The sequence below is a fragment of the Patella vulgata genome, chromosome 9, assembly GCF_932274485.2.
Source record: "Patella vulgata chromosome 9, xgPatVulg1.2, whole genome shotgun sequence".
Classification (NCBI taxonomy): domain Eukaryota; kingdom Metazoa; phylum Mollusca; class Gastropoda; family Patellidae; genus Patella; species Patella vulgata.
This window is the reverse complement of record NC_065887.2, coordinates 28682844-28827022: the sequence shown is the minus strand read 5'-3', so window position 1 is coordinate 28827022 and position 144179 is coordinate 28682844. Positions and strand designations below refer to the sequence as shown.

The following is a 144179-nucleotide window of genomic DNA, read 5'->3' as shown; positions in this document are numbered from 1 at the left end:
CCCACAAATTAAAAAAAACCCAGGTATTAACGTATTTTTAATATTTTATTCATACATTATTAACAATAACAATATGTCAAGGCACTTGGGAGAATACTCTTCGAAACATCGCCTAAATAAATCAGTAACTTTTCTTCTATTAAAGTATGCGTTCTAGTCTATCTTTCATCTACAGCCGGATAAATTTCCTGCTAACTTAAGAAAACACTTGTTGTTATCGACCGCTCCGTATATTTCCCCCAAGCATCAAATATCTTTTCATTTATTTTGCAGTATGTTTTTCGGAAATTGAACCCCTCTTCCACCATCTGCCATTGAATGTCTATTAAATATCCTTCTTCTTTTAATATTGGGATCAATATATGAAACCTGATGCCTGCTCCCGTAGACCCTGGAATTCAGACGTCTGTGCCATCCTGAAATACATTCATGCCATATTAAAGAATGTCATCATATTAAATGTCATCATGTAATTAATAATGTCATATCAAGTAAATAATATTGATTGTCATCATGTAATAGGAATATTTAAGTAAACTATTAATGAATGTAAGTAGTTAAATTAACTCACCTTCACAATCATTATTCGTTCTGAACGCCATCATAAAAATACTTATATTATTTAACGAATACACAGAAGAATCGAACCAGGTCTGTCTGATATAGGAAACAAGTTCCCGTAAAGGGGTCTGTGTTTGCTATCATACAATTTTGCAAGTTTAACAAGGGAAAACTGCCTAGAAATGTATAAATAACAAATATAAAATCTAAACGATCTTCAATGTAGTTTGGAAGGGAAGTCCTGTCCGGACACGTGCTTCTTGGTGTACGTGGCCCTGGATGCCATGCCTTTGTTATATAAATCTTTCATTATAGATGTTATCTTTAAAGAACATTAATGTCACAACCAGAGCAAATACTCTAGACGTCATAATTAGTTTATATCACCTAAAATGCTATTTGTATGTACCTTAAAAGCATCGAATCAGATGTGAAATACGTCTGTGAATCAAATTCTTGGTTTTGTTTACTAGAGTCGTTTTTAAAGAAACTCCCGAATTATTGAAGTTAGCGGGAAGTCGTTTGAAAGAAAACTATATATTTAATATTAATTTTAAACTATGAAATGAGAACGCACAAGTAATGCAATGTCCTTGCATTAATAGAGACTTTTGGCGAGCGTAAATTCCTGGTCCATATTGCGTATCCGTAACGATTTTGCTTGTGACGTCATCAATGCGTGTGTATTTCTCATACGGGATACGGGAGCACCTATCGAACAGCTTTCATACGGAAAAGGTCACTAAAACATCGTCGTCTTTTTATCGTATTTTTGCTACTTTTAGACACTGAAATGGTGTGCCGTAGCGTTTTTAAGAATCTATGTGTATCCTAGAACACGAAGGTGTATATTTGATGTGATTTTAACCATGGCATAGACTGGAATTTAATCATTACTTTTGATGAGCTTTTCGCGGAATTTTCATATTTTTCCTGTTTGTCTGCACGCTTGTTGATCTACGTGCTAAATTTAGGGAGGCGGGACCTTGCAAATCTGTAAAAGGGGTATATTTTTAATAAGATTCGACACTAATTTTTATACGCCCACATTTTCATGTGGACGTATATTGTCGTCGCCCCTGTCCGGTCCACAATTGTTTGTGGACACTCTACAGGTCACAATTCTTATCCGATTTTGACGAAACTTGAAATATAGGTTTATCTCCAAAAGATCTCGAATGCTTTCGATATTGGCATGTATCGGATCGAAACTTCATGGATTATGGCCCCTGTTTGTACGAAAAATCAAGTTTTTAGCTTGTGGACCCTATAGAGGTCACAATTTTTATCCAATTTTGTTGAAACTTGAAATGTAAGTTTATAACCCAAGGATCTCGGTTCCTTTTGATATTCGCGCATATCGGACCGTAACTTCCTGAATTATGGCCCCTGAATCGCGTTTTTAGCTTGTGGACCCTATAGAGGTCATAATTTTTATCCGATTTAAAAAAACGTATTATTATATCACCGTTACACCCTAAGGACGGCTGAGTTCTAATTTCGTGAAAATCGGCCCGAAATTGACAGACAAAATGGCCGCTGTTCGTTCTCAAATAGCGTAAAAATATGGTATATCAAGGTTGTGTATCCTATGGAGGTCTCAATTTTTATCCGATTTTGTTGAAACTTGAAATGTAAGTTTAAAACGCAAAGATCTCGGTTCCTTTCGATATTTGCGCATATCGAATTGTAATTTCCTGATTTATCGTCCTTGATTGTAGGAAAAATCACTTTCTTTTTAGCTTGTTCTCTATCCATCTCTCGAAAATGTGGGCGTATCCTGCCTGGCAGCCGCTTTTTTTTAAAAAAACTCAGCGACTGTCGAACGACTTCACTCCCTTCAGGAATTTGTAGGCTAGGTACCTGACTAGTACTGATGTTGATCTTGGTAGATATCTGCCATCATGCTGTAATAGAACTACGCTCAGCTCAGCTACCCGTACGTAGACGGCGCGAAAACCTGCCAAAACTCTAGAACTAAATTAACGCAACGTGTCACGTGACGATACGGATACGTTTTACGGATGGAAAAAATTCCACTTGCCAAAAGTCTCTATTAATTTGAAATTATCGTATCGAATTCGATAATATCAGTATTAACCGATCCAGAATACATTTAGAAATTTATGACTATAGCACAGTCGGTAGACAGGCTTAAAGATACGATAACGAATTGGCAGTTCTGACTATAATAGTTAAAAACTAGATAATGTAAAGGCAATTTGCTGAAAATTTCATTCAGATTGATCCACTCTGAATCGAAAACTCAGCGGTTGAAATTTCCGGCTAGCCTTGGTCATCATTACTAAAGTCAGTACGATAAACAACATAGTCTCGATTATCCATTTAATCGTTAAATCGTGAAGGAAAGTTATGCAGTAAATCGGCTCATAATCCACTAACGGTCACAGGGAGCGATGCCATCTAGCGTCGATTATGGTCTGGATAGGTTAATTAATGTCTAATTAATAATTTAGATAAAATTTCAGGCCTAAAGAAAGACCTGCAATAGACAGATTTAGCTCTTGCATAATGTATGTTTAATCAGTGACTATAGTGAATTTTAAGTTTATTAATAGCATGAAAATGATGTCTATAACTAGAAGCAATGGGAGTATTTCGAATTGATTGGATTCCGTTGTGACGAGACTACGTCAGCCTACCGGTACCTGCCTAGTTTGTTTCCCGTGTGATTCATGACCTAGCCAAGTCTATTCAATTCTAACCTAGAATATACATGTAGATTATTATTTATAATCTTACCTGTGCAGCCATAGGGATATAAACTCTTTCATGGACATCGCCCAATATGTCGGATCGTGTCTGAAGCGACCAGTCTACGTCATTAAAATCTAAGTATAGAATCGGCTTATGTGTTTATACATAATGCTATGGTACCATTGATCTACATGATTAGATCAAACAACCCCAAAACGCATTATTCATAGAGTTATATACTAAACAGAAAAAAAGTCAGTTATACGATTTCAAAATCAGAGAGGCACTTTAATTAAATCATTCTAAAAAACGACTTACTAAATGGATCAAAGCAATTTTTTGTAAACAGTATGTTGACACATTAGTGATTAATTCACCACAATTACATGACATTACGAGAAGATTTAGAGTCTGTACATAGTCTATACATCAGTATCTGGTGTGTCAATAGCAGCGTCTGTACATGGAGTGGACCAGGCGATTGATGAACGCCATCGGCACATGGAACCCCACTCTTAGAAAAGTTTGGCGGTGTGGTAAAGGGGGTCTATTCAGAGTAACATACCAACCTGACGTTTCTTTTGCTAATTAGTATATATAGAAACTAGAGTCCGCACTGAGCATCTGTAAATACCCGGAAATTCACTATGTTTAACAACAATCGAAATAACTAAACTCTGTCCATCTATTTTGAAATGTGCACTATTATCAGATTTACTCACCCAAAAATATATACTATTCAAAAAAAGTAGGGGATATTTGATTTTTAAGTGTTATTAAAGTCACCTAATGAAACTGACGAAGAAACAAATGACAAAATGAAATGAAGTTCACATTCATCGATTTATTCCAAATGATCGTTAGACTAAGTAAGGCACAGACTGACCATTATAAGGGTAAAATGATACCCGGGGTCAAACAGCAAAGTTACCACAGCATCACAACCAAGTCAGTAACGGGTAAATCCTCCTCTGTTTGCCAAACAAGCATTGATCCGACGTGGCATACTCCTAATGAAACGTCTAAGGTCATTTTGGTCCAGATTGTCCCATTCCTGTTGCAACGCAGCAGCAAGTTCTTGGACATTGGCAGGACGTTGTTGACGTTGACGTAACCTCTGTCCAAGCATGTCCCAGACATGCTCGATGGGGGAGAGGTCGGGACTCAGTGCTGGCCAAGGTAATGTGGTGATGTTCTGTTGTTGGAGGTAACCTGTAACGATCCTGGCCCTGTGACATCTTGCGTTGTCATCCTGGAAGATGAAACGGCGGCCATGACGTCGTGCGACCGGCACAACATGGACTGCCAAGATGTTGTCCCGGTAGTACTGGCCTGTAACACGCCCTGCAACAACATGTAAAGCCGTTCTTCCAGCAACAGTGATGCCTCCCCACACCATAACAGAACCACCCCCAAATCGATCATGTCTGATGACGTTAACGTCTTGGAAGCGCTCGTTTCGACGACGCCACACCCTCCTACGTCTGTCCAAAAAATCAACAGTGAACCTTGACTCATCTGAAAACATCACATTGCTCCAGCGTCGATTATCCCAGTGTTGACGATCCCTACACCAACGACGTCTTGCCTGAATGTGATGATCTCTCAAACAAGGGATCACGCGAGGACGTCGGGCGCGAAGGTGACCCCTATGCAGTCGATTCCGAATCGTCTGGCCACTCACTCTCACACCAGTGTCTGTTTGAAGACGATCGCTGATCTGATTTGCTGTGATGACACGATTTCTCAAGGCCAAGGTACGGATAAATCGATCCTGGGCTTGAGTTGTCGCCCTTGGTCGACCTGAGCGTGGTCTGTCCTGTACAGATTGTGTATCACGGTATCTGGACCATAGCCTGCTTATGACAGACTGAGAAACATTGTGCCGATCTGTAGCATGCAAAGGGCTCGTAACCTTTCATTTTGGGTAAGCCGACGCATATCAAAATTTGTTTTCTGGTCACTAAAACAATTAAACTGATGTTTCCACCCTGGAATTCAATGCCACAATGACTGTAACATTCAAAGTAGAGTCGTGCAAATCTTGGGTTGGACCCTAATGATGATCCCAAGCATCACCTGCATTCCATGCGGTAGCTATTGGTGCGTTTGGGCGTCACATGTAACTGGAAATGTTTCTTCTGTTAGGTTCTATAGTGACTTTTTTCGTAGTCATTTGCATATTTTAGTATTATGCCCCCAAAATCAAATATCCCCTACTTTTTTTGAATAGTATATATACACCAACTGCCAAACGACACGTAATATAAGGGGAATAACTACACATCGTTATTTTCCCATTAGAATGCAGCCCACCAAAGATTGTTTTTCAATAAAATTAATTGTTCATTATTGTCTCTATTATAACCGCTGTAACGTTTCCACAGATTTTCATTTGGCTAAACACTCATATTTGATTTGACGATTAATCCGGTAATGTCTTCTTCCAAAGCTTATATGAGGTTGCTGTTGAACACTGAAATTCAGGTTTTCATAAATGGGAAGTATCAGAATAGTAGACATTTAACTGTCCTGAACGCTTGAAATAAGGAAATTTGAAACTCTATACTAGTAAAAACGTAACTATCAATCATACATCATCGTAACAACCCTCTTAACATTTTCTTTCCACCGCAAATTCATAAATATTCACCAAACCGTAACAAAAACTGTAAATTCAAACCACTGACCAAAACTCCAACAAAGGGGCGCAATTTAAAATGAGGAAAAGTAGCAAAGGTGAGATTTGCTATACATACTGGGAACAAAATTGTCCAATAAGTGAGATTAAAGTTGTTCTGTAGCTAATTCATGTAGGCGTTAGATTGGGTAGGGTGGGTGGCTCCCGACGCTACAGGGGTTTAATGGGCGCTAATCGGTTAGGAGCTGAAATTTCGCTAATCCCATTTTAGTCTTGCGATTTTTATTTACTAAACAAGTTCGTTGTAAAGGGCTTAAAGTTTATACGAAGTTACTCTTTTGGGCATTTTCATACTTTTCGGCAATCCTATGGACCCTGCCGTCCTATTATTCTATTATTGCCGTTGATGGTTAATATTGACGCGTGCACAGAAAACCATTCACACCACGAATTTTAGCCATGCCGTTCTCAGAACCTTTCCGAGACCACCGCAATAGAGTAATCCAGATCTGAACCGTTCTTAGAACGGGACGTTTGATCTGTTCACACCACTCAAAATTTAAACGTTCTGTTTTCGGAATTTTTCCTGAATTTCTTAAAGGTTCATACATTAACCCTAAAGATTGCTTCTTCTCTGTACCCTGGTATTGCATATCTTTGCTGAATAGCGAAGGTGTTGTTTCATTTATTTGCGTTAAAAAAATACACTTCATCAATAAGTTTAAATCATGACGGTCTACTAATTAAAGAGAGATAACTCCACTTCCCAAACTTTCTTAAGTTTCCTCAGAGATATAATGGAAATTGATCGATTGTCCCCTGAGACAAAGTCGACAAGAAGTTTAACCACATTCCATTCTATATCTTACTGGGATTCTGTTTTAGAGATATCACTTTCCGGCTGGCGTATTATGTCTAATTATTTTGTTTAATATTCCCTTTACTCAATCCGTGAGTGTTAAAAGGAGCTAATATAATAATGTATAATGAATGTATATAACCTGATTTACATTCAATCGTTTCTATTTTACTGTAATTTCTAATCAGTTATATTTGGCGAAATACGCCAGAAGTCTCAATCGAATATCAATCTCTAGCGTCTGATTATTCCAGTCTACACCGATAGTACTTATTGCGCATGGTCTCCAGATAAGAATATGACGTCACCGATTGACATGACTTGTGGAATATGTCTATCCTCGTTCTTCGAGTCCCTTTTCAAAGTCGAAGAATTTGGATAATATTGAGTTCGAGACTTAGTTACTTTAAGCCAATTTAGGTTGACCATATATTATGCCTCTCGGAGATCAGACCCCACGTTGTGATATGGGAGTTTACTGACTCTCCATTCTTTTGAATTCGTCCACTGATCTTTGTATTTATAGTATATACTTTCATCGAGAGAAAGCATGATTCATTATATTCCGTTGATTTCTCTAAGCCGATGGTGGATGCGTTCGCATATCGATTTAGAACAAATGGTGTCCGAAATATAATAAAGTCGTTATGGCTTGGTCTGCCACCATAGATATTTTATAAATATACATATGCTATTTTGTTTGCATATACATGTTTATATTTTATAACTTTTCACAAATCAATGTATCGACAACGGGGTATTTTCTGACAAAGCATGCGCACTATTCTAGAAAAAATAACGATTTTCCGCCACAGGTGTCCATGTTCATGACGAACATTGTTATACTCAAGCATTGTTGTGATAAGTTTCTTAAAAGCAGTATTTGTATATGATAGCCAATATGAAATTCAAGATTTTTCAGTTAAGTCTAATTCTTTTATTAAGTTGTGTGACTTTAGTTTCAACCGCTGAAGATAACTCTGACAACGAAGCGGGTGTGGACGATTTTTTCAGTAGTCTCTTCAGCAGTATCTTTGGAAGTTCTAAGGAAGACTCTAATTTAACCCAAACAAATGAGTCATCATCGAACAGCAGTTTATCAGTAAATGGAAGTTCGGAACCCTTAAACATAGGGACACAAAATATCCGAGAATCGGGAAGTTATCAAGGCACTACGGAATCCGTCCCAATACGAAATTCCGATACTACGGAAAATGTTAATTCCCAAAGTTCCGGGGTTGAATCTGAATTTGGTACTACCGAGACGGTGTTTGCAGAAACAACGCCAATACACAAACAGGCTTCAGAATCGTATGGGATTTTTTCAGAAACAGCGCCACCCCAACAGGTTTCTCAATCGTATAATATGTTAACAGAAACATCGCAAGCACAAGAACAGGCTTCAGAGTCGTATGGGTTGTTTACAGACGTAACGCCAACAGAAGAACAGGCTTCAAAATCGTCCATCGGAGATTTTTTCTCCAAATTATTTTCGGGTGCTGAAGAGACCAGCGACATTACGGAAACTATCAATAACGCTACAGCCAATTACGCTGTACCAACAATGAAATCGCCTGGTGTCTGTAAAGCGAATCCTGATCTTAGAGACTACTGCTCTTTACCAGAAAGTCTTGGTATATATCTAAAACAAAATTACACGATCGATTATTTGGAATCTACTATCTTTGACTGCGATGTTATTCGGCAACTGAAAGCCAATTGTTTGCCGGGAGAATGGTGCCTATCTAAACATATAGTGTTCAGTTTTATGCAAAGTTCGGACCAATTTTTAAGCAGTCCCATTTGTTCTTCTGGATTACAGACTTGTTTACAAACAGCAAATAAAGATCAGGAAGGGTGTGCTATTAGTAAGGTAATTTACATGTTTATATAAACACTTTCAATAACGGCGGGGGTAAATCGGTTTTTAAATCCACACTAGTATGGCAAAATTATTGACGTAATCGCAAATGTTTCTCTCCAACAATAGTATAAGAGTAAAGGGGTGAGTAAGGAATTGGCAATAAGGCATAACTTTATGTTATAGGTTATTTTACCAGATACTGTTACATTTATCAGTTCATTATGGGTAAATGTGTAAACATGGTTGTATGTTAATTTCACAATATCACGGGAGGACAATGCTGTGCTTGCTTAGTATTTGCTAAATTTCTGATACTTTCCCAACTTTTTTGGTGTCCACTTTGATGGTTAGTGTTCAGTGGAGAAAGATAAAGCCCCGTCATCTATTCCTCTCTTAAGATCTTCGCACAAATTCCAAACACATTGACCAATTATTTTAATTTACCGTTCTATTCCTGACATTTCTATGACTTGTATATCAACGCCTACCGGTATTTATATCGTATGCCCTCTAAAAAAATCAAGGTAAAGAATTAAAATCGACAAAAAAGCCCTGTCATCTATTTTTCTCTTAGGATTTTCGCACAGATTCCAAACACATTGACCAATTATTTTAATTTTCCGTTCTATTCCTGACATTTCTATGACTTGTATATCAACGCCTACCGGTATTTATATCGTATGACCTCTAGAAAATCGAGGTAAAGTACTAAACTCGACAAAAAAAGAAGAAAAAAAGAACTACAGCTTGCACAGTGACGCTTATTTCTATGACATGCCATTTAAAATATCAAGTTAAGGGTGGAGGTAATTTTAAGCATGTCTAGCATTAAAAACGACCAAACAAAGAACTACGGCTTGTCTTTACCCGGGCAATATCCCAATCATTACCAATCTATAAGGCCTTGACTAAACGACAGAATGTATGTATTTCAGCACAATTACGACTATTAATTAAACAGCTTTTCTACATTTTGCGTCGAGTTAAATTGTAAGAGGTTGGCTTTAATCGGTTTGTTGACATAGCTGTGTAAATTCGTAACGGACTTTAATCAATATCGGATATATTACAGGCACCATCTTGAATGGCAAATTAATGATATAAGTATATGTATACGTATATAAGGTATATATTAAACACACCATATGTTACCTCCAGCAAATTTAAACTGCGATATAGCTATTTGTCATTTAAAGTAGCCATATTTCTTTTTGACCCTGTATAAAGACCAACAAATCTTTTGAAGATAAAAGGGAGTAAATCCCACTATTGATTTGTTTTGTTTAAATTTAAAAAAAAACCCACAAAATGAAATGGATTGGGGTTTCACGTCCTACTCGCACAATAACAACAAAAAACAAAACAACACACAAAATATCCAACACCAATCAATTAAAAAAAACAAAACTTTATAAAGAGTATTTTAATTTCATTTTTGGCATAGCACAGGTGTTCAAAAATGATTTTGGAAATAATTTTATTTTAGAAAGAAGAACATACAGCAAAAATAAATAACAATTGATATTAGGTGTTTGGTAAACAAATCAGTGTTTAGGATAAGATTTTACAAGCAGCCACTCCTACTTAGAATTATTTGGTTTCATCTCTAATAAATGACCAAGCATTTTCTTCACAAAAGTGTTCAGTATTATTAAAGGTAGTTTTAATGTTGATGCAAAATGAAACATTTATAGAATTTATAACGGAGATTGGAGTCAAACAGTTTTCGTTCCAATAGCGAGTTTCAGCGACAGCCAAATTTACCGATTCATCGATGTTTGCTGCGGAAGCACCGATGCATAAAATTTAACTTGATATCAGCACTAACAAACACTAAAATTGTATTAAGGGGTCACTCTTATAAAGCTGCCAGTTATGAAAATGCCCTTGAGCGGCTGCTGCATACAGTACTATAATTATAATCTGGATTTTTCTAGCAACCGTAAACCATTCATAACAAAACACAACACAAGGTATATATGGATATAACTACTTCTCTATTATTTAATAACGACGTTTCGTAACACATACAGGTCACGTTTTCAAGTTAATGATAAATATCCATCTAGTCAGCCTATGTATACATATTAAAGCTTACATCAGCTTAACCGTAAACCAATTAGTAACATTTCCTCTGGCTACTACCCCACTATAAAATATGTGGGATAGCTGTAACAAAAATTAATATGTAAGAAATAAGTGTATTTTTCTTTCTTTTCAGAATATTTACAACACAGATGCAGCTGTACAATTATTATGTGAAATAGGCTCTCAGGCCGGATTGACATATGAATGTTTTGGTCGCGTGAGAGCAATGCTCCATGTAAACTTGGCTGATGTTCTTCGGGGCGACAAGGTAAGACGAATCTTTAAATTATATATAAAAAAACTTCAAAGGTATTTTATTGTATTTATAGCCATGTACATTGTATTGATTAATAATTATAATAGGCTTACACTTCGCTGAAATGAATAATTTCTTATTATATTACTTGTAGTCGGCCTGACTTCTCAGATTCGATCGTGTCTTCTCAATATTTGCGGCATACCTAAAGCTGCAGAATGCCAATTGAAGTTTTTGTCAAGTATCTAATCCTAATCCACGATAAATTGTATTCAAGTTGATTATTTAACATTTAAAAAAAAATAAAGATATTAACGGATGATATTCGCCTGGTCTGGATTCAGTCGGATTACAAAAGGTTCACAATAAAAATAAAATGAAATGGGGTTTAACTTCCTACTGTTCTACTACTGCTGGACTAATGTAGACGGGCACATGCCATGTAGTGTGGTTTGAGTGAACTTTTGCCCGGAGAATTTTTTCTCCATTTCAAGATAATCTTCAATATGCCATATTCTGAGCCGTCTATTGTACGTTGATAATGAAATATATCTTGGATTATTTTGTCTATATTATGATATATAGTATTCTTGATTCAAGTAATATTGTCTGCATAAACCATTTTATCGATTTATTTTAAAGATTCTAGATGATAGCAGTAACCCAACAGAATGTGAAACACAGATGGGACAGGTAGGGCACCGAACTGTTACTAAACACTATAGCTAGGAGCATTTGTTTTGTTTTACGTTTGCATTTGGAGATACATCCCTTCGATGTTCTACGTCCTCTTTACTACATGTATTCTTACTAACCACCGACAAGGGGTCAGTATCCCCAAAGTATTTGCAAACAGTGGCCGACAAGGAAACAAATTTTACAGATATGCATAATATAAGTTGAATTTAAATCGGATAGAAATTGTGAACTCTAGAGGGTCCACAGACTAAAAACGCGAATTTTCGTACAATCAGGGGCCAGAATCCATGAAGTTACTATTCGAATATCGAAAGGAACTAAGATCTTCGGGGTATAAACATAGGTGTTAAGTTTCATCAATTCGGATAAAAAATGTGACCTCTGGAGGGTCCACAACCTTGGTATTAGTATTACATACTTTTACATTATATGTACAATTTTCACGAAATTCGGACTCAGCTGTCATTAGGGTGTAATGGTGATAACTGTGTACGGTTTTTAAAATAAACAGCCGTGTTTGGCCACAAAGGAGAACATGGGCATCTGATGGGTTGCCACTTTAAACCTCGTAAACCTTGAACAATAACAAACACAAAAATTTCATTAACAAGATTAACAAAGGGTCCAATGTTTTCTTTTATACTTACATACTTATTGGCTGCATACTTTTTTAAAAGTCTTTTTCAACAAAAAGGGTAATATCTAACAAATGATAGTATGGCTTAATCACGACCGAAACATTTTCTAAAAAAGCCACCCCCCACGCCCCCGTGAACGCTTTAAAGATTGCTCTATGGCCTATATGGAAGGCCCCATCAGGCGGCGAATAGGCCTAGTCAAGCGACATATATCACCGTAATCGCGATTATCATTCTATTTTACAAGAAGAGACTGGGGTTTACATGTCTGGAAATTGCGGGGAACTTTGTCGACCAACACGATCCTCCTTTTAAAGGATACATTATGTCAGAGCTAAGTCATCCAAATGCAGATCCTTTGTTTGGCTTCAAGTACTTGATAACGATAAGAGAATACTTGTCGAAACGTCGTGCTATATGTGTATAAACCAGTGATTGTTTTCCATATAAATTGTGTTGTGTTTTTTTAACTCACTAGATGATTGGATGGTTTTGATTTTCAACGGATCTGAACACGATTGCTAGTTTATAATTTAATTATAAAGCAATGAATATTGAAACTACGCTGTTCTTCGCACAGAATGAAGTAATTTGACTGAAATTTTCAACATTTTCCCTTTTCATTTTTTTAAAACTATTGTAGCGAGAATTGTCAGCTCATTTTCGAAATAGTACATAATGCATCTTTAATGGACCAGCTTTCTTGCTTATTGAGACCCTGTCAGTAGCGAAATGCAGACAGATTTGATAGCATATAGGTGTACGCCACAAATTAACTGCGACAATTCTGAAGCCGGGTTTCTACAGTGGTTTGTATAATGCAGATTTTCATACTAATTTATGTGTTACGAATTCGTACAGGTTTCACCATTTACAGTGAACTTGTTTTCAGCAGACAAAAGAAAATCAAAAATAATTTATGGGAAGAGCTAATAAAATATATAGACAGGATTTATTTCTTGTTATATTAAATTTATTGTGAGCTTACTTTTTATAGTTTCATTTTTCTAGCCCATAAGATATGTACAGTTCGTTAAAATAAGTTTTCAGGTTAGACTAGATGACCTAATTATCATTGAGGAAACGTATCTTTAAAGATGCGAACAGATAAAAAGTCGCTCGATTCACGCCGCAACTAGGTAATTTTCGTAACACCGCCACCCAACCCCACCACTAAGTTGTAGATGCGTTGTACCATTCTCCGAAGAGAGGCTTAATATGATACAGTTTGCTTGTGCATGCAAGATCCCAGACCGTGATGATCACTCCCTTTGATATCCATGTGAACATGAAATCGTGAGTGTCAGTGAAAACGAACATAAAAATATGTGGGAACTGTGAAAGAATCTGTAATAAAACAGCATTAAGTTAGAAAGAAATCATTTTTGTTACCCAATTTAGACAATAGTTGGACAGACTCTCTCTGTATAGGACTCAGGGTCTGGTGGCCTATGTTAGATTAACCGAATCCTATTTACATCTATCCGAGGTCTATGCTATTTACAACGTTGTTTTATTTAATAAATATATCTCTTTTGTAGCAAATTAAACAGTACCTATGTTTATTGGACCTGTGTAGTTACCAATCTAGTTCGTTGATGAGGTAAGTACATATGAGGTCTGATTGAAAAATGATTACCCCAGTTGTCTGTAAGAGTGTTATCGATAGGCCTGCAGCTCATCGACACTAGCTGAACATTGTAAACTCCTGCATATCAGTAACTTATTTTGACAATAAGGAACATCCTGTCAAATGATGCCTTATATATATGACGCACGGAGAACTAATTTTATTTCAAATGCCGAAAACTAAAACCTTCTGATTTACAATTCATAAATCGATAATTCTGTAAATCACATAGGTGTTTGGAAAAAGCATTTATATTCTTTTTCCTTTGTTGGTGTGAGCAAGCTATTATTTCTCAAATAAATAAAATATAGTTAAGGGTACATGGATATTAATTTAATTGAAAAAAAAGGGACTTTTGATCAAATTAGGAATATTAAGTGAGACATATTTCAGTGTACACATTAGGAAATGGTTATTCTAGTTTAGTAATTTAGTTTTAATTTTCAGTTTTAAACCATGGCAGTGGTTTTTGAATGATGTCGATGGATTTAAGTCTATGTGTAAATATAAAAATGTATGCGGTATTAAAGAAAGGGAGATAACCACCACAACCTTACTTACTACAGCCCAACCAGAGATAAACAAAAACGTGGCTGACAATAGCAATATTGCTGATGAACAGATGAGTTCAAGCCAAGATAATGCAAATACAGAGGTAACATATTTTGAAACTGAATGCGAAAATGAGACAATATCCCATCAAGGCCAATGAAGACAGGCATACGCCATGGCCTACTCTTACTCTAATGTGTACACAGGACCTCGGAATTTCGTCCCATCCGAACGACTAGACAGCCGTTCTTGTCGGGCATTACGTCCTGCACCACTGGCTAGGGGAAACCAGGCCGGAAAATTCCGATGAACTCCTCGGTCAACACCGGGAGCGAACCGGCGACCTCCAGGCTAGGGAGCCAGCATCTTACTTAATTAGCCACCGTGGCACCTTCTGCAGTAAGCACATAAAGGGGTTACTAAAATGAGTTGTTATCATGTATTTACTCTAAGGGATATGTTTAAGACACAATTGGTAAGATATATATTCCTGACAATAACAAAGGGCTTCATAAATAAATATTCCGCTTACTAATTTGTGACTTCCAAACCAATATATTAGAAGTGATATTTGATACTTTAATTTTTTATATAGTAAGAGTTCCCATAGCTTTTGTTGTCCTTTTTTATTTGATATCATTATGTTTATAATATTTCAGCATGGTGTTACGCATTCGTTTGGTGCCGGTACCAGAACAAGAATGTTAGTTGGACTCACGGCTGCGGTTCTTGTTGCAACGTTTGGATTGACCATGTTGGTTTGTGCCTTATGGAAGCGAATCAACAGGCACAGTAAGCGGTATCACCCAGGTTATTCTAAACTAATGAGTGAAGAAGCACAACCATTATATCAATGACAGTCACTGTAACACCGATGCTAATCGCATGCGTGAAACAAATAAGTTAACTATAGGTCTATTACGAGTAGTGTTTTGTTACGCATGCTTATTTACCAAATGTCAAAAGATTGTATAAAAAGTTAATCGCATGATACATTACCGTGGTTTAAAGACATCTATCATACAGGGGATTGTGCAAATTATTCAGATCCGCGGTTTACTAACGTGGTCATTTTCGAACAACCATGATCATACTTGCTATTGTGCCAATGAGTATTATGCCTTTGTTATTGTGTGACAAGGCATTTAGTATGCCACTCGTAAACCAGTAGAGGTTCTTGCGTATTAAGTTAACTTTACATGTCCCATGGTTGTTTTCTACCTACATTGTATAGTTTGTACATAGATAAATAGTCATATTATTGATATTATCTTTACATTGTTAGTTTCAATGCGATTTCTCGCAATATGTTAGTTTTTGTGGGATTAGTCGCAATTTTTGTTATTTTTTAATGGGATTTGTCGCAATTTGTTAATGTTTAATTGAACCTTTTTTCATTCTGTTAAAATATTAATGCATTGAAGTTGGTGAAATGAAATGAAATAGGGTTTAGCGTCCTATTTTTCTGCTATGACTGGGCACAAAAGACGGGCATACGCCATACAGTGTACTATCAGGATAATTTAGTCCAGATAGCGGCGCTACGGTCCACTTTCTTTTCGAATTCCAATTGTTTAGGGTTCTTTCATGTGCACCCCAACATGTATACGCGACCCCTTTTTTCGTCCTATTCGAGCGACTAGACGTTGTCCCTTACCAGGCTGAAGTAGAGTGGAATGATGTGTTCATTAGCGACGTGGGCTGGTTCCAAATAGTAAGACCTGTTACTCATTTTAGATTTATTTTGAAAAACAAAATCTGTTAAAGCTTAACACTGATTTATTTATAGACTTACAATGGTTAACCACGATGATCCGTCTTCATTAGCTCAGTCAATGCAGAACAGTGGGTCGTTCAATCCCATTTCATGTCATTTCGTTAACCACGACAGATTGTCATCACACAAAACAAATCTTTGGTGAAATTAGAAGTTGGATTTTAAAAATGTGCCCGTTTTTATTGTTTTTATTACCTATTATTTTCTTACTGTAGAAAATGGAATTATAATTATTGTGTCATGAAATTAACTGACTTTGACCAATTGTTCAGACCAATTTTGCTGCCTACCTGCAATGACTCTTTAAGTTATAAAATGCGAACTCGATTTGAAATCTTGACATTAATACCATTCACTCGGTACGTTCCTGTTTGACATTACTATACTTTTCATTCTGTGCATGCATAGATTAAATTCACTATGAAACTGATATAAAAGTTTACGAATATCTGCAAACGAATTTTCTAGCTTAGCTTTATGATGTAAACTAAATGCCTTTCTTGTAGTTTGTTTTTGTAATAAATGATACAGAATCACATTGGTATGCTCACCACATTTAATATTCCTGGGCTGTTGGATATGGCAAGTGAAATTTTGTAGGGTCAGATTCAAGCTGATCTTCCCTAGTGATTTTCCAGATGGCAATATCGGCATCCGCGTCATGTTTGTATAAGGGACAGACTCGAAAAGGGTTGGTGTAAAAATACCCCCCCCCCCCATCGCCCGTCGATCTTCCAGCGAAATATATCTATGATTTCATCTTTACCCCCGTCCCACTCCTCATTTAGAATACACCGTCATTCACAGAATGTATCTCGGATTCCTCTTTTGATGTGTATGGCATATATCTTTGGTTCGTATATAATCTGGTATTTATAAAAGTAAATGTCTACTACAGTAATTAAATATGTCATTTGACTATCAGATATGTGTGCCTAAGATAAGGAGATTAAAAAGCACCATTCTATTTGTAAGTCAACCAAGAAAGAAGTCATGTTAACAAAATGTGGATGTTATACCTTCGCAATCATACTGGCGTGAATCTAAAGCAGTCATAATTTAATCTCTAGGATTGTGCATAGAAATATGAAATTCTCAAGAGTTTGAGCGTCTATACAATACATGTTAATTATGTTTTATATATGCATTGACAATCGAGGAAAAATGACAAACATGGTTAACCGGGCCACCCCAAATATATTACATTGAATTACACGCGCTATTTCTCTGTGGAAGACCTTTGGAAACCTCTGTCCTTGTATTATACATGTGCATCTCTCTTAAGCTCCGTGGGAGACTTTTGGGAACTTTCGCCCCTTGAGCACTTATCGAAGAAATGCAAACATTTATTTGCCTTGTGTTTGGCGATAAGTCCCCGAATTCCCAAGTGCCAAGAGAAACATCCCTACATAAGTTATATTGGTAATTGATCGCCGTGATTATCATGACCTGCATACAGCGGAATTTATTAATTGGTTTACGAAACCCAGATCAAACTTGAACGGCTCATTATTTTGAGCCTAAACTTTCGGACAAACTATTTGATGATTTTTTCACATTTCGACCTTTAATTTGCATACATAAAGATGGTACTGCTCCTTCAATAATCATCCCGTCGTTTGTCTATCTTATCAGCCACCACCATCTCAACGATTTTATTTTGATTTATTATACAATGTATAAATGCACAATATTCAAGAATATGTAAGTAAAAGCTTTCAGACTGTACACAATAAAAAAAAACCTCTCTAAAATGAACATTGGTCATGTAAATATTCAGATTAATCACTCCTACCGGAAATACGAGATAATTTCCCGGCCTTGATTTAATCGGTTTAAAAACAATTCCATCAATTAGAATTTGCGAACACCTTACGATGACACCTGGTCATGACGTCACCCGACAATCAACACACTTCTGCAGTATATTGCAACATGGCGGAAAGGTCAACTTGGAAGAAATGTAGACCTGCTTTGTCGACAGACTCTTGTCAAGGGCAAGAAGCGAGAAAATAGAAAAAGTAAAGATTACCATTTACATAAGGGACAGCATAGATACTTTACCAATTGTTTGTTATTGTTTTCAAGAAGATGAAGACGGTTTTACGATTTTCGTGACCCCTACCCCACCCACTGTGTTACTAAGAATATTATTAAATTTCTATCTATAGGAATGAATGAATTAAATGGGATTTAACGTCCTACTTTTCTACACCATCCGGGCTGATGAAGACTGACATTTTAACCTTTCTATTTAATTAATAAATTGACCCCTCTGTGTTTCATAAGCTCGTTCATAATCGGTTGATATAATTGAAGGAAGTGCAGGGTTCACAGAATATCGTAAATAAAAGTGTGCTTCACTAGGTAAACCTATCGCCATTTTGTTTGAGAATTTTGAAACAAAGTTTCATGAAACTGAAAATAATTTTTGTCTCTGTGTAAGCGGATTACAACCACATATACAATTTTCGAATAGGGCGACTATTCAGGGCAGAGAGATAGTTAACGTGTTATGTAGTGGTGTGCTGTATGAGGTTACGTAGATAGTTGTCTGTGTGCAGAATGTGGTTAGCCTTCGTAATGCATTTAAGGAATTACATTCTTCATTTGTATGAGTTATTTGATCATTTACCACGATATATTGATATATGAGTACATATTATCTGTCTCATTTTAATGTCAAGTAATAGTAAAACGAATAAATGACAGAAGATCAGTAATGTTGAAATATGGAAAAGCAAATACACTTTCAAGATCACTCGATACAACTTTTCCTTCTGAGGATTTCATATTGTTAACGATTATTTTTTTGCGCACTTTTCTATTTCTATTTCTGACCATACAGGGGCAACGGTGGATCGGTAAGCATGGCGCTGGCTCTCTAATAAGCAGGGCCCGGGTTCGATCCTGGTATTGGCCTAGAACCTACTAGAGATTTCCTAGACTGGTATCGCCTTGTCGTTGGTGCAGGATGCCTAATTTGCTGGAGACGAACCTTGCATAATGAAGAAAATTTTGCCTTGAGAGCGGCGCTATGGCCTACTCTCAATTCGAATTCCATTTGTCAATGTGTATACGGAACATCCGAACGATTAGATACTGCCCTTACCATGCCCTCCGTCCTGCATGGTGAATTACGACACCCTGCTTTAAAGATACATTATGGGAGATTCGATAACGAGTTGGCAGTTCTCACTATAATAGTTAAAACTAGATAATGTTAAGGCAATTTGCTGAAAATTTCTTTCAAATTGATCCACTATGAACGGAGAACTAAGCGGTTGAAATTTCCGTCCAGCCTCGATAATCATTACTAAAGTCAGTACGATAAACAGCATAGTCTCGATTATCCATTTAATCGTTAAATCGTGAAGGAAAGTTGTGCAGTAAATCGGCTCATAATCCACTAAAGATCGCAGGCTAGCGATGCAATCTAGAGTTGATTATGGTCTGGATAAGTTAATTAATGTCTAATTATAATTTAGATAACATTTCAGGCCTAAGAAAGACCTGCAATAGACAGATATAGCTCTTGCATAATGTATGTTTAAGCTATTCCACAAGTAATGGAATTAAATGAAAAGAAATGGGATTTAACGTCCCACTGTTCTGCTTAGACTGGGCTAATGAAGACGGGCATACGCCATACAGTATGCTATGAGGGAAATTTTGCCCGGGCAGCGGCACTATGGCCTACTCTTATATCGAATTCCAACTGCCAAGGGATCGTTTACGCGCACGCCAATGTGTACACGGGACCTCGGTTTTTCGTCCCATCCGAACAACTAGACAGAGTTCCTGCACCACAACTAAGGACGCTGGAAGGCTAAAGAGGTAACCAGAGGATGATCGCAAAGTAGGATTAGGAGTATATAATTCTAAAACGTTGCTCAAATAAGAAGGTGCCATGTGATTAAGACATTTAAAAGGTAATAAAAGTATTTTAAAACGGATTCTAAAACGAATGAGGAGCTAGTGTAAATGGTATAATACCGGAGTAATGTGGTCATTAAAACTAGTTCTACTTATAAGTCTGGCAGCACTATTCTACACCTTTTAAAATTTATCCATCAATCTTCTGGGAAGGCCAATTAAAAGAGAGAGAGTTATCCAAACTAGAAGTGACTATTGAATTAATTAAAATCTCCGTAGCTTCCTCGGAAATATTTTTACTTATACGACTTACGTTTCTGATATGGAAATAACATGATTTACAAATATTACTGACTTGTTGTTCCATGGACATCTTAAAATCAAATACTACAACTATATTGCGAGCAGAAAGAGAAGGATATACGAGCGTACATTATATTCAGCTTTTCTAATTTCCTTATAAAACGAATCATTAAAGATACATTATGGGAGATTAGATAAAGAGCTGGCAGTTTTCAAAACAACTGTTTAAAACTAGAGAATGTAAAGGCAATTTGCTGAAAATTTCAGTCAAATTGATCAACTCTGAACCGAGATTTTAGCGATTGAATTTTCGGCCTAGTCTCGATCATCATTACTAAAGTCGGTACGATAAAAAACCTAGTCTCGATTATCCATTTCATGATTAAATTATGAATGGAAGTCGAACAGCAAATCAGAACCTAATCCAATAAACATCGCAGGCTAGCGATGACATCGAGAGTTGATTATGGTCTGGATAAGTTAGTTAATGTCTAATTAATAATTTAGATAACATTTCAGGCCTAAAGAAAGACCTGCATTAGGCAGATTTAGCTCTTGCACATAATGTATGTTTAAGATTTGATAGTAGATTATCGGATCCAAAAGACAAATACTCGGTTTTGTCAGCGTTCGGTTTCAAAAAGTGAGTGGATATGCATGTATGGATTTCACCTATACATAATTCGACTTGGGTAGTGGTAACAGCTGCACCAGTTGACGGTTTAAATGATAAGTATAACTGTGTGTCGTCAGCGTTTGGATGTGTACAAACTAATCAGTATGCGTCCTGAAACTGTCCCTTGCGGAAATCCATACTCAAGAATAGTTACATCGGACGAGCGACCGTTGACTGAGACACACTGTTGGGGCCCTATTAAGTAAGACCTAAGCAGTTCAAGAGCACTATCTGCGATACCAAAACGTGAAGACGTGTAATTATGACAGGTAATGGAATTAGGTTTAACATCATTATACCTTTCTGTACACACGGGGCTGATAAAGAAGGATATACACCATTCAGTATGCTATGAGGAACATTTTGCCCGGACAGGAGGCGTTGCTTCCACCTGCACTTCAGGTTGCTCGTTTTCTTCAAGGTGAAGTCGCAGATATATAGTAGGTAATAAAATCGGCTTATTCGATGTAAATGACTTCATTCTGAATCTGTGCAACTATTTAGCAATATATGAGTCAATGTAAACAGTTTCTACACGCTAGCCCAAGTATCTCCAATATCCTACAATGGGACTTTTGAATCGCCTTTTTCAACCCATTTGTATTTACAGTGTCCTGTGAATTTTATGCATGTACGCCGGATATCAATCATTTTATATTTATTTTTTTATGATATATATCTGCATCAAAATAAAAGTTTGGTCCATGTAATTATCAGACATGACACTACACCGGATATCTATACAAGTAGTTACGCGTTTCAAATGATAATTTTTCGGACCAAAACAAAGGCTTCGTATTGAACTTTGAACACATTAAACAGGATACTTGTAATGCATTTTGAATTGTCAATGAACTATACAGTACATAATACTAAGGTAAAAAAAAAGAAGAAAAATAATAAGAAGAACTATAACTGCGATGCAGTAATGACAGGATTCACCGGTGCCACGCCGCCCTTGAATTTATGTCACTTCCGGTGCCACGTTTTGAACGTATGTCACTTTCGGTAACAATGAAACCGTTTAACAGATTTCCACATAAGTACTGCACAGTGTTATAAAATGAACGCAGAATCAACCAAATCCAGCGATATCAATTCCATTTACACAGTTGTAACCATTAGTGACATATGTCAAAAAGTGATCCTGATAAAATTTGTTACTAACTTACCGCTAAGTTAGTTGACTTTCTGACAAAATTGGTTATTTCTCGACAAGGGAAGATACCAGAAGCAACTTTTGGACATCTGTATGATCGTATTGATCCAATCTATATGTCCATTGGATTCAAGTATCATAATTTTAAACGAATAATTAATATAAATCACTTATAGAAAAATACTTTGCCAAATGACATTACTTCCGGTGATAATGAAAATACTAAATTAGTTCTATGAAATCATAAATGGCATAAAACATCACATGGTGAAAAGTTTATGAAAATCGAATAATAATTGACACTTTCATAGACCAAAAACCTTGAAAAGTTTCTTGTAGAAAATTGTCTATTTCCCAGCAACCGTACAAGTTAGAAACCATTTTGTGGTATCTGTATGATTGTATGGGTTTATTCTATTTGTTGGATGGAATCAAATATCATAATTTTAATCTTTGTTGAATTTGGAGGGGAAATTTATCAGCAAGTTGTAGGTATCCCCATGGGCACCAACTGTGCACCTTTGCTTGCTGATTTGTTTCTCTATTCCTATGAAGCCGATTACATACAGGCACTTGTAAAATCAAATAAACGATTAGTCAGGCATTTTAATTTCACTTATCGATATATCGATGATGTTCTATCACTGAATAATCCAAAATTTAGTGATTATGTAGAATTCATATTAAAAACACTACTGACGGTGACAATTACGTTTCCTACTTGGATTTGCGTCTCGATTTTGACAATTGCCATAAACTTAGTGTTAAATTGTACGATAAACGTGATGACTTTGACTTTCCGATTGTTAACTTTCCATTTATTAGTAGTAACATTCCAATATCACCAGCTTATGGAGTGTTTGTGTCTCAACTAATTCGTTACGCGAGAGCTTGTTCATTTTATTCTGATTTTTTAAGTAGATCGAGGCATTTGTCATCTAAGCTTCAACTACAGGGATACTTGCGAACTAAACTTATTAAAACCTTTAAAAAGTTTTATGGCCGTCATATTGATTTGATTGGTAAATATAACATGTCTCTCTCGGCTATTATTCTAGATATATTTAATGACGCGTATACTATCTCCCTGATAATGTCTGTCTCCTACATCGTTAACACTGTTCATCACGTGCATTTTGCATACCGATAGTTCATTGGCAAATCACGCTATTTTACCGAGATTTCGCCTAATAGTTTGGATGCAGCTATGGCGGGTGTGGCGCCAGGCAGGGTAAGCTTACTCTTCCGGACACCTGTTACCACTGTTTGTTGTGTATTTTGTACACGGTGAACAGTCCATATGCTGATTACACTATTTTGCCTTATTACACTATTTTGCCTATACCGTTTGTTTAGGACTTCGAATTTTGTCTAATGGTTTGGATTGTTCGTACTTGGTTTTATTTTATTTAAAAACATCAATGAGACGCATTTGAATAAATTATCTGTTTTGAAGGCTAAAAATACAGTTTTTGTCCAAATGGCGTCATTTCCGGTGACAGTGAAAATGTTAAATTGATTTGAACTAGTCAGAATTGGCATTAGATATGGAATTGTAAAACAGAAATGAAAATCGAATGATAAATGACTCTTTTACAGGCAAAAAAGGGCCAAAAGTGACGCATGCGAAATTGCCTATTTCACGGCAACTGCACATATTACAAATTAAATTTCACATGCATTCTTTTCGTATGGATTATAAAAGTTACGAAAGTTACGATGAAATATTTTAATATATGAAAACGCTGAATGGGTTGTAATTAATTTTACACCTTTGTTCACCTTTTAATCGAAATAGCCCGAAAACGAACTAACAATGAAAATGTTAAACAGATTTCTACATTTGCATTGCAAATGTGTTTCAAAATGCAACGGATGCAGAATAAGCCACTAAATCCAAGAACATCAGTTCAATTTATACAACGAAGACTCGACACGATGACATCACATCCATTTTCAACAAACTATTTATATTGGATTACAGAAACACTCCGATTGTCCTTTGCATGACAGACAATTGATTAAAATTTCAACACTTAATCCTTTATTAAAATGCGAATAATCTTAAAAGGTGATACTGACAAAATTGGTTATTTCTTGGCACGAGAAGACGTTAGAATCACTTTTTTTATTTGTATGATCGTATTGATTCATGTTATTTGTCCATTGAAATCAAATATCACAATTTCATACGAATAATGAATATCACTCACTTAAAACAAATATTTGTTTTTGAGGCTAAAAATACAGTTTTTGCCAAAATGACATTACTTACGGTGATAATGAAAAAGTTATATCAGTTTTAGGCATCACATGCTGAAAATTTTATGAAACTTGATTAATAATTGACACTTTTATTGACCAAAAACCTTGAAAAGCGACTTGTAGAAAATCGTCTATTTCTCCACAACTGAAGAAGTTAGAAACCGTTTTGTGATATCTATATGATTGCATGGGTTCATTATATTTGTTGACTGGAAACAAATATCTTAATTATAAACAAATTACAAATACGACGCAGTTAAATAAAATAATTATTTGTTTTGAAGGCTAAAAATACAGTTTTTGCCCATATTTATAAAGCCAATCCCGGCGACAGTGAAAATTCAAAATTGGATCCGCCCAGTCAAAATGATATTAGGCATCACATGGTGAAAAAGAAATAGAAAATCGAATAATAATTAACTCGTTTACAGGCAAAATAACGTGAAAAGTGACTCACGGAAAATAGCCTATTTCTCGGCAACAGCCAATATTACAAACTAATTTGTTATCGTATGGATTAATGCTACTGGTTCATGAAAGTTGTCAAGAAATATTTTAAAATATACTCTTCAAAAAAGTAGGGGATATTGAAATTGAGGTCCGAAGAGAATTTATGTGCTGCTCGTATTATATTTTGTCCGTTATATGAGCATTTTGAAACAGACCCCACCCCCGGTTTTTATCGGATATTATATCCCTTTACATGTAGTATAAATGCATTGATAGAATATCTCAATATCAGTTTTGAGAATTTCCGGTCAGACAACTACTTCCTACTGCATATATTTAACTTTATTTTTATTTGTAAAACTCTTTGTTGTTAAATATTTCTAGGGTTGTTTTGTAGTAAATAATTGAACAAAATCGTTATCGGATGGATTTAAACGATATAAACAGTGAGCAAATGTTAACCTGTCCTAATTAGAGTTAATTAAAGTCATTAAAAACATCGTCCTTTCTTGTTATTCCATTGGAAAGGTGTTTAACGTTTCTTCAACACAATACTTGGAGACATAGGCGATGCCCGATTGTCAGTCTGGAACGATCCAAATTGACGGAATTGCAATCGCGTGACGCAAAATTCAATCCTGGCACAGTTCTGTCAGTCCCGACAACTGAGGTGGAGTGAGTAGAATCGTGACGTAATTAAACACAATGAATATGTTTCAGCTGTCATGGTTGGTTGAGATATTGACTCATGCAGTCGGCACATGTTTTCTTGTTTTAAATCCCCATTTTTATTCAATTATCACTATTTTGAGTTTGATAGAATTCAATAGAGCATCGCCTATAACATATTTATTAAAGGTGGATAACTGGAAAGGCGGGACATTGATCGCAAACCATGTACAAGTTTTACACGAATTAATGCATTTTGTTTTCTTTTATGTAATTGAAGCATTCTGTCAGCTTTTCACAACAATGACGCACATTTAGTATGTGGTAGCATTTGGTAGTAGTGAGTTAGTATTGGGTGGTACAGGGTAGTTTTGGGCAAATCCTCATGGTCTATGCATAAAGGGGATGCCCGATTGTCAGGCCAGAACGTCCCGAATTGACAGAATTGTAATCGAGGGAAGTGGGATTCAGTCCCATCACAGTTCTGTCAGTCCCGACAACGGAGTTGGTGTGAGTAGAATCATGACGTAATTAAGCACAACCGATATGTTTCAGCTATCATGGTTGGTTGGGATATTATCTAATGCGTTCGGCGACTAAAAAAAAACCCCTTTTTACTTTTTACTTGATTGTCACTTTTTAGGGGGATTAAGAGAAGTCAATTCCAGCTCTTTCAATTGAGTATCCCAATGCCTCTGATCATCCTTTAAATGATATTGAATCTTCTACAATTTTCTGAATATTAAATCTCTAAAAGGAAAAGTCCAAAATGGTTCAGTTCCATTTAATATTTACAAAGATACAATGAAATGAAAATTTAGCAGGATTTAAGGTGCTCTGCAAACAAATCCACGTGATCAGTAACTTTGTGTTGGACAAAATCGTTGGGTGGTGGGGGGGGGGGGCTCTTTTAATCCGAGAGATTACCTACCGTTAATATTTTGTTTGCTTAGTTGAATGTTAAATAATCCGTTTGAGTACAGTTAAACGTGGATTTCATCCCAAAATTTAGATACTGTCCAGCGGCAAAAAATGATAATAATAATATGTACAGCGAAAATGCTAGTGTGCATGCTCAAAGCACAACCCAGTCTAGGTGCTATCATAGGCCGTAAGTAGATGAGTTTTTACTTTAGTTTTGACGTTTCTAGGTTGGATGATAGTTTAATGTTCGGGGGTAAAAAAATTCCAAGAACAGGCACAATGTGAACAAATGATCTGTATTCAAACGAAAACAGCATGTAAAATACATGTTGATAAAAGTCAAGATGCGATCATTTATCTAATGAATAAAACAAACTTTAACATTTTTAATCAGTCACCGGAATTACAATGTTTTTTGGATTTTGAGCATAAGCGGGGAATTAACATCATGATTTAAAATCGAGAAAACAAGCCAATAATGAAACGGGATTAATTGCTATAATTAAATAGACTGAATGTTGAAAATTAAAATCAAATTATTCAGATTATACAACGTATACAGTACGCGCCGAAATGATTAACATGTTATTAGGTGAACAACCATACACATTCTTTGATCTGTTCTGGCATGGTTTACCTTTATAAGTGGTCTAGTCTTTCGAATAGGACGAAAACCCGAGGTAAAAGAACCCTTTACAGATGGCGCTGTCTGGGCAACATTTTCATCATAGCACACTGTATGGCGTATATACACACGTCCGTGCAGAAAAGTAGGATGTTAAAACTGATTTCATTTCTTTGATCTGTACTTCTGCTTGATCTCCAAGACAACTATTACAGACGTTTCATAACTGTGTAGTCAACCCGGTTTATCAGATATATATAGTAAGTAGCAAAAGAAACGTCAGATTGGTATGTTACTCTGAATAGACATGCTAATGCCAGATTAATAGTCTATACCATAAAACGTCCTGGTATTTATCAGCATGTTTATAGGGAAATGGTTTCTATGACTTGCGACCTTTACCTCCATAACATTTAAAATTAAAGACTAAGCAGGCGTAAACGACTGTTCATGTATTTCACCAAACATAATTCCCGTCTTCATTAGCCCAGGTTAAACTCCATTTCATTTCCAAACATAATTGATTACAAATTATGATAAAATGAATTTTAAAATTAAATATAAATCACTTTATATACATTTATACTACATTAAAGGTACATTATGGTAGATTAGATAAAGAGCTGGAAGTTCTCACTATAATATATATATATGGTAATTGCACATCATAGCACAGCCATGCAACACAAAATAGGCCTAAATACACACAGCTTTGTCGTCCCAGAATAGGCACAAACATGCATGAGGACACCCCCCCCCCAAAAAAAAAAAACCGTCACAGTAATATATTATCATGCCGGGTTTTATAAGATATATTTCAATAAAAAAGAGACTTGTTATCAGTAACAGTCATTCTTTTTTTGCTTTAGTTATTTACAGCTATATAAAAAATGTAATTCGCGTTCGACAATTAATGAAGTAGGGTTTAACGTTCTACGATTCTGCACCTACCGGGGTAATGAATATGAACGTACTGTGTGTGTGCTATGAGGAAAATTTTGTTCTGTGGAGGATACGAGGGGCGCTTCCGGAAATATGATTTTTGGGCAAAATATGGCATAAAACAGAAATGAACTGAAATTGTGTTTAACGTTCCACTTTTTTTTATAGCAACCCGGAAAAATAGCATTATCTGGAAGTAAGGTTTTTCGGGTTAAAATAGTATTTTTGGATCACACTTCATCAATAATTCCGTGCAAAATATTTATTCCTAAACATCCAAGCCCCGTACACATGCTTATACACTGTGAGGTAGTTTGCTATCTAGTGTAATCTAGTTCAAAATTCCAGGAAAGAAGAAAAGCTATAAGCTTAACAACCCTTGAGTGGTATTTAGCGATTGGTACAATAATACACAACCAACAATCGTTTTTGTGCTTAAAATCGACAGTAGAATAATCATCGAAATTCACTCTGTATCATTGTATTCCACATAAAATCATCGGAAATGAAATGAAATGTAAACATTGTCTCGGGCATCTATCCTATTTAATTTCCTTGTGGGGTTGGTCAAATAATTAATTATAACAATTATAAAGCATCAAAACCATCATGTAATTTAGTAGAAGTAAAATAGTTATCAGATCTTTCAAGTGATCGATGCCTTCATCTGGATAAGCACTACCATAAGGCATATCCACCAAATTTGATTTAAGATTAAAATAAGTGAAATGTTCTACCTTGTATAGTCTTTGAGAATCACAACGGCATTCACTGTGAAGTTTGATTAATTAATCGTATATTTCGATTTATCTAGCGCTTCATTACACATGAATGTTTCTAAGCAACAAAGCAGTTCAAACATTCTTTTAAATAAATATGTTTTTTTTTAAGTTAGTCTTAAAGCTCGGGATGGAAGAGGACTCTCGGAGAGTTTTTGGAGGACCATATTCACCAGAACGTTTATTATATTTAGGAATCTTCAATATGCTACGAATCGCCAGGGAGTATAGAAATCAAAGAGTTCTTTTAAATAACTGGGTGCAGTGTCAGAATAAATTGATTTAAACACATTCACAAGAGCTTTAAATTGAACCCTCGCCCGAAGTGGAAGCCAATGGAGTTTCTGTTATTGTTATTTATTTCCTACACAACCAATTAAGCATACATTTCTACCTGACATCTGCGCAAGTCAATTCCTTAAAATGGAAGCGGTTTACAGGCAGAAAAAGTCATTTGTATCCTAGCTTTTGTACATGCCAAGGAGTGGTGCCACTCGCCTAACTTGTGGCTTTATCACCGGTTCCGAAGACTGTTGAAAAATTTTATTACTCGACTATCACTAGAATAAAACCATGATTCTTTTTTAAAAGTAAAAAAAAGGAAGGGGTTGGATTAAAACGAATTTGTTAAATATAGAATGACAATTTATCAAATTAGGACATTAAGAGCAGTGTGTAGCCATGTTACTCCTATAACATTTTTTCTAGTACCGCTTCAGACTATCAACTGTTTGTTGTTCTTTTGTATCTGATAAAATAAGGTTTGACCTCTTTAATGCATGTTATCTTCTTTCATGGTGGTTTGATTATTTTTCTTGTTAAGTCTACCATGTCATGCCAAACGGACACAGTATACAAAATATCAGACCGAATTCCGATTGACCCGAAAATACGGTGGAGAGCAGACCGATTTAACCTTTTCCCTAAACTATATCGCAGGTGATCTCAATATGGAGAGAGAGAGAGAGAGAGAGAGAGTGAGACAGAAGAGAGAGATAGAGTTCAACATCCACTCGACATAAACAAGGCCATTTCGGGACTAACATGGTTCATTTTTATTTCAAGAATTCGCTTGTGGGAGGAAAGCGGATTACCTGGAGAACACCCACGAGGTTGGACAAGTGAATCGAAACCACGCCAGTTGATTCAATGACAGATCTTATGGTACAACGCGCTAACCATTCGGCCATCCAACCCCCCCATCTCAATATGGATTCACAATAATATATTTCAATGAATGTCCCATTAAACGCATGGTAATTTCCTAAAGATCTCACAATATTCAAAGAAACTGGTCAGAACTTTTCAACTAATACTTTATTGTTGGGGTATAGGGTGTCATCATAAATATTCCAAATAGAGTATGCACCTCAACTTATTGAACAGTTCAGTCGGTTTTCTTTAAAATTGATAATATTCAAAGAAAGATACTATGTCTTATCAAACCCATGCGTTTTATCCCACATAAATGGATGGATCTGTGTATAACGTGTCCGCTCACTAACCAATTTCAACGTCACTGCCGCTTTTCAGTTGTACAGGACAGAGGGACTGGCGACCAGTTATTCGGATAGTACATGAAAAAAAGAGAGAAAAAATGGGGTTTAACGTCCACTCGACACAAACTAGATCATTTCGGGACTAACACATGGTTCAATTCTATTTCAATAATTCGCTTGTGCGTAGGGGTCTTTATCAGTGGGAGGAAACCGGAGGAGCCTGAGAAAGTAAACGAGGTTGGACAGGCGACCCCTATTCCTTGTCACGTACAACCGGGGAATCAAAACCATGCCAGTTGACTCAGTGACATAAATTATGATACAGCGCGCACGTGCATGCTAACCATTCGGCCATCCAACACCCCATAGAATGAGATACCATGTACACGTTGGTGTGCACGTTAACGAAGGTTGTGATTCGAGGAAATCTCACTTTTAGCACACTGTACGGCGTAGAGTCGCCTTCATTAGCTCGATTATAGCAGAAAGATTGTACGTTAAACCCCTTTTCCACATAAAAGTCAACAGGAGATAAACTCCTTTAACTTTTAAAACAATTGACTGAGTACTCCTTTAACGTGTTTATATTAAAATATAAGCGAGTTATCACCACTCTTTTGGTTTATTTATTTACTTAACTGATTTGCAAGGCTACATTATCTTTTAATAGAAATAAATTTCAACTACCTAGCAATTATATTGTCCACCCACAGTGAGAATTGCGATCTTTATCTGTACTTATAATCTTATCTTCTTACATAACATCAATAGATGCCCGGTTAGTTCGAGTCTTAAGACTCTTTCGCAACACAACACTTCCGTTCATAAATATTCTTCTACACTTTGCTCCGCCAATTTATTTGCTGTTTATGGGTTCAAGTGAGCGTTTGATGCTACCAAGTACAATAAAGAACGACCTTTGATATGCAGGCTTGTTGAATGGCAAAGATATAGCTGAGAGATCGTATAACTTTTGTGTTAACAGCCCTGTGTTTGATACTTGATTCCATCATGCAGCGCTGGATATATTCAGAGAAGTCATCTTTTTAAAAGAGTAAAGCCCGGAATTGAGTTAATTAATTGTGCCACTTAATAAGGATAAATATTTCCGGAATTTCAATTTTTAATTTGCCTGACTAAATAGTTTAGGTTATATAACGCCTTATCAACTTTGATCGTTACTGGGTTTTGGACTTTTTCTTTAGATGAATGTGTTTCAAACGTGTCTGATCTCGTTCTTTAATAAGCCATTAATACAGCTCTTAGTGTACTGGGAAGAATGTGAGAAACGAAAGAGAACGTGACATTAGTATATTTATTTTTAAAGAGAATAACTAATATAATGTGTAAAGGAATATAAAACGATATTATATAAAGTTATTATATTATATTAAAAGAAAGTGCAGAAACGAAGGATGAAAGTTTGATGTGAGTGATTTATTTGGACCGAGGATTCGTTTGTTGGTTTAATTATATACGGAATTAAGACAGGATCTTATAGAAAATCATACAATATATGCATATGTGGAGATTTTGTTTCATTTACTGCAAAGTGTGTGGGTTTTTTTATTGAAATTTATACAATGAAAAAAGGTTTATTATTTAAAAGTAAAAGATGCTACAGAATAATATTTTTTCTGTCGAATCATTAATGTGGAAAGTTTGATTAGAACAATGTGTGCCTTATTTAATTAAAAATATTTTACAGAATAAAATAAGATTTTTATAGAATAATTATCGGTTTATCTTAATAATACAGAATGCCTTTGTAATATCATTCAGGAAACTGGTTATAAACTAAATGTACTTAAGCAAACGTCATATAATCAGCCACTTATGAATATATGAATGACATAGCCATTGACATTATTGTGTTAATATATCGGCTGATAAGCTCTACATGAGGTGATGTTTATTCGCCACATGGTTCTGAAGGCGGTCTACTGAGGAAATATGTTTGGATGTGATCTTTTGTGAAAGCTGGGTGTAATTAATTTGCGCAGCTGAAGAGAAAAAATAAAATAAAATGGAAAGTTTGTGGAAATTGTTCAATGTTTGCTTTCTTTGTTGCTTTGTGTTATCAACGGCTGTGTTCGGTCAGGTTAAAAAGACCGCCCCAGATATGTTGCCAATTAAGATTGACGAAGCCAGCGTCATGTCGTCCATGCTGCTAGTTGTGGATAAAAAATTTGACACTCTAAGCACTCGGATTACTTCCTTAGAACAGGCGGTGAACAATCTACAATTTTATAGTTTAAGACAATTTAAAATAATAAACACGAATTTACAGAGTGTGAACAGTTTTATACACGGAGTTCATGGACAGATGACCCAGCTCGACAGTGACAGTCGTGCCGTTAAGATCGCTTTAGATATCTTGGATCAAGACATGACAGACTACACCGAAAGTAACAAGGAGTATTTAGAAGATTTAAGCAAAACTATGACTCAGATTGACAGTTCGTTACATGATAAAACAAACGATATAAAACAAAGCTTAAGTATTATGGAAGAAAATATTGTGAACAAAATCATATCAAAATTAATTCCAAATGTTACAACGACGCAACAACCGATCACTACTCCAACTCCGACCGATATACCATGTCAAGTTAACATAACTCATTTAGAAAATCACATTGATAGACGTTTTGTGGAGCTTAAACTATACACCCAACTACAGATTGCTTCTAATATAAACAACATCAGCAGCATCTTTTCAATCGCGGAAGCCAAACAAGAACTTTATAAACATACGCTTGACAATAGAAAAAATCCCACTGTTAATAAATTGGATTCTCTTCCGGAAGAAAATTTTATTCGAGATGGCGAGAGGAAATTAGAATGCAGTTTAATAGAAAATGAAAAACTTTTTAACGCCCTCTCAAACATGACTGCTAACATCGTGCAAGCTGTTAGTTATTTTCGGCATACAGGCAGTCTCTTTGAAGCTATAATTACTAACACGGACTCCATAGCCGTAGATCAAACACAGATTCGACAGGAATTAACAGAATTAAAAGCAGGGCTACAAGGTCAAAATTTCACCGACTCCGGACTCTTCAACGATAACGAGCATAAACCAAGCATTAAAGTTAATCATACAAACAACGAAATGTGTTCTTTATCGTTTAAAGAAATGCAGGATGCCATAGTCAAGTCCAGAAACGAAACCAAATTTCTCGATGTGGTGGCTCGCTTAGTGCTAAATACTTCAGTTTCATTAAGTAACACTTTAGTGGGTCTTCAAGATGAGGTTTTCCGGTTAAACGAAATTGGGATTAAATTGTCGGAAGCTAATGTTAACAAAGTAACTTACGACCCGACAAGAATTTTACAAGATATTTTAAATCACACTAAGTTGACCCATAATATTGCTCGAATTATTGCATCAAACACTGGGTGGATGCCACATACATTTCATCGGGTTGGAGCAGTTGGTGAGCAATTAAATAAAAGTTTAGAAATTACACAAAATCTTTATGGTGATTTCTCAAATGTATTTGACATTCAGATGGGTTCAAAAAGGGGGAAGGAACATAATAAAGCCCAAACGGTAATGGAGAGTGCACTTAATCACCGAGCCCAGACAGCCTCTCGTGAATATGATATACTTCGTGAGGATAATGTGACAAGTTTACCATCAAGCCCTTTGCTAAATTTAATTTTCGATACGAATAAAGAGTTAAAACGGATAATGCCAGCGTTAACAAGACTTATAGCTGAACCAGGTAAACGCACGATATTCTGCATTATAAATATTTACATTTAATTATTTACATTTAACGAATGTATTGCTTCAATTTCTCATGTATTTGTTAGATGGAATAGACTGGGATTTAAAGTCTCGCCAGTATAATACTTCGGTCATTTTGAGACTAGCATAAAATGGATTATTTCTTTTCTATTGTTATGTGCAATGATAGGTGGATAATTTGGCCCGGGCTGTGGCTTTTCATCCTTCTCTTTTTGAAATTCCATCTTTTAAGAGGTTTTTTTCTCTCTGCACGCCAATGTATACGCTGGCACACCTTTGTTTTTCGTTCCATTCGAAGACTGGGCACACTGTTCTTATTAGCCCCGGAGGCTAATTGTTTATTACTCGTGAAGTCGGATAACTAATACCGTTTGTTTTATTTTATTTAATGGTATCCATTTAGTGCAAGTAACTCCCTCTTCTAAAATTGGTAGCCACGGCGGCTCAGTAAGTCACTGGCTCACAAACCTGAAGGTCCCGTGTTCGATCCCTGCGTTGGCCGAAAAAACTCATCGAGTAATTCCGGCGTGACCCCCTTGCCAGTGGTATAGGGCGGAGGGCCTGGCAAGGGACATGGTATAGTCGTTCGGATTGGACGAAAACCGAGGTCTCGTGTAGACATTGTCGTGCGCATATAAGAACCCTTAACAGTTGGAATTCGATATAAGAAGAGCAAGACGAGCAAAATTGCCCTCATAGCACACTGCATAGCCTATACCCGTCTTCATTAACCCAGTCGGTGCTGAACAGTAGGGCGCTAAACCCCATTTCGTTTCATCTAAAATCAAACTCCAAACTTTCGCTTCAGTTAGCTGGGGTGAGGATGGTTTAGCCGTGCCGAGAGTGGACAAAAACGTGCAGCGTAGGTAAACAATAAAATTCAGTGGGGATTAGTGTCTTACTTTATTACCCAGTGGCGGAAATTTTGCCCCGAGGGCGGCGCTACGACCTACTTTTAGTCAAAAATCTCTTCGGTGCTGCCAATGGTATATAGTTGTCATCATTGGTCGACATTTGGGGCCAACATATTTTTTAAATAAAAATACTTTTGGTTGTGTATAGTCTTAAACACTAGCAACCTTCATCTGGCGTGCTGAGACTTTAAATTGTATAATTTTATTTTGGTTAGTTTCGGTTTGCTTCAGTATCGGACTTTGTCTCAAAATATTTACCATGATGTGTTATAGCAACTAATACTTCGTTTTGTTTTGTTTCCCTTCATGTTCAAGTTGACAATTGAACACACCAGCAGTGAGGACGGTAGGCTACTGTATATATGCGCATTGGTTGGATTTTTCGTCCAGATTAATTTGGTCGAAATTACGCCGTTGATTTAATTCTTATTACTGAAAGCAGGAAAACCTTCGTTGCTAATGGTGATGTTTTCACTCTTTATAAAGTTATCGCCTTTGTTTTTTTTTATCTTTTCAGAACCTCTATTTACACTTATAAACGGCCAAGCTGAAAACGAAGGGCGACTTGAAGTTTATCATAAGGGTCAGTGGGGTACATTATGTGGACATAATCTAGATAATGCCGAAGCCTCGATTATATGCAGGAGTCTGGGATATTTTGGAGGAGTAGCTGCGGAAAAGGGTTCCTTTGGACCTGGAAAAGGTGGCTTCTGGGGCTATAACAAAACCTGCATTAGAAATCAACGTTGCCCTGTTGTTAACGAGAGAATAGAATTCGCACACTGCAAACATGCAAATGATCTTGGTATCGTTTGTGGTAAGTTTTATATTAACCTGTTTCTTGGCAAAAATTAAACATATTTTACTAGTATCAATATAACTGTCATCGTATGGTGAGTTTAACGTGGAATTGAAAGTTAATATAAATACAATTTTTGATAAATTAAATTTTTCTGAGATGCAAATATTTGCTGAATAATTATTTGGTAAGATACTTTTTTGGGGGGTTTGATAAAATTATGATGACTAGATTTGCGATTTATAATCCATGGTGTGCAGACTATAGTTCTAAACAGGAATCCTGTGAGTTAATGGGAGTGGTTGCTCACAGTTTGGCCCGGGGTGAAGGTGATATATTCTAGTTTGGTCACTAAATCAGACCGAGGTTGCATATCGGAGGCGGGGGTGGGGTCAAAATGTTTCCAATTGCGTCCTACAGCTTTTAAGTGGACCATAACTATGTTCTAATTTAAATATTCTATTCACCAATTTGTCGAGTTGTGCTTATGATCGAAAATCTTATAAATCCACAGCCTAAAAGACTATCTAAGGTCATCAAAGTGTCGTCTATTAAGTATTGTTTACCTGAGATGTGAGAAATTGTTTAAGCATTGTAATTCCTTTGCCCCACCATGTTAAATGTCTTTATATTTTCTCTCTCCCCACCCCGTCTAATAATAGTGTATATGCCAGCTCGAAAGGTTAAAAGTAATTTCCTCAATTCTTTTATTGTGAATCTTCAGATTCATTTATGGCGAGTTTCCAGGAAATACTTTAGCTATTGGTTTATTGTGTTTCAGATCACATGATGAGACTTATAGATATGGATGGATTTATTTCTCGCAGTAGAGGCCGATTGCAACTCTACCACAAGGGAAGATGGCGGCCTATTTGTTCACGGGGATGGAAGGAAAGTGAAGTTCGAACGACTTGTAGACAATTAGGTTATCGAGATGGGCGATTGATTAATGGTGGTGAAGTGAAGCGAGGCAATGATAATCTATTTGTATCTAACGTTATATGTGAAAAAGAGGCGAATATTTTGCATTCGTGTAATTCAAGATCCTGGACTATGAGTAAATGTAACGGATATCTACCAGTGGCTTTATATTGTCAATAGCCAATACTAGTTCACTTGAGCCAAAAATAAGATGTTTAAGTATACAATAAAGAGATAATTTTGTTTAATTCATTTTAAATTCACGACTGTTAAAGGGGCATTAGGTGAGATTAAATAAGGAGTTGACAGTTCTCGCTATACTAATTAAAAAATAGATAATCAAAATAGAAAATGTTGACAATTTCAGCAAATTGCTTCAATCTTAACCAATATATTAACGATTCAATCTTCGGCTAGACACGATCATATAATTAACAAAGTCTCAATTATCCATTTTTACGTCAAATTATCCATCACAAAATGTATTCAAATCCATTACAAATCGCAGGCTAACGATGGCATCGAAAGTTGATTATGGCCTGGATCAGTTAATTAATGCCTTATTAATAATTTAGGTAACATTTCAGGTCTAAAGAAAGACCTGCAACAGGCAGATTTAGCTCTTGCATAATGCACGTTTAATTTTATTTCAAATCCACGCAACAAAACACCAAACCCATAATGGTTTATTCATGGCGTAAACGGGACACATTTTAAAGATGGGCACACGTTGATTAAAATAAATAGAAAACAAAATGGGGTAGCTGCTGTTTTCGGTATCAGTGTGCGGTGATATAAAACAGTAAGCAACATTTAATCTAAACAAACATGTGTTTATTCTTTTCTCGTTTGCCCACACAGTAATTTACCGCATCCGATTATAGGACTATTCAGCATCATGTGCGGCGATAAAAACAGTAAACAACGTTTAGCTAAACAATAAGCGCTAACAAACATGTTGGTTTGTCTTTTATAAACGGACCAGTATTATGTGTCTTGATAATAAACAGTCAACAACACTTTAGCAAAAAAATAAACATGTTTGTTCATCATCTATCGTTTGTTTACCATGGGCGTATATATCGATTTTGTTTTGAGAGTATTTGGCAAAAATGAGACCGACTGATTGACAGACCCCTAGTACGGTCTCGCAGCCACGTGTTGAGCACCGCTGGTGCGAGCTTTCTTGGAGGGTCGGGTGCATGCTCCCTGGGGAAATTCTTGAATTTAATTTCCCTGAAATGCCATTTCCTAGACTTTGGGGGAAGTTTTTACAGAATTCTGATGGTCAGAAAACATTTATAGCATGAGTAAAATTGAGTGCTACGCGTGGGATTTCATGTTATTTATTAAGAATTTTGCAAGAACGTACAAAGTACCGTGAATCTGTGACAGCTTATGAACATGATAATAATTAGATCATTTACACGGATCTATACTAAGCCAAATTAAAAACTTGACACTCGGGATTTTTGGGACTAGATTTTTAATATTTGGTTTAAGGCAACTATTTTAGTGTTATGTTGTGCACAGACGACCTTGACATCAACAGAAAGCAAGAATACGTCTCGCCGAAAGTCCTTGACATTGGTAACGTTCGTGATGTCACAGTACCCCCCAAAATGAAATTCACAGACTTTGAGAACAATCGGAATAAAGTGTTTAGTAACGGTTGTGGCCTCCTGTAGCGTCTCGTACTGCCACACAACGTCTTCTCATGGATCTCAGAACATTAGTAAACACTACCCGAGGAAGACGTCGCCACTGCTCAGCAAGAGCATGTTGAAGGTCCTGCAACGTCAGTGGTGGATTCACTTGCTGACGAACACGTCGACCCAGTTCATCCCAGATGTGTTCAACAGGATTAAGGTCGGGGCTAAGCGACGGCCAATCCAGGACTTGGACACCGGCATTTCTTAAAAAAATCTGGGTAGCAATTGCTGTATGTGGTCGAGCATTGTCTTGTTGAAACGTTAGTCCAGGCCCATGTCTCTGCATAAACGGAAGAAGGACAGGTTGCAAAATCTGATCCCTGTACTGGACAGCATTTAAGTTCCCTTGGACAACAACAAGAGGAAAACGTCCATATGCACAAAAAGAACCCCAAACCATGACGTTGCCGCCACCAAATCGGTCAACTTCTCTGACGCATACTTGAGCGTAACGTTCACCTCGTCTGCGGTACACTCGGGCCCTGCCATCGGCAAATCTCAAAGTGAATCGAGATTCGTCACTAAAGACAACCGAATTCCACTGTCTTTGAGTAAATCTCATGTGTCTTGTGGCCCACACACGTCGGTTACGGCGATGAAGAGGTGTCAATTTGTCCATTATAGGGCCTCCGAGCTCGAAGACCAGCAGCCTGCAAGCGATTTCGAACAGTTTGTGCAGTTACCCTTCCACCAAACATCTCTCTACTTGTGGAGGTTGCAGTGACAAATCTGTTTCTAAGATGAAGTAATCGTATTGCTTGATCTTCCTGGAGTGACGTCACACGTGGCGCTCCCGCCTTTGGGCGGTCGGCAATAGTTCCAGTTTGAAGCACTCTCATTCTAAGATTAATTATTGTCTGGCGTGAACAATTAAAGGCTCTTGCAACAGTGACCATATAGCACATAGCACGTAGACGTTCTATACATTTGAAAGGCTCGGCATTTTCTAACAAAGATGAAAATAACAATTTTAATTTGTTTTTCCAGTTCAAGTTACGTGTGCGTGTTCAGTTTAAGCAAACTTGCATCGATTGACCTCACGAGTTTGTGTTTGCACGTGTTTTTCAGGTTTTTCATCTTTATATGCTCAAAAGTCACGTGATCCACGTGACTTTACAATTTTATGAAATTAAAGGCTTCTTACTACTTACTATCGTTAGAAACACTTTAAAATTTATTTGACTTACCGGAAAAAAAAATTTGTTGAAATTCATCAGTGTCAAGTTTTTAATTTGGCTGAGTATATATCTTCGATTATATTGTAGTAAATACATTACCTAACCCCTTAGTCAAGTTTGACCACGGATCGGAGATTTTGTCAAGTTCGATCGTGTCCGTCAGCTCACGCTCACATGCAAGAGTCAATAGAGACATTTGACAAGGGTAATTTTTCCCTTCCATATCACTTATCCGTATCGTCACGTGATACGTTGCGTCAATGTAGTTTTAGAGTTTGGCAGATTTTCGCGCCGCGTAGATATGAGTAGCAGTTTGGCAGATTTTTGCGCCGCGTAAGTATGATTTGCAAGGTACCACCTCAAAAAAATTTAGGTTGAAGATCAACAAGCATGCAGACAGCCAGCAAAAATATAAAAATTCCGAGAAAAACTCATAAAAATTTCAGTCTTTATCGTGGTTAAAATCACATCAAATATACACCTTCGTGTTCTATGATACACATAGATTCATAAAAGAAGCTATGGCACAACATTTCAGGGTCTAAAAGTAGCAAAAAAGGCGGTAAAAAGACGACGATGTTAAACGGACCTTTTCCGTATGACTTTGATCATCGATCGATGGTTCCGCTTATGCCATGAAAGACGACCATTTATATGAAATACTAGTAGGGTTATCATGAGATATTTTCGAATATATGCATGACTAAGAATCTCTTTTGGTGGTTACGAAACATCCACGAATATTAAGTAATCAATTCTAAATACATTTATGAATTCTCTTGTGTGCAAGATGTTTAGCTTCTTGAGTATTTCGACGACCGGGACAAGTTCGCAAAATAAGCTTTATTTCAAGGGACGTAACTCTGTTTTTGTAAATGGAGGCAGACCACCATTAATTTCCCCATTGATTTCAATGTTAATTCTGGCCTCTTTGCCCACCTCCAGCTTTTCCCCAAATTTTCGTTGGGCTGAATGCTTTTCACTACAGACAGAGGAACGCATGGTCATGTCTTTGCACTAAACTGTGTATGAGGTTGACCACCAAAATTTTGAGATACACAAACCTGAAGAAGCATATTAAAACCTTGTAACTAGTTCCATACATATCACCGTATAGCCAACCTGATAACCTCGTTATCCTTCCGCCTCAAAATCATGAATATTTACCAAAACCTGGCAGAAAATGTTAATTCAAACCCTCTTCGTCCATTCTAGACCAAACAATCAACAAAAATGGGCATGCAAAAGGGGAGAAAAGTGACAGAGAGAGAATTGCTATAAATAGACGAACTACAATGGGTACCGAGACGGTGATCTGCCTCCAAATTGGAATATGGTCTCCGACAAGTAATGTTCTTCACATTAACTTCAATGTTAAATCCATGACATTTCTTGACCTATAACAATTGTTTTTAACATTCTGATGATCATAATCTTTAAAAATACATTACTAGTACATACTACTCCTATATCGGTTAGTTCATGTCATCTCTCCATAGAAACCAACCTAGTTGCATGTAGACGACACACTTTAGTTTTTTGGGTTTTTTTTTTAAGAAAAACAAGGTGTCAAGCTTTTTAAGGCCTCGTTTTTTGTCCTTTCCGAACGACAAGCCACTGTTCCTAGCCATGCTCTCGGTACTGCACAACGGGTAAACCTCATTGAGCCACCGTGGCTCATTGGTTTGATAACAATAAACGAATTCATCATGTGATACGGAATTTTAATACAAACCGATAAATCTTCGAAAATTCTTAATTTAAAGGAGCCAAATCTCTATTCTTTGGCACCTAGAAATGGACACAAATGGGTCCCAACCACTGACCTATATAATAACTGGATAGCTCATGACGCAATCAACAAAATGACGTAGCTTGAAGCCACCGTCCGCCATCTTGCTACACCCAGAAGCACTTATAGCCTCTTATTTCCACTATCAGTATGCGCTTTGTTTACAAGCAAATTCGACGAAAACATTAACAACAGAACATTATATTGTGTCTAAAACATTGTTGGCGTTTTTATATAAAATAAATTCAGAAGGGTACAACATTGATTTTATTCTTAAAATAGTTAAAAGTGCACATTCTCATTATAATATATCGGCTGAAGACCATAAAACGTTTTGAGGCGAACCATACAGTTTGCCGTAAATCAGATTATAACGTTGAATTTATCAATTTCTATATACAATTGAAAATAATAAATACTAAATTATAGAGTAAGGCATGGTCTTTTGCACCATTACCATTACTATTAATAATACATACTAAATCAGTCATTGTTTGGAAAATATAAAATCATCTGACGAAAAAGAAAATGTAACTGCAAGATGCCACCCCTTGTTTTTTTTTAATTATAGTTTTGATTTTGGATTTTAAAAATGTTTGGAAATCAGCCAGTTGTATTCGTCCAAAATTGTCTACTATATTTCAAATATTTATGAATACCAAAATTGTATCATGTCCTTTGGTAAAAAAAAAAGTACATAATATCTATTGACATATAGGGTCCATGATAAAATAATAAAAGTATAAGCAGTATTTACACTACCAATTTGTCTTTGCAATGGCATATTACAATATTCAAATTTAAATACTGTTCAGCTAATTTTTGTGTGTGCTCTTCTTTATCCTAATATGTTATTTTATAGCTTTTTTATACATACATACATACATACATCTAAACCTATATTCTACTTTCTTTTTTACATTTTAGGATCTTTATATAAATAACCCATTTTTTTTTTACTATTCAGTATTTTACAGAAAAAAGGGTCAAGATATATAGAAAAGTTCATTTTATGTGGTATTATATAATATTATCATCTTCATAGTCTGTAATTCTAGAGTCTATGTATATATAAAAATATTTACATTAAATGCCTAGTTGTATTTTTTTCTAGTAATTTTAGAAAAGTTAAAAGATATAGAAGTTAATTTTTTCAGGGGGATCGTATATTTTCTTCGTAGTCAACTGTAATTATGGAAACTGTATATTGTTTAGTAAAAACATTTCACTGCATGGGCCTATATCATATTTTCCTCTTTAAAAAACCCCCTACTAATGTTATAGCCCTATATCATATTCTTTAAAAACATATTTACATTATAGGCCTGTATCCCATTATCTCCTTTACAATTGACAATTCTGTGTTTTCAGTGTTAATTTCAAAGAAAATAGCATAAATTCATCTTTTTTTAAAAATATACATACATGTAACTATATTTTACAAGCCTGTATCCCATTTTCTTCTTTACAATTTAAAATTCTGTATTTCAATGTTAATTAAATACAAAACAGTCCAAATTTATTCTTTAGGAATATATAGGCCTTGCGCCATTTTCTTCTTTTACTTTTTTTTTTACTTTCACAGTTAATTTTAGAGGAAAAAAAAACCCCATGATCTATTGTACAGTTAATTTTTTTTTCTTTCGTCTTGTGGTCAATATAATCTGAAATTAGAGTTTTTATTTTTTTTTTAAAAAAGGCTATTCACATATAGGCCTATATTTGCGTCCGATTTCTAGTAATTTTAGAAACGTTCAAAGATATATAGGCCTATATATAAGTTATTTTTATTGTGAGGTCTTTATATTAATAAACACCTGTCATTGCATAGGCCTATATCCATTTTTCTTTAAAAAAAATTACTTATATTATAGGCCTATATCATATTTTTATTTTTTAAAAACACTTATAGTATTGGCCTATATCCTATCTTTTAAAACAAATAACTACTTATATTATAGGCCTATATCACATTTTCTTCTTTACTATTTACAATGCTGTTTTTCAATGGTAATTTCAGAGAGAATAAAATCACAAATTGATTTGTAATAAAATATAGGATTACATTATATAACTATATTTTATGGGCCTATATCCCATAAAAAATAGTCAAAATTTATTTTTTCACAAATATATAGGCCTACATTATATACCATTTTCGTCTTTACTTTTCTGTAATTTCACAGTCAATTTTAGAGTGGGAAAAACTAAGATTTGATGTCCAGTTAGTTATTTCTTTGGTATTTTGGACAGAATAATCTGTAATTATAAATTCTTTATTTAAAAAAATATAGGCTATTCACATAATACATTGTAAAAGAATTATAGGTCTATGTGTATATGATATGTGTCTAGCTTCTTTTATTACTTCTTTTTCACTGATGTTTAAACAAACAAAAGGGAAATATATAAAAATGAACGAAATATAATCAACATATACATGTACATGCATGTAACAAGAATTTTTTTTTTTTTTTTTTTTTTTCTCTTATATTTTTTGAAAAATTTAAAGATACATTAGGTAAAAAAAAAACCTTCCATAGCTTAGGCCTATATCCTTTTTTCTTCTCAAAAGACCCTTACTCATTGCATAGTCCTGCTTATATCCCATTTTCTTCTCATACTTTACTGTTTATTCACTGTCCAAATTTATTCTTTAAAAATACATATATATAGGACTATATTATTATAGACTAAGGCCTAACTCATTGTCTTCTTTACTATTCTGTAATTTTATAGTTAATTCTAGAGGAAAAAAGCCAAGGATGTAATGATTATTTTTTTAAAAAAAGGCTATTATATAGGCCTAAATATGTGTCCAATTTCTTTTTTCTTTAAATCAAAGTCAATAGCAAATAAATAAATATAAAAAAGAAATATATATAAAAAAAAAAAGAAAAAAAAAGAAAAGAAAACTTGAAAAACTATATTAAGATACATAAATATGACTGCTGTAGTTATAGCCTTATGGTAGGCCTATAAATAGCTGCATGTTTGGCCTTAATGCTTAATGTATAAAGTCGATCTGTTTTTATTTGCTTTTCTTTTCACTCGTGAATTCATTTCTCCTTCCTTCCTCTATAATGTGAAAAGTTTCATTAAAATAATAGGACTGATTTACGTCTAAATACCATCCATGCGATCATATTTATGATTATGATTATGAATGAAAAGAAAGACCAAGGCATGCCCAGGTAAACGGTGATTTTCACGTTTTAGTTTATTTTCATAAACTGTCGCACATTTTATTCAGGATAACTTGGAATTAATTTTGAAAATTTATGATTATTTTAAGAACAACTAACGGTATTACTAATTTACCTTGAGGTAAATACAACTACGTCAACGGTAGAAACCAATGTTTTGAGAGTGGTAACATGGCGGAATTGGTACTTCCGGTGACTTCACACATCTCAGCCAATGAGCTATCCAGTTATTATATAGATCAGTGGTCCCAACGCTTATTAAACTAAAGTGTAATATGAATGTATATAAATTGATTTACTTTCAATCGTTTCTGTTTTACTGTAATTTCTAATCAGTTATTTTCGGCAAAATACGCGACGAGTCTAAATTGAATGGCAATCTTTGGCGTCTGGTTATTCCAGTCTATACCGGTAGTATTCTTTTACATGAGATATGTCTAGCTCATCGATTCGCTTCATACAACTGGCGCTCGAAAGCATTCTGGCACATTTTACATTTTGTCTTAAATATTGGCTATCAGAAGCCAAACTTTTTATGGTAAGATAACAATGTGTCAATGTTGATTTAAATTAACCAATCAGTTGTGCTTGCAATGTGGAAGACGTGGGTGATATAAAGAGCCAAGTCTTTAATAATATAAGAGATAAAACGTTTCAAAAATGGAGTAAGTTTGTCCTAGGCTTATTTGTTGTTTGGGTTTTTTCCGGAACAAGGATGACGACGTCGATCGACGAGTATGGATAATTTCATTAAAGAAAAATATTGCCGAAGGCTGTGTAAAAATAATCACAGATGGTTATTGTCTGATCATGAAATAAATGTCATCTTTAACTAAACCTAGGTCAACAACATAGTCCGACAATAGTAGAAATCCTATTAAAGAATTTTAAGATTCATTGCGTGTTGAATATTCTTTTATAATAATCAGATTAGTTCTATAGATAGTACTAGACATTATAAATAAAAATCTACATAGAAAATTGATAACATTTTAATACGAATACTTTTCCTGCCAATAATCAATGAGCTATAAGGGAAATTTTCCATGGAGAGTAATGTCTCCGCATTCTCTTTTTCGAAAACCCGAGTTCCAGTGTATATAATGTAGAACAGTTAGAATTGGTAGAAGAATAGATGGAAACTGCATAGCGTATGCTCGTCTTCGTTATCCCGGTTGGTGCGAATTAATAGGTTTCCTAAAGATAGTAATAGACCATTAATAAAAATAAAACCCTAGTTTAATATCACCTTGACCTCGATATTCATGGATACGAGATAGTTCTTCAATAGCCGAATGTTGTTTTAAGACAGAAAAGGTACATATGGCCCGAGAAATCCCTCACTGGCCATTGCTGGATTAGCTTCTGATACTTGCGCTTTTGAGGGAGTGTGTCTATTCCTTCCGTTCAATCAAATCTATCCCCAAGCACAGCAACATGACAGCCCTTCTTTTAATCAGGGACCTTCCCTAAAACTTTGGACAGTGATTTATGGTATTAAAAACGGTCAAAGTGTTGTTCGTCTCAAAACAATATTGTTTACATTATATCCGTGTTGATAGCCTCGTTTGTCACACAATTAGTTTTTCTGCAATATTCTGCTATGCACTGGTTAATTGGGCATAATAAAATCGTGAGTCATGACGTAACATTATGTAAACACATTTGGTCCAATTTTGGAGCTCTGGGGCCTGTTTCGCGAAATTTTAACTAAGATAAAATTCAAATTTTAGTAATTTGATTGGATAATATTAGATTGATTTTAGTGCTTAGCCAATCAAAATTGAAGTATCTACTAAAATTAGATTTTATCTTTAGTTAAAATTTCGAGAAACAGGGCCCTGTGGGATTAGCTCTAATCAAACGAAACACTGCGAGGAGTATGGAAAGGTATGACTTCACAATATCAATAGAAAATAATAGTAACTTTGAAAAAACAACAATTTGATGATATTTGTCATTAGTGATAAGGGTTGAAAGTCTTTATGCATATACAGTCTGGAATATTTTGTCTTTAATAAAAGAGTACAATAATATCCCTTTAAGGATCTACACAGACAATATCGCTTTTTGTCCAACAATCATTATTTGTCATCTTGACTTTTATATGTGAAACTAGGTTACCATGCATATTATTATTATGTTATCGGTGGGAAATCAGTGATATTGTAGTATGGAGCCTGGAGGGACAATTATTATGTGACGATATCTCAAATTTTCGGATATCTCTCAATGGAAATTTATCGGCCTTGAGGTATAAAACGACCCATCCACGCATAATATTAAATTATAATGTTATCGCATACTAAACTTAAGCTGCCCGTCTATAATAAGATCCGTTTAAGAACAGAACTTGACCGACATTTTCAGTCATAAATGGACGATTTTAGTAGAAAACACTTAGTATATTTCGAGAATTTTGAGAAGTATGATATATTCTGCTTTCATATAATACAATTGAAAAGGTTTAATTAGTCTTTTAGTGTATAACAGATTTGAATGTGAGTTGGACCATATTACAAAACAGTATACTCTTTATATACCAGCGGCCATTTAGGGCAGTGATCTATTCTGGAAGTAGAGTAAATAGTTCTCTGTGTTCAGAATGAATGTTATCTCAGATACCTTTTTTAGTTATTTTGAAATACTTTGCGAATCGGGAGAGCCGCGGTGACTCGGTGAGCAAGACTTTGGCTCGCTAACCTGAAGGCCCGGTGTTCAATTCCGGTGATGGCCGAGAAAGTGCATCGGGATCTTCCGGCGTGGTTCCCCATTGTCAGTGATGCAGGACAGAGTGCCTGGCAAGGGACAAAGTATGGTCGTTTGGATGGGAAGGGAAAACCGTGATCCAGGACTACACATCGACGTGCACGTACTAGAACCCTTGGCGAATACACCCGTCTTCATTAATCCAGTCGGAGCAGAACAGTAGTACGTTAAATCCCCATTTCATTTCATATATCGTGAATCGTTGTCCACAACACGTGTGACACATTGATCCTGTATGTAATGGAATCGAACGTCCGTAGTACAACGGTCTTTGAATCAGGAACTAGTGGTTGTGTAAAATAGGATTATGGAATAGCATATTTATGATTTTTCTTTATTTAGAGGCAAATAAATCTATCTAGTATCCTTTCATATAACTTGTACTGTGTGATCTTTAGCAATGGGAGAAACCAGAAGAAAAGCACAATATTCACGATAAACCCAAGATCCACAAAATTCTTTATAATACATCGACAATTTTATTAATCGGGGCGAAACGCCATTAAAAAAAGCAGCAGTAGTTCGTTTTTAATTATCATCCTAAACATTATGATATCCATCCATTGGTAGAAAAATCGCAATTCAATGTTTATTAGAATATCTCTAATTCCCTGACCTCGAGTCCAGAATAACAAATAATAAGCAGCCATTTCTTAGGTGGTTGGATGTAGGTGAGTTATTATCTAAACTAAAATTACCCCAGACAAACATATGAAAAGCCACATCTATATATTGTACGTCATAAGTTCGATTTAAAGGGGGGTAAGTCCGATTCTGGTGAAATGACAAGCTAAGCATAAGCACGGACATAGAGTTTTTGCATCATTTGTTTTGAAAGCTACAAGTTCTTTGTGGCTTAACAGGTAAAAGTGATAAACGAGATAGTGCAAAACAATTTATTAGTTACTAACAGTAATAAATATAACACTTTTATCAATTAATTATTAGTGTTCTCTTTCAAGTGTATTTCATACTGTTTCAGCTGGTGAACGAATCCATCGTTAGGTCGAATTGCTGGTCGCTTTTCTTTAAGATAATCGTAGGCTTCCCGAAAGTTCATTTTGTTAAATTTCATTAAATAAGAAATAACTAATGTTGCAGCTCGAGAAACGCCCGCATTACAATGCACCAAAACACAGCCAGATTGACTACCCTTTTCAATAAACGTGTGTGCCTCATCAAAATAGACCGTTATATCTGTCTCTGGTCTATCATAAATTTTGAGGTTTTCATAAGTCAGTTTATCAGAGAATATATTGTCTACAAAGGTCGCCGCGTTTAGCACATGGGTAACACTGTGCTTTTCTAGAAGTTCAGCATTGTGTGCCACATCTTGAGAACCTTAAAAGAATCAAAGAATAGCGAATTAAAGATACATTATGGGAGATAAGATAAAGAGATGGCAGTTCTCGCTATAATAGTTAAAAACTAGATAGTGTAATGGTAATTTGCTGAAAAATTTCAGTCAAATCGATCCACTATGAGCCGAAAAAGAAGCGGGTGAAATTTTTGCATAGTCTCGGTCATCATTACTAAAATCATTAATATAAACAGCATAGTCTCGATTATCCACTTTTATTGATTTAATTATCAATTGCCGTTGGTGGCATATAGGAATCTAATCCAGCCAACATCGAAGGCTAGCCTTGACATCGAGAGTTTATTATGGTCTGGATAAGTTAATTAATGTCTAATTGATAATTTAGATAACATTCCATGCCCAAAGAAAGACTTGTAATAAGCAGATTTTGCTCTTGCATAATGCATGTTTAATATCTTAACTAAAACACAAGAAACATACACCCTATAAGCAGCTAAGTCTTCCGTGCTTTTCACAAAGATTGTCTTATAATACGAAGCTTTAAAGGAGAAACATATTTATAAGCTTCGTATATGATTTTCATGTAGATCATACGATAAATATAGTATTCACAATAATTTACAAATTGAACAAAGACTAAAACATAGCATTAATTAACGAAAGTCATAATTGAGATTCACTTTGTTTCACTAATTTAAATAATGCACAGGACTGTTCACAATATTCTACAAAGTGAACAAGGCCCATACTTCAAGATGCAATTAACATTGGGGAAAAATTCAATAGTCGTCTCCAATAGAAAGACAAAAGCACTCAGTAGAGGGTTCAAAAGAAATAGTGGACGACAGAGCGCTGGACATACGACCAATGTTGATGTGCAAATTTGCTCAAGGCTATAAAGTGATCTTCGATATGGTTTCAATTTTAGTTAGAAAATGACAAAATTATGAAAGAACCGTCATGGACCATAAAAGCAGCTTGAGCGGTTGTTCAACTCCATACCTATGATCAAACCAGGTAGAACTTCACCAACTTGAAAATCTCCACGTACATCCCCAACAAATCCTTTCTGACCAGTATCAAGTTGTTTCACTACTGTACGCCCAGAATCATCTTTCTTTTCACTATATACTCTACCGTCAACTGTATAGACCTTAGTTTCTGTAGACTTCAGATTGGTCTTCTTAAAATCTTGTATAGCTGCCAACATATTTACCTGATAAAATGAACAAATACAGATTACGGTACATTAAATACGCGAATCAAACCGAATCAAACAGGGTTTTATAAGGTTGTTATTTTTTTCCTTTATTTGCGTGTTTTGGGTAACCCGAGTTGCTTAATCCATTCTGTATAAATCATATGGTCTGTCAGTGAGTCATGTGTTTTCGATGCCAAGTTTGTAAGTGATAGGAAGTAGGGCCGGGCGTGCGTTTTATCGGGTCTTTCGGATTACTATTCCAGAATCCCATGGCTTAGCCCCCCTCCCCGCTCTCCTTATCCCGCTCTATTTCTCTGCCCATTGATCTCATCTCAACGCGTCGTTATTTTACATACTATGGTATAAATATATCGCTGTCATGTCTACAGAATGTTGCCTCAAAATATCACAATTGGTTCTCTTCATTGCGTCTCGGGAGCCACAGTGGCTAAGTGAGTAAGACGCTGGCTCACTTGCCTGGAGGTCGCGGGTTGGTCGAGAAAGTTCATCGAATTTTCCGGCGTGGTTTCCCTTGTCAGTGGTGCAGCTGTCTAGTTGTTCGGATGGAACAAAAAGCCGAGGTCCCATGTATACGTAATTTTAAATAAAGTATTTTTTTTTCTTTAAAATAAACATCCAAATATTTTATTTTAAAGAAAATCACAAATTTTATTTTTAAAATATTCAAGAAGACAATTAACCATAACCTGAATAAATAGACCCTTTGTTGTTTGGGGCATCTCACGCAAGCAGTGTGTTACTATATTTAGATTTTAGCCTTTAACAACCAGTTCTTTGGCTCCACTTTTAATTCCTCGAATAAGTAGACCGTTACAGCACTGACTTCAGCATATAATACATAACGCGGAAAGCAAATACAACTCTTTGTTCTTTATACCATATAACAAATAAAAAAATGTACTTGTAACAACATACCTTTATCCAGACATTACCAAATGCTGACAATGAATACAAAGTAGATCATTTTTAAGCTTCTATAAATAAATGGTGACATAGTTAGATGAATAAAGGGAAGTAACTCTATATAGATTATCTGGTTTCAGACGGCCACAGCTCACCAATGATTTCCCAATTGACTTTAATGTTTTCCTCGTTTCTTAGATCGGTTCTAAATTTTTCCCAAATTTTCGTTGGGTAGAACGCTTTCTACCACAGATGGAGCAACACGTGACAACCTCGTGCCCAAAAGCACGCATCAAGTTCACCATGGAGAACTTGAGATACACAAACTGGAAGTAAAGATTATTTAACATGCCATTTTTGGCCTTACATTTCAACCTCACCAACCTCTCAACTCTCGTATCCTTCCGCCTAAAAATCATGAATATTCCCCCAAAACCTGCCAGAAAATGTATTTTCAAACCCGGTTCTTCGATTCTACACCAAAAAGTCAACTAAGATCGCCATGCAAAAGGGGGGAAAGGGAAAGGGAGATCGAAGGAAAGACTAAAAATAACTTTTGCCCTACATTCGGACGGCGTAGGAATATTTGGTGAGTTGTGGCCAGACTAGCAATTATTTGCACATTGACATCACAGACAGTAGCTGTTTGCTGAATATTCCGTAAATTCCAATCTTTATATGCACATAGACCGCATTCGGCACTATCCTCATCATAATTTTGTAGGAGATTGACCGTTTAGACTTTTTGCTTGGAGGATTTGATGTTAACTTGGGTCAAAATATCACCTCCAACGTAATGATTGCTCTCCACAAAGACACTTTACACCCGCTATGTCTCCGCTATTATATCATCAGTATTACCCAAAACTGGTATGACATTGCAGATATGATCCTTTTCTCCAATTCTAGACTTCAATGTTAAATGGCTGTAACATCAAAGACTAGCTTTTAGCACAACATTCCGTTGGTTCCAATCTTTATAGGCACAAATGGGACCACATTTGGCACTCTCCTTATCAGGGTTCTCCGCCCCCCCCCCCCCCGCCTCTGCCAAAAACACCTTCGCGCAAGCGAATTATTAAAATAAAATTGAACCATATGTTAGTCCCGAAATGATCTAGTCTGTATCGAGTGAGCGTTATTACCTAAAACTGCTATGAAATTGCAAATTAAATATCTGTTCCCTTCTCTCTAATTCTAGACCAAAAGGTCAACCAAAAATGCAGGAAAAGGGGAGAAAAAAATAAGGAAAAATTGTCTATTTCTTCGATTTGGAATCAACAACATGGTCATACGTAAGCTGTGTGTGTGTGTGTGGGGGGGGGGGGGTGAACTGTAGATATATATTAGTATGAAATCGAGATAGTGAAATTTAATGACAATCTGTTTCCTATCACGATAAAGACCACAAACATATTCTATTTAATGACGTAAATTAGCATCGCCTTTCCATCGGAATAAGTTTTAAAATATATATAATAAACTCGGTAATGTGATAATCTGTTCGTACGACATAAACTGCATCAAGGAATTGATTTTATGCCTATAACCATGAAAACCTTACCTCTGAATAGAAATAAAATGTTGCAACTGATTTTATACCTATAAAAATGAAATGAACTGGGGTTTAACATCCTACTGTTCTGCTCCGAACTGGGCTAATGAAGACGGGCATAAGCCATACAGTGTGCTATGAGGGAAATTTTGCCCGGACAGCAACACTACGCCCCACTCTTATATCGAATTCCAACTGTCAATGTGTACACGGGACCTCGGTTTTTCGTCCCATCCGAACGACTAGACAGCTGTCCTTGTCAGGCCCTCCGTCCTGCATCACTGTTTATACCTATAACCACGAAAACATTACCTCTGAATTGAAATAGAATGTCACTAACATAACAATGACATGAACTATCATCGGGTTTAACATCGCACTTCTCTGCACCGACTGGGCTAATGAACACGTGCATACACCATACAGTGTGTTATTTTGCCTGGACAGCGACACTATGGTAAAGGGTTCCTTTAAGTGCACGCCAATATGTACACGGCACCTCGGCTTTCAGTCCTATCCGGACAACTAAATGTTTTTTTTTAATTTCAATTGAGGCCTTCGGTCCTGCTTCTGTATTACCGACAATAGGGGATCGACCAACTTTTTCGGGGTTGAACTCATGACCTCCTTGTTAATTAGCCGCATCATACCCAAATAGCTACCCTAACTACCCATTTATTAGATGATCTAATTGCGAATAGATGATCTAATTACAATCGAAGGAACGCGTCTTTAATATGTAAAGTTTGTGAACGGTAGATGTCAAATGTATATGTCATAACTTACTTCAAAGTAAATCCTTGTCTCTAGATATTCAAATGATAACCAGTTAAAAATGTACTTTGATATACATCGTATTAAAGTTATAATACGATACCGCCAGGCTCGACAAACCAGTTATAATCTTAAGGTGCGCTTTAATTATGTTTCTGTATATATACGAGAGTGCGATGTGACCCGAAGCTAACCAAACAAACTCAAAGTGGCCCACCTTACAAGATAAATATACTTATGCTTTCAATTTGTAAGTATTGAAAATATGTAGTTGATGTCTCCAACATTGCTTAATTGTCAAAAAACAAAAAAATAAAAACAAATATAAATAATAACAAAAAGAACAATAATTAAAGAAACTGAAATTATATTTGACTCGACATTTCTGTAGAAATTATATTATGTGATATAATCACTTTTGTGTAAATATTTAAATATTTAATAAATGAAAGGGGCGTGTGAGAGGCAGAATCAACTTTTTTAAAATACATTTTATATAATTAACATTTTTTAGATTTTATAGGTTATTGTTGTGATTTGTAATGTGTCCATGATTTCATTGAATAACATGGTGTGTCTAGAATATGGTAATGGGCCAGTGTATGTTTCGAATTTTGAAAAGGAAAAAATAATATAAACAACCGGGTCGTGAAAATTCACGATAATACAATAGTACTGTCAATAACATGTATACGAAGGAAATACCACAGGAGACCTTCAGTTTGACTGGGTGTGTCTCTTTAACTGTTTAGTCATTCCATCGTGTACGCTTCATCTTATATAAGTCTATATATGTATTTGGTGTGTAAACAAAGCACGTGGTTAGAGCATACGCATCTCTTTTGTTACACCGTTCCCCTTTACTATATTGTGTGTACTTTGCTTAGGTGGATGTAATTGATGTGCATCAGGTAAGGAAGGATATCAACTTATCTATTTCTTATTCTTTAAACAGGTATTATATACGCTGTTGAATATATTATGGTTAGGATTTAACTTTTAATTGGTAAATTATTAAGACCATTAGTAAGAAATGAGTATTATTGTATTTATATTCAAATTCATTTCGCAGCATCAATGTATTTTTTTTTCAAATGTATATATTTGAATGGGGCTTTTTTAATCAATTCAAGCGAATGGGTAATCTGAAAGATATTTCATATGATGTAGGTGAGGCACATGTTTGCCATGCGTATATATAGTTATAGTTGTATCTACTGAAGTGAATAAAATATTTATTAAACTGATCCTCTGTAAATATTCGTATCTGATCAAATTTAATTTAAGTATAGCATAAAGTAATTATAATGAGTCTATAGATTCGTAGTCTTTGTTTTTTTTAAATACAATTAACTCATTTGAAATTTCGTTTCGGGTTAGTTTCAAATTTGTACATGTTATTTACGCGGTTAATCCGTTTGATTTTCAACCGTCCATTTCACATTGAACAGCTGTGCAGTTATGCCGTCATACCATACCGAGGCGTTCAAGCATGTTTTAAAAATTAAATGTGTTTCAGGGTCTCCAACCATGATCAGAAAATGTTGTTATTCAAAATTTGAATTTATGAAATTTTGGCACTGGTTTATGAATTCTAACACAGAAATTTCATTTCTTATTTTATTTAACATCAATTTGGACTATGTTTACGCTGTTTTAGACCAATATATTTTAGTACATTTCAAGATAGAATACTAGCGTAGTTTTAGACTAGTAATATATATATATACTAATTAAGAATACTGATACACGTAACACAGATCTTTTATATTTTGATCTATGTTTAGGCTTGTTTTAGACTAGTAATCTATACCAATTTAGAATACTGATGTGCGTAACACAGATATTGTATATTTTGGTCTTTGTTCAGGCTGTTTTTAAACTAGTAATCTAATTACTAATTAAATATACATTATGGAAGATTAGCTAAATAAAGAGCTGGCAGTTCTCACTTATGTCACGTTCATAAGCTCCGGGATTTGCAATTAAGCTTTACAAAATTCTTTAAGAATATAACACCGAGATAGAAAGAATGAATTTTGACATGTTTATCATTATCAAACTTTACAAATTCCATTTAGCCTGGTTATTGGATATCACGCTCAATGAATTTGATTGATGTGAACACTGACTATATCGATGAACAAAACTTAAAACTATTTCACCAAGTTTATTCTTAGATGATCAAAAACTGCTCCATCAAAATTAAACAATAGTGCCCCCTCTATTGAGTGCCCCGTCTTCATTAGCTCAGCTCGGAGCAGAACAGTAGGACGTTAAACCCCATTTCATGTCACTTCATTTTTATTGTGTGTCTTAAATCAAGAATTAAAACATACCCATCTAAACGTTATAATTTAAAACTGTATGTAGCAAGCACCGAGAGCATACTTAAATTCTGGAATGAATATTGTACAATATCATAAGATATCCGACAGAAACTATGAAGCGTAAAGTGTCGACAGAAAGTCAATATACTTTCCCATTAACTGCTCTTGATTTGGCATTGGTGTGTTTATTAAAATCATTTTATTTGTGTTTTTGGTTTGGTATGGTTTGTTTTGTATCTGTAGTTTTGTCTGTTTATGTCTATGGTATTGCTTTGTTTACGTCTGGGATGGTACGTTTGGCTATCATCAAGGTTTAGCAGTACATTTGTTGTCATATGATCTTGTTTATCTTTGTGGCTTTGTTTTGTTTATATTTTTTTATGTTATAAAGTCTAGCATATCATTGACGTTTAGCAGTCACTTAGTTGTCATGCGGTTTCGTTATTTGTTGTAATTTGCAGTTCATTCATGCCTTGCGAAAAGGTGCGAAGGTCTGATTTCAAAAGAATATGTTTCTGCGTGGAAGGGGGTGGGGTTGGAGGCGCATCTTAAATCAGGGGTTCCCCGAAGACCCACGGTGTTTGGCCGGCAACCCCACTCCTTGCCACATGAAAACTTGGGATCGGAGAGATAGAGAAATAGGGTTTTACGTCCACTCGACACAAACTAGGTCATTTGGGGACTAACACATGGTTCAATTTTATTTCAATAATTCGCTTGCGCGTAGGGGTCTTTAGCAGTGGTAGGAAACCGGAGGACCCGGAGAAAACCCACGAGGTTGAACAGGCGACTCTACTCCTTGTCACGTACAACCGGGGAATCGAAACCCCGCCAGTTGACTCAATGACAGACCGTATGATACAGCGCAGCGCGCACGTGCTAACCATTCGGCCATCCACCCCCCCCCCCCCCCTTGGGATCGGAACAACGGCACTTGACCCAATGACAGATCTTAGGATTTAAAGCGCGATAGAGGACTCGACCACCCACGAAGAGAAAAACATTTACACCAAAGTGTATATCATCCATTTGATAATCTCAGCACACCCCTATTTCTTATCTCTTAGGCGGAATAGCAGCATCAAGAAAGCAAGTGCGAGCTTACTTTTGACAAGGAACCCAACATGAAGTCACCGCAGCCATCTTGGAAATGTTACGTCATATAAAAAATGGAGGTTCGTCAATCGATGCACAATTGCCCAAGTTCCATGTCGATCGTACACGAATAAAATACAGTTAGATCTAAACAACCACTTTATATATTGAGATATGTGCCATCCACGAAGCAGGGCATGCTTAAGCTTTCTGGGATATTGTATACCATTTGCAAAGTTTATATACATAGCTAACAAATTGTTGTTGTACTATTGCACTACAAAGTTCTAGAAAATAATACAGCATTGGCATCAAGGTATATAAAAAACAAAACAAAAATCCCAACAAATCCTGAAGTTATTGGATCCGATTGCTACATTGGGGAAAGGTAGTGAATTTAGGTCAAAAAGGCAAATTTGAAAAAAAAAATCATATGCAATGTCAACAATATTCATATGTTGACCCTGAATCATACAATGTGAATAATGAATATCTTATACAGTAGAATAGATAATCCAGAAAAAAAAATCATTGTAAAAAAACTTCATGTTTCAAGTGAAATATGACTCCAAGGTTGAATAGGAGATCCGAAGTGCACAAATTATCAAAATATCAATATTGGACGACACCCCCGCCAAATCCACATCTGGAAATAGAGGAGACGATCCCGTGTTCCCCTTTTGCCTCTCTGTTTTTGTTATTGTTAAAAACTTTGTTAATCCTTTATGCTGTTACTAAATCCGGGTCATAAGGATGGCCAAATTATAGTTTGATTTTTAATTACTCAGTCACAACTGACTCTTTGTATATTTGTTTAATGACGGGGGCGGAACTGCATCTTTAAGTCTGAGATTTCCTCAAATAACAGCTGAGTATTTGAATATTTGAACAATGTGGTATAGTTATTTACATCAGTGTAAGGTCGTATAAACTTCGCTATACAACTTTCAAACATTCCTCACCGAATCGTAATAACGTACTCCTTGACATTGAGGCGGTTAAAGGAAGGCGGGATGATGTAAGATTGACTACATAATTAAACAATTCGGGAGAACTGCAAAACAAACCGCAGACAAATCAAACGATACATGAACACAATACATGGTCTGCTTCTGTGTTTAATGAATACCAATCGCGAGGAGAATCAATGGTATAATCCGCCTGTCGTCTAAAATATTGTATCCAAAACATTTGCACGCACTTTCATCATTTATTAAGTATTTTGGCTAAATCACCGCCAAAAGAATTAATTTTGTATGCGTTTGTCACGTTGTCTATCAATGTTTGAATTCAAACTTTCAAAATGAATGCCTTTTGAAGACAGATGTTGAACATATGTCAGATGGCAAGAGTTATAAATTTCATGAGAAAAATGGCAAAGTCATTGTTTATAGAGGGGTTCACTACATATCTAGAATATGTAGGCGTTTAACGTGTGTATATCTTGAATCTTATAACGCAGGGAGCGGGAAAATGAGTTTAATGGCCACTCAGCAGTAATCAAATGATTATGGGACAAACATAGTATATTTTCATTTCGATAATTCCTATACGCACACACAAGGACCTCTTCGCGTAGAAACCTGGGAGCGATCTCATGACTTGGATAGATGGTCGACAACTTAGTTTGACAGCGTCACACGTCTTGGTAAATGAAAAAGTGGTCAACATATACATATGAAGTGTAATGTATGGTAAAACAAAGTACAACAATTTGTCAACACTTCAGAGCAGAGGTGTTATCAGATGTTTCACAGTACACGACACGACATTAGCGAGATAATTGGATTTCTTGAAGGTATAAAGGATCCTTTCCGAAAACTGTTTTCGGCACATAGTTGGCGTATTTCCTTTCTTTTTTCATTCTAAGATGTGAAACTTTATAATAGTAGCTGACCCACAAAATGAGGCTGAACCGGTTTTAAAGGTCAAACAGTATCTTATTATCCACACATCATAAATTAACACGATAGTATACTACACTGTTGAAAATAATAATGTAGTTTACACCCATTCGGGTGGAAACTAGTTGCCACATACATTGGGGTGACTTCTAGCCTTTAGTGGTGTAAACTGATAACACCCAACTTGCTAGTGTAGAACATTACACCAATTCAGGTGGAAACTAGTTGCCACTTCCAGTAGTGTAACCTGCCTGATACACCACATCCGGAAGAGTGTTGCACTCAGCCAGTGTAATGTTACAGTTAAATAGTTAACACCCGTGGGTGTAGATTAAGCATTACCCATCAAGGATGTTTTGTAAATTGCACTTCAATTTTAATTATTACACCATAATTGTCGTGATGTCGGGTTGTCGCCTTATGAAGAGCGACACCACGACATCACGACATGATGCCAATCAGCCACCATATCTTTTAGTTTGTTGTAATACATTTTAAAAACGCTAGCTATTTAAAGTTTACAGTTAATTAACATTGCTTTTAGTTTTTAATTACACTCATTTTTAACAGTGTATAAGGTAATTCAGAAAAATGGTGTGAAGATTGAAATCAGTCAGAAGCCACGGGGGTCAACCGGTATCATTTAACGTTTATAATAAATTAAAGATCTTCTTCCAGAAAAATTAAATTGAATAATGGATTATGGCTGCCCATATTTAAATTTCCGATACGTCATTAGCGTTTTCGCTGAATAAAAAATTTCTTGCGGATCGCTACACTCTAAATAATATGTACCCAGATTGATATTTTGACATTTAATTAAGAGAACATAATCAAAATATCAACTCTAGATAATCCACAAGCGTGGATTCAACGGGATTTAAACCAGGCTCTTCGGGTTTCACCGCTTCTAATAAAAGATGGCAGTGTCTTGTTACGCTCGAGCAACATTTATCGCGATGGAATTTCAATTTATCATAACTTTGCAAGGGATTCCGATAGCGCCAAATGCCATATCGAGACTTTAAAACATTAGATTCCACTTCTCATATTCTACTTTTAAAATAGGGTACATCGAATAGTAAACACAGTAGGATAATCCGGTTGGATAGTTAATATATTGACTATCCAATATCCATTCAGATAACCGGATAATTTCTTGATTGAAAACTAAATCGTTTTGTAGCTAATCAAAAGAACATCAACACTTTATTTGGCCGACACCAAAGTGGTAACGGAACTCATTTATTACCAATGTAAATTTTCTCAACATAATGTAACCAACGTCGGTGTCTAAGCATTAAACGTAAGATTGGAGAAATTAAATTTTTTATCCTTTAAAGACCAAATGCGAGCTTGTCTCTCTGCTACAAATGGGAAAAATTCTTCTTCTGGACTTCCTGTCATCCACTTTAATTGTGGATATATCTCCTTAAATAATTTTGTGAATTCGATTTTGGCTACCCAGTCTACACGTATAGTAAAAACGAACATTTAAAGAAGATATAACATCGTAATTAAGATGAAATAAAATAAAAAAGATTTAACATCCCACTGTTCTGCACCGGGCATTCAGTTTGCTAATTGGTATATTTTGCCTGGACAGCGGCACTACGGCCTACTCTTTTTTCTACTTCCAACTGCTAAGGGTTCATTTACGTGTACGTCAATGTGTACAAAGACCTCGGTTATATCTGTCCACCCGAACAACTATACGTTGTCCCTTTCCAGGCATGCATCATTGATCATGCCGGAAAATCCCCATGAACTACTCGGTCAACACCGCGATCGAACACGGGGCCTCGACTACCTACTTACCTACTTTACGGTAAGTTTATGGTCTATTAATCATGCGAGGAATGCAATTTTTTAAAACATAATTGAAGGCGAAGAAGTTTAATAAAGCGTATTTGTGTATTAGTTACTGGACTGGCCATAGTTAGGTCCTTCACCTTAAATATGATGAATGTTTCTATTTAATATGACTGCTAAAGGTAGAGAGACTGGCCCACCTTTCTAAATCAGAAGCGTCAACATAAAGCTATATATATATGTATATAAGTTATTAGTTTGTTCTGGACTAATTGGTTGTATATTATAAAACAGCTCTAGGGGTAAGTAGATATAGACCTTAAGTGAGACCGGACAGTAAGTATATGAGTATACCTAAAGTTACCGTTTCAAAGCCTCTTATTACCGTTATTTTATTGTCAGGATTGGATTTTGTGATGAAAATACCGACCATAATGAAACATTGTATCTTTTAAAACCGGAAAAATATTCGATTTAGTTCAGTATTTCAAAAGTCAGAGCTAAGGGTTACACAGTAATCTCCGGGCAAATGAAATAATCGCCCCCAACCGCCGCTATCGAGTTAAAGGACCATAGTGTCTAGATATAGTTTGGTTTGGTGAAATAATCGCCCCCAACCGCCGCTATCGAGTTAAAGCACCATATTGTCTGGCATTTTGGATTTTACTATCATCTAATCACCCCACAAAATAATGAATGATTTCAGTGTATTCCTTGGCACCAAAAACATACGGTTAGACACGAAAGGTATCATGCTAGACAGAATATTATGGGAGTTATAGGGGATTATTTGAAATGGCGGCCGTCTTGGACGCGATCTTGAATTTATCAAAACGATCAAGAGTAATCTAGGTTTACCCGGCAGATTCTGAGAGAAGACACCGTAGGATAATAAAATCAATCACAAAAAATAACTTTGTATACAATTTCCAGGTTCAGCCATAGTTCTGCCAGACTAGTGGTATGGAGGTTAGAACTTAAAGCTAATTTATAACGGATTAAGGAGAAATAAACCGTTGTGATCTACTAGTTTAGGGCCCTTTAGGTAACTTAAATTTAGTTCTGGATACGCTCATATGATACAGTGGCGTACATGTATTTTTAGTGGGTGTGGGGGGGGGGGCACCCCGGGCATCTATATCTGGGTGGATCTAATCAGCGAGCGGAATAAACATTAAGTTTTTTTTAAACTTGAAATTATCGTTGTTTTTTGTGCAACGACCTGCCCTAACTTACATAAAAAGTTAATTTCATATGTTTTTACATATTTAAAATGTATCCCTTTTCTGTAAGTTAGGATTTGGTCCCGGGAATTATCAAACTTCGGCACGCCACCTGATATGAGACTGCTAATTTTGGTCGGGAGCTGCGGTTGACTGGTTGAGTGAGTAAAGTGTTGGCTGATAACCAGGAAGCTTCGGTTCCTGGCGCTGGCCGACAAAATTCATCGGGAATTTACATCGTGGTGCTGAACAGAGAGTCTGACAAGAAACAGTGTCTTGTCTTCGGGTGGGACGAAACACCGAGGTCCCGTGAACACATTAACGTGCACGTAAAAGAACCCTTGACAATTGGAATTAGAAAAACAAGAGTAGTTCGTAGTGCCGCTATCTGGGTAAAAGTTCTCTCATACCACACTGAATGACGCATACCCGTTTTCATTAGCCCAGTCGGTACAGAACAGTAGGACGTTAACCTCCATTTCATTTCTAATTTGGGTCATATCCGTATTAAGGTATATTTGTTTATGCAATTGTTCTCTGGTGGTGTGAACCAGTACAGACCTAATTTCAATGAACAATGTGATAATTGATTCAAATTACCTTTACGATAAGTCGGGTATCCAGGTGTAACAAAAGACGTTCTCAGATGATATATGAAGTTGACAATTATTCTCCAGTGAGCTGAATCATTTAAGTGTGATCAAACGATAGCTGTATGGTTAACTTTACGATAATTCTTATCTCGGTCATTAGCTCTGAAAAAAAAATATACGCCCTCCCCTATAATATACACGTATTTGTTGCTGTGCAATATTGTTCTTTACTAAAGAATCCAGAAGACGTGGTACAAGGGTTAATCAGCGAACTGGATGTATGAGATGTGTTGTTGACGTTTGGGAAAGTAGGACGAGGGGAAATGTGTAGGGAGTGAAGTGCTGTAAAGGGATAGTTAGATGTATTATGAATGGTTAGAGTGGCTGTGGTGTTACGGTGAAATACTATGCCGCCACCGTAACACCACAGCTTTGTGATTTGTTAGACAGGAGTGATGTAATGGGTGTCAACAACTGGGTATGCTGGTACCGTCGCAACGTAGCCGTGAAATATATATTGTGGGGGGGAAGGGCGGAAACGGAAAAATATACAATGTTGACAGTATGTGCCAGGCATGAGGCTGCGCAGACCGAGCGGCAGCTCGATAGGGAGTGTGTGGGAGGGTCACCCTCATAAAAAATTTTTTTTTTAAATTTCAGTTTTCTGTAAGCAGTTAAAACACTATTTTGGCATTGTTTGCGGGGTTAAACCTAAAAATCACATTAATACACCTATTGCACGATATTGTGAAACTAGCTGACGAAGACAGCTCGGGCGGCGATTGTTCGACTCGGGGCTGCTCTGTCAGTATCTAACAAACGCATTTAGTTCGCGTACAACTTTTAAAAACCGAATGTCATTATGGTATTTCTCACATAATTGGTTATCGCAAAAACAGAGTAAACTGAAAGCGAGTAATCTCGACTCAAACCTATAGTCTATAGCCTACTTACAGTACTACACTCGTCACACTAGGCTTCCTATATTATTGTTTGTGGACGGTTTACTACTCAGTGATAAGCCTGCGCCGCAAAAAGAGGTCTCGCCTTTTATTATTAGTGTAATGACTTCCTCATGTGCGGCAGGTTAGTTTGCTTCTAAAAACACTGTTTTCCGTTCCAAAAAATACAAAAGTAATTTTCTACCAGATGACCATGGTTCGTTTCACCGAGACTAGATAATTTCTCTCGGTATAAGGATATAGCTATGGATAAGTTCATACAAGGTCAATAAATCCGCGGTCACTTCGGGTCACACTGTTGAGAAAATAAACCGATGGGTTTGTTTAGTAGCAAATCGAGCGTGAATCAACTGAGTTTGTACTGAAAATTTTTTGAGTGATATGTATGAACTGTCTTCACACATTCGGTTTATAATTAGCGATACACAGGTACAGTGGCAAGTGTTGTACTTCACAGACTGTTTACCTCCGAACTACCTCCGCACGAAATCCCCGATTTGGGTACTTGTTAAAAGAAAAAGAAATAGTACCTGTGCGCATGCCAGTAAAAAAAACCCTAAGAGTTCGCGCATAAAAATGCCCGAACGTACCAGGCGCCAGGTCATCCAGTAGACGTGGTACAAGGGTTAATCAGCGAACTGGATGTATGAGATGTGTTGTTGACGTTTGTGAAAGTAGGACGAGGGGAAATGTGTAGGGAGTGAAGTGCTGTAAAGGGATAGTTAGATGTATTATGAATGGTTAGAGTGGCTGTGGTGTTACGGTGAAATACTATGCCGCCACCGTAACACCACAGCTTTATGATTTGTTAGACAGGAGTGATGTAATGGGTGTCAACAACTGGGTATGCTGGTACCGTCGCAACGTAGCCGTGAAATATATATTGTGGGGGTAAGGGCGGAAACGGAAAAATATACAATGCTGACAGTATGTGCCAGGCATGAGGCTGCGCAGACCGAGCGGCAGCTCGATAGGGAGTGTGTGGGAGGGTCACCCTCATAAAAAATTTTTTTTTTAAATTTCAGTTTTCTGTAAGCAGTGAAAACACTATTTTGGCATTGTTTGCGGGGTTAAACCTAAAAATCACATTAATACACCTATTGCACGATATTGTGAAACTAGCTGACGAAGACAGCTCGGGCGGCGATTGTTCGACTCGGGGCTGCTCTGCCAGTATCTAACAAACGCATTTAGTTCGCGTACAACTTTTAAAAACCGAATGTCATTATGGTATTTCTCACATAATTGGTTATCGCAAAAACAGAGTAAACTGAAAGCGAGTAATCTCGACTCAAACCTATAGTCTATAGCCTACTTACTACACTCGTCACTAGGCTTCCTATATTATTGTTTGTGGACGGTTTACTACTCAGTGATAAGCCTGCGCCGCAAAAAGAGGTCTCGCCTTTTATTATTAGTATAATGACTTCCTCATGTGCGGCAGGTTAGTTTGCTTCTAAAAACACTGTTTTCCGTTCCAAAAAATACAAAAGTAATTTTCTACCAGATGACCATGGTTCTTTTCACCGAGACTAGATAATTTCTCTCGGTGTAAGGATATAGCTATGGATAAGTTCATACAAGGTCAATAAATCCGCGGTCACTTCGGGTCACACTGTTGAGAAAATAAACCGATGGGTTTGTTTAGTAGCAAATCGAGCGTGAATCAACTGAGTTTGTACTGAAAAATTTTTGAGTGATATGTATGAACTGTCTTCACACATTCGGTTTATAATTAGCGATACACAGGTACAGTGGCATGTGTTGTACTTCACAGACTGTTTACCTCCGAACTACCTCCGCACGAAATCCCCGATTTGGGTACTTGTTAAAAGAAAAAGAAATAGTACCTGTGCGCATGCCAGTAAAAAAAACCTAAGAGTTCGCGCATAAAAATGCCCGAACGTACCAGGCGCCAGGTCATCTAGCTGAGCACGAGTGAACACATGTCATCACGGTGGTCGTAGGAGTGCGACTGAATGAAGTGGTTTTAAGCATGAATTTCCCCGATAAATCAGTTCATCGAATATCCGAGTTAAAGCGAATCCTTCAATATAGATTTTCAAGAACTAGCCAAGTGATGCAACATCATTTTGAGACTGACAAGTTACATTTTTTCATAAAAGATGGGAGTGAATCCCAGTCGCCCCGAAATAAAGAGACAAAATGTTAAAACAAGAACCCATATTGTAAGTATATTAAAAGATAACTATACTCATCATCAAATAAACAAGCACGAGCTGAGCATCACGTTTTCTGCACTGCCTGGGCAAATGATGACGGGCATACGCCATAACGTGTACTGCTATGAGGGAAATTTTGCCGGGATAGCAATCTGATTAAAACACTGATCCTATTTCGTTTCGTTTTTTATAGTTCAAAATTTCGTTTTAGTTGTCTTTACTACTCTAGGATCTGGAAGAGTTCTTATATAACTCGCGTTCTGGTTGATGTGAGGGGTTAGCCAATGAAACGGTGTGTTAGGGCGAGTTTTTGGCGTGCGGTGCACGGAACGTCAACGTTGATTAATCAATGTCTGGCGCCATAGAGCCAAAAGCCGTTCGTATGACCCCTGACGCGACTTCCCACTACAACTGGTCAGATCTTCATGTAGTGCAGGCCATCGAAAGTATGAAAAAAATATAGACCTGGACAGCAGCACTATCGTCTGCGCGTATTTCGAATTTCATCTGCCAAGGATACTTTTACCTACGCTCCAATGTGTATCAGGCTTAATTGGATATAATAAAACGCCGAACAATGAATGAACGCCGGCGTGATATGCGCTCACTATACTTAATCTTGCAAGATCTTCTAAAAATAAAAATAGAAAAAATAAAATGTAGGTCTGTGCATATATTCAATTGTTCGAGTTCTAGTTTACACAGATTCTGGCGACATAATCCACAGTAGATTTAAAAACTGTGCTATTTCAAATATTTAAGACTACTGCGCGTGAGAGTATTTGTGTTTTTGTATTTAAATGTAGGTGTTATAGTATAAGTCTATATAAGGGTGTGTATATCATATTATTGTATGTTTGCCGACACAATATACGATTTTATGACATGACGCCACATGCCAACGCTCCTCAGATTATGGGAGCCGCGGTTGCTCAGTGAGGAAGACACTGGTTTGCTAATTTGTATATCCCGGGTTCGATCCCGGTGTTGGCCGAAAAAGTTCTTCTGTATTTTCCGGTTCGGTTATCCCTTGTCAGTGGTGCAGGACGGAGGGCATGACAATCAACATTGTCTAGTCTTAGGATGGAACGAAAATCTGATGTCTCGCGTACTCATTCGCTTGCACGAAATAGTTAACAGGACAGTTGTAATTCGAAATTAGAGTATCCGGGCAAACTACCCCATAGCACACTGCATTATGTCCGTCTTCATTAGGCTTGGATGGAACAGATTATGGCGAAGGGTTCCTTTAAAATGTTTTTCGTACGCCAGAATGACATTATCTGACTATCCTTCTCACTTTAACAATAAATTAATATGTGTTCGAGCATAGGTTGCTTAGGTAAGGGGGCGGGGCGGGGGTCTCATCTATTGCTCGTCTCTGGTTAGTGAGTGGAGAATTGAGTGCGGGTTCGCAAGTGGATGGAGCCGGGAAATGTTCATACATACAGGTCGAGCCGCATGATTTGTGGGTGTTGGTCTCCGTGCCTCAAACCAAAAGTGAAAGTAACTTTCGTTTTCTCAAAAGTTATTTTTGAAGATTTCTATTGGATTTTGTGGATTCTTACGAAGCAATATGCTTTCTTCTCGTCGTCTGGTGGAAGAGAGGGTTAAAATGAAATCTAAGGCAGCTATAGTCCCGGGTCAGAACAACGAGAAACAAGCTGAAACTGAAAGTGTCCCTTCAACTTCAATTAGTCTTCTAAGCGGGCCGAGTGATACTGTGGAGCCACCTCAGCTCGTACCAGAAAGCGGCGCGGATAATGTCGATAATCGTATTGGCGGTAATGAAGGACCCATGGGTCACAACGAGCAATGCTTATTCTAAAGCGAACAAGGTCGCCAGTTAGCGGAATGGTAGGTACTTAACCCTATCCACAGAAAAGTTTGAAAAGTATCCATGTGTCAAGTACAATCGTAACGTTAATGGTATTTTGTGCAGTATGTGTACGAGTCATCCTCGGGCAGGTAGCAAATCGCCATTTATATTTGATGAAGATCTGATAGGTTTAACTGGATGCCTGCCAGAAGACGTCAGATTACATCGTTCATGCAACCGATTTTCAAAAATTTTCTCGGGGAAAGGCCTACGCCCCCCCCCTCAATTCAGGGGAAAAGACCCCCGCCCATCGGACGTATTGGCGCCCTTGTCTGTAAATGTATTAAAATTTAGGTTACATTAATGCAGATGTGTTAAATGACGTTTTCTGTGTATGCATTTTCAGATTCTGTTAATTGATCTTTAATGCGTAATACCGACTTATACGCATCAACAAGTAAAGTTTTGAAAGTTCTTGCCGGTAGATCCTCATAAATATTTCTGAAATATATTTCTTAAGAGGTTACCACTTCATTAAGCCAATTAATTTGAAAGATTTCTAGTTATAGTAAGAATATCGTGTTCACTAACATTGTACTTTTACAACCTGAAATTTGACTACCGTTTAATTAAATACCAATAAATAAGGGACTGTCTCGCCAACCTGGAGTTCGATGCAGGTGTTGGATTTTTCTGCCTAGTTTTCCCTTGTCGGTACCTAGTCGTTTGGGTTGTACGAAAAATTTACAGCGTATTCATTGGCATACACGTAATCCTTTTGCAGAAATGTAAGGCGTTAAATCTAATTTCATGGATATGTTTGAGTTTATAATAAATACAAACCAATGCACAGAATATATTTTTAACATTGATAATTGTATTATACATTTTTAAAAATATAGTAGTTATCTCCCATGACTTGAATAAACTATATTTTAATAATAAGTCAACCGAAACATGTTCTGAATAATATTCTCACGAGAACGTTGATACAACAGTTATTTCCCCTGCATCAATAATAGCGAGAAAAGATTAAATTCACGCACAACGAAATTATGCTTAAATGAGCTAAATCGCTAATATTTGGGACCTAGAAATTGACACAAATGGGTCGCAACGCATATAATAATGTAATATCAATATATATATAAACTGATTTACTTCAATCGTTTCCATTTTTACGCTAATCTCAAATCAGTTATGTTCGGCGATATACAGCAGAAGTCTCAATCGAATGACAATATCTAGTGTCTGGTTATTCCAGTCTACACCGATAGTATTTATTGCGCATGCTCTCTAATCACGTGATTGGCGGATGTTTGTGGTTTATTATTGTTTATGTTTTAAATTACATATTATATGAGGGCGCCAAAACCTTTTAAGTGAGTAGGGCCTCTGTGGGTCTCAATCCGGCACAGAATACGACGTCACCGTTTGACATGACTTGTGGAATATGTCTAGCATCGTTCTTCGAGTCCCTTGTTATAAATGGCGCCAAAACGCATTATGGTACACGATTCGTGTACCAATGGTAAAATGTTTATTTTGTCTTAAATATTGGATATCAGAAGCCCATCTTTTCCCGGTAAGATCACAGCATCAATGTTGATTTTAATTGACAAATAATTCGTGTTTTCAATGTCGAAGACTTTGGATGATATTGAGTTATGTATGTTATTTGTTTAGATTAAAATGTTTTCAGGCCTAATTCAAACAGTAGGCCTACTCTGAAAGCTATATTAGTTTTAATAGGGTCATCCAACGTTATGCATATATTCCGAAAAAACATTTGAGCTCTTGTTGACGTCATATGACGTCAACAATTCTGCAGCTTAAGGGTTAAACTAAAACACAGATAATTTCTATTTAAAAAAAAATGTTTTTAAAAATATTGGGCCTTATTTAGATAAACTTATGCAAAAAAAAGAAAAGCCTTCGGATAAATTTCAGCTATAGTCCCGGGTCAGAACAACGAGAAACAAGCTGAAACTGAAAGTGTCCCTTCAACTTCAATTAGTCTTCTAAGCGGGCCGAGTGATACTGTGGAGCCACCTCAGCTCGTACCAGAAAGCGGCGCGGATAATGTCGATAATCGTATTGGCGGTAATGAAGGACCCATGGGTCACAACGAGCAATGCTTATTCTAAAGCGAACAAGGTCGCCAGTTAGCGGAATGGTAGGTACTTAACCCTATCCACAGAAAAGTTTGAAAAGTATCCATGTGTCAAGTACAATCGTAACGTTAATGGTATTTTGTGCAGTATGTGTACGAGTCATCCTCGGGCAGGTAGCAAATCGCCATTTATATTTGATGAAGATCTGATAGGTTTAACTGGATGCCTGCCAGAAGACGTCAGATTACATCGTTCATGCAACCGATTTTCAAAAATTTTCTCGGGGAAAGGCCTACGCCCCCCCCCCCTCAATTCAGGGGAAAAGACCCCCGCCCATCGGACGTATTGGCGCCCTTGTCTGTAAATGTATTAAAATTTAGGTTACATTAATGCAGATGTGTTAAATGACGTTTTCTGTGTATGCATTTTCAGATTCTGTTAATTGATCTTTAATGCGTAATACCGACTTATACGCATCAACAAGTAAAGTTTTGAAAGTTCTTGCCGGTAGATCCTCATAAATATTTCTGAAATATATTTCTTAAGAGGTTACCACTTCATTAAGCCAATTAATTTGAAAGATTTCTAGTTATAGTAAGAATATCGTGTTCACTAACATTGTACTTTTACAACCTGAAATTTGACTACCGTTTAATTAAATACCAATAAATAAGGGACTGTCTCGCCAACCTGGAGTTCGATGCAGGTGTTGGATTTTTCTGCCTAGTTTTCCCTTGTCGGTACCTAGTCGTTTGGGTTGTACGAAAAATTTACAGCGTATTCATTGGCATACACGTAATCCTTTTGCAGAAATGTAAGGCGTTAAATCTAATTTCATGGATATGTTTGAGTTTATAATAAATACAAACCAATGCACAGAATATATTTTTAACATTGATAATTGTATTATACATTTTTAAAAATATAGTAGTTATCTCCCATGACTTGAATAAACTATATTTTAATAATAAGTCAACCGAAACATGTTCTGAATAATATTCTCACGAGAACGTTGATACAACAGTTATTTCCCCTGCATCAATAATAGCGAGAAAAGATTAAATTCACGCACAACGAAATTATGCTTAAATGAGCTAAATCGCTAATATTTGGGACCTAGAAATTGACACAAATGGGTCGCAACGCATATAATAATGTAATATCAATATATATAAACTGATTTACTTCAATCGTTTCCATTTTTACGCTAATCTCAAATCAGTTATGTTCGGCGATATACAGCAGAAGTCTCAATCGAATGACAATATCTAGTGTCTGGTTATTCCAGTCTACACCGATAGTATTTATTGCGCATGCTCTCTAATCACGTGATTGGCGGATGTTTGTGGTTTATTATTGTTTATGTTTTAAATTACATATTATATGAGGGCGCCAAAACCTTTTAAGTGAGTAGGGCCTCTGTGGGTCTCAATCCGGCACAGAATACGACGTCACCGTTTGACATGACTTGTGGAATATGTCTAGCATCGTTCTTCGAGTCCCTTGTTATAAATGGCGCCAAAACGCATTATGGTACACGATTCGTGTACCAATGGTAAAATGTTTATTTTGTCTTAAATATTGGATATCAGAAGCCCATCTTTTCCCGGTAAGATCACAGCATCAATGTTGATTTTAATTGACAAATAATTCGTGTTTTCAATGTCGAAGACTTTGGATGATATTGAGTTATGTATGTTATTTGTTTAGATTAAAATGTTTTCAGACCTAATTCAAACAGTAGGCCTACTCTGAAAGCTATATTAGTTTTAATAGGGTCATCCAACGTTATGCATATATTCCGAAAAAACATTTGAGCTCTTGTTGACGTCATATGACGTCAACAATTCTGCAGCTTAAGGGTTAAACTAAAACACAGATAATTTCTATTTAAAAAAAAATGTTTTTAAAAATATTGGGCCTTATTTAGATAAACTTATGCAAAAAAAAGAAAAGCCTTCGGATAAATTTCATACTTTATTTGATTTTCAAGACACAATATCCTGGAGCAAAAGACAAAATACAGTATTCAAACCAGACACAATATAGAGTAATATTCAAAAAAGCATAGTGACCCAAAACATATTCATTCAATCAATCAACCCTAAAGAAATTTCTAGACATCTAGTTCCCAGTAAATTATATTGTTTCATGGCGCCATTTTGTATACTGATGTCTGAATGATGACACATTTCTATTCACGATCATCTAGGTTATCCCTGTAAACCCCTGGATGGCATCCTGCGTGTATTGGTGAATTCTCTAGTGCATTCTTTCTCATCCCCTGACCCCATCTGCAAAATCTGTTTTACATTATCCCCACATCAATAGAATGTACTTTAAAGAAGCACTATGTAAGAGCGAAATCTGTCTATTGATGGGCTTTACTTTGGCTTCAAATATTATACAAACTATTATTTAGACATTTATAAACGTGACAAGTCCATAATCTACACTCTAGACCATTGGATTTAAATGGATTTGAACGCCTGTGAGATTTAAAAATGATACAACCGTGGCTGCGATAATTAACTAATCACGCAACATCTTCCGACAATCATAACTTCGCTTAGAATAAAGCATTTTGAAATATATTTATTTTCTATTATCTATTGTTCAAATATTATAGCTAGGCCGACCAGCTCTTTATTTCTTATAAAATGCATCTTAAATCCAGTAGCTTTATTTGCGCAGTATTGGTTATCATCAAAAATAAAATCTTTAATTTTTATCCTTTTTTTTCAGTCTGGAATCTGTATTCTACTTCAAAATGCATCTTAAATGCAATAGCTTTATTTGCGCAGTATTGGTTTTCATCAAAAACAAAATCTTTAATTTTTATCCGTTTTCTTTTCAGTCTGGGATCTGTATTCTACTTGTGAACAGATATATTCCAACTTGAATGTAAACAAATTACAAGATTATAGTTTAGATGTTGTGCTTCAAAAGGAAAAACGTTCGTCCTAGTGACAACACGGCTAGTTTAAAGGTAAGATTACATTTATTTAAAGGTGAGCAATCAGATAGATTGCAACGTTTAAAGTAACGTCACGTGGTATTCTTATTCCTTCAATGGCTACCGTTTCAATCCTTACTTCTGTGTAGTTTTATGGTTGTACCCCTTCATATTTTTTGCTTTTTGAAAAAGAGAATTATGTCATATCTTTGTTTCCATTACGTTCAAAGCTACATTCGTATATCTACCACACACGTATAATGTTATCTGCCCTATTGCATCCATTGTTGTGAACTTTACATTTTACCACATCGTCATCTCCACAAATTGAATAGTTAACGTTGTTTTTTTTTAATCAAGGTAGTAACATTGAAATATATTGTTTACACAAAACCGACCATGTGTACACTAGAATAATACTATATTTAGTAAATATTTTTCATTTTGTTTCGATTTGTGTTTGTGGGTGCCTTCTTTGTTGTGAGTGCCTCCTTTGTTGTGAGTTTGGTCTTTTTTCATTTTGAGCGGAACCTGTGCCATTACAGGCACGGGACTATGCAGCGCAGTGGATGCTTAAAGTCGCGCCTGGTCCCTGTAGTTGATTTTATAATACTATTTATTTATTATTATGTATTACTTACCGTGTCCAAGTCTGATGTGCTTTGTCCGCAGGTTTGTCTTTCGGGTTTCTGATTTTGACTATATAATGCGATTTTCCTGAACTTACTTTTTGTGATCGAGATATCAATGTTTGACTGTGGTGTATACATGACTAAGTATAGTATAGTATACGTTTAAAGTTTGTTAGAGAAACATGCATAAAGTAGAATCAGGTATTTCAAATAGAATAATCATACTCTGATTTGTGAAATGAAATGTGGTTTAACGTCTCACTTTTCTGCTCCGACTGGGCGAATGAAGACGGGGATACGCCGTGTCGCGTTCTATGAAATTTTTGTCTTACCATATTGTTACCTGTTTTGTCGTAATTAATAATGAGGTGTATAAAATCCCAGAAAAACTCTTATCACGTGATTGGCGTTTGTTTGTGTGGTTTATTATTGTTTATATTTTAAATTACATTAGGGCACCAAAACCTTTTAAGTTATTACGGCCTCTGTGGATCTTAAACCGGCACCGAGTGTAGGTATCCTCGCTTTACAATAGAATGTTTTTGTCTGCGATATCACTCGGGTGGACGCAGACGTTAAATAAAGCTATTTCGCACACACTAGCATGTTTGTCTGCGATATTACCCTAGGTGGAAGTGAACGTTTAACCCCAGGAACGAACGAACCAACAGCATGCCTTGTCTGCGATATCACCCAAGGTGGAAGCGGACGTAATACTCTACGAACGAACCGACGACATGCTCACCAGCCATTTTTTGCGAGATGTACAAGTTTTAGCGTAGACGATAAATGCGAACTTTAATTGTTTACCCCGTAAATTTGTGATTGAGAATTTTATTGCATGTGCATGGGAAAGCAATGACCGAAAAGCTGTTTATCGTAAAGTACCAACTAAGTTTCTAGTTTTGGCCAATATTGAGAATTAAATTCGAATCGATTGCTTTGATCTCGGGGTTATCTGTAATATACCAGATTATTCACATACCTCAAACGTCAACTTTAATGTACTTTATTTAATGTTTCATAATGTTTGGGTTTTTTAAATTTTAATTCGAGTATTAAAAACTTCGAAGAGAATAGGATGGCTTGTCCGAAAATGATAGCAGAATTATTATTACATTTTTTATCTAAGGCACATAAATATGGCGAAGTTTAATCACCGAAACCTTAAAAAATTGTCACAACTGAAGTCAGAATATCGATCTGAATAGTTTTTGAACCCAAAGATTTTATTCAGAAAAATGCTTTAATCTTTAATCCTCCGGGGGGTATATAAAATGTATATACCACATAATCTAAATCGAACGTCTACATATCTGTGAATGAAATTAAACATTTTTGTAACACTCCACTGTTTCGGTTACTATGGGCTATAGTTTCATGACAACAATACCCTGGCTAAATTTAATACTTAGCAAATTGTTTAAGTGACATTTAGTAACTGGATGAGAATAACACATGGCCCAATTATATGGAATACAAATTACTTAAAATTTTATTTATGACGACGTTTCGTCTAGGGTCCCCTCGTCTTTATAATACATCGCCAGTAATAAACTTTTAAATAACTTGTATTCCTTATAATTGGGCCATGTGTCATCAACACTGAGCAACTTAAATGCGCAGACTAAGTACATGTAAAGTATGTGTTATGGATCAACAAAATGATCTCACAAATCTGAAATGATCGAATTGTATAGTCAAACCACGGAAAATCGGACAGTGCACGTTTTATTCTGGGTTTTGTCAGAATATCCTTACGGTGTATAAGTATATAGTTTACTGAAAGCCCAGTTTTTATTGGAAAGCAGATTGTGACGTAATTGATTTCGTATTGCTGGGTGTGTCAATTACTTTCGTTTGTGTTGTCGCAATGTCATCTTGGTCGAGCTGACAAATGTCATGACCCCAGGACATGCCCTCTTTGATTGTGTGTGAGAAATCAATTAGATTATCTGATCAAAATTATTAAGGCCCGTAGGTTACGGATAATCCCCTACCCACACCCGACATACGCTCGTAATTATCATACGTTGTACTTGAAATTACTGTATCATTGTAATCTGTTGTATACATTATATAATCTTCAGAGATGAAAAAAACCAAAGATATTATATATAATCACCTAGACAAATAAAGTAGGCTCATATCCTAGACAAACTTAAATAGAAGGATGTGAGAGGAATATCTCTTTCAAGCTGGGAAAATATTCAATTATATTCTACAACACATTCAATCAAATACTTTTCTTTATTAAGACATAAGGAGGATAATGGAATACTTTAATGTTTTCTTTAATCACGTCAGCATGATCATGATGTATTAGTAAACCCCTTACTTTTCATCTGGCCTCATCCCCGTTAATTATAATAGCTTTGTGGAAAGATTTACACAGATATCTTTTTATTACCTAGGTGTTAATTTCACACCGAATTAGCGCAAAGACATTCAAGAGAGATGTGCAGATTAGTTATTTTAGAATAGCATGCGGACCTGAATCGTCCTCGGTGGTTTCCAATCGATAAACTTTTATTCTATAGCCAAATAGGCATTAAGATTGGAATAGCTTAGGCGATGTATGTCTCGATGACATTAAGGAGTAATCAGTTTACCAGCTCATATAGAAATGGCTACATATGGCCGAGCACTGAATTCTGATTGGCACTTTATATTTGGCAAGAAATCTATGAAGGTCTGGGAGATATCATTCATTGAGATTGCCAAAGACGTACTTAAATCGGCGCAGAAACGCGAGTTCTTAAATTGCAAAATAATTTCTATAAAGAAATCAAAATAGGTTGCTGCCGTGTGTAACGTGGTTTGATTACTGGAGTTTAATTCTGTAGTTTTGAAATTTAAAGGTACTAAAATATTATAGAAAGATTAAACAGTGCAGTAATTTTGTGATGTGACTAAACCTTTGACAGTGCAGCAGTTTTGAAATGTGACTATACCCTGGACAGTGCAGTAGTTTTATAATGTAACTAAACCATGGGCAGGGCAGTAGCTTTGTAATGTGATTAAACCTGAGGCAGTACAGTAGTTTTTAATTTGACTAAACCTTGCACGGATTAAACCGTTTCATCTGCTACGGTTGCCATAACGATGATCAAAAGGGCTCATTATCAATCATGTATGGAATTTGGTAGTTTAGAGGTAAGCAAAGGGTATATTATTATTAAATTGGTGTTGATTCTGTTGTTATTAATATGTGCATTATTCTTTAGTTTCTCCGTGTTTTAAAAAAAGATATTTGGCCTTAAAGCCGTGTTCAATGTAATAATTCACTAAACGTCCAAAACGGAAATTGTTAGCTAGCAATGTCTTAAATAGAATGTAATAGTATAATATATGCAGGTTCTATATCGTCATTACAATCTGAACGCACTCTTCAGGAACAATTTGTCGATGTGTGTATATAAGCTTCATTGTCTGGTCGGGGGTTGGATGGCCGAATAGTTAGCACGTGCGCGCTGTATCATAAGGCCTGTCATTGAGGTAACTGGCGTGGTTTCGAATCCCCGATTGTACATGACAAGGAGTAGAGTCGCCTGTCCAACCTCGTGGGGTTTCTCCGGGTCCCCCTGTTCCTCCCACTGCCAAAGATCCCTATGCGCAAGCGAATTATTGAAATGAAATTAAAGCATATGTTAGTCCCGAAATGACCTAGTTTGTGTCGAGTGGACGTTAAACTCCATCTCTCTCTCTCTCTCTCTCTCTCTCTCTCTCTCTCTCTCGTTAAATAGAGCTTATTTTCTAACTGTATAGGGGATGCCCGACTGTCAGTTCGGATCATTCCGAATTGTTAAATTATTTACATTCGAGTGATACAGTCCTGTCACAGTTCTGTCAGTCCCGAGAACGGAGAAGGTGTGAGTAGAATCGTGACGTAATTAAACACTACAAATATGTTTCAGCTGTCATGAATTGGTAAGATATTTCGGCGCATGTGTTATAGCCCGAAATCCCCCTTTCACTCGATTGTTAATATTTTTGGGATTGAGAGAATTCAATTCCTGGACGTTCACGTGATTATCCCACCCGTAAAAATAACGCCGACTATCAGGCCATATTTGTTTTCAAACCTTGCTGGCGTAATTATTTATGCAATTAAATCTGTTGCCAAAAATACGGGCTAACTTTATTTAAAAAAAAAATCATTGTTTCCATTGCACAAGACAGGCTAGAATCGAAAATAAGGTTAATCAAATACGGCAATGTACCTTTAATGCGTGGATATTTTCTGTAATGAAACAAAGTGAAGATTGGTATAGTAACCCGGAAATTAGCAATCGACCCCTTTACACAAAGCAACTAATCAACGTGTCCGAACTGTTCACACCCGGTTAACAAGTTTTGCTCTAGTTCCTTCCTAATTAACATCATTGCCTACAATCGCTGATTGTGACCAGACACGTTTTCTTACCGAAACGTAATTAGTGATGAAACAAATCAAAAACACGACAGAACACTATCGATATACAAATGAACAACCAGAACACCATAATATACAATATACTGTAATAATCTTATGCGTGTTATATGTTAGTAACTAATAAATTGTTTCGCACTATTTGTTTTGACACTTACCTGTTAAGCTGCAGACTTGTAGTTTCCAAAACAAATGGTGCAAAAACACTCTCGAGTTTCAACATTAGTGATTTCTTAATTAATGAAATTTAACAAAATGAACTTTCGGGAAGCCTACGATTATCTTAAAGAAAAGTGACCAGCAATTCGACCTAACGATGGATTCGTTCACCAGCTGAAACAGTATGAAATACACCTGAAAGAGAACACTAATAACTAAGTAATAAGAATGTTATATTTATTACTGTTAGTAACTAATAAATTATTTTGCACTATTTGTTTTATCACTTTTACCTATTTTAAAAGCCGCAAAGAACTTGTAGTTTTCAAAACAAATCACCATGTCCGTGCTTATGCTTAGCTTGTCATTTCACCGGAATCTGAATAGTGTATGGCCTTCACATTGTCCCTTTAAACCGAATTTATATGTGTGGCCTTTCATATGTTCCTCTAGGGTGATTTTAGTTTAGATAAAAACTCAATTATATCCAACCACCTATCTAAGGAATAGCTGTTTATTATTTGTTATTCTGGACTCGAGGTCAGGGAATCAGAGATATTCTAATAAACATTTAATTCCAAGTTTTCTACCAGTTGATAGATATCATAAAATCTAGTAGACCAATTGTGGCATATGTTGTTTCAGAAAGGGTACACACATCCTTCCTTGTGCAATATATCCGTTACCACTATGACATAATGTTCCTGTAGCTGTAATTATACGATGATCCGACGCAAAATAACTTCGGAAAAAAGAAAGAAAGGTAACACACTGAATGCCATTTTTGTAGTCTCGATCGTAAGGAAATCAACACGAACAGGAATATGGAAAATACTTTAAAAAAAGATATGTCATTCGTTTCACGCTATTTCGAGATATCCGTCAATAAATAACGTCTATACAGGCTATTATTGAAATGACGTGAAACCTTATGGCGTTTATGTATTAAATATGATGATTAAATATCCATTTTTCGATTATAAGCGATTGCTACACACGATAACTTATACAATTGTGTCTGTGTTTATCTGTTATGTCATACCCTAGGGCTATATATTAATCAATAATACGACAGTCCGGAAAGTGGATAGGTGGGAGATATAAAAAAAATCGGAAATTATAAGCATAATCGTTTCATACATGGAAGAATATTTAGATCATTGGCCATTGCAAGGTGTAGTGCCAAATTCACCTGGAGTGGAATTGGAAATTCTATGAACTGGCAAACAGTTGGTTATAGGTAAGGAGCTGGGGAGGGGGGGGCATGGTGTCCCAGTGAGAATGGTGCTAGCTTACTATCCAGATGGTCGAGGTTCGATCTCGGTGTTGGTCGAGAAGGTTCCCAGAGATTTTCTAGTATGGTTTCTCCTTGTCAATGGTGCATGACGGTGAGCCTGGCAAAGAGCAGCGACTCGTCCTTCGGAGGTCCGTTCTTCACATTGGCGAGCACGTAAGCAGAAACCAATGACAGTCTGAATTCGATGAAGTGTTGGTGGAAACGCCACTACTCGTTTAAAATTACCCCCATAGCACACCGGGTACCCTCGCATAATAACAACAGATTATACGGTCTGGTGGTTTTATTATCCCTACTTATATACCCTCTCTAAATAGATTCTTCCATAAAACACCCCATTTCGACAACAACGTATAACAAAATATACGGTCTAGATTCTTTCAAATCTACCTACCCTAACAAAGGTCAGAGCATCTATGCTCGTAACATCTAGGTCAGGCATACGGCGGGCCATCGGGCCCGGTTTACAGTCAGACCAAAACTTACCTACCCTAACTAAGGTCGTAGCATCTATGACAAAGCAGGTCAGACTGCGCACGCTTGCCATTCTTCCTTTTCTATTCCCCGGACTTTCTCTTTTCGATGAGATTTACCTTGGGCATTTTCCCTGGAAAGACACTATGTCTTACTCAAATCAAACTGGATCAAGCCTATCTCCTATGGCTTCCTCTAATAAGTTTCTTAGGAAACACTTGTCGACGATATCACCCATGGTGGAAGTGGACGTAGAACTCTAGGATAGAACGAACGAAGATTCTATCATACAAACGATATCAAAACAAACAAACAAAAAAAAATCGTCTAAAATAAATAGCACATCAAGATGGAAAACATTTTTTTTTAAATAGTAATATAGATAGAAGGCGAACTAATGTTAAAGAATAAATGGTTTAAACTATATTTTATTCAATAATTACATATAATCACACAATTGTACAGTCTAAAGGATACGAAAACAAGCAGCGTGCTTATGAATATCGCTTCCAGTAAATAAAGAATTATTTCTACTTCCAAAGTCCCGAATTTGAACATAAACACAAAATTTATTATAACGCAATTCAAATAAAATAACAAAAATTTTGATTGAATGATAGTTAATTCGAAGAGTGAATGTACAAAATTTAAAACAATTCATCTTATATTTTTTTTATATAGTTGGGGGATCACGTGGCTAAGTGGGTAAGACGCTGGCTCGCTAGCCTGGTGTTCGATCCCTGCATTGGCCGAGAAAGTTCATCCAGATTTTCCGGCGTGGTTCCCCCTTGTCAGTGATACAGGACGGAGGGCCTGACAAGGACAACTGTCTGGTCCTTCGGATGAGACGAAAAACCGAGGTCCCGTGTATATATTGGAATGCACGTAAAAGATCCCCTGGCAGTTGGAATTCGATATAAGAGTAGGCGATAGTGCCGCTGCCCGGGCAAAATTTATCTCACAGCACACTGTATGGCGTATGCCCGTCTTCATTAGCCCAGCATAGGAGCAGAACAGTAGGACGTTAAACCCCATTTCATTTCATTTTCTTATATAGTTACGCAAGTATTAAACTCAATGTAATCTCCAAATATTACAAATATTTGGCAACATATTTTAACAATTTGATCATTAATTAATCAGTGGAATAGTTCAATGCTGATTAGTTGGGGCGTCAGGATTTTTGGGGTAATGAAATTTTTAGTCGAAATGGGGTGTAGTCGAAATGCAGAAGTGACCCGCACACTGCATGGCGTGTACACATCCTCATTAGCCAGACTGATGCCCACGATATAATACACAAACTATAAATATATAGACAATATGCGAACAAATTCGAATATATGACAAACGATAACTGTTGTATTTAATAAAATATATCCATCTAAAATACAATAAAACTATAATATAACCATGCACCGGCACTCGCAGCTTCCTGAGCTGCTTTTATTGGGTTATTTACGTCCAAAATCGGCTAAGTGCTGTGGGTTTAAATAAGTCATGCGAAACTAGCCTACCGACCCTTCACCGACTCATTGTCATGAATATTTATATGCGAAACAGAGACATTTATACATAAAATACAAAAATATAACATAACGCGAATGTATTTAATGTAATTTAAGTATAATGTTGATAAGCGATAAATTAACGATCCGAGGCTTGTTTTGTGGATATTTTCTCTGTCCAGTTCTCCCCCACCCCCTACTCCCAAAGAACATTATGTGCTAGCCGATCATTAGAGTGAAACTGTACAGTATGTTAGTCCCAAATTGGTGTAGTTTGTATTGAGTGGACGTCAAACCCCAATCACCAGGTTCATCCGCGAGGGGTTATTCAAGTCACAATTGTGTCATGGATTCATTGCTACTATGCTGATACTTTCATTATGTTTGTGGTATTAGGCAGGCCAGAGGTCTTCTTACCACGGCGACTGGACTTCGTGGTGACTTGTTAATCAAATTGATTAAGTTGATCGATTTACATGCTAACCTTTTTTTTTCATCACTTTGGCTGCATACTAAATAAATCATTAACGATTACTGTTAATTACCCCTGTCATGCTATACTGCTCTCGATAAAAATTCAGTTCTAAACTTGTTTTGGTATTGGTTATATCAGTCAATGGCACAAACCAACATATTGTTTTCAAGGGGCGGGGGGGGGGGGGTATATTCAGGTCTAACAATGCATTACGGACTAGATTTACTCGTTGAGTCCGAAAAGAATTTTGGCCTCCTGGATGATTCTTTTGGGATGATTGACGACAGCACCACGAGAAAATGATTCCTTGTAATGGAAAAGGTTTGCAAAATATTGCAATTTATTTCAGAACCGAGACAAGATTCAAATCTGTACACTATGTATAACCATTCTATGGCTTTTTAATGATGATCTATCATTCGAAAATCCCTCCATGCTATCAGATCAATGTTTTTAATTAACAAGGTCAGTTAGATCACATCCTTATGTCACCCTTCTTCTCCATGGCTGGTAGTTTCACAGAAATTAGTCTAACCCTAATTGCCTTTTCCACGAAAACAATCGTTGGCATTTCATTGAATCATATGTAGTAAAATTAATTGAGTGGCAATGCTGTCCTACTAGAACCAATCTCCCAAACAGAGTGTCTTCCCTTGCAATCCACACTAACCTCTGCTAACGGCCCATTTGACTACGCTACCAAGATTCTTGGTATTGATAGACAACGATTAACAATACAATGGAAACCAAACAAATGGTAATGTATTTATTTTTATTACAATAATAAAATAGAAATTTGAATCATACTTATCGTAAATAATAAAGTATTTATAAATATACAGGGAACTCTTTCGCGAAAGATTACAGGGTTAAAGGGTAAACACGTGGATCTGTTTACCTTTATAACGCGGCCGTAAGGCCTAATACATTTACAAACGAAACATGCAAATTTAGATTGTTTTCGGAAGGGTAGTAATTGATGACATTTTCCCCTAAAATTTACTAAATTTCATTAAGTGTTTATAACGCCAGGAACTTTTCTGACAAATGCCCTCTGGGCCAACCGGTGTGGTGCGCGAGCCTACGGCAGATTCGAATGCTGGATAGCGAAACTTGTGTGGAGAATGATGCAGAACTAGCTGATGACCCGGGAGCTGCACAGGTTGAAAGCAAAGCCGTATATAGATAAAGTTGCGACAACTGTGAAGCCAAAAATTTCATATGACGTCATGAAAATATGATGTCAAGTGTACAAAGACGCCATCTTTGGTCCCAAGTATTTGTACCTACTCACTACACTGATCTATAGACCCGTGACTCACTGTCACGCTTGCATACGCTTTTAAAAATCAGATTTTTTATGCAGACGGGTAAAGTGAAAAATTAAAATTTAAATTATATAGTAATTTGGGAGATAAAACCTTTTTGCCATTCCGGATTCGGTCATCGATCATTAATTATATCATCAATTTTTCGAAAATAGAAATTTCTTTAAACTGACTAGATAAAACATTTAAAATCAGTGTAACTTAAAATCAGCGTAATTTAAATAAAAGGTGTCTAGCGTAACATGTGTTTCGGGCATATGTTTCATCAGTGACATGTGAGACGAGATATCGCTCTACGCAACTTCCTGGTGTCTTTTGAGTAAATAATAATATTAATCTAATATATAAACCGCACAAATTTAACAGATACAAATAATGTACATGTTATTCCACAGGTAGACATACATTAAAGGGGCCCAAGGAAGGAGACGCAGTTGCTTTAGAGTTTGTCCGACAACTTTGGGTATTTGTACCACATTTCCAATGAAATAATCATGTTGTTCTGATGCTCAACTAGTATCAAATATATACTGATGCTCAACTAGTATCAAATATGTACTCTCCAAAAAAAGTAGGGGATATTCAGAAACAATACAAAACTGCAGAAATGCACTGCTATTTTTATTAGAAGTAACCAGTGTATGTTAATAACAGGCCAATTGCCTACACATGATTATAAACATTTCATGTGGGCGGCTTATCTGACGGCCCCATTTCATTCGCAAATAGATACACCGTCAAAAGTGAAAATGGACGTTTTTGATTTTTGTCTTAATAATAAGTAATTGCTCCACCAACCCTCAGAAATTCAGCAATTTGTCGTGGCATGCTCCTAATCAACCGTCCAATCACGATTTGGGGCAATCTGACCCACTCCTCTTGCAGTGTCACGGTCAATTCTTCCAGTGTTGTCGGTTGACGTTGACGTCGACGAACACATCTCCCGATCAAATTAAACTTAACACACTAAAGCAAAGATACGCTAAACAGTAAATCTTATGCAAGAACCGATAGGAAAGCAAACATGGATAGATAAACCAGCACGTGGCAGTTTTCATCAACCCTTCCTTGAAGTGTCAAATTTGACATGTATGGTGCTATTGCGTGTCGCATGTGCAGCTCAGTGGTTCTGTTGGGGCGATAAGTTCTTCTTCATCTGTGAACATACTCTCAAAGCATGTCAAGTGTCCATGACTATTATCATATTACAACCTGCATAGGTATTTGCATTTTAATATCCCCTACTTTTTTTGAAGAGTATATCGTGCCTGAGATTTTTTACAAATCGTCTCGAGCATGTTCCACACATCTCAACATTTATCCGCATCTTGTTCAATCTATAAAAGTCTACATTCCTGCACAATGTTTTGTTTAGTCAAGTCAAACAAGAAAATGTATAGGCTATAAATGGAACAATAGAACAGGTACACCTTAATGTCGACAAATACGTAAAACTATGCAAATAAGATATTTCTATGATATGATTCAACCGAAAGGTCCTATATATGCATGATATAATATTTACATTTAAGTTAAACAAACAGCATCTATTCATTTTAAATCTTGCGTCGAGCTGAATAAATTATGTGATTTATAACATCTACGCGTTAACAAGATATTCATTTAAGAGCAACTATGTCATTTCGGGATTAATATACCACATATTACAAGTCATACCCAACGGAAAGAAATGACGATTAATGAAAATTCCACCATTTTTGATTTTATTTTGTCGGCCATTTTGAATTTCTACCATCAAGAATTCTCGAAATTAAATTTTTGAGAATATCGCTGCCCTTTTATTACCAAATTAATGGAGTTTTGTTCATTTTTTTTTAAATTTGGCAGTCATTTTGAAAGAAATGCCCGCCATCAAATGAAAAATACATTTTTAAATTGATGTTTGTCAAATTCGATTTTTCAACACACTTCTCTTGCATAACCACTCTGTGTTTGAGGAATTTAAAAATAAATTATTTATCCTACCACCACTGAAAGACACTGATTACGATATAGCGCTCTCGATAATTCCTGAAGAACGCCAAATTGAATTATGTTAATCATGTCATTTTGCCTTGGCCGATTTTGAGTATGATTTTGGTTTCTTTTGCAATGTTTTTATGATAAATTATAGCCGTAAAACGTTATACCAAGAACAAAATAAAACGTTTTGCTAAGTAAAGCTATATGACGCCATGACGTCATAGTTTTTATGGCGTCATACTTGGGACCCAAAATGGGGCCTGTAAATGAGTTGTCGTAACTTTCCCTATACAGGGCTTTGGTTGAAAGTAGTGTTACTCAGAAACCGGAAGCGGTAGTCCAACGCCACCTAACCCATGTTACTCCCCTGGTCCGAGCTTCCCCTATACACCAAATTTCAGACTTGAGACAGTCTCAGAACGGTCTTGTCGGTGATTAGCAAGACCTATTTTGTCATTATTTCAATTATTCATAATTCCATAATTTTGTAATTTTTGTTTATGTAATCATCCAAAGTGTGGATATGATGTATATAATGTGCATATCTATAACATATCTTTACTTGTCGATCACATTTTCCAATACTTTAGTCGCTATGGACAAAAGAAGCGCCCTTGTCGCCACTTTTCGGTGATTAGTAGAGCCCGTGATATTGAGATAATTCGGTTAAACGTTAAATCATTTGTTGGAATTCTTATGCGTGTTTTCTAAGGTTATTTCTCACCGCAACTCACAAGTGGTAAACGTTAAAATTGTGCGTGTTTTCTAAGTAGATTGAGCGGGAAAGTCTAACTTAAAGGAAAATATTGGTGCCAGTCATTATCACATATGTGATAGAGCTGGTTAAACACATTCCAAATATGATTTTAACACAGAGATCATTGCTACGATAACTGAGTAATACAGGTTTCCTGAATCGGAAGTAGCCATCCCTCTATATAACTGACTGATGTGACGAGTGATAACAGATTCACGGCCGAATTTCTGCTCACTAATAATTCCTTCGAAAACCAAAAGTTGTTGTGTGAGACTGCGAGAGGATATCTGACAATTCATAAAAAGAATTGACTGCCACTAGATAAGAGAACAAGAAAGAAAAACAGAAAAAGTCCGTGCATTACCATGTTTTTATAAGGCATAGGGAATGTACGGACTATTTCTATTTTTCTCGTGTTCTCTTATCTAATGACATTCAATTACATTATTGAATTGTCAGGTATCCTCTTACAGTCCCATATATCGTAGCAATGATCTCTGTGTTAAAATTATATTTGGAATGTGTTTAACCAGCTCTATCACATATGTGATAATGACTGCAGGCACCAATATTGTCCTTTAAACATGTATTATGCAAGAACTAAATCTACCTATTGCAGGTGGCAAAGTGGGTAAGGCACTGAATCGCTAGCCTGGAGGTCGGGTGTTCGATCCCTGCATTGGCCGAGAAAGTTCATCTATAAGTTTAACTTAAACATGTATTATGCAAGAACTAAATCTACCTATTGCAGTTGGCAAAGTGGGTAAGACACTGACTCGCAAGCCTGGAGGTCGGGTGTTCGATCCCTGCATTGGCCGAGAATGTTCATCCATATTTTTCGGGTGGTTCCCCGTTGTCAGTGATGCAGGACGGAGGGCCTGACAAGGACAGCTGTATAGTCGCTCGGATGGGACGAAAAACCGAGGTGCTGTGTACACATTGGCGTACACGTAAAAGAACCCTTGACAGTTGGAATCTGTCCGGGCAAAATTTCCCTCATATAGCAGACTGTATGGCGTGGGAGATCGAGTGGTCTAACGTGTACGCTTTAGGTCACATGGTCTGTCACTGGATCAAGTAGCGTGGTTCTATCCCAAGACTGTACTTGACATGGGGAATGGTCGCTTAAGACCCCATAAGCCTAAGAGAATTAAAGAAATAAAATTGTATCATCTGTCGGTCCGAAATAGCCTAGTTTGTGTCGAGTGGATGTCAAACCGAATTTAACTGTCCCTCTCTTTGTTAGAAAGGAAGGAACCACTGTGGCCCAGTGCGTAGGAGGCCTGCTAACTATCTCAAAATTTTCCAGCATGGTTTTGCGTTGTCAGTTATGTAGATGGAGGGCTTGGCAAGGAACAGTTACAAGGGGAAATCCCGGCCAACACCGGCATCGAAACCTATACCTCCTGCTTTGTGAGCCAGCGCTCATATCCCCTATGGAATTAGGGACTGCTTCTTAAATTACAGTTTAGTGGTAGACGAATCGTACTCTGTTCACTTCATTTATCTTATGTGATGCTATTCTCGTAAAATATAATGGTACATTTAGATTATTCTGATATCCTAATATAAATTGGAATGTAAAAATGTAAAACTGACTGCTGTCAAACAGTTTCGTTCCTGGAATATTGAACTATCTCTACAAAGTCGTTTGGGTTTATTACCAGAACTCCAATCTCCAGAACCTCATCTTGTAATTGGACATTTTGATTTAGATTCCGGGATAAGGTTTTGACTAGGAAACAGTTCAAGTCCAAGATATTTTTGTGATATGTGGCATTTCGTATATGATATAAACTTATGTGGGATAATGTAGATATATATAATCGGCATTTTTATAAAACTTTACTTGGGGAGTTATTTTTATTACTTTACAGATAAAGGCCTATTAAATAATTTTTTTTAAAAACTGTACTTTAGGAACAGAGGGGTGGGGTGGGTGGGGGTTAGTATGAATACTATTGACGGATATTTATCTGTAAGGGGTTAACACTTATTAAAATTGATGCAATTATTTAAAATAAATTAAAGAATCTCAATGGATAAGTGGTCAACACAGATCACATAACATACACGGTAATTAGAAGTAAATGACTATCAATCGTAATCCAATAACTAGAAGTAAATGACTATCAATCGTAATCCAATAATTAGGAGTAAATGACTATCAATCGTAATCCAATAATTAGGAGTAAATGACTATCAATCGTAATCCAATAAACAAATAGCTATAAACATTAAAATATTCCTTAAAATAGCTATAGATTTGCTATTGCGGTGAACATTTATCAATGATATTTTAGTTGTTCTTGTTAATTTTATTAAAAATTGGTTCGAGTGAATCAGTGGTACAAATTCAATAATTATTATCTTGTACACAGAAATCTATATTGTGTTATTATCTAATTGGTGTTTTAGTTTTTAGTTTTTAAAAGACAAAAAAGGGTATCACCTTCTAAATCGGAAAAAAAACGTAAACAAAAAAAAATTAAAAAAATAAAGAATAGAAATACCACGTTATCGGGAGAGTTCCCGTATACAAATCTTTTTTTGTATGTTTTCTCATACTTCGCCGTAGGGTAGATGTACCTATTTTTTTATGACGGCCGATTTGAACTCGGACGCTGTTAGTTTGGACTATTTGGTGTTTTGCAGGGTGTCCTTACAGCTTCCGAAACACCTGTATTTTCTATTATCACCTTATTTTCTATTATCAAATTTCACATAGCCTATCCCTCATTCTTTTCTACGCACTGCGAGCTGCTAATAGGACACTGACTCTCTAACGTGTAGGCCCCGGGTTCGATCTCAGTGTTTGCTGAGTAGGTTCCTCGGGATATTCCAGCGTGGTTTGCACTTGTTAGTCGTGCACGAGGAAGAGCCTGACAAAGAACATCGTCTAGTCGTTCGGATTAGGTGACATCCGATGTCCAGTGAACATGTTGGTGTGCACGTAAAATACCTCTTGAAAGATGGAATTCGAAAAAAGGGGAGGGGGGTGGTTAACGCGTGCACTTTGCATCATAAGGTATGTCATTGAGTCAAGTGGCGTGGTTTCGATTTCCCGCTTGTACGTGACAAGGCGTAGGGTCGCCTGTCTAACCTCGTGGGTTTTCTCCGGATTCTCCGGTTTCCTCCCACATACTAAAGACCCCTACGGACCTACAGACCTTGTGATACAGCGCGCGCGAGCTAACCATTCGCCCCCCCCCACACACCCACACACGCGTAAGCGAATTAATGAAATAAAGTTGAACAACATGCCAGTCTTCACTACCAAGGACTTAAGACGTTCAACCTGGTTCTCCCTTGTCAGTGATGCAGGACGGAGGGGCTGACAAGGAAAGCTGTCTAGTCGTTCGGATGGGACGAAAAACCGAGGTCCCGTGTACACATTGGCGTGCACGTAAAAGATCCCTTGGCAGTTGGAATTCGATATAAGAGTAGGCCGTAGTGCCGCTGTCCGGGCAAAATTTCCCTCATAGCACACTGTATGGCGTATGCCCGTCTTCATTAGCCCAGGTTAGGAGCAGAACAGTAGGACGTTAAACCCCATTTCATTTCATTTCATTTAAGACGTTCATCCCATTCATTTCATTTCTACTCATTAATAGTATTTACCAGAACACAACATTCAAATAATATGGCTCTTCACTGCCTTGGGTCAAACAGAATGATGTTGGATTAAATTTCCGGGCACAGACGAGTGTCGTGAGGATTTATTAAACAGAATGTTGCAGGGTATTCTGCACTTTATCTAAACTTAAAGAAGTATTAGTCGTAACAAAATAAAGGCTTCCCCAAAGCGACGTCATTGACTTCATTTCCTTTTACTTCCGGACCGACGAAGTTTCTAATGGAGCGCTTCAAGTTTGATTTATAATTAATAACGCTGTAAAATGACTAATATAATTACATTGACAATAGAAACGACGGGAAGTGTTAAAACTAGTGAGTATTCTGAGATGATAGCAGACGAAATGTCATCAGGGTCAAAACAATAAATATGGCGACTGATACACGTTTTTATTGCTGTATTATATAGTCAAACAGCAGTAAGAAGTTGTATTTTAACCCCTTCATGTGCCTTTGCATTGGACGACTATTCGAAACACACGGACCGCTATTGAATGGATTTTGATAAAGGCTTAAAGTAGCTAAGTCTCTAACTCATTATCATCCAAAATCTTCAACATTGAAAACACGATTTATTTGTTAAATTAAATCAACATTCATGTTGTGATCTTACCGGAAAAAGATGGGCTTTTGATATCTAATATTTAAGACAAAATAAACATTTTACCATTGGTACACGAATCGTGTACCATAGTGCGCTTCAGCCCCAGTTGTATCAAGAGACTCGAGGGACGAGGCTAGACACATTGCACAAAATCAAACGGTGTATGTAGACTGGAATAACCAGACGCTAGAAATTTGCACTCGCTTGAGACTGCTGGCTTATTTCGCCGAACATAACTGATTTGAAATTGGAGTGAAAACGGAAACCATTGAATGTAAATCAGTTTATATACATTCACATTACAGTATTATATGCGTTGCGACCCACTTTTGTCAATTTCTAGGTCCCAAATGTTAGCGATTTAGCCCCTTTAAATATACTTGCATTATCACAGAACACAACTAAATGTAAAGTTTGGATTTTTGTTTATTTTTTATAAATATAACTAGAACCGGTCAATATTTAATATTGTAATATTGTGTGACGTTTGGGGTGATGTTTATAGGTTAAAGGTCTCTTTGATAAAGATCATTATCACCAGATTTTTTTTAACGGTCACTGCGCCCAAAACATTTTATCTTTGTATATTGAAATAAGACTAGCCCCACTGGCTATTATTAATAAATAAACTGTTATGGCCAGAGTTGTTTAGTTTTTCACTGCCTCTAGCATCTGAATATATCTTATTCAAATTTAGAATGTATATTTGATTTGGTCGAGATAGTATTAATAGTGATTTTATCAAAGAATATTTTTTCATCTACACAAATGAATTTGAATACATCAATTCCGTGATAATTGGCTATAGATACTCAAATCAATTTCCCTATTCGGCCTTAAATATGTAATAATGACTGAAGGTGATTATAGTAAAGTGGCAAAGTGAAGGTTATTGTGCAAGGGGAAGAGTATGTTTACTCTTTCTATCCCCTCTCGTTTGAGTTCACATAGCAGATATATGTGTGTGTTGTTTCTTCATTTAAACATCTGGAATGGTGGTGTCATTTGTCATCGAGGTAATCTTAAACCAAGTAGGGTTCTGAATTTAAGTTTAAGATCCAAACCATCGCCCCAATTGAGTAATGGCGAATGTCATTCATGAACAGGGTAAACTGACTTCCAGAACACACGATACCATTTCGCATTTGATTACCTCACATAGCTAACAGGTGTTATATTGTTTAGAGCTGTTGCGATTTCATATTATTCTTGTACAAAGTCACATCTTCCTATCCAAGACGTTTATTACAACCAAATGCGACTATCTACTACAGGTCGTGATACCGTACATATAGCTTCGGTTATCACACATACATTAATAAAACGACATTTACGACATACCCTGACAACATGTTTATCGATATGATAGCCAAATGGAATCTACCTAAAGTATTTGGTTTGACACTGCATCGTAGCAATAAAATAAAATAGTTAGTAATTGCTATTGTCTACAGATCAACCCCGCTCCACCCTCCATAACCACCAACTAAAAATTATATTTATAATTTTAGTGAGGAATATTGGACAGGAATACTAGGCATGATCTACCGACTGGCATTATCTACATGTGTATAGAACTCGTGGGGGGAGAGGATGTGTTACGAAATGGCCACCCTTAAAAATATGCGATATACGGATTGAACGGAATGACTGGATCATGATGGGGTCACATGGCACCCGGATATAACCCCATTTACTCCAGACTGAAATTTAAAACACGGAAATTAGTTGTCGTTTACATAATTACTTTATTTCCCGATTGATTGTTTTACGTCAGTTGACTTTTTGTTGATTCCGTCTTCATTAGCCCATTGCTTTTTGTTGACAGAATTAAATATCGCCTGGCACCAAAATAGTATATATATAAATTGAAGTAAACAGGATAGTTGTTTAGGAGAAAGAACTGGTTTCTTTCAACAATTAATGTTGCTTTTTAATGACATCATTTCTATATAAACATCCTGTTATGCTCTATAATGTAAACATGAAAGTTTTGGATAAATAAAAACTAAATATTTTTTTTTATCTCTATTCTGATACGTATGTGGTGGACCAAGGTGACACATTAATGCTATTCAAGGCTCTCATGCCTATCCTGGTGGAAACTCCCCATGACCCCCCCCCCCCCCCAATCCCCCCCCACACACACACACATACCGCCCCCACTCACACACACAAACACTTCAAACACTTCTAAAGACCCGTGTCCGGTTTATACATATCATATGTTAATTTTGAATTAACCTATTAGACTGTGTATAAATTTATTCTATGAGCAGATCAGGTGCGAGGGTTTGCAAGACTATGATATATCATCGGCCTTAAACTCTTATTTAATTACTAAATTAAAACTTACTGGTTTAAAATCGCTGTCAGAAGACTTTCCAAAAGGTTGGTATAAGAATAAAAATACCTTGACAACCAAGTACATGTAGTTTCATTAAGCTTGTCAGGATAAATGCAATCGAACCTATCCAACAGTTAAGCGTTATTTGATAAAAGGACATCATTAATATACCCCGGCAAGTATTTTATTTTTCCTGGCCAGATCCTGTATTAAATAGAACTCGCATAGAAATAGACTGGTTAGCAATGGAGCGCGATTGATACTCATAGCAATGTCTAAAATATTTAATCTGCAGGGTTTTATTTTCGGAAGCGTTGCTTTAAATTAACTATTTATGTTTCGTAAATAACAAAAAAAAAAAAATCTTTACAAAATAATAAATCATTGATCATTAAAACCTTTAACAAATACTGCTATGAAATGTGAAATGGTAGATTATTTAATATTTATGTTTTATAGTTACGGAAGCGTATAGGGGTCATGCAAAATTTTGTAGAAGTTCTCGAGATCCTGCGATCCTGTGATACTTTCTCGAAATCCCGTGATCACCTGGTAATTTTCTCGAGATCTGAATTTAATGTTCTCGAAATCCCCTGATAATTTTCCTGAGATACTGACATCCTGTGTAAATTTTCTCGAGAATTCGAGTTAATTTTCTCGAGATATTGACATCCTATGTAAATTTTCTTGAGATCCCGAGTTAATATGAAACCTTATATGATAGTGTCTCCACGTTGTGAAGCAACCATTGTCCCAATACTTCGCACCAAATTTGATAAAAAAAAAATACTCTAACATTTGTTACAAAGGAAAACTGCTAACTAATGAAAGAATATACGGACAATCGATAGGATTTACATTAAATTTGAAATATGATTAAAATCGATTGGGTCCATTGTCTTATGGCCCCAATACTTCACACCAAATATGAAATTCAAAACCCTACCACGTTAGCTTTAATGTGTAAAGCTTTGAATTACAGACTTGCTTGTTAAATTATTTCAATTGAAAGTGTGGGCGACGTTTAATTGAAAATGTCATTTTTGTATGGTTTTCGGACCATATTTTGTTTTAGAATAAAGCTAGACAGAGAGTTTATTGTCTTGTGGCACAAATGCTTCGGAGCAGATTTTAAATAAAGAATCTTGAAAAACCCTGGGCTCTCACGCGTTCAGAAGGTTTACCGGAAAATAGGAATAACGCCATAACAAAATTTCATTGTTCCGCCGAAAATAAATAGGGTTCCTCTGCTTGTGACACGAATGATTCCAAAGAAATTTGAACGATAGTCACGCAAACTGTGGAGATACGCCCATATGCATCAACAGCAGATTATTCGAAAGGAAAACTTGGTTGTTTAATAAATTGTATAAGCATCTAGCATTTATCAAGAAATCTAATCTCTATCGTGTTCGCCTGCTTGTTATCTCTCTGGGACAGAAATCTTATATTGCTGAAAATAACAGGGGTCATCCTTGTCGCGGAACACTGAATATCGAAAATCCGATAAAACACAAAATTTGAAACAAAACCGTTCAAAACTGTAGGCTCTATCGTGCTATTAAGGTTTTCGGGAAAGTGTGTGTGTGTGGGGGGGGTAAACTCCGAAACAACAGGTTCTAGGGCGCTGAGAATACGTTAAAACTACGCGCACACATAAAAATACCCGAGATCTCGAGAAAATGTACACAGGATGGCAAGATCCCGAGAACATTAACGCGAATTCTCGAGATCGTTAACGCAGGATGGGAGATTCTCGAGAAATTTATTAGGGGATTTCGGGAACATTAAATTGAGATCTCGAGAAAGTATCACAGGATCGCAGGATCTCCAGGCCTTCTACAAAATTTTGCATGACCCCTATACGCTTCCGTATATAGTAACAAAATATAAAAAAAAACACGACCCTTTTAAAAAATACATAATTACACATAATTAAAAACATCAAGTGAAATTTAAGAATTATAATACCAACATGGGGAATTCTTTTTTTAAAAACCAGTAAAGGTGTTAAAATATGAATTGTTTGAATGATTTCACATGGGCTGTCAACCGTACCGTACCGCGCCTTCATATAAAAGCCATTGTGTTTATTTCGTTGGTTATAGTTGCCTTTACTCACACCGGGTATCCAGAGATCATACGCATTTATTAAAGTAAGGACTATATCAACATGGCGCATATTTTCACAACTAAAGGATCAAAGGATTCCTTCCTTTCTAATCAAGTCAAGGTAAAACGTTAGAAGTCATTTTATGTCATTTCGAAAAACTTTGAATTCTTTTGTTAATGTTACGTTATTTTAAAAGAAAAGACAAATGCTTTGGGGTTTTTGCTATTTACTTACAGGACTAACACGACAATACCTATTCACATGTATCAAATATATTATTTCATTTAGTTTAAGGTTGGTCTACTGATGGAAAATAAGATGTTTTTTAAATACAGAATATTTCAAATCTTGGCAAAAGATTAACGAGTACATTATTATAAGCATTAGGATAATTTATCAATTCAGCTTTACGTATTAGTCTGTGATCCTTTGTAGTAGGGATGAATGTTTTGGGATTAAGAGATAATCACAACATAATCTGTATTATCCTGCTTAATGTCTTATACATACATCATGTTTGTTCCTCTTTTTAGTTTTAAAGGGGTGGAGGAGAGTCGAATGGTTAACGCGCGCGCGTTGGGTCTTAAGCTCTGTCGTTAAGTCAAGTGGCGTGGTTTCGATTACCGCTTGTACGTGACAAGGTGTGGGATCGCCTGTCCAACCTCGTGGATTTTCTCCATGTCTTCCGGTTTCATCTCACCGCTACGCACAAGTGAATTTTTGAAATAAAATTAAACCATATGTTTGTCCCGAGATGAAATAATTTGTTTCCAGTGGACGTTAAACCCAATCATAATAAACCAATCGATGAGCACTAATTGATAAAGAAACAACCACGACACGATTCATGTTGGTCGTATTTAAATTGGTCCTTGGTCCTTTTCGAGAGCGCCGCCTACAAGAAAATATTAACAATAACAGAGAGAGAGAGAGAGAGAGAGAGAGAGAGAGAGATGGGGTTTAACGTCCACTCTAGGTCATTTCGGGACTAACGTATGGTTGAATTTATTTCTATAATTCGTTTGCGCGTAGGGGTCTTTAGCAGTGGGAAGAAACCGGAGGGCCCGGAGAAAATAATAAAGCAAATAATATATGGTTCTGATCATTTTTGGCCCATAGTACAACTGGGTATTTAAGAAACTGCGGCTGATAACAAGGGGCCAATAAAATAATAGGATCAATAATTTTGTATAAAACAATGTAAATATTGTATCAATAAATGATAGATCAAATTTTAAAAAAGTATGGTTAATACCTAAAGAAGCAACGTTATAACGTCAGAGTTATTAATAACAATTTGCTAAAGCGAACTTCGTATTGTTTCATCCACAAATTCTACGTAGATGTTATCAATTCTAGTGATTCTGAACAAAGTAGGTTTTATTTTCGGTGAAAAATACTTTCAGTTTAGCAGGAGGTAATGGTATAAAAAAAAACAACATCGTATGACGGCGTGAAGACTGTGACTCAGTCAGTGAGACCATGGTTTCCTCTTGTCAGTGTTTCTGTAGGAGGAGATCTTAGCATTAGGATTGAACGGAAAACCAATTTACCGTGTACACTTTCAATACGCGTAAACGATTTCTTGGCCGTAGCAATTCTACAAAGAGTTGGCGGGAACACCAATATCCACACAAAACATCCCCCATGCCCGTCTTTGTTGGTCCAGTTTCTTTTTACTGAAATGTGAGATGTTGAATCTAATTTCATTACATTTCACAAAAGGGTACAAATAATGGTGTGTGTGTGTGTGTGTGTGTGTGTGTGGGGGGGGGGTAATGAACTGCATATCATCGAGCGATCCCCATGGCCAAAAATGCCTTTGATGTTAGACTGTTGAGAATTTCGATTAAAACTATTCTGAAATAATACATGTTAAGAGCTAGGAAAGTTTGTGTATAAACGAAATTTAAACACTACCAAATAAAAGGCGAGTTTGGGGAGTAGAGCTGCCCTGGTGGGTTTATCAAACTTTGAAAGTCAAACTTTGATGGCTAACCATATGAATATATTGTTATAATACCGAACTGCATAATGATAAATACCAATAGGGCATATAATTATATTGAATCTTAAATTGCACCGTGTAGGAGTTGACAAACACAGTAAAAGGGGAGAAAAGTGAATATGTTTAGCAAAAACCTAATCCAATATTGGAGAAATTGGTGATTTTCTACGCTAGGTTTCTAGATTAATACATCGTATAGAATAGACCGTAACCGGCCCAAGCTGGTCCATATTCATTAGTTTTCACATAGGAAACATTATTATCACCCCTTACATCAGTGTCCCACTTTTAAAACCTTTTTGGATGTTTTCAATTTGCTATCTATTTCAGTCATAACATTTGAAATTACTCTATGATACCTCAAAGCAAAACTTAATGGTTGATCTTCACATGGTGTTACAGAGACGGTGAGATAGGGCGATGTCACTGATGTCAGATAGGATCACATAAAAACAAAATATAGGGCATCCTAGTGTTTATACACTGTAAAAAAAAAATAAAAAATAAAAATTCTGGCAACATATTTACCAGATTTTTTTTCTATTTTTATTCTATTTCTTTGGTTAAATATATGAAACAGAATCGCCTTCTGTAAAAAAAATAATAATTTATTTTCTATAAATGTAATGTTTCAGTCATGAATTTATAAAAAATATTTAAAACGAACAGGAATCAAAAGATCTGACATGCTTTTGAATTTTGGAAACCTAGGTTTAGTACTTTCTCCGGTATCTTCTTCTTCTTCTTGCAATTTTGTATCTGCAATACAAACCTGAAACAAAATTATGATGAAGCACATCAGAGATTCCAAACATAAAAAGCAGCAAACGGAACCGATGTACAGGCTGTATCTTTAAATTATAACACTCTCACATATACACATTATTAGGAAGATTTGCCATCACATATTATTGTTGAGTTCCCTCTGTTCTGTTTTCTGTATCGTCAACGTACATTCAAATGCGCATGCTTTAACTGAACCCAACAGAAAAACATTGTGAATTAACATAACATTGCCGTTAATGTTCAAGTTATTCTGGAATATTACAGGTCTTTTGATCAAAAAACAATTTATATTGTTAATAAACAGATCCTATCAGTTAATATACTGAAAAGTATATAAATTTACCGACTTTTCTGTCCAAATACAGAAATACAACTAAAATAACCGATTTTTTGGTAAATATACACATTAATTATCTCAAATAACAGATATTTCTGTGATAATACGGATAATGTCATTTAAATAACAAAAACTATGGATTTAAAAAACATATTTTTTACATTGTACTATCAATGATAACTGAATCCGTTTAGAATTTGGTCTAATTCTACTACGAGGGGATATTTAAAATACAAAGTGAGAAATCTTATCGTGAGATTACACAGCTAAGCAACCCTTTGTAATTTAGAGTATGTTTCAGTCGACTGTCGTGATGGCCCCTCATCGTGAAGATGATTATGAATGTGGCCTTTGATTACCGTATTATGAGGAACTAACTCCGGTCAAAATCTGAATCTATTTATTATTAATCTCTAAACTGTAATCTGTTTTTGCGTGAGATGGTATTATTTTTAGTCTCTGAAATTCGGATTATTTAAGTAATAGACATATTTCATTATATTATTACACGGTTTCATTTAATAAGAACCCTAACTTTGGCTAACGTCTCTTAATCGGTAAACCGTCATATTCAAATGAAATGGAATATATGTTGTTTTGTCTGTCTTCATCACAATACTGTAATGGCTTGGAGACAAATTATGACAACTTTATCTGAACAGTGGAATGTCCACCTACTCTTCCTGTATTTCCAATTGTCAAGGGTTCTTTTAAGTGCACGTACATGTGGACGTCATTTTTCGTCCCATTCGAGAGACAGACACACTTTCCTAGTCAGCTTCGTAAACGCGACCTATCTGACAAGTAAAATCATATACCAGGTATATGTCCCTCCTTGTGACACGCCATGGTTTTAAATCTGTTTGTAAAACAACTAAGATTATCTATAGAGATTCTCTGTTCTCTTTTTGACTATGGTGTGACACTGCTACAATCACTATAAGAATATACAGATATTCGCTTTCGGTTTTGTATTGTCTCCCATGTATTATGTTTTTCTTGTTGATTACGGTGTGGTTCTGCCACAATTACTATATCGATATTTGGTTATGTTGTGGTTTTGCTATAATTACTATAAGAATGTACTAATATTTACTTTCGGTACTCCTGATTTATAAACATATCGCGAACGGGGCAATGACCGTGTTAACCGTTTCAGTTGAAAGATTCCGCACATGTCATTATAGGTAGTCGGTTATTTGACCTTTCATATAAAATATTGCATATTTCTGTTAAGGTAATCTGGTCTATGTGTATGCCCCAGTGATCATAGTTTTAAATAGCAACCAGATGTGAAATGTAAATTATAATAGATAAAAACTGTGTAAATGTATAGCTGTTTTATCTTAAAGAGGTGTTATTTATACTGTCACCGAATCAATACATATATACAAGATTCACCTAGTTAACACTAATTATCGAAAATTCGTCGACTGACCTGACCTGGTTACGGTAAGGTGCATTTCGTGTAAGGCGTATGTAGTCGGCTGTCTGACGCTTGTATACATTATTGCATAAAGGCTGAGATATTGAATTTGTTTAGGTAACCTGTTTAATTTACATCCACCAGTGGTCATATTTTTATTGTGAAACTTGTTTAATTTACATGCCCCAGTGGTCATACAAGTATTTTGTTATGTAGCCTATTTAACTTACCCAGTCGTGTAATGCAAATTCTTATAGACATAACTCTTGTAGTACTTTGGTCCTTAGAATCATGTTGTGTCTTTGAATAATAATGTTGGTTGACGCTTTCTCGTGTACTAATGAAAGTAAAATGACATGTTTATATATATATATAAAACTGATATTTTGGTAAAATCCTTACCATTGTCAAATTATCCATCAAATTATATCTGTTTATGACATGTGTCTGGTAGACCAAATAAGGCAATTTCCCCCTTGGTCTTGGGAGAATGGGGTGTTTATTCCATATTTGGGAAGGAAATTAACGCCAAGGTCAGTCTATAACGTGCAGAAATAAGGGGGTGATAAAAGAGGGTGTTGAGCGAAATTGATCAAAGCTCACCCAGATATTCCGAGCAGCTATCATCTATGCTTCATTGAGAACGAGGGACCTTCAAAGCCAACCAGTTTAACAATAAAGTTGTAGGAACAACTAACCTGTAGTTTTATTTACCATCACGAGTTGTATAGCCAAATATATCATTATTGTTTCAACACCCGACAAAGACCATAAAGGCTCGATCACGTTAAGTTACACTCAAATGCTTGGCATAATTTCAACAAATAAATGCATGCGTCAAATATATAATCGAGTTCCTCGCTTGATATATATAGCTAGCAAGAGTTCAATTTAACTTTAATAGTAGATACACCCATATCCGTCATATCATGTATTATAGTGTGTGAGAGCTATCGATTCTTACCAGACCTTCCACAGTTATTGGTTTCACCAAAGTATCACGCTCTTACTTCACCCTCCTCGATTACTTTCGGGTAAATAATAAAAAAAAGGTCTAGCATATCGGGCTAAATAATACAGACCACTTTAAGGTCTGGTCGATGCAGTGGTTCTACAGTTTTGAGACTAACATATTTGTTTTTATTTAAAAAGAAAGGACCCATGTGTGCAATGCTATCAAGGATGCTTTTGCGTGTACGGTAATATGTGTACGTGGTGTCCACAGAGTTATTATTGGACATCTTCCAGGTTTAGGCAAAAGACCACTGGTGGGGTGGGGTCGGGCGCAGCAGTCTTAAATTCTTAATCCGGTCCTTGTTGGATTTGTGCATGGACCCATGTTGTAGATCTATTAACTTGGCCAAATTTGTTGAGTTTCTGCTATTATAAACACTTTATATCAGACAGGATGGACTGAATGTAGTCTTTATATCACCACTGGGGTAAAGTCTTTATCCTTCTCTCTTCAGTGATGACAAAGACTCTTGCTTTCGCATAAAGATTAGCATAAGAAAGAATCTTTAACAAAAGTGTTTAGCTCCGTCACACGAACACTGTACTTTTTAAAATATTTTCATTATTGAATTATAATTGATCTAGGTCAGGTCACTGTTCGCGCTCCATGGTAACGGCTAGTCGAAGTCATAAAATAAAAATCCAAACTCTCCTGTTAGTATTAAGCCCCTTTAATCACCAGCAATAGTTGACCCGACGCCGATACAGGTGATGAATTTATAATTCGTTTATTATTGTAGACACCACATGTTCTCATCTAGTTAAATATAGTTTATAGATGCACTTTAACCTAATCTGCTGTTAAACAAGTGTATAGAGTGTCGAATCTCCGATAGAAAAATATTTTTCGAATAATAAAGTAGTTGAACATCAACAGGAAATGTGACAAATTAAAAAAATATTTATAATGCTTATATTTGGATGAATGTTATTTTAAAGACGTGTTTTTAAAAAAAAAAAAAAAAAAAAAAACTTTGCCAACAATACCCCCACCCAACCCATACGTAAATATTATTCGAATGTCGAATAATAATAATGATGTAGTATTCGAATAATAAAGGAAATAAAAATCAACACGATGTGGTAGAATGACCTGGCAAGGAACGGTGTCTTGTCGTCCGGATGGTACGAAAATTCCAACTACATTTTGGTCATTTATCTCCACTTCCGGTCCTCGGTTTTTCAATCCATCCGTATGACTAGACACACTTTGTCAGACAGGCTTGAAAAACCCAGCCCCTTTGCGCACCGGTTAGTCTATCCGTTCATAATTATCTTTACCACTTCCAAGGTTGAAAGAGGAATGCAACATAAATTCAGAGCTACTGTTTATGTCACTGAAACCGTGTAAACGCTCTGAATGTGAGAGTTTTTAAAACAACGTCACTAAAATCAATATAATGTAATAAAGTATGTTTATCTATTTACAAGAACTGCGTGGGTTGCCATTATGTTATCAAATGGTTAATTATAAATTAAGACCTCTCAGTTTTGTGTCTGGTATATATCTCGTCCTATCCCTGGGTGAGATTGTCATGCCTGTCATGACCAGGATTATTAAATACTATCTATAGCATCGATCCAACGGAAGTCGACAAATACAAATGTCAAATTATTTGTACGTTGACTTTATGGGGCGAAGACAACGCTTAATGGAATAGTTTTAATCAATTCTTTGCAGTCACCATTTACAAATTAAAACTTGTCGTACGAGGCGTTGGAAGTTTATTTTTTGTGTTGGTGCGTGGGGCTTAACTAACATCCGGTATATTGCAGACAATAAATTCTCCTTATAGACAATTCTCTCTTAACGAGAGAACAGCCATCTCAAACTTTTTCACGACTTAATTGCTTCCAAACTGAAAGACCCACTTGGCGACTTTATATGTGAATGGTAACAGGTCACAATTTCTTTCTCTTCTCTCTGAATTCAATGACTGTTACATCCATTAAATCTAAACCCATTCCATCCATTCTATACCATCCATTTGATACACGTAAGAAATACTGTAGGATACGTTAATAATTGTTTATAAATAGATAATGGAACTGTCTTTATGGCCAACAAAATGAGGGAAAATAATGGCATTTTAAGTGTTATATTCTAGACTATATATGAAGGATTTGATTATTTCGAAAACATAAAAGCGCTTTTATTTTATTAGAATGCAATATTCGCGGATTTATGTTTTTGTAAAACAAACCCCAAACTAGTCATAATTTGCTTCATAATAAAACATTTAAATGAACAAAAATACTAAAAATTATGAGAAAGGCTGAAACAGCGCTTAAGCCCATAGTTTGATTAATGTTTAAAAACTGTCGCTTATTCAGCATACCTACTTTATCCGGGTCAAATGTTCAAAAATCCTCATAAAATATGAATATATAATTGTGTGAAAACCATTAGACATCTCTCTCGTATTATCCTAAATACAGAATACACAGTTTATGACAGACTGGATAAATGATTGCGATCACAATTTCCACATGATAATTGTAATTCCCAGATATAGCATGCATTTATTTATCCATTGCTTTAAAAAAAAACAAAAGAGGCCATGTCGATATTACAGATGATTCATTCGAAAACCTCATTTTTATTGCAAGTTTTATTTTAAACGTATTGTCATTTTCCGGCAGATTAGAATAAGCTAAACCTCAGACCCAATATTTTCCATAATGTACAAAATTAAAAACACGAATTAGAATTCACTATTGGTACATATCAATCAATATGTTTGTTGTTATCTTGCCGTGAAAATACGGGATCCAGAAATTCAATATTTAAGATCCAATTAACCTCTTATATCTAGTACACGAGTCATGTATTCTATTGTTTCGGGCGCCATTTGTAATTAACACGAAAAACATATCCTACAAGACAATATGGAAGTAATTAGTAATGGCCGATTCACAACGATAAAATAATAACACAAAAAACGTGAAGAATAGACTAAGTAGGTGTAAATGAAGTAAAATATTGTGTATAAAAACAAAACGACTGTCGTTCAAGTTGAACTGTTCACGTATTTCACCTAACATAATTGATTAGAAATTACAATGAAAAAAAAAAATGAACATTATAATACATTCAAGCTACATTAAATGTGCTTTTAGACCCATTTTCGTCCATTTTAAAATTCCAAAGAATAGAGTCCTATGCCATTTAAACTATTAGCAAATTTAGAATTTACAGGAATGGTATCTGTAATTGTTATCGGGAACATGTCATATCGCAGCACTTTTTGCAGAACTTTTTGGAGAAGATTTTGCAATTATTTATTTATCATTTTTCGCTCTTTATAGAAAAGTTGAGTTGATGTGAATATCCCCTTTACACGAGCCTCTGAGAGTCTTCTGGTATCCTGTATATGCAAATTGAAGAATATAGTTAGTATAGTGGATAGTAATGTTAATATGAACGTGTCTTGGAGATCGGTAAAATAATCAATGATCTTCTGTTCAGTAATTTGTATGGTATTGACTTATTACGGTCGAGTGTGACCTGGCATAAATAGCTCATATGTTTTCACCATCATGTCAAAATTTACAGTTTTTCGAGTAGTAGTAAAATTCCCAGTCAATATTTACATGTATTTGCCATGAAATGAAACTGGGTTTAACGTCCCACTTTTCCGCCCCATTCGTGCTAATGAAGACAGGCAGTGCGCAATGGGGAATTATTTTGACCGGACTGTGGCGTAAAGACCTACTCGTATGCCGAATTCCAACTGTAAAGGTTCTTTAACGTACACCTCGTTTAGTTTCTTCCACCAGAAAGACTAGACGCTGTTCCATGGCCAGTCCCTCGTCCTGCCCCACCGATGAATTTCCTTGAGCAACACTGGGATCGAACCCGGAACCTCCATGTTAACGTGCCAAGACCTTACCCACAAAACAACCCAGCAGAGCCCAGAATAGACTCTACGACTATACGCAATAAATAAATGCCTTACCAAAATACACAAAATCGATCAAACAAAAGTATTTTATGGTCGTATACCTTCTTTTGATTTCACATTGCCATCTTTTATTTCTTGTACTCGTCTGTCGATATATAAACGATAACGCTGTCCTCGAACATCAAGGTCAAGGTGGTAACCGACCTACCCTTTTCTCCAATTGATTTAATCAGTGGAATGTTTAAAATAAACTATATAAATCTGCATATATATATTTACATATTAGTGTTTGTATGTTCAGTTATATCGTTATTATCTTTATTATATTTTTATTTTCTGGATTTGTCCGTGTAATTTAAATCCATATTTTTTTTTGACCAAACCATAAATAAATAGACCTTTTTTCCTTATAATCGGCAATATGTCTAATGTAGGACTAAATATTTTATAGATAAAAACTATATAATAGCTCCACTAAACTCTACAGCGTGTTGGATTTCAACATTAATAATAGCATTATTACACTACTTATATATCATTTATGTATGGATAATTTTAGTACAGATTCGGGTTTCCATTGTTGGGCGCAGGGGAAATAAACCTATTATATGTTACAAAAATTGTTTATCTAACATTTCTCCAATTTCTTCATTCCGGTTTCCTCCCACTGCTAAAGACCCCTACGCGCAAGCGATTTATTGAAATAAAATTAAACCATATGTTAGTCCCGAAATGACCTAGTTTGTGTCGAGTGGACGTTAAACCCCATTTCTCTCTCTCTCTCTCTCCAATTTCTTCATCTGACACAACTTGAATAAATTATGAAGGGTTTGTGTATGTTCTGTAATGTTTTTCGATAATTTGACCACCCAAAATAATGGACGCTTGGAGAAATTATTGCATTTTGTCATCTAATTCTTATTATTGTCACCCGATGCTTTCAAGGCATTCGTTTTTATTCGGTTTTTTTTATTTAAAATCCATTTACTATAATGGGAGACAACTCTTGTTCTTTCTACTTGTATTTGGAGGCAGACCACCATTAATTTCGCGATTGACTTCAATGTTAATTCTGGGCTTTTTGCCCGGATCCAACTTTTCCCCAAATTTTCGTTGGGCGGAATGCTTTTCACTACATACAGAGAAACAAATGGTCATGTCTTTTAACCAAAACTTGTATGAGGTTGACCACCAAAATTTTGAGATACACAAACTTGAAGAAGCATACTAAATTCGCCGTAAATATCACCATGACCAACCTGACAACTCTGTTACCCTTCCGCCTCTAAATCATGAATATTTACCAAACCCTGGCAGAAAATGTTAATTCAACCCCCCTTCGTCCATTCTAGACCAAACAATCAACAAAAACGGGCATGCAAAAGGGGAAACAGAGACAAGGAGAGAATTGCTATAAATAACCCTAACCCTAGATGGTGAAATTTAATGGTGGTCTGGATCCTACTATGGTCTTTCCCTCCTTTCCTGTTTTTGCATTGCTGTAGTTGTTAATTGTTTGGTCGACGAAAAGGGATAGGATTTATATTTTCTGACAATCTCTGATTCTCGATTCTGAGGCGGAAGGATAACGTAGCGATAACGTAAATAAGACTTAATAATATGTAAATTAAAGTGGAACTAATGAGTACCAATTTAACGTTGACTCACTGTTCCTCATATTGAAAACTATGGGTTTTCTCTGCTATCAATCCTTTGTCCGTCTGTCTCACGCACCCCACCCACCTTCCGACATCCAGTCTGTCTGCCTGTCTGCCTGTCTGTCATTTTTAATTTATATTTTTATATGATTGAAATTCTGTTTACGGGAATTAATTTATGTTTTGTTGATATACTGTGCTATATAGCAGACTGTTTCCTCGGAATATTTTAAAGTGAAAGTTGAACTTCGAGGTATTTGATTGAAATATAGAACACTGTTTTATACAGCCGAATTACAGACCAATTCAGTTTCACATAATTGATTCCTTCAACACGTATTTTAATTGTATATTCATATAAATATATAATTGTTGGTGACCGACAGGGGCAGATTTTGCTTCAGCGATAAACTCAGAATGTTTGCTTATTAGCATCAATCTGTCCATCACTTATTTCACATGGACATATTAAATATCACACCATATTTCAGTTTCGCCAAGACGCAGTCGACACACAGACATATAAACACATAGAAAACATTATGTGTGTGACGCTCATATGTTTTGGAGCCTCTGGCACGTTGAATATAAGACTCGCAGAAAATAAGTCAATATTATCAATCTCGACTTAGAAAACAGCAAACTTATTAGCCAAAACATCACGCAAGCTCAGACAGTACTATCACGTTCATCATTCCTTGAGGGTGTATATCTTTGAAGGCGTTAGTGACAGATTAAATGCCTTGACCTTTCTTGTAACCGGAACGGTGAAATTGTTAGGAAGGATGGTAAATTGACTGTATTTTGAAATCAGTGCTTGCTGACTATTATGGGTTTGCATTAAAGCGGATTGTCCACTACAACGCAATTATGCTTCAGTCGAACGATAACTCAAACGTTCGAATGATACTTGGTTTTGCGACGATCACAACTTAGCCATTCATTAGTTAATTCGAATATCTTAAACGAAGATAGTCTACGTACATCTGGGATGTCCATGATAAATGCGTAGGTTTACGAAAATAAATGAATTAGATTTTAGTGAATCGAGTTGGACAAAAACGAGGCATCGTGTATACCAGCACATTAAAGATCCCCTGACGATTTGGAATCAAAAAACTAGGAGAGGGAGCGTCGTTTTCGGTCTTTATTAGCTAGGTTGGTGCAGAAATGTAAGACATTAAACCCCATTTTATTTCATTTTGATTTATAATGACGTATTCATTCAAATTACATTTACTTTTATATCGCTGAAAGTTAGTTAATATCTGTTGTAATTTTACGTTGTTAATCTCATAAGATGTAACACAGAGTGAAGCGACAATAACAAACCTTCGCTTATTTTAAAAAACCTACTGACAAGTCTCTATATAAAGCAACGAACAAATTGAAAATCGATTATCGATCGATATCTATAGCAATAAATTAAACTCTAAATAAGCTCGAGGGTTGTTGATTTGTTTCTTAAGCAAACTAGACTGATAACCATGTTTTCAGTTAAGTTATCGACTAATCTTGACTATTAATTCACTATTGTTCACTAGACGGACATTTGTTTGTAAGCAAAACGGCATTCGATAGATTTGTCTGTCCGAAGTCATATTTATTTGTCTAGGTCTTATGAGTTTTAAAATCGTTTATAGATTATTACAACCTTTGAAGATCACTTTCTCATAATTCCAATGACGATTATTCTACGCCTAATTTCTGTTACCAGTAGAACAAGCTTTCTTTTATTTTTCGTTTTATTTTTGGACCAGGAACTGCCTGCCAAGCGTGACCCATCTTGTTCTTTTTGTGTGTGTGTGTGTGTGTGTGTGTGTGTGTGTGGGTGGGGGGGGTGGCTTCATAAAAGTATAGGGTTTCACCACCAATTCAAGTATAATCGACATATAACGTGGGATGCTTGTTCATTAGTCAATGGTGCATCGCTTGAAGACGAACACACCATGCTTGGTCCATATAGTATTATCGTACTTGTGGAATTTTGATGTTGAGCTCCAATGTAGTGTAAAAATTAGGAATAAATATGGAACGACAATTTGATCTATCTTTTTCTCGAACACCTGACACCACTTCTCATTTGAAGAGTTCTTATATCTAACAAATCGTTTGTCTTTTCTAATTAATTAAACTGTCTTTTCATAAGCTGAAATTTATCGTTCTGAACCGAAATGTCAGAGCTTGTACACTTTAAGAAGACTTCTTAGCTATCTGGATATTTTTTTTTTATTGTAATCTAGTTTTTATATTGTTTCATGGATATATATGTCTCTTTTTCTGAGTCAATAAATTCGTTATCGGTTCGGTAAATCTTGGATTGCTTATATACATGTATCTCGGCGATTTATTTTTAATTCCAATAATTCGTATGGTCGATAGCACTGTCTAATTAAAACGGGAGTACGAACTTAAAGCTATTTTTCATTTTCCATATCCACTTTATGTTTTAGACGTGTGTAATTAACTTATTCAGTCAACGAATAATCCATTTAAAATTGAAGCGATATGCCGCCTCGTCCTATAGATAAATTAGATGAATCTGTCACGTTAAGGATTTTAACACAATCCACCCACAATGTCATTGATTTTAGAGAATTGGGCTGTATTGGTAATAGTCGTGAATAAGTATAAATATTTATATGGTAGAATAAGAGCATGGGAGTGCTTGTTCACTTTTCTCTCTCTTAGTCTAATCAATAATCCAAACAACTTGCTCGGCATCTCGTTTCCAACTCCTGTACGTTTTCCTTTAACTAGCATTGATCCCCATGTAGTATGGGTTTCAAATACAATACATTCGAAATATCTCGTCTACCGTGTATATTCATTAGTTTCATTTACTGGAGAAATTTAAGAGAAGCGACCGAGTTGGTTAGAAAAACGAAATCGGATCACTACTCTATATTTTTCAGAAACAGATTAAATCGTCCGTCTTTGAAAAGAATCCTGGGATACGGTTGTTTTATTTGTTCTGTTATTGTTTAATCTTAGATTGAAAGTTATCCAGTACTACATTCTCTGACGTCATCGGTTTTTGTTGCCCACTAGCTAAAAGGATGTTTTGGTTACAGAATTCTATTTTGTGTCTGTATGGATTGTGCTATTGATGGATGGTGGTGCCAATCGGTTAGCAATTTCTCAAAATCTAATGTCTTTATTGGAATATAAGTAAATATATAAGGATCATAACTCTCCTTAAAATGAGGATTCGATATTTGTCGGATCAATGGGAATGGATGACTTGTTTTGAAGAATGACACATACATGGCTGTGAAACTGGGATAACAACGTCTAGTTCAATAAATTTAACTCGTGTAAATTAATTAGCATTCTGTTAACATTCTGTCCAAATGAGTGCATGGTAGTTAACAAGGAAGCCACCGATCTCTACATGACGTCATGCCTTGTTTTGTCCTCCGTTCACGAGAGGAATGAAGCTTAACGAATCCGTGAGATTAAATTACTAGTAAATACTTTTACTGATTTGGAGTTTCAAGAATTTGATAATAGTCCCATCTCCATCAATGAAAGTTATGGGTAGTCTTGAACCCCAAAGAAAGCTTTATACAAGTTTAAGTTGTGATATTCTTAATACTAACCATAGAGATAATAGTACAGAATTATTGTTAGGGGTAAGTAATTTTTATAAAGCATGCTAAAATTTAAGAAATATATTGTTTAATTCTGTATTTCGATATATTAATAAGCGAAACGCGGGGAGAGGGTGATAATAGCCAAGGATTATGGTTCTATAATTGGCTGTATTATTTCTATCATATTCATTCTCTTATATGAAATGGTCTAAAATAGGACTACTCAACAAGCATCAGTGATTACCACGGATATATTTTTGGAAGGATACGGTTGAACTATTTAGTGATATAGTTATGTATTCTTCAGGACTGACCAGCAAGGTAGTGTGTATTATGTGTGCAATATGTGGACTTCAAAAATAATTTACATAATTGATTTGATTAATCTGTTTTTCCAGCTGATCTGTTGACCCTAAGTTATTATTTACCGAGTAGATTCTGGCTTTTGAAATTCACGTCCAAATTATCATCCAAGTAATGGCGTATGTGTTACACGTGGCAATGCATGCTTATCTTTCTAATATACATAATAAACTCTCATTTGAGGCGATCGCTTATCCCTTGTGTTGTACTTTTATGTTTTCATTTGAATATCCATAAATTCCAGTCTTATATTAAGACGTGGTTCGTGAGATTTATTGAATGGTTATTTTCCTATGCATGCCAGGTAAATTAAAATGGCTGATTTACGATACCACTTAAATACAAGCCTGTACTAAACAGGAGTTAATATTTGTTTTTAGTTGGTAATATTACGTGTTTCGTGACTCGAGTTGTTTTATTAGAAAATTGGTCAATTAGAACAAAAAAGTGCTAGACAGGTTTTAATTCTGTTAAATGTGACGATAAGGTCCGATCAAAAGCGGAAATTTCAATAGGATCGACAGCAAACAATGCCTCTTGTGTCACGAAAACACGCAAAACTCAAAGTCATTTTCATGTCAAAATTAAATGGTCTTATTTTGAGTATTCTCATGGTGGTCACAATGATAAAGTCCACTCACTATTTACCTTAATTTGCTTTTCGACTGACGAACTCTTATGTACACGTGTTGTGTTACATGTACGAAATATGTGCCTAGAAACTTTAGCATTTCTGTTTATCATATTTGTGTGTGACCTCACTGATCAACAACTGGAACAACATATGCCATAATCTTACCCAATCAACTTTGAATCCAGCAGTTGACGGTATTTTAAAGTAGTACCTAGCAGCTGCCGATTTAACGCTTGCTTAAAGGTATAGCAGACACTTAACATTTTAAACAGCGCGTTTCATTTTAAATCTCCAGATCTGATTTTATTAATCTCTACAAATCAACGCAGTGGAAACACTGAGTACCAATTGCATGTCTCCATCTATATTTTTTTTAAAAACCAATTCAAGATAAAATGGTTATTATTATAAAATGACATAATTGGTATTGCTAGAAAACTAATTCCACATTAAATCATAAAATAGCAATTATTTGCGTATATCCATATTCTTAGTTTTTAAAACATTGAATGTAAGATGTGAAAATTGCTAAATTTTATTTTTTAAAGCATAAACTGTTGGAATTTATGGATTTGTCAGGATAGAGCACACATTGCAACACATCGGCATTATTAATCAATATTTATATTACGTTAATATTGATGTTATTGCAATTCAAAAACTGTCAAACACGTTTTTATCATTGTATCATGATAAGTTACAAATGTAAGGGCTTGAAACAAAATTCAAAAAACAAAAAGTTAATTTGAAGTATCTCGAAGGAGCATCCTTCATTCTGCCTTCATGTACAACCGAATAATTTGCTGGTTTGTTACGATATTTGGCTGTTATGTTGATTCTAATAATCCAAGTGATTAGGTTAAGCCAACCATACTTCATGTTTCGTTTTTCGTCCCTTAAATAATTTTCCGGAAAGAATCAAATGTCGATCCTGACATGTTGATTGATGTCAACTACAGAATAATTGACAACAGCTAACTATCACAAAAAGCCAATGATCTTTATACCAGGTTGTCAGAACACCATGCATCATGTAATTTGATGTTAATAGCAGTGTGTTGGTTAATATTGTTCTTGCCACAACAAACATATTGTGTGCTTGGTCATGAATTCATTCACTTAACATTTCTTACACTACTGTCCGTAACAACACACTATGTGGAATAAATAGGTTACCAATCATTTATTGTCAATGTTTGCCCTTTCTTGAACACCGGATACCACTCCTCGTTTGTAGACTAGTATATGTAGACTAATAAATCTCATGTAATCGAAGAAGTCTGTTGTGGAGGGGGGGATTTATTTCAATATTGCATTTGTTTAGGCCATTAAAATATACCAGAAGAAGATCAGGAACAAGCAAAACGGCTTGAATATTCCTCGAAAATTTGTGCAGAATCATGGCTGCGATAGATTATTCGATATCGTGTACACAGCGAGTTACGCAAGGCATAAAGTTTATTTGCATAGTGGGGTTAATAAATAACGAAAGCTAGCAGTTTTAATCAGATAACCGGAGAAAGACGTAATTAAAGATTCTATATGGCTACTTGCAGGTAAATAGACCCACTCATTTAATCAATCAAAACTACGTTTATCTTGAATAAATCTAGATTCAATCGATTAGTGTGATGCAGGTTTAGTAATATTGCTACTTCGTTAAAGCGAGTAATAATATATTATATTTTAACGGTTATTCTTTAACTTTACTATTTTCACACACGTGACTAGACAGATAGAAATTCCATAGCTGCTACTTCAGTGCAGACAGAATGGTGTTTTTGCTTTTCACTCCCCCCCCCCTTTTTGTCTAATCCTTACTTCACACATTCTATTGTTTTTCTTTGTAATTGATGTACTGATCCACCAATTATTAGCCTACCCTTTCCTCCGCCCATAACAATCATCGCGTGGACCAAATGAATTTTTTTACACTTGGAAGAAAGGCGTGAGTCTGTGACTACTTGTGGGCGTATTTTTGTTTGCAGGGCAACTTATGTTTTCATTTAGTCTAGATCAATGAAAGCTTATTGAAACCTTAATAGCATAGATATTCAGTGTTTGCCAGTAGTCTATTGTCAGTATGATCAATAATTATATAATAATATTGTCTAGAAAAAATTCCCAGCCAATCCCCGTAATCATTATTTTGATGAGATGTTGCGAAGTTGTTTGGATCCAGCCGCCTCGTAATAGGCCTACATTCACAGCATTGTGGGTTCTGTGGGCGAAAATTACCCCACCCTTTTCAGATGTGTTTTAACTTGAAGGATGAATATAATTTTCGGATACTGCTGGACGTAGGTTCAACGTATTTTATATGTATAGCGTATTTTGTACTGGGAATTTAACATATCCACATTCGAATTTGAATTTTTATTAACAAAATGTGTGTTGTATCGTTGTTTTAAAATTAATTATTGTGTAAATAATTGAGTAGATGTATAGTTAGATTCAAGTTTTCTATACCCAGAGTTGCTAATATGTTTACGGACTCCGATCCGTTTTAGAACGCCTGAAACTGCATTAAGTAAAATGAAATGAAATGGGGGTTACCGTTCCAATTTTCTGCGCTTACTGGGCTAATAGAGACGGTACTACATTAAGATATATTTTTTTTAAATTAAAAGCCGAAAATATAGTTGAGCAGGTTTCATTTGTTTCAAGTTTTGAAAGTGGTTTTGCTAATATGTATACAAGCCCCAATTTGTCTGAAACTGTATTTTGATAATATGGATTTTCAGTACTGCTCTTTAAAAAATAATAATAGGGATTATCATGATTTATGGGGTTTAGTTTGTAAAGATGGGTTACTGTTCACAGTGCTCTTTATCAATTAATTATGTATGGTTTAACTTGTAATATTGTTCTTTACAAATTAATTGTAAGGGGTATATTGAGGTGGGTTTAGTTTGTTTCCTGGTTTTTGTTTCAAAAAAAGGGAAATTCATATCTTTCTACAAACACTAGTCTTATAAAACGTTTAAAACTACCGAAAGATGATGTTTCACGCTTAATATTGGTCTTTCAAAATCAATAATAGGGATTATATTTGATGGGAGATAGAGTTTCTATTTTTGTATACGAACCTAAATTCCGTTTTTAATTTTAAGAGCCACCGTTATTACTTTCACATAATCTTACATAAGACGCCAACAAGGATCGTTCTGGTCGTCTTTGAAATCGAATCAGAAAATGCTCTAAAGATAAACTACATCATTTCCATTACGGTGTAAATGACATAAGGATCAAAGAATATTGTTTTTTTTCTATTTTAGCTTTTGGCGGCCCAGACATTGAAGATAGCAAGTATTAATGGCTTTAAAGAATTAGATGACTTGGAAAATGAATTGGAGGAGGAAATTGCATGGGAAAATCGAAAAACTAGAGATACTTTGGCTAAGTAAGTGGCATCAATAAACATATCATTTGCAGTTGAAGTTCATCACATTTCTAACATTTATCAATGTAATGGTTTAGTAAGTTCAAACGCAACGGAAGGCTCAAATATTTATTTCCATTTCACATGAATAGCGATATTAAACTGACTAGCTTCCTTTGGTTTTGACATAGAACAAATCCACAACCATATTATAGATAGACTTTAAAATGTTTAATGTAAATTTCACAGAAGAAGCCACTATTCTTCCCTGAATAGGTCAACGAAACATCCTTTCAATGTGAATAATTTAATCGTTCCCAACGCGTATATAATGCCAAAGACTAATCATGTCCGAATTAAGAACGTGTTCTCGAGAAAAGCATGCAAAATGTGACAAGGCCCTAAATCATGAATCCGGACCATACTACCACTGTTGGTTCCTTAGGACCCCCAGATGCACATGCGGGCATATTGCGATCCAAATCGCACCAGTACCCACAGAAATTATTTTTCGTTATTTTCTTAAAAATAATGGCTAATTTTAATGCATTTCTTAACTAAATTTTAAGTCTCACTCACGCAACGGATACTCACCTGAACGAAATTCTTTTTAGGGATTTTGTAGGCCTACTGTCCCTTGAAATTTCCCACAAAATTATTTTCACTTGAATCCAGCCATAGAGCCTGGGTTAGAGTTTCGATACATGAAGTCCATGGCATCAAATAAAATAGGCTATGTTTCGACACGTTTCGCTTTACTGCGGCGGGGGTGGGAGCGAGGGTGAATACATGTGCTTTTAGTACTTTATCTCCACTATATATATCAACAATAATATTGGATGCAGCTCGCCCCAGTTTTTCGGAGCGAGTGTTGAAAGTAGGCACACTCGGCAGATATTACGACACTTTCGGATACGATGTAAGTTAAGTTATTGTCAACTTTTCTGCCATACATCAAGATAAAATTTCGAATGTAGCTTCCCCACGGTAATACAAAGCCCAGAAGGGCACTTCCGGTATCAGTGACGTCACTTCCGGTTTCTTGGACTTGACACTAATATACCCATGTTACATATCGCTGAAAAGGTCATCACATGTACATTACGATTCTGTCATTACCACACGTTTTTACAGAGACGTCAAGGGAATATGGCCAAAACATCGCCGCAAACTTGATCTGAGTATATGAGACGATGATAAAAAGAAATATACGAAATGTAAAGACATTATTAATTTGAATAGTATTCCATATATATTATGTACATATCATACATATACAGTTACTAGCAATATTATAACTCGTAATACATATAGGCCTGTATCTCATATCACCATTCGGTTCGAATTTTTATACGCCCACATTTTCATGTGGACGTATATTGTCGTCGCCCCTGTCCGTCCGTCCGTCCGTCCGTCCACAATTGTTTGTGAACAGTCTACAGGTCACAATTTTTATCCGATTTCAATGAAACTTGAAATATAGGTTTATCACCCTAAGATCTCGGTTCCTTTCGATATTGGCATCTATCGGACCGTAACTTCATGAATTATGGCCCCTGATTGTACGAAAAATCACGTCTTTGGCTTGTGAACACTGTAGAGGTCACAATTTTTATCCGATTTTGTTGAAACTTGAAATGTAAGTTTATAACCTAAAGATCTCGGTTCCTTTCGATATTCTCGCAGATCGGATCGTAACTGCCTGAATTATGGCCCCTGATTTTACGTAAAAACGCGTTTTTTGGCTCGTGGACCCTATAGAGGTCATAATTTTTATCCGATTTAAAAAACCAAATTATTATATCACCGTTAAACCCTAAGGACGGTCGAGTTCGAATTTCGTGAAAATCGGCCCAAAACTGACAGACAAAATGGCCGCCGTTCGTTCTCAAATAGCGTAAAAATATGGTATATCAAGGTTGTGGACCCTATAGAGGTCACAATTTTTATCCGATTTTGTTGAAACTTGAAATGTAAGTTTATAACCCAAAGATCTCGGTTCCTTTCGATATTCGCGCATATCGGACCGTAACTTCCTGAATTATAGCCCATGATTGTACGAAAAATCACGTTTTTAGCTTGTGGACCCTATAGAGGTCATAATTTTTATCCGATTTAAAAAAAAACGTATTAGTATATCACCGTTACACCCTAAGGACGACTGAGTTCGAATTTCGTGAAAATTGGCCCAAAACTGACAGACAAAATGGCCGCCCCTTGTTCTCAAATAGCGTAAAAATATGGTATATCAAGGTTGTGAACCCGATAGAGGTCACATATTTTTATCCGATTTTGTTGAAACTTGAAATGTAAGTTTATAACTCAAAGATCTTGGTTCCTTTCGATATTTGCGCATATCGAATTGTAATTTCCTGATTGTAGGAAAAATCACTTTCGTTTAGCTTGTTTTCTATCCATCTCTTGAAAATGTGGGCGTATACTGCCTGGCAGCCGCTGGTTTGATTTCACACACACTAAATGAAAATACATAGTATAAAACGTTACAAATCGTGAATGCAAAAAGTGGCACAGCATACTGACAGTTCTCTTTTCACAACATTTTAAAAGAGACTGGATGTCAAACAAACAGCCCAGACACCTGACCGGAGGCGGGATATTATAAGAGCCATGATTTCTGAAACAGTATCAGAGTGGAAATGAAATTAAGATGAAGATAAATCAATAGAGATCAAGACAATCAATCAAAAAATACCTTCTAAAGCGAGTAAATACCCAAAGTTCCCAGGGTTCCTGTGATTTGCATAGATCCGATGCAGTGAAACTTTTTTCAGATAAATTATGTGTCACTAATATACTTCAGCCCTCAAGGTCGATGGCGACCATGCACCCCACCGCAGTCGAGAAAAACGCGTTTTAAAATGGGTCTAATTTCAGTGTTTTGGATACCTAGGTTTTTCAAACTAGTCTCATTTCTACACTCCAACTTGAACTTCGTTGATATTGGGCATATATTGAGGGGAACCCAAGGTGGTTTATACTTCATTATGAACAGTCTTGAAAAATGTGTACCGAAGCCGCAGTTGCCGTCAAAAGTATGGTATTTTTTCTCACTGAAAATAGCGTCGTTTTAAACCAAAAAAATCGGGGCGACCAAGCTCCGCAATCAGGCGGAGCAGAGACCTACTTTATTTTCTGTGGGGTCTGGGGGCCCCCGGGGTACCAACCACGAAGTTTGATCAAAATCGGTTTCCTGCTGCCTTATCACTTTTTGCAGAATTTGCATGGTCTTCTCACGGACTCGTTCTTAAATATATACATGCTAAACACAAGTTTTATTTTTATTAAAAACAAAATGAAGGTAGTAAATTAAATGTACTGAAGTCTTATGTTTCATATCTTTTAGGATTCGGAGAAAAGGTGAACATATTTTACATGCCAAGTTCTGTCTCCTAGCTATCGTTATACTCAATGTTGTAGATTGCTGTCTTGTAATAGGTGAACTACTAGCTGAATTTCATCATATGAATCGTAAGTTTCGTTTTTGTTAATTAAACAATTTGTACTATAAACGATTCTAACCGTGCACGTATATACGTTATGTCTTGTCATCCTTTGAAGACTTGACGCAATATTCCACAGTACAGAAACCGGCCTGGAATGTAACAGAATTGTCATCTCAAGGATTAAACTTACGTGTAAATTTTTGTAAATTTTGTTCTTTCAGCAACTAATGATTTAATATAAAGGCGGCTGTATGTCGACCTTCTCACCCAAACCCAATTCGCTTGCTTAAAAATACACAGTTAAAGTATACATTTATGCAGCATTTAACAACCTTTTTTTCACGACACAGATCTTGCTTAACTCTTAACAATTAAATCAACTGTACCCTCATGGTCAATGCGAAAACGTTAGATTATTTCTTTACGGGGTTTTAATCCGTCAACGAAGTTGTAAAAGACTGCGTTGAGTCTGTAGGTCGACATACAGGCTGTTTAATTAGTTCTGTGTGTCATCTAATTATGGAATAACATCTTCGTTACTTTAATCGTCGGATTCACCAACATGTGTTTATTCTTTTGGCAGATTCTAGCTACACCTGTAGTATAGTTTACGGTTGATACCGACAAATCGCCGTGTACATAATCTGCGATGTTTACTGCCTGACCGATAAAATTCAGGTAAAAGAAAGTCATAGGTACGACGGAAAATCTTATTTTAACCAGTTCCAGTATATCTGTTTTGTTTGTAATAATTAGAAAATAAACAAAAACAGGTAAGACTGACACCAATGTCATATGTTTTGTGAGGGCAACATGTTATGTCGTTTTCTGTTATGACATATTTTCACGTGGCCGATGGTCGATATCCCGTAAAGGGGATATTTTTTTTTTCATTTGACGAGATGGAGAAAACTACTCGTCGCAATGTTACAGGGGCACAGATAACCAAATATTGCTGACAGCGCATTGCCCAATCTAAGGCGGGGGGGGGGGGGGGGGGGGTGTCCGGACTCTACGATCAATCGAATTATTGAAACTAAATTGAACCATTGTTAGTCCCGAAATGACCTAGTTTGTGTCGAGCGGACGTTAAACCTTAATTCTACCCCTCTCTCTTTTGTTTGAATATCCAATCGCAGTTATGTGATGTGTAAAATAAAATAAAACCAAGTACGAACAATCTAAACCATCAGCCAAAATTCGAAGTTCTAAAAAAAACGGTATAGGCAATATAGTGTAAGTGTAATCAGGCAAAATAGTGTAATCAGCATATGGACTGTGACCTGAAATGATTAGCCTTTTCGAAACAACTTTTTGAATGTGTCATTAAAATTGGTTAGTCATTTCAAATTTGTCTATTGTTTCATGAAGAATGCAATCAGAAAGATTGGACAAAGGGAAATTGTGATTTTGAAAAACGCTACTAATTGCAAAATATTTCACAAACTACTCAGAAAATCTTTTGCGGGTTATAATTTAGCAAGGTGTGAAAAAACATAAGTGTAATTAATCCATTGTTTATATCCGTGGCGATAACCCCGCCTTTCATAAGTAAACTTTGTTGTTTTCTGTTTTAAGATTTATATCAATTACTTGCTCTCTTGGGACATAAACACCCCCAAAAATCCATATTTCATTCATATTTATACTGACATTATCGAGCGTTGATCATAGTAATCACCATTTAATCATGCGATCCACGAGAATAATAACGTGGTGAAAAGATTGTTATCGTTTCAACACAAATATTTCTTACGAACTTATAAACATAGTCGATATAACTTGCGTGCACACAGGAAATACAAGGAATGTTAATTAATAATTACAAAGAATCGTCAATTAATTTTACCAATATCCTTTAAGTAATATTTTGATAAGAATAAAGGCATTCTAAAATTAGATAACTGTCGATCTTGATGTGAGCTATACACGAATTGATCACAATTCATTACTAATCTGAAAAAAATACCCCTAAACAAACAAAAATTAGGTTACCATGCGACACGTGTAATACTTGAAAAAAAAAAGCCATACAGCAATCCTATCCATGTTATCCCTGAATATCAATAAAGCATAAAAACTACGAATGGCGATTAATTGAAAAATCTATTAAACATATGTTGCACATATATTCCAAGTGATCTTTAGCTACTTTTGCATCTAGTGCGCCCACAACTTTATTTGACGTCATATTTTACTTATCAGACTATAGATGTAGTCAGACTTTTTGATCGAATTAATATAAGTATCGCATAAAAATTGTGGACTGTGGAGAATATGAATATACCAAATCAGACATTTTATGATTGTAGTTTCGCTGATTGGTGCCTGACAACTAAATATTGGTACAGTTTATTAGTGCTCTGGAGCATTGGGACGGTCTGTTAATTTCTGTTAGACGTTTATGTATCCTAAGCTATTTAGGCCATAGTCTGTTCTGTTATATTTTTTTTCTGAGTTAAAACATTAATCCCGTATTTAGGACCCTTGAACTTTGACCACTTTGTTACATATTTATATATCCTAGGCAATATAAGTATTTGGATCATAGTCTGTTCGATTGTATTGTGTCTTCCTGGTTTAAAACATTAATCCAGTATTTACGACCCTTGAGCTTTGTCCACTTAAAGATATATTTCGCAAACAAAAAGGCAATATAAGATTTTTTATCCCAATGCGTATACACATGTATATATTTTGGGGTGACAGGTCCATTGGATTACAACTCAACCCGATATTAACTAAGATATATGAATAAGTTTGGGCATTATTGACATTATATTCACAAGACCAGACACAATGTGGGGCAGAAAGGAATGATGACGTATATATGTTGTTTTTAAAATACACAGTGGATCGAACCCGGGGTCTCCTAGTTAATGAGACAGTGCCATACTGATCCACTCTGATTCCCCTGATCAGTTTTAAACCCAAAGCTCAGCGTGCCAAAATAAAGGTTTGGTATAAGTTTTAAAAACAAAAGTTATTTTTAGAACGAAAGCAACAGAGGACAATAAAGATGAACTTTAAAAATAGGATAACAAAATATAATTTAAACTCATATGTATATTAATTATATGAATTTGATCATGCTCAACCATGTCTTTTTTAAAAAAAAAAACAGAACAAAAATCCCCCATGTATTTCAGCGCTTACTTCTTGCAATCTCTCTATATATTGCCATTACCTTCTTGTGTATAGACATTAACGAAGTACTTGTTGCTCGACTGTTTATCCAGGAATAATAAGTAAAAAATCGAAGTATAAACAAAGACGAATGTTGTTAGACATGGACGGGTTATTGTGTATTTGACAGTATATTAGCTGGAGTTAAATTAGATTGTCAATACCATAATATCTTTGTTCACTCTTTATTTCTGTCAATCGATGAGTATAATTATAACCAATTTCATCTTACGATGGTTCCCGTTGTGGAATCTGTAACAAGACCAATACAATCACACAATGTATGAAATGAAATGGGATTTAGCGATCCTCTTTTCGCCGTTAACCGAGTTAATACAGTCGGACATACGCCATACAGTGTGTAATGAGAGAATGTTTCTCATCAGCGTTTTCGGCCACTGTTCGTCGAATATTTTACATGCACGCCACCTCTGGTTTTTGTCCGTTCCAAACGATAAGACGCATTTTTCTGTCAGGCCCAGCGTCCCGCACCACTGAAGTGAAAAGTAGGCTGGAAAATCTCGAGAAATCTCCTTGGCCGACACTGTATCGAACCCGGGATATGTTGAATCAGCACGATACTTACTGGGACACATCAAAGTAGCTGTGTGAGTTACCGTTTCTGGAACAGTTGATACCTCTTCTCGGATGTGATGGGTTCACTCGATCTTCTGATTGATGTCCGGGGGTTGGATGGCCGAATGGTTAGCACGTGCGTGCTGTATCATAAGGTCCTTTATTGAGTCAACTGGCGTCGTTTCGATTTCCCGGTCGTACGTGATAAGGATAAGGGTCGCCTGTCCTACCTCGTGGGTTTTCTCCGGGTCCTCCGGTTTCCTCCCACTGCTAAAGACCCCTAAGCGCAAGCGAATTATTGAATTAAAATTGAACCATGCGTTAGTCCCGAAATGACCTAGTTTGTGTCGAGTGGACGTTAAACCCCATCTCTCTCTCTCTCTCTCTCTCTCTCTCTCTCTCTCTCTCTCTCTCTCTCTGATTGATGTCAGTAGCAACTGGGCTGTGATGAATTCTTATGATCTAGCAGATTTTCACAAATCGGTTGGCGTCCCTTCGCTCGCATACTTCAGTACTAGACCAGAAACCGACGTGATGTTAATAAACGTCGAAGTTGTGCATCCCTATTGACAAGTCAAGATTGTGCGATATAGGTTTCATACTCTAGTTGGACTCAGACTAGCAATTATTTGCCCATTGACTTCAATGTTAAATGACTGTAACATCACAGGCTGTAGCTTTTTGCTCAACATTCCGTTGGTTCCAATCTTTATAGGCACAATGGGTACAACATTTGGCAATCTCCTCATCATAATTTTGTAGGGGGTTGACCATTTAGATTTTTTGCTACACGGATTTGAAGTTGACAGGGGTGAAAATCTCACTTCCGACACAATGATTGCTCTGCAGAAAGACACTTTTCACCCCCTATCCCTCCCCTTTATATCATCAGTATTACCCAAAACTGCTATGAAATTGCAATTTGATCCCTTTTCTCCAATTCTAGACCAAAAAGTCAACCCAAAAATGCAGGAAGAGGGGAGAAAAAAATTAAGGGAAAAATTGTCTATTTATAACTCGCACTACATTCGTCCATCATGAAATAAGGGGAAATAATTACTAGTCTTAGTCCTATATACCTCACATGTTTCTGCAGTTTAAACAAATCTGTTGTTATCTAATAAACAAACATATATGCAATCCCCTGGCCAAAGAATATGAAAATCTATGCATTTTCAGATGAGCTGTGCGGCATTCTGCAAACACTATAATACATCAGAAAACTGCGGAATTTCAGACAGAAATTTAAAAGCACATGAATTTTGAATTAAACAGAACATTCTGTAAAAAGATGAGATAAATTCAATATAAATCAAACACGAAAATACTTTAAAACAGTAATCATGATGCAATATTAGACTTTTTAACACTTTCATCGAAAACCACACAGTTTTTCTCTGTTAACGTAGTTTCAAGTGCCAAATTGTGGTCAAATCTAAAATGTTGAAACATGCAGTGCCTATCAATTTTAAAATATCTCCTATATAGCTGTATTTCCATAGGATAAGTAAGTTGAAATAATCTGATTATGTAACACTACAACAGCTTTTTCATCCCCACCCCCCAGTTTGGAATCTGATAATTTAAAAGCACATGAATTTTGAATTCCACAGAACATTTTTATTTTTGAACATAAATGCATTCTTCAAAAAGATGAGATGAATTCAATATAAATCAAACACGAAAATACTTTAAAACAGTAATCATGATGCAATATTAGACTTTTAACACTTTCATCGAAAACCACACAGTTTTTCTCTGTTAACATAGTTTCAAGTGCCAAATTGTGGTCAAATCTAAAATGTTGAAACATGCAGTGCCTATGAATTTCAAATATCTCCTATATAGCTGTATTTCCACAGGATAAGTAAGTTGAAATAATCTGATTATGTAACACTACAACAGTTTTTTCATCCCCACCCCCCTTTATGGAATCCGATACATTGCTGACCAATCATAGGTCGCCCTGTTCACTCGGGCCTGTCAAATGATTTACAATGGCGATGGTGCCTACAACTTTCCTGACCAAGAGATATGCTCAACCGTCGATCAACACACAAGCCATTAATGTTATCTTCCAATATGAGAGGCCATGATAAACACACGGGCGTCCTTTTCAAGCTCGGAAATTAAGTCATCACCAAAAAGCAAAGTTTACAGAGGTCCTCGGGGCTGGAACCCAAACTGATTACGATTTGCCCTCCACTTCCACCACAGGTGTCATAGAGATCAGGGATGAAATTGATATGCATCATCGTTCTCCTAAAGCCAGTCCAGGAAGACATCAGGTTTTGAGATGTAGACCTGAAATGTTAAATTTGGATGAGAATGAGAATTCTGGGGTTAGGGTTAGGGTAAGGACTGGGTCTTGGGTTAGGGTTAGGGTCAGTCTTGTTTACATCTAGTGACTTTAGACCAAATCTGCAGTTGAGTTGGCCTTAATATTTAGACCTAACCATGTTTTGATATCATTGTGAACAAAATGTTACACATTTACAACCCAAAATTCACACTCAACCAACGGATACCCCCAATCATGGCTATTTTGATACCAAATAGTCAAAAAACTTACTGCTGGGCAATAAAAAAGCAGTATTCTTACCATTTCTGACACTTTCCATTCAAAACTTCAGGAAATAAGCCGTTGAAAAAATATCAACATCCTTGAACTTGCCTGAACTGAAATTACTTCCCCTGAGATGACAATAGCTAGTCAGGTGCCGCGTTATAAAACGAATAACTGTATACATTCCTAAAGGGAACTTACATCAGCTGTGTTTAGATTAACGTCTTGGGGACGAAATGTAAGAAATTGTACGGAGACCGTGATTGGTTATTCCAATTACTGTATCCGGATTACTTTCGTGAAATAGAAAAACCGAACAACTGAGCGAAAGATAATACAATACCTTGGTATGGCGATAGTGGAATTATAATAAACATCGTGCTTGACAAAACGAACCGTACAGACTAATAAAATTTTACGGTTTCACCAACCGTGACCCTTTCAGCGATATCGGCTAGTAATTGATATTGCGAGAAATTAAATAGTGGGAAGTTATGATGACCAAATTGGGATGTAATGATAACAGACATAGGCCTGTTTTATTTATTGATAATCTCATGGTGAAGAACATAAAACTTTAAATACAAACTTCTGTCTTGCTTGTAAATGTCCTTGGCTCAAACATTTTAATTGATTTTTACTTCAGATAAGATTCAGTCTAAGGATTCTAATGCCGATAAATTTATTCACGAACTACAGATGCAATACCCTAATCAACTCGACAACATTACTGGGGATGGGGACACAATCAGCGGTTTATATAAGAAACTACTTCTTTCTGAAGTCTGCTGGGACAACGGTACAACGCCCATCTGTCCCTATTCTGCTTTGAGATCGGCGGCGACGTTCAAGAACAAAACCTCTGACTATCTTAGAACGGAGCAAGTTTTTACTTTACATTATGGGAAGGTGCATTATCTAGAAGAGAAAATTAGTCACATTTTACATTACATTAGTGTTGCTATACTGACCATATTGGTGATTGAGGTAAGTAAAACGCAAAACATTTCAGCCTTATCGACATCAGTGATGACGTCTGTGAACGATGCCAGACAATGACAATTAAATTACATTTAATAAGTGCAGGAGGAATGCACCACATAGAACCAAACCTCATGAGACCAACTATACAGACATTGCAAGCAATAAATAAAGGGAATGTATCGGGGGGCCTACAATAAAACTACAACAAGACAGCAAAAACCCGGCAATGGCTGCAAGATTCAATAGAAATATTGCGACTGGTTTCCACCATCGTCGTAGACTGAATAACGTATTTTGGCGACGATAGTCTGGCAATTGCCGTCATAGGAGAACTTAAAAGAAAATAACAATAATAAAGGCGATCATTATAATGCGGATAAAATATTGGAAAATGCTAAACTGGTTAAAATTAACCATTTTGAAATTTTGTGTAACTATCCCTTTTAAGAGAACATGGTTACGAAACTGTATTCTGTATTCAAATTTATTCTGGAATCAGGTGTGAACTCTTCATACAAAAGGTCGTTTAGTTTGAGCCAGAAGGGTAAAACAAACGTGTGTGTCAAATAGTTATTAAAGTTCCGTTAATTTCCTATCGTAACATGTTGTACCTGTTCTTTTTTCAGACATTTATAAAGATTTTTTGTACAGTGCCTAGATTTTTCAAGCATAAGCTGGAGGTAGTGTATTATTTCATTATGCTACCCCTATTATAACATTATTCACGAACTTCAAATAGAACCCCCCGGGAACACTGGTTAACATTTGGCCACTAATGTGTCAGGTAGCGTTTGATTAAAGTGAATATTTGCATGATGCCACTAAGTTGTTTCATCTTTACTTTCCACAGCTCTTCGTTAAGATATTCCACTGCTCAATTACCTAGGGAACATCAATCAATTTACTAGTGTCGTGCAAGTAACGTCACTCGTCGACTTTTACGTCTTGCAAAAACATAGAACTCCTGAGCACTAGCAACATGCAACTGAGATATATGCCAAGTAGTCCCATCATAAACTAATTCACATTTTTCGTTTTCTTTTTCATTTGCAGATATTTGATGCGTTCATTGTGGTGATATCTTTAATTCTAGATTTAGTTTATCTTGACGGATTTGTTAATATTGACATAGGTGACTTCGTCGTAGCAGTGTCATTCATTTTACCATGGAGAATTATTCGAATTCTTAATAGTGAGTATGAACATCGTGGCGCACATAAAATCTTGTATATATTCTTTGGCCGAGTCATTGATGTTTTTAAGACTTTCTATCTAGTCTCGACTTAAAACTGTTAAACCATTTCTAGAGACATAAAGATGGCGGCGTGAAGTCAATAAACACTAATATAACTTCAAATGATCATAACTTACGTCTGTATAGATCAGTGTGGATAATTATTTGATTAGTATGGTTTAGGTTGGTTATTTTTCCTTATTGTCCACTCTATAGATGATTTATGAAGCTTTTGATATATTCACTAGGCTGAAAAGAAAAATAATGTTGGGTTTGACGTGTTTTGATTATAAACAGTTACACCGGGAATGTTCAAATAACATTGACTGCGAAATTTTAGAATTTTTTTAATCCTTGGTTGAGATACAAACGTTTTAAGATCTCTTAAGATCTGTTTACACATTATAGCATATATATTTCAAGGTTAGCTATTGCTACTAAAATTACCGTACTCTACGTAAGTCAGTGATTTCAGTAACACGAAATTCTTCGGTCAATGATGGGATGTCGAGCTTCAAGCCAAGACCTCCTCCTCACATTATCTTTCACCTCCTATATATTCCAATATATAAGAGAGATTAAGACGGTTTGTTTTTATATAGGTTTAATTGTTGCTGTAATGGAGAAACAAAGATATTCTCTAAAGATATTGTACAAACAAAAGAAGAAAGTGGATAAAGTCAACGTAGAACATACAAATAAAATAGCGGAACAAAATGTAAGTAACACTTCATCAGACTGTTATATTCCCATAGTTGTGGAGGAGGTCCTAAAATACTTGACTGAAAAATTGTTATTTCTTCATATGACGTTTAGAAAATTTCGAAAGATACATTTTGCAGCGATCTAGAAAGTTCAACTATCAACAGTTTTTAATCCATTTGGACATTTCTTCTTCTGAAAACTCAAGTTATTCGTAGAAAACCAAAATGGATTTACATCTTATAGCAGCGAGGCAAGCCTGACTGTCACTTTAGCGCAGTAAGAATCCCGTGCAAACTATTGTGAAAAATGGTTCAATTCTGTTCCGGTTTCATAAAGTTGTGTTGAATTGAAATTTCATCAATCTATTCTGCTCGCTATGCAATAAGCCCGTCATCATTTTGTTGTTTGCCAAGGTAATTGATGGGCATATTTTAAATCCGATTGAATCCAAGATTATTTAGCGTTTGTATTTTGATTTGTAGTACATATTGGCCTGGATAAACGGAAGAGAAATTTGATATTTTAGCGGAAAATGCAAATGACGCAATGAGACTTTAATAATTAGTTTTTCCATTTTCTTTTTCAGAAACAAATTGAGAAGCTAAAAGCTATTTGTGAATCACATAATGTACCATCATGGGAAATACAGAAAATTGTGGGTAAGACTATAGATGCTGTGATCATTATTCAGAACAGGGAATAGGGTGGGATGTTTTCATTTTCAATTTTTTATTTTGAGCCGAAACTCGTGGAGAGAGAGAGAGAGAGAGAGAGAGAGAGAGAGGGGATGGGGTTTAACGTCCTCTTGACACAAACTAGGTCATTTCGAGTCTTTAGCAGTGGGGGGAAACCGGAAGACTCGGGAGAAAACCCACGAAGTTGGACAAGCGATCCTACTCCTTGTAGGAATCGAAACCACGCCACAAGGTTGGGGGATATGGAAAGAAACAAGTGTGTTACTTTTTACCGTGTTGGTTAAATACAGTATATTAAAATGACTAGTTTTATTCATCTTTCGACGAAGTCATTGTTGCAATGCAGCCGATTTTGTGCCCCACTGTCCACATAGAAACCAAAAATCCAACTAAACTTAGAAAACACAAGCAAATCCGACTTAATCTTTTTCGAGATTAAAATCAAAGATTAAACTTGTCCCATTCACATATTATTTTACCTAAACTGCCTAGATCCTTTAAATATTTATGTCTAAATGTTTTATTGTCCAAAAGATCTTAATTTCCTGATCAAAAGATTAATCGCTCTATTTTCCGACACTTGTTTAAACTCTTCATATAATTCTCCGCCTGGTGAATTTCCTCGTGAGTGAGGTAAGTCTTAGAAATACTGAGATTTTACATACATGTTTGACTGGACAAAGAATTGTTTCATTGTATGATCAAGTCGACCGACTCTCCAGTCACGAGAGAAGTTATTTCCAATTTAAATTTGCTTTATTTTTGTTATTTGCAGGTTTACCAGAGAAAACATCTGCTTTAGGTAAACTTGCCTTCCGTGCAGCAGGCAGTTTGACGCCAGCGCCAATGACACCAGCTAATAGCAGCACCCCTAATCTATTTTCTACAGACTTTACAAATGGTTCGCTACGTAGTTCTAATAACAGCACAACCTCCCGTAATGCCCCATCTGGTCATCTGGCCATTAACGGAAGTGCTCCGCAACTTGGAAACGGGGACGTAACTCTCGTTGACGAAGGAACAAAGCCAGAATCAATTAACACACCAAATGACGATCCACCAGTTTCATCATCGGACAAATTAAACGAAGACTCACACGTTTCAAAATTGTAAAACGTACGGGAACGTTTACATTTATTGCTGTTTACGATAAAGTTACAATACCGGTATTGAAAAGTTGTTCGTAGCTGTTTTAGGGCTCATTCGTTTGTCTGTTTTATAGGCAGTTTGTTTTGATTCTTCTGAGACGAGAAAGATTAATCTGAGAGCCACATTAAGGGAGATAACTAGATTACTATTGGTCTTTGTTTCTTCTTCTTCAATGAATATCGAACACTCTCGAAAAAATCGGATGAAGACAAATCGTGTGCAAAATGAACTTGATCGTGTGTGTTTAATAATTGTTATTGGCTATGATAGGCGCATGTAAAAACTATAACCATAGATAAAGTTTTTTGGACGATAAAAGCAGTATGAATTTTACAGACAACATTTGAAAGTTGAACACCATTTTTATAAATGGCGGCTTCAATCGGGCTGATTTGGTGGACAGAAGTCTCTATCTGCATTTTATTTGTATTTATTTATTCTGTATAACACTGACTCTCTTAGTCTCTTGAAATCTTGAAATCATAAGGTAACCTTTAAATCCACCATAAATTGTCATAATAACAAATAATCATTACGAGACACTCTGTCACCGGATAAAGCAATAAACTATAACACATATGTATGGAAGGACAAGTACTAATTTCTTTGGACGACGTTTCCAAGAGTATTCTCTCAATACTATATGATTCGCCTTTTGCTGCCCCTATTACGGTACATTATTAAGTTTGTTATTATAAATTAGTGCTATATTGATAATGTTAAAGGGGCAACAATCCAGACAGTTCACATAGTAAAGATGTGTACTATTTTGCTTGGAATTAAGACAGTTCTTAAAATGTGGTTTACTGTATTTGAGTTCCATTTCTTATTGACGATGTTAAAGACAGTCGATCTATTTCTAAGTTTGGGTTCCTGTCTGTATTTTAAGTAGTTCCCTTAGTTTCATTAGACATGACCTCATTTGCTTTAAATTTTAAAGTGCAGAATAGGTTGCATTTAATATGATAATGTTTCGCAAGACCAATGTAATTTTCTACATTAAATTTTTACGTCCGTTGAGATAGAATTAGTACACTTAAACTTCCGTAACTTTGTGGAAATAGCAATTAATGATCCAAAGCTTGCTCTGTCATATCGGATCAACCGAATCCAACGCTTCTGGGAGTGTGTCTGAGATTTTATTGTGAAATATTGGGTATTATAATATAGGTATAGGTCATTTGTAAATAGCGGTAAAATATATATTATTTAAATCTATGCAACGGGGATTAGTGTCTATATGCATTTTGCTGTAGTTAAATAGTTAAATAGTTTATACCTTGTGGCTTCATTTTTAGTTTTAATCAACGCTGAACATGATTATTAGTATACCATTGATTTAATTTAAATACTATCATTTTTTAAGCGTGCCCTAATTTTAATATTGGAAACCATTTTGAAATGTACTTAACGGTAGAGTCTATAAAAGGGGTGTATTCTATGGAATATATATCATACAAAATAATTCTATTTAATAAGTACCATGCTTTAAAAGCGCCGAGATCTTAATTTTTAATATTGGTACCTTTTTTTAATATTGGTAAGCGTTTTGAAAAAAAATGTACTAATATCTTTAATATAGGAGATGAATTCTCGATGATATCTATTAAAATAATTATATATAATTAATATCAATATTTAAAGGTACCTTAGTTTTTAATGATGGAAACCATTTTGAAAAGGATAATCGGTATCTGTATCGTTAATGGAGGATGAATTCTCCGTGACGTCTATCATACAAATTCATTATAAATAATTGGTATCATGTTTCAAAGGTACCCTGATATTAGATATTGGAAACCGTTTTAGAAATTCATTTACAGGTGGTGTCTTTAACGGGAATTACTTTTTATGTAACTGCTGTCATAATTAAAGGTGATGTTGTTTCTTTAGATACCCCGATTTACTGCTATACACGGAATATGTAAATAAAACGCAAAATGGCGCCTTGTAAAAATATTTCAAACAGGCTACCGAATTTGTTTCTATTTTATTATGATATTCATGAATTAAAGTGCTTTGTAATATTAAACATAATCTGTCTTTAATGCTCATCTAAGACATTTTATGCAATATGTTTTTTTTATACATAATATGACTTACGGCGATCTCGTTCTACAGATTTTACATTCTTTTTTCTTAGATTAAATGTTAGATAAGCTATATTATTCAATGACATTGTACAGATCTTATTATTATGCAATTATGTAATAATAATGCAATTACATATACAATATATAGATACTTACTTTGAATAACATTACAAAGTTTTTGTTTATTTTTTGATAAAATAAATTCTTTAACTTATATTAGAGTTACATTTTTATTATGGTGTTAATATTATGTAATAAAATAAAGTATTTCCTTATAAATGCGCTATCAAAGGACGCATACGGTCGATCAGTACCGATTTAGATAAAGAGAGAACCTAGCGCCGCCCATCTAGACGGTGGAAGCGGGCGTTAAATAAAGCTATTTCACACAAAAAAGCCGTGGATGACGACGCATGTTTAAGACAACAGTGTGTGCAAAAGAGGCCCATGACAGTGTTTAAATATTATAGACCTTGGCCAGAGGCTCCATGGATTTTAAAGCCCTATGCTTCAGTCTGCAAATCCTGTATGTAAATCCAGCACTGCGGCAGGTCCATGGCTGTCATCAATTAATTTGATAAGTTTCACATGCTCATGGTTTGTGTTTGTCGTATGTTGCGTATTTTGTGTTTGCTTGATTTATATGCGATGTGTTCTACACACATGGCGCACTGCACATAGTTCTGTCGTATTCGCACCTTCTCAGAGATATTTTAGTGAAAAGACCTGTTTTATTCTCGAAATTTTGGTCCACATGGTTCCAAACTTGCAACTACAAAAGAGTCTTGATAATCATGTCTATAATAACGAAATAAAATGGGGTTTAACGTCCTACTGTTCTGCTCCGACTGGGATAATGAAGACGGACATACAGTGTGCTATGCGAGAAATTTTGCCCGAGCAGCGGCACTATGGCCTACGGTTATATCAAATTCCAACTGCCAAGGGATATTTTACTTGCACGCCAATGTGTATAGGGGACCTCGATTTTTCGTCCCACCCGAACGACTAGACAACTGACAAGGGAATACCACGCCGGAAAATCCCGATGGACTTTATCGGTCACTGCAGGGATCGAACACGCGACGTCCAGGCTAGCGAGCCAGCATCTTACCCACTTAGCTACCGTGACTCCTGTCTATAATGACATTTCAATACATTGAAATAAATATACGTGTTTCATATCGTGAATCGGTGTTTGTGAGGCGGGCACCAATTCACCATATTTGGCATTTTCCAAAAAAATCTTTTATAACTCTGTTATATATCTGTCTGCACCCTATCCGGAGTGGTGGTGTGGTACGGATATTGTGCTCATATCTAGAATGTCCCGTTTTCGAATTCTGGTAGAGGCAAGAATCCCCATTTTGATTTTTCAAGCCTGATTAAATCCGATAGAGGTAAGTCCTATTGACTAAACTGGAAAAAAATAATGAAAAGTCAGGGCCTAGCGCACGCAAAAAATCCATTGGTATTTGAATTAGAAATATATTACTTAGAAATGCCACTGTCTCGGCAAAAAACTACACTGAGATAAAAAAAATTACTATCTTCTAGTCTCCCCTTTTCACCCCCGTGGCCGAGATTGCAACATTTCAATTACTGCCCAGAATTCGCTAAAGTAAAGAATACGAAATGTTCAATGACGGTCTCGTCGATTCGTTTGTCCTCGGGGATCACGGTGGCTAAGTGGGTTAGACGCTTGCTCGCTAGCCTGGAGGTCGGGTGATCGATCCCTGCATTAGCCGAGAAAGTTCATCCAGATTTTCCGGCGTGGTTTCCCCTTGTCAGTGATGCAGGACGGAGGGCCTGACAAGGAAAGCTGTCTAGTCCTTCGGATGAGACGAAAAACCGAGGTCCCGTGTATACATTGGAATGCACGTAAAAGATCCCTTGGCATATGGAATTCGATAAAAGAGTAGGCGATAGTGCCGCTGCCCGGGCAAAATTTCCCTCATAGCACACTGTATGGCGTATGCCCGTCTTCATTAGCCCAGCATAGGTGCAGAACAGTAGGACGTTAAACCCCATTTCATTTCATTTCATTTTCATTTCGTTTATCCTCGTACTTACTGCCACATAGACAGAACCATAATTAAATTAAACTTATCACCCTGAGTATTTGTTTTTAGCTATTGCTAACTTATCATTATGTTTTACACGCAAAATGTCAATGATTTGCTATTATTTCGCTAAATGAAAAACAGAACACGTTTAAATATTCTGACCCATTTCTTTGCGGTTATATAAATTCTGGGATGCCTCCTGTAATAGATATAACAGAAATTCATACAACCTATATAAATATAGTATCGGTTTTTTATTAAAGATATACAACTTTACACCTTAACAACTAAGTAATCTACGAGAAAAATATGCTAAATAATACAAAACTGTTTTCTTTTGTTGTATATGATGTTTCATGTTGTGCTGTTTACAAATTGTTGACAGATTAATCTATCATTTAAACATTAAATTGTATATTAGATGTAAGTTTACATTTTAATGAACCTCTGCATCCATTAACCTTAAAACCTTAAATGAAATGGGATCCACCGTCCTACTTTTTAAAACCTACATATCTAATAAACACGTGCTTATACGCCAAGATAGAGGTTTTGCCGTGACATTAAGAGTATATTCATATATTTATACGAAAACTCTGGTTGTTCGTCTGATCAGAATGACAAGACACTTTTCCTTGTTCCTTGGGTTTACTCCAATCAAACATAACCTAAGCTTTACGGTGTGAAAATCCGACATATAACTATAGTAATTATCCAATTTAACAGATTTTCCCCTTTTCGGTGGATTTAAATCCTGCTTAGTCGGGATTAGCTTGTGGGAAACTCACAAGAAGGTCCTTTTGTCAAAGTAGGTCTGCAGTTTCCGGATTACTTGTTTGTTTGTGTTTTTCTGAGTATGTCCGTGTATTTGTATTTGTGTGGTACAGCCCCCCTGCACTTACTATTAGGTCCCTGTGCACGCCTATAAGACGTCTTTGAAGTTCAAATAAGGTTTTCGTACGTGTCCATGTAGAATAAAGACATTTACCATGTGTAGTAATGTAGACAATTAGTAATACAACATCAAAGATATTTGATGCTTATTCATATTTCGCTTCTTCAACAACAAAATCAGCTCTGTAAAACCAGCTCTGTCCCATACGCCTACAGACATATATTCAAGGGGAATAACCAACTATTAATTCTTGCTAGTTGGAATAAGACTAGTAATTGCTGACTCATTCATTGCAATTCTCTCGTTTTTGAACCCATTTTGTATGGCAATTTATGTTGACTTTTAGATCTTGAAACGAAGAAGAATGTTTGAATTTCCATCTTCTGACAGAGTTTGTAAAATTACATGATTTTGGGTATGAAAGAATCAGGAAGTAAACATACATGAATTAGGGTGATCGTCTACAGAAATGACCCCATTGTCTATAGAGTTCTTCGACCAGACCTCGTAAATGTAATAAGTTAACCCCTTTAATATTTGTAGTTATAAAATTAAGATAATAGGTCAAGAACTTTCAAAGATTTAATATTGATGTCCATGTGGGGAGAATTACTAGACTCCTGTTTCAAATGACAGACTGTTGCCGTCGGAGGTGGTAGTGTATGTGATGACGCAATTTTCCTCCGTGCAACTGTTGAAATCGCTGTGAGCACCGTAGTCCAGTGGTCAAGTCTTTATATCCTTGACTAATGAGGTAAAACGTTTATGTGCCTGTACATACAGTGGATCGCCTTGACTAAGATAATGGTTAATTAGCCAGGTTTATTGTCCCTTCAACTCATAACATTGCGCACTAAATTAAGTCTGTGGTGGATGGTGCTGTTTAAACTTTAAGACACGACCAGTGTCTTGTACTATCAGTGATTGGTGAAGAGATACGGGATGTTGACATTACAAAGAGACCGTCCGCACTCAGTTTTACAAAATCAACCAATGGGAATAAAGTCCGACAGAATGAGGCCCGAGGGGACACGTTAATACAAAGAATTAATAACGGAAGTCCGATTCTAGACAGTCTAACTGAGCTAACTAAGCCTATTGTTTAGTACCGTACAGTTCATGATTTATTATCACGCTGCAATATGCATATCTAGTCAAGTGCACTTTAGATCATAAGGTCTAGCATCGAGTCAAGTGGCGTGCTCATAATGACATGGGGTCGCTTGCCAGCCTGGCAGAAATGCTCTTTGTCCGCCGGTTTCCTCCTATTGCTAAAGACGCCTACGCGCATGCGAATTAATGAAATACAATGATCCATATGTTAGTTCCGAAATAAATTATATAGTGTCTGTTGAGTGGGCGTTAAACCCCATTTCTATATCTTATGGCTAGTAAGCAAGTGTCTGACTCAATGCCCCACCGTGGATCCTCAGGTTGCAATTTGTAAAGATAATCATTGTAGTTATTTGGCACTTCCACTGACATACGATAGAACCAAATCATGCAAATTCAATATGAAATATAAATACTATTTTTCAAATAATGAAAACAAAATTTATCACTAAGGAGCATGCGTTCCAGTGTCATTTGTCACAAACTGTAGTTTACATCATATCTACTCTACAATACAAGATTGATACGGGTATTAATGAGTTACACATTAATTACCTAATCTTGTAATTTATAAGACAAATACCTACTGTATTATTAATAATACACATCTTATGTTAAGAATAGCGATTCAATTAAAACCAAGCGAAAACTTATATAACCTCGGTAGGAGTGACGGTTAATCTTGACTGACAGATTGCCCCGGGCTCTCTGAAATGTAGCAACGTATTACTTTCCTGCACAAAAGGTTATTATCCCACTCGTACCCGAATACATCAATAAAATTTCACCTTTATCAAGGGTGAATTCAAAGTTCCGGGCTAGTCATTTAGTTCTTTAGGTGCGATAAAAGTATAAAAAAATAAGTTTTATTTTTAGAAGTAGTGAAGATTATAAGTGCACGGTATACCTTTCGAATTATTCACGATTTTTAACATCCGATTCCCGCTGTTTCGGTTAACTCATGGAACAGAATTGTGAGGTTTAGCCTATCTTTACAAGTTACATTTCAAGAAAACTAGGCTAACCCCTCTCTCCGGACAGAATTCTACTACACCCATGTACTGCAAAATATTCCGTAGGAAAATTTGCAAATGTCGCATGCTTGGATCAGTAGTATTTTATAAGAAAAAAAGGAGCACTCAGTAAGAACATGATACCACTTATCACTAGCTTATATCTGGGTGGATGCTGTGGATTGAGGGTTCTTGGTAGTTGTCCTGGTTTCAGGAAGAGACTTGGAGATTTTGACACCCAAGATGCCAGTTTGGCACTGAAGGTGTGCGTAGTCATTCGGAGGAGACGCAAAACCGAAGTTTACCTTTGGCAAAATTTTCCTTGCTCACACTGCATAATGTAACAATGTCTATGTTTTGTTGAACAGTTGTCCGTCATTGACATACCCCTTGAATTTATTTACCTCATTGTTATTTAGTATTCTTTTTAAATTGATTTATTATAATTTGTTAGACATACCTGACAGAAAACCTCTGACGTCAACGACTCATGATTTAAAAAGGTTTATTTGCGTCAAATAACCAAAGGGCTAATAAAATATGAAAGGCAAAGACATTTACCCAATGACCCACGAGGTTATTAGGACGCTACTGACCCAGTCACTGGATACTTTCTTCAAAAAACCCAGCCACCTCACATTTCTAGTACATTTATGCAGGAAAGGATTTTGACCTCTAGAGTTTCTAATCACCGAGGAGACTGTGTGACCCTATATATGTACTACAAGATAAAACCATTTTAAACTGTATAATAAATTTTAGAGAGCATTTTTAAAGTATTAAGTAGGGGTGGGTGTGGGGGGACAAATGCTTTTTTTTTTTTAAATGGATGCAGTGGGGCCATACCGATGATGTCAAGAGAAAATTTGACAGATGGACAGGAGCATAATTAATAAAACATTACACTAATTGTAACACTAATTCTGTATGCCGAAATTTAAAGATACCCTGGCACCTGGGTCTGTGAGGTGGGACACAACCTCTCCAGGCACCTCTATGGACCAGTCCTTCAGAGTCATTAAAACATGTCCTCGAACTTTAAATTTCGAAACGAAAGATAACTTACATGCATGTTGAAATTAAAACAGCCACATTTTTTTTAGTATCTTTGAAAGGCATTTAGTGAAAGCGATATAATAAATAGACAGCTTTATGGATAACATTCACTAGGTTCATTGCTTGATAACGGCGAGAGTACCCTCATTGAAACGTTGCAGTTAATAAACCTAGTGAGATTGTTATCCATAAAGCTGTCTGTTTATTACACATATTTTTAGCTTTTCTTGTCGCATAATCGTGGATAATATAATATACTAACACCTACAGATTACTTTCATTATTAATATTATTGGTGTATGTGTGTGTATATGGTTTCTGTTATTTTTTATGGGCATCGGTTCATGACTTGCATCATGTTAAATCCGGTACTGGAAACAACACATGTGTTTACATTTTTTAAATTCAGGAGTGCATGTACGAAGTTTCACTCCCTCTTATCATAATGTCTATAGTGGACCCTTCGCGATGCCTGGGACTTGCCCAAAATCTAACATGTCCCAAAAGTTGTGGGGTCCAAATTCACTTGAGGTTTGAACAGAGTTATCCGTCCTTGTGCTGTATCTAAATTGATATTAGCCAAACAATATCAATTTTAGAAGTCCAAATCTTTGACATTTTCATTCATTTGACGCTTGGATATAGTAACTTGTCTTTCCTCTTTTTGCAATTAACTTGGCAAAAATCTTAGATAAACATATTTGGCATCTTGCACAGATCTATCAGATCTATTTAATCTAAAGAGTGTATGTCATATTTTAAATCACATCAACCTTTCGAACGGCTGAAAAATAATGGTATAGCGCTTTACTTATCTGACGAAAATGTTTTCAAGTGGAAGCTCTATAAAGTTATAATTTCCAATCCCATAATACTTAACATTTTCTGTACATTAACTACTCCAGTAAGAGTGAAGAAATTCCTTGGCCATGTTTAATTAGCATGGTAGATATTTTATGATGTTATTACTAAGTAAACATCAATAAATGATTTGGCATTTTTATTTTCGTACTTTACCTCGATTGGAGTAGGAACTTATGAACAGACGCCTAAATTTGGTTTTTAGATATGGTCATTTGTACGTGAGCTCTTTTAATATCGATGACAATAATATATATCTATATCTAAAGTATATACAATTAAATTTATTTTATAACTTTGACCTAGAACAATTTATTTTTCTATTTCTATTTTTATATTTTATTATATACATTTATCTATTTACGGTATTATTGTATGGTGTAATATCCTCTGTTTATTGCTCTGTTGGGAGCATGCATTTGGGTCGTGTAAGATCGACTTCTTCCAATCCAATTTTTTTAAAATTTGAAATTATCGCTGTTAACTGTGTTATGCCAGCTGCTCTACTTATTTCATATTTTTATGCATATTTAAATTGGATTCCATTCTCAAATTTTTCGGTCTTGGGTCATAATTATACATTATGCAAGTTCTAAGAAAAGAAAGGATGCAGGACATTAACAATGATTAATCCAGGTACAACTTAGAAAATAATCTCAAAGGAGAAAGGGGTATTAAGGTGGAATTAAGTGACACAACCCATAAACACAAGGCAGAGTATCATTACTGTTTAATAATAACCTTGAATATAATACTCAAAATAACAAAAAAGAAGATTACATTTTCCTTGAGATTGAAACAAATCACATAAGATTCGAATCACGATGAACCTGCTTTCTATACCGAATTATATGGATTTTATAATAATTTTCGGATACTTAAATTACAAACGTGAAAAGAATCCAAAAGTAAAATCAGAGATTCTGAATTTATGAAACAAACTGGAACTTGTTGATGTCTTGTTATCTGTTCTTGAAGAGGGAAAATTTGATGCCATTTATCTCGAATTTCGGGGTTTGACATGTAGAACAGACGGCTCAGATGTTACTATAAAATAAGTAACAATAAAACCGCTAAATAATATTGGAATTTAACAAAATATCTCTTTTATGATAAAAACTTTATTGAAATAGTACAAGAAAATATAAATTATATAACACAATATATGCATTAAGCCCACATGATCTGATTGTTAGATAAACTGCAATTCATAACCCGCAGTTCACTATTGATGATCAAACATTACTTGAAATCCTCTTTAACACTTAAAGGATGGAATAATCGTATTTTCTTCCTAGAAAACGAAGAACAAACTGAAAAAAAAACGATTCTTAGGAGATTTTAACGTCCGTTCAACAGTATTTCGAGACTAACACAAGGTACATTTTGTTATTTCAATAATTTGCTCGCGCATATGGGGGGGGGGGGGGGGTCTTTAGTAGCCGGACGAAACCGGAGGCCCAAGTTGGTTTAAAAACACGTGATCAAAAACCTCTTCGATATTTCGTCGCTTGGCTCCAAATCGAAACATGTTTTCTCAATGCCGATATTCAAACAACGACGTCAGGCTAAACAAATTTTGTAGATCAACATGGCCGAATACTTTAAACAAATAACTTTATATTGCTGACTTACTAATTAGGTAGCTTAAGCAGTTATACGATATGACGAGACTCGTCCACGGAACAGGGTATGACATTTGTTTTTAGAACGCATCGTTTAGTTGCAAAGTTGTCATACACGGAAAGTTCGCATAGCTAAGAAACATGACTGTGTCTGTGTATATCGGATGATTAATTAATTATAACATTTTCCACGACAATCTACAGCAGTTCTCTACTTAAGATGGTAAGTACACATTCCTTCATTTTATTTATTTAGCTAGGGTTATTTGGGGTCAGAATGAAATTCTATTTTGACAATGTGCCTATTTTTGGAATTTTTATGTCCAAATATAACTATGATTTATATTTTGATACATTCTAGAAACTTTATACATAGCCTTGGAACTGATATATCTATATAATCTTTTTGTGTTCCAATTTAAGATATTTACACGCATGCTTTAACACGAATGACAGATCTACCAGTAATTGTGTTGGTCTAGAAACCGCTTTTCTATTAAAAGTGCAATAAACCTCTACATAAAACCATAATATGGAAATTTAAAAGGTCTTATTTGGCTTGTATAGACTGTAATTTATAGACTGTAGTCTCAAATTTACTGGATGGAGGCGAATGGTTGAACGCATGCCGTTTAGTTGGTAAGGTATGTCATTGAATTAAATGACTTTGGTTGTACGTCTCAACGAGTACGGTGGCCTGTCAAACCTCGTGGGTTTTCTCCGGCTCCACCGTTTTTCTCTAACTGCTAAAACCTCCTACGAGCATGCCGATAATTGTAATAAAATTGAATCATGTGTTAGTCCCAAAATGATTCAGTTTGTGTCGAGTGCGCGTTAAATTCTCTATATATATATTCCTGTAACGTTTGGTTCAAATCCATTGAATAACTTAAGGGGTATGGTCGCTGAAGTTCGGAGGGGTGGAATTTTGAAATAACATCGGTTTCCAACAGATTGTTGAGCCTCTTCAGCAGAAGATCGTGTTAAAGTTCGATATCCATAGGATTACAACTGTAGGAGGAAACAAGATCCTTACACTTTACTATGGCTGGTATTTAAAATGAAATAAAATAAATGAGACTTAATGTCCTACTTTCTACATCGATTGTTATGAGGGAAATTTTGCCTGCACATCGGTGCTATGGTCTACTTATATTGAATTCCAACTGTCAAAAGTTCTTTTACACTGTCCTGACTAGGCCCTCCGCCTATACCAGGGTAAAATACGCTGAAAAATCCCGGGGCACTTTCTCGAACGGCACGGGGATCGCCCCCCCCCCCCTGGTTAGCGAGCCAGTGCCGTGCTCACTGACGCCGGTTATAAGACTATATAAGGCCTAGTGGTCTAGAGTGTCGCGCTTTGACCTCTAGCTGACCGGTCACCTCTGGCTTGCAGTTGTGGTTTCGATCCTGTGACTTGGAGGTAGGGGCGCCTTCTCAACCTCGTGGGTTTACCCCGGGTACCCCGGTTTCCTCCCACAGGAAAGAGCCCTGCGCGTGCGCTAAGGTAATAAAGATGAAAATAACTTGTCTGCGATATCACCTTCGGTGGAAGCGGACATTAAACACTAAAAACAACAGCAATTCCCTAATCTTTTATCATAGCAACACACTTCCCGATGTATTCGTTAATTCATGTCCGTATTGTAACAGAGGGGGGAAACAATAACTTCCACAAGTTAATTTTGGCCACACCACGGTGGAAACGAAAAGTGTGCATTTCTAATAAAAGATACAAGAATTAAAGAGTTTTATACACTAAAATACCTAGGTGAGCTCTATTAATGCAAACGTTATATTAAACAAATCGAGCCGTAAATCGCTTATGGATCTTTCATCTGTATATACATACATAGCATAATTTGTATTGTTGTATGACAGTCCAACTATGATTAGAGCAGGATGGGGGCTGAATAAGGATATCTATTAGATATATCCACTTACCTGACCTATTTACCTTCACACTATGGTTTTTTTTTTATTCATTTATCTATTTTATCTTTACGATCAGACCGTGCTTTCTTGTCGCGTCTATACTGCTTCGCATTGAATGTGTATTCCGCTTTGTATTTCATCGTAATAAATGATATCCTATTTAAATATCCGGTATCTAAAATGATCAAATGCATACCTACCCAATTGAATATCAGCAGAGCATTTCGTTGATTAAGTCAATCTTTAGAAACCGATTTCAAGGTTTTTATTTATTTTCCCCCTTTTTTACTAGCAGTTAAACCTAATGGTTAAACACATACGTGTTCTGGAAAATTGGATTGTTCACAATGATTAATATCCGGTCTGAGAATTTATTCAACCAAGTTCAAGACGTAGAAGGTGGATCAATATCAGGGATATTTGTTTACTTTTAAAACAATATGATTAGACTTGTAACCTTTACCGTTAAGTAATATCCATTCATGGTGCCTATTTTACGCGACACATCAACATATATTTAACTAATTGATTCTAACTATTAAGAGAGATGACTCATTTGTTTCTATATTGTAACTATTAAAGAAGGTGGTCCATTTGATTCCATATTTTAACTATTGAAGGAGATGACACATTTGTTTATATATCTTACAGCAGCTGGGAACCCGCTTACATTCTACATTACCCCCGTAGTAATTATAAGAGACGATACAGCATTAATTCTAAACAAAAACGCTAAACTGGTGTGACAATTCAAAATGCTAAAGTGGGAAGCAATACCCTTTCCAATTTAACATAATAACAAGAACGTAAATATTCAGACCTTCCAGAAAGAGTAAGCATTACATGTCTTGTACAATATATACAACAACGTTTGTAGCTCCGAGTACAGAACTGGCCAGAATTTATGATGGTTATATAATGCCCCAACAATATTCGTGAAGTTATTGTTATTTGGCCCAATATGGTTTTTAGTATAGCTTCATTTTATCGTAGTCTAAAAGTCTATCTTTACCATTTATTCTTGAATATTGAACCTTTTAAAACGTGTGTGCGAATAAAGCTATTGGGCTCAAAGGTGTTTTAAGAAAGACTCTTTAATCGTAGCCTGGAAGGGTATATTTGAAGTCTATTCGGGAATAATATACCGTTAAGGACTTTTCAGAGAAGAAAGCTAAAAGCGATAAATATGTGACACCACAAACACAAGTCTTGTTATGTCAAAACCAGTACCCTTTACACGTTAACAAGGTCAAAAAACATGTAACAAAGTGGTATACTACGTACCTGGAATGTAAATAGATTATTACACCAATTGTGAAGAAGTGCTTTGTGGTTTAACATATTCACAGGGAAAAAGATTTAATATGACATGTCATCACTGTGTCTTGTGATCAGAATAATATAATATTTCATACCATTGTCTAAACCAACATTTAACATAAATTTACATATTAAAGATAAATTTCATCCACATAATTATGTTAACTATACCTCAAGGGAAGCGTTTCTGACAATGTAGTAAACTTGTTGGTCGACTCTGAATTTGAATAGATTTTCTGATCAGGGCTAGTTGAACAATCTCAGTCCATCCCTGATATACCCTTCAAATTAATATATGCTTATTTGGGTTTAATTAATACATTCAAAACGACACAATCAACACATATTAAAAGATAAAACTAAACAGGATTTTCATCAAAATTCTTTTCATTGATAATGTTATTCACAACCCCATATCGTCCATAACACGATAAGTGTCAATTACACGGAACAGTCAAGTTAAAAAGGGGACTATCTTCATGTGAAATAAGATATATTGTTGTTTGTGACGTAAACGCGCTCGCTAATATCCCAACTTAATATTATTATGAATTACCCGGAAAATGACTATGCAAAAAGTACAAGTAAAAAAAACCAGGTTGTGTTGTAAGATATTCTATATTTAGACAGTGGTTATAATATTTAGGCCTGTTGTGTTCTAAGATATTCACAAATATTAATGAATTATGTTAAAATCTATATTTAGACAGCGCAACAAACGCATCATTACAATTATATATTTTACAAAGTCTCTACACCGAGTAAAATCCAGTGTATGATTGTAAATTACATTCTATTGGAACTGACAGTATGAGTCTCTATCGTACTTTGATGACAAAATCTCGTCGCCGTAGATATCCTAATTTCTAGGTATCAGACTTTGACAATTGAAGACCACGCCTGAATAAAGTACCATTCACGATTTGCGTTTACGGTATAGTTTAATCAAATCTGGTAGCACATGCGCAGGAAAAGCAGGAAAACTCCATAATATCCTTCATTCATGCGTTACCAATGCATACGCTAGATGACCGAGACAAATGATTAAAATCTCACTAATAAAAATGGTTAGAGCTCTATAAATGGTAACACAAGAACCAAATTTCTTTTTTTTTGCAGGCTGGATTAATCATTTATAATGGGGGGGGGGGGGGGTAAAAAAACAGTTCTCCGAACATTTTTAAAAAATAATTTCGATTAAGTGCATTCTGAGGTATATTCTTTTTATCATGTACTCAACCCAACATATGTGTCCAACTTTGCCACTGCCCGCCCCTAGATCTGGAGAGAGAGACAGAAATGGGGATTAACGTCCACTCGACACAAACTAGATCATTTCGGGACTAACACATGGTTCCATTATATTTCAATAATTCGCTTGCGCGTAGGGGTCTTTAGCAGTGGGAGGAAACCGGAGGTCCCGGAGAAAACCCACGAGGTTGGACAGGCGACCCCACTCCTTGTCACATACAACCGGGGATTCGAAACCACGCCAGTTGACTCAATGACAGACTTATGATACAGTGCGCACGTGCTAACCATTCTTCCACCCCACCCCCCTCCCCATAGATCTGGTACTAGTTGGGTAGATAAAAAATGAAAGATCGTAGTGTACTATCGTTCAACAATCGCAATACAACTGCGAATTAATTGGCAAGTGATCTGTCGTTGACTATCACGTGACATGCAAAATTGATACTTTTAAAGGGAATAGGTATACACGAATGCTTATACTACTGATTCCAATATATTATCCCTTGTTTCCAAAGAGAATAAGTTATTAGAATCAATCCAGCACCCCACCCTATACCCCACTAACATAATCCTGTCTACCCCCAGAATCAAGTTAACGTGTCGCTGACAGACTTCAAATTTTGAAAAAAAATCGAATCACCATACTAAATATTTAGATATATTGATAAATAGATAGCCAGATAAAATGACATCATTGTCGCTTTAATACAAATATGCGTTTTATTACCAAATATATTATTAAATATATCAATATAACAGACTTTTAAAATAAAATGAAATGATATACAGGTTTTAACTTCCTACTGTTCTGTGTCGACTGGGTACGGAAGACGGGTATACTGAGGGTTAATTTGTCCAGACAGCGACACGGCATATTCATATATCGAATTCCAGCTGTCAAGGGTTCTTTTACGTGGACGCAAATCTGTACAGGCGACCTCAGTTTTTCGTCTATGCGTTGTATCTTGCCAGGTCCTCCGTCCTGCACCACTGACAAAGGGCAAACACGCCAGAAAATCCCGATGAACTCTCTTGGCCTAGGTCAGTCCTAGCAATTGTGTTAATCGTATCGAAACACAATAGGAATAACCCTATCGTAACCCATCGCACGACAGTTGGAACCTAGCATTAGCGAGTCCGCGTCTTACTCACCGAGCCACCGCTGCTCCCAACCACAGACTATAAGTAATAATAGACCACAATGTAACAAGGAAAACATATTTACATAAAATTACATACAGTGTTAGTGACAGACACAATCAATAATATGT

The 144179-nt window shown here is 36.0% G+C and overlaps 3 protein-coding genes and 1 long non-coding RNA gene across 7 annotated transcripts; 3 read left to right on the top strand and 1 right to left on the bottom strand.

Annotated features, from left to right (window-relative positions):
- The first annotated feature begins 7609 nt into the window (after positions 1 to 7609).
- Positions 7610 to 16819, top strand: LOC126832166 (uncharacterized). Its single transcript, XM_050562871.2, has 6 exons — positions 7610 to 8652; positions 10865 to 10999; positions 11630 to 11680; positions 13866 to 13927; positions 14402 to 14609; positions 15166 to 16819. The coding sequence occupies exons 1-6, from the start codon at positions 7669 to 7671 to the stop codon at positions 15361 to 15363; spliced, it is 1638 nt and encodes a 545-aa protein (XP_050418828.1). The 5' UTR covers positions 7610 to 7668; the 3' UTR covers positions 15364 to 16819.
- Positions 16820 to 31286: 14467 nt separating this feature from the next.
- On the top strand, positions 31287 to 37089 carry LOC126832172 (uncharacterized). Its single transcript, XM_050562879.2, has 3 exons — positions 31287 to 34181; positions 35639 to 35938; positions 36702 to 37089. The coding sequence occupies exons 1-3, from the start codon at positions 32477 to 32479 to the stop codon at positions 37019 to 37021; spliced, it is 2325 nt and encodes a 774-aa protein (XP_050418836.1). The 5' UTR covers positions 31287 to 32476; the 3' UTR covers positions 37022 to 37089.
- Positions 37090 to 54109: 17020 nt separating this feature from the next.
- LOC126832023 (uncharacterized) lies at positions 54110 to 129984 on the top strand. Of its 4 annotated transcripts, XM_050562707.2 has the most exons (10): positions 54110 to 54184; positions 72166 to 72297; positions 113015 to 113139; positions 116483 to 116607; positions 123557 to 123897; positions 124521 to 124574; positions 124948 to 125086; positions 125731 to 125846; positions 126420 to 126492; positions 127304 to 129984. In XM_050562707.2, exons 2-10 carry the CDS (start codon positions 72241 to 72243, stop codon positions 127639 to 127641), a joined length of 1368 nt encoding a protein of 455 aa, XP_050418664.1. In that variant the 5' UTR covers positions 54110 to 54184; positions 72166 to 72240; the 3' UTR covers positions 127642 to 129984. The 4 variants fall into 4 exon arrangements, with proteins under 4 accessions (XP_050418664.1, XP_050418665.1, XP_050418663.1 ...); XM_050562708.1 differs by lacking the exons at positions 54110 to 54184; positions 72166 to 72297 and adding an exon at positions 91825 to 91940; XM_050562706.1 differs by lacking the exons at positions 54110 to 54184; positions 72166 to 72297 and adding an exon at positions 94004 to 94129.
- On the bottom strand, positions 96686 to 99589 carry LOC126832024 (uncharacterized). Its single transcript, XR_007684487.1, has 3 exons — positions 99531 to 99589; positions 98797 to 98903; positions 96686 to 96789 (listed from the first exon to the last, which is right to left on the bottom strand). It is a non-coding gene; the product is annotated as an uncharacterized LOC126832024 (long non-coding RNA).
- Positions 129985 to 144179: the final 14195 nt, after the last annotated feature.

Excerpts from the sequence above, each read along its gene's own strand:
- LOC126832166 (XM_050562871.2), top strand. The coding sequence starts at position 7,669 with ATGATAGCCAATATGAAATTCAAGATTTTTCAGTTAAGTCTAATTCTT. Across the intron at positions 11,681-13,865 it reads GTGAAACACAGATGGGACAG|CAAATTAAACAGTACCTATG; the intron begins GTAGGGCACCGA and ends TCTCTTTTGTAG. Across the intron at positions 13,928-14,401 it reads CAATCTAGTTCGTTGATGAG|TTTTAAACCATGGCAGTGGT; the intron begins GTAAGTACATAT and ends TTTAATTTTCAG.
- LOC126832172 (XM_050562879.2), top strand. The coding sequence starts at position 32,477 with ATGGAAAGTTTGTGGAAATTGTTCAATGTTTGCTTTCTTTGTTGCTTT. Across the intron at positions 34,182-35,638 it reads AAGACTTATAGCTGAACCAG|AACCTCTATTTACACTTATA; the intron begins GTAAACGCACGA and ends TTATCTTTTCAG. Across the intron at positions 35,939-36,701 it reads TGATCTTGGTATCGTTTGTG|ATCACATGATGAGACTTATA; the intron begins GTAAGTTTTATA and ends ATTGTGTTTCAG.
- LOC126832023 (XM_050562705.2), top strand. The coding sequence starts at position 108,671 with ATGAAAGTTATGGGTAGTCTTGAACCCCAAAGAAAGCTTTATACAAGT. Across the intron at positions 113,140-116,482 it reads ACTAGAGATACTTTGGCTAA|GATTCGGAGAAAAGGTGAAC; the intron begins GTAAGTGGCATC and ends CATATCTTTTAG. Across the intron at positions 124,575-124,947 it reads TTTTCAAGCATAAGCTGGAG|ATATTTGATGCGTTCATTGT; the intron begins GTAGTGTATTAT and ends TTTCATTTGCAG.